Consider the following 139468-nt stretch of genomic DNA (forward strand, 5'->3'; position numbering starts at 1 on the left):
TTTTTTATGTGGTAATTTTTTAAAATAAAATTTATGTAGATCATCTTAATTTATTTTTATAAACATTTTAACTCAAAAATATTTAAATTTCGATAAATAATTAAATAATTAAAAATCATACAAATACATAAGTATTTATAAAGTTTTAAGTGATTTGATTTAAATAATTTTTTTAAATTATTTTAGAAGTTAGATTTAATTTTGAGCCGTCAAATATTGTTTTTTATTGTTAAATTTGATCTCATTTGATTACAACCGTTGAATTATAAGTAAAAGAATAAAAAAATGTTTGAAATATGACAGTTTAATGGGTCCAGAATAATTTAAACTAGACTTAATTTCTGTGGGGAATCTATCCCAAAGATATATTTTCTCTCCAAGGCTTATTTGTGCGACATGGGCTAGTGAAATGAGTTAATGAGAACTGTCAGATTCAATCGAGTGATCTGGGTTGCCTTGTCATTAGGCTCTAGACGGTGAGATCCGTAGAAGATCTATATTTGAGTTTTATGACCTCAAGTGGTGGTTTGTATTTACTTATAAAATGAGGATTAGTTGTGGGGCCCACACCATATCAAACTTCAACGATCCAAACCGTTTATTTTTAAAGTTATACCTAATAGATTATCCTTACAAAATAATAGCCAAATCGAAAATATTTGAGGCATCTAATTTAGTTGAAAGAAATTGATGAACACTATGTTCTAAGAAAATATTGAAATTTCATCATGACAATTAAATAGGCAAATGATTTTGGATTGAATTGAATTTTTACAAGAATGATCTACAAATCGTGACTTATAAAATAGATAGTTTGAATCATTGAAATTAGATGTGGAGAGAGTCTCATCACTAATCCCCATTTAAAAAAAAATGAAAATCGCTTCCTCTAAAGTACCTGTATATATATATTGCAAGAATCTTTCATAAAACAAAGAAATAAATAAAAAATTTACTAGCTATAACAATGACCTGCACTTCTGCACTATTGTTTGACATTTCTAATTCGATGCTTTCTCTATCAGCTTTAAGTAAAGGATCTAGATTATCTATTAGTGCTTAATGTGTATATACATCTGAGTGCATAAAATTTTAAAAAGGGTAATGGTAATGCTTAGGAGGTCAAATTTTTAAATTCAATTTGGTAATTATTTGTAAATTTGATTTAAAAACTTAGTCTTCTTAGTATTTTTTTTAAATATTCAATTTTAATAGCATATGGATAAGAAAATGACGAAATGTGAGAATTTATGTTGAAAAGTAATGCAGCGAAAATAATAAAGATAGTAAGACCGTTTAAGCTCTAAAAACAAGAACAATGAAAAAAACGTATCAAATTTTATTTTATAAATGAGATCTTGGTACGAGTATAATCTCTTCTGGTGTAAATAGACATGCAACTATTTGGCCAAAAGGCATCTGTGCAAAATCCTAGTCGTTTTGCCATTCTCTTCGAAAGGTGCAATATGAATTTAAGTTTGACACGGTAGAAATAATTAGGTTAAAGGATCATGAACCGTCACCTTGAAGAATTTTGAAACTCCAGAAATTTGAAAGAAACTCTCAATTTTTAATTGAATAATATGTTAAGATGATAAAGTACAATCCTAAATGTTGTTTAAGTGGTCTTAACAAACCCTATCTCCGAATAGGAAATATATTAAACAAATAACAAAAAGACAGTAAAATAGTAAACATGAATTAAACACATTAAACGACCGAATTCGCCTAAATTACGAGTCTCGTCTTTTTTTCTTTTTCAAATCCATATATTACGGGTCCATAATTGATATGTCAAATTTAAGTAATGTTAATCCAAACAACTTGAAAGGTCCAAAACATCTACTTTTAGATATGATAGCATCAAATAATCTTTTAACCCGTGAATTACTACTTCTTCAATTACTTTTCTAAATTAAATGGCGCTTCCTTCTTTTAAATTTCTCGCATCTGAAATAACTCAAATTCTGTCCTCTATCATCAACACTTGGCCCTAACTTCAAAATCCTCAAAACCTCATTTTTTTGAGTGGTGATTTACACACCTATTTTTACTTCCACACACCGTCTGTTAATTTCTGTCATTTGATTATTTTAAATTCATTCGATCAGCTTAAAAATTAAGTGGTGTGTGTGGAAGGTATAAAGGAGTATGTGGATAACACTACCATTTTTTTCTTTACTCATGCATATGTCATTTATAATTGATCTGTTAGTTGTTCCATATAAAGAAAGGAAAGTGATATTCATCCATCTATTTTTATCTCTCATACATTCTTATTAATTTTTTATCATTGATCTTCATCCATTCATTTTATTCAAAAATAGGCGCATGATTAGCACTATCTTAAAGAGAGTATTATTTTCACAAGCATAAATGTCTCTTGTCTGCAGTTTAATAGCAAATGGGAGAACAACAGTTGGATATTATTTTGGGGCAGCTCAAGTGATAAGTGAATGAATTGATCGATCACTCAAGGTAATGGGATCCAACCAATTGATGTCAAATATCCCCATTTAGATTCGAAAATCCAAAAGTTTAAGCAACAGGAAAGAAAAAGTTGTGGTGACCACTCGAAAAAGAAAGTTAATATTAACGTGACACCAAATTGGATTTGCACTTTTGCTTTCGCTAGCCCTTCCTTCCTCCTTGGCATCTACTACGTACTGCTTCAATCATACGTGCACGGTTGTCTTCATCCTCTCCACATTCAGCTAGCTTGATGTGAATGCCTCCCTTCCCAATCATACATCTTTATCTCATATCATCTTCTTATCTAATTAATCTTGGATCGTCCTCTCTTAATTATTATAATCTTTTTCTACGATTCATTCGGTCACCATTTCCATTGAGTCAAATTCGGTTGTTCCAACTCAGGATATTGGAACAATCAATTAATAGTTTTTTTTATTTTTTTTTATAATTTGATTAGCTCTGGTTAAGCTAGTTACGGTTTAGTTTTTTGTTTTGAAAAATTGACTGAAATGATATTCTTCAAATCTCAATTACTCAAATGATCTATATTTTTAGTATGTCATTGATTATAATTCATTCAACAGTTGATATTTAATTTTCGATCATTTGCCAAGTTTCCTTTTTTTTTTTAATTCGAACGATAATTTATTTTATTTTAAACTATGATAAGAGAGATTCGAAGTTAAGTTGAGGTATAGACACACTGCCTTAACTAATTTGGCTGCATCCATACACGCACGCTGGGAGTTAGTTGGCCATTTACCATATATGATGTGGATGATTAATGACTTGTTTAAAATTATAGGTAGGTCAAGGTTTGTCTGCATGTATATGTATGTAAGCACTATAAAGGATTCCATGGGGTCCTCGACCTAATTTGAGCACTTTCAGTTTCATGTAAGCAAGAACAACGCATTTAGGGCATTGGGGAGAATGGGGTCCATCCATGCATCATGCATATAAGTGCTGCATTTTCACCAAATTTTCTGGTAGGATTCGAAGAATTGAGATTCTCTCTGAATTGTTAAAGTAGTTAGATTCAGAAATTTGGGTTGTTCAAGAGAGAGATCTGAATCGTTCAAAGATTTCATTCTATGTGAGGTGGGCTAATATGATGGACTAATCAGGACTACATGATTTAAATTGAGCAATCCAAATTTTTTAGTTCAACTGCTCCGAATACAGAAATCTAGAAAAGATCTCAACTCGAATTTGAACTCTAAGGACGTTTTTCTTTGTCACAATTTTTGTGTGAAAGAGTAGCTCACTCAAATATGATTTAATTGTTTGGAGTTTAATTTACTTGCAGGACTCAAATTCTAAATCCTTTCTCTCGTCTTCTCTCTGTCTGTTTCCTTGCATTACAGGAAGTTGTATTAGAATCTCAGCAAAGGAAGTATCTTCTTCTTGCGGGATTGCTTAGACAAAAGGCAACTTGCTTTATAGTAATAAAAGGCACATATTTAGGTTCAAGATGCTGCTAATCTTTTAGGGCTGCTAAGCATATTTTTCTCTGGTCTAACCACTCGTCTCTGGTATCTTAAAGCGACTTCACTTTAGATAGTGAAAGATCAGAATTTTGGCTAGGAAAACCAAGACCTATGCAATCGTGCCCTTGAAGAGAAATTTGTGTATGGTAGGTAGATCTTACGCATAACCGATAATATCTTCAGCACCTAACCTGAAATAATCGGGTTGCATTCAAAATTTTCTCCATGCAAATGGTGAGTCGAACTTCATTGTCTTTCAACTGCACACCGTTTGAATTTATTCTTTCAAAGATTATGGATTGAGGCATAAATAAAAGCTAGCCTTCTTTAAACACGCTTATCAAACTTATTTATAAAAAGTAGGTGGAGAGATTCTTGGCTATCTCAAGGATATTTATTCTTCTTCTATCTCTCATAATAATGTAACAGTATATTTTATTCTTATATTTCTCATCACGCAAATTCCTTGGCATCTATACAAATGCGCTATTGGCGACTCAATTCTTTCTCTTTATTTCTCTATAAACAGAAAGGGTTTGGCGGCCAACCTATGATTTATTCGCGATTGGTAATGACATAACCGAGAGAGGGGTATAAGAGATAAGTTACACGCTGGGTAACACAGCGCATATGTTATGGTCACGGAGGCGACGAGGTGAATAAATATGTCTGCATTATATTTTTATCCTAAAGAAATATAGGTGATGTATTTTGTTCGTGTGCTAGGGTTTAGACTCCTCCAAGTAGGTGGTGGTAGGCTACTTGTCTAATTAGTTAGCAAACATGAGTTGCCAAAAACAAAACAATTTATTGTTTAATTAGTTTGTCAATTGACCACCATTTGCCTCTAATAACACCAAAATATAATATCACACGCAAAACACACCCCGTTTACTGTATTATATTTCTGTAAAATCCTGTGGACACTAGAATAACAAAATAAAAAGATTTTGCCCTTTTAGTCCTTAACTTATTCAATTCTTTAAATTACACTTTTCCCCATCAAACACCATGAAACTGCAAAAATGCCACTCTAGATATTTGCCCAAAGTAGAATTCTCTTCTCTCATCTTTTCATCTCTTTCCATCATCTTTTCTTAAATTTTCTATTTTATTTTTTTATATATATAAAATGATTAATATAAGATATTAACGTAATTTAATTCTGACCGTTTAAATTAAAGAGAATGAAAGAAAAAGGAAAAAGAAGAAGAAAGGAAATCCTAGTCTTATTTGGGTTCCAGACAAACACCAATGATTCACTGACAAGTGAGGAGCTTGCAGTCTCACAGTTGATGGGTTGCAGTTTAATTGCTGTGTCAGACTATAAATACGTTCAGAGATGAGTGTCAAGTGCTAAAGAATTTTTCAGTGAGTGCATGCTTGCTTACAGATCACTACTTTTCCCCCTCTCCCAGTATTTGCTTCTCTCTCAGATACGGCCAAGTGGAGACGATGATCTCCTCAGAAAGTTCCACCTCTGCACCTCTCTAGAACAAACAGCTTTTTAGCTGAAAGAGAAAACCAAACTCAAACCTACCATTTGTTTTCACAAATTAGGATCCCTTTTCTCTCTCTCCTCCTCTCTTTCTCTCTCTAAAACCTCCCACCTCCATTTTCTATTCTGCAGCTCCAATTCCTTGTTCCCAACCACCCTACCATTCTCTATCTTCTTTTTTCTGGTTTTTTGGTGTTTGTTTTTTCTTTATTTGTTTGCATTGGTTGGTTTTAAACTACTACTAGTTCTACAAGAAAACAGATAAAAATCCAATCTTTACTATTTTGTCTGTCAAATTTCTGGATTTTCTCTACTTGGGTGAAGTGGGGAGGGTGTTAATCCACCTGGGGTTTCTTTATTTTCCTGGAAAGAATGGGTTTTGTATAATTTCTAGAGTTGAGTGGCAGTCATGGATCTGGAGGGTGTGATCCGCAGCCATCCAATCAAGGTAATACGTGTGGCAGAGTGTAGCAGTGTGAGTATTTCACTACCCCATTTCAAATTCTCAGCTTTTCTGATAATCGCTTCTTGTGCTTCTGCTTTTGCTTAACTGTTGCAGAAAGATTCATGGATGACGGTGTTAACTCTGGCTTACCAGAGCCTGGGAGTAGTCTATGGAGACTTAAGCACGTCTCCTCTCTATGTCTACAAAAGCACTTTTGCAGAAGACATTCACCACTCAGAAACCAATGAGGAGATTTTTGGGGTTCTCTCGTTTGTGTTCTGGACGCTGACGCTGATTCCATTAGTGAAATATGTGTTTATTGTGCTTAGAGCCGACGACAATGGCGAAGGTGGGACTTTTGCTCTGTATTCTCTGCTTTCCCGGCACGCCCGGGTGAGCTCCTTGCCCAATTGCCAGCTGGCGGATGAGGAGCTGTCGGAGTACACAAAAGATGGGGTTGTTCCGACAGCGAACAGCGCTTTCGGGTCGAGTTTGAAATCGACATTGGAGAAGCATAAGGCGCTGCAAAAGGTGCTGCTTGTTCTGGCTTTGATTGGAACTTGTATGGTTATTGGTGATGGGGTGCTCACACCAGCAATTTCTGGTACTTTTGAGGTTATATACATGATGATATTAGTTTTTGGGTTTTAAAGTTATGGAAATTGGGATTTGAATGATGAGAATTTGCTTCTTGTGGGTGCAGTGTTTTCCGCTGTTTCGGGATTGGAGCTCTCCATGTCGAAAGAGCAGCATCGTTGTAAGTTATTCGTCGTTGGAGCTTTTAATTTGATCCTGCAAATCATTTACATTGTTTTAGGAGAAGATTGAGTTTAAGGGATTTTGGTTATGTGGTTGACGTTCTCTGCAATTTTCCTTATCTGGATAGAATATAACTTTCCAATTCTAATTTAGGAGCAGCTAATAGAAATGTTGGATATTAAAATATGCACAGCGGAAACATAACTTCATGATCGATACAGAATAACTTAGAAAATGATGTTGTTGAGTAGTTAATCCGGATTAGGACCGCTAACACGGCTAAGAGAATTCTAAAAAGTGAAGCTGCTTAGTGATAAGATGCTTTGGCTTATTGGTTCACAGAATTTCTTTGCATCTGTACTGAGTATATCTGCAAAGAGACTTTTAACATGTGCAAATCATGGTTTGGAATCTAAATCTTACTATTTGCATTACTAATCCAAAATCGTGGTTGCTCTAGATTTCAGAAGCTTTCTCTTGGTTTCTATTGCGTAGACGCGAAGTTAGTGACAAGCAGGCAATACCAAATTTTAGAAAAATGAAAACATTATCGCGGGGACCCCTACAAAAATCAAGACAAATTAGCCTGCGTTAAGTAAAGTCAGATCACCATCAAGCTAATAAAAAATAATTTGAATGTTTAGTGCAACACCCGGTTAGTTTGGTCTGTTCCTTTTTCAGTCAACATTTGATTGAACTTGTTTGTAGGAAACAAAGTTTAATTTTGATGTGAGTAAAAAGTCTTGTCTTTTATAAAGTTAAAAGGATGTAATGTAGCTATATAAGATGAAGAAGAAAGGTGATTAATTTAGGATGGCTTTTCGATTAGATTATAAATTATGAACTGAGTCCTCTGATCAGGCATGCATAACTATGACTTTGTTATCGAGCCTTGACCCACTTGCTGCTGGCTAAAACATTTGATTAACCAGAATGAAGTCACCATCTTATCATTATATTTTCAAGTGCCTCTACTGTTCTAGTTAAATTATCACCTTATACTAGTCACACTGTACATTTGTGTGTTTTTCTAACAATTAGCATTGTTTAACCTCTTGTCGGTGATCCTGCCAACTTTAATTCTCTGGTGCTTGCTAACAGAAAATTGTCAATTGGACTTTGAGTAGCCATTTAATCAAATAGTGTAGCCTTAGCTTGGAATGCTTGAAACAGCAATTCAAAGCTCAAAGCTGATGTTGTATCTCCCTTTTAGCTTATTCATGTTAAGATATAATACAACAAGAATTTACTATTCTCGTTCTTTTTCCTGCTTCATATCTTCATGCTGCTTTATGCACATTCCTACTATCTCGATTAGCAACCAGATGGTTTACCTACATATTGGTTATCATTTATCAGCTTATTGTATTTCCTTATTGTATCTTGCTTCTGCAGATGTTGAAGTCCCTGTTGCTTGTGTCATCCTCGTATTTCTGTTTGCCCTTCAACATTACGGGACTCACCGAGTAGGGTTCTTGTTTGCACCGGTTGTGATCACATGGCTTTTGTGCATCAGTTCCATTGGTGTATACAACATCATTTACTGGAATCCCCATGTTTATCAGGCACTCTCTCCATACTACATGTACAAATTTTTTAAGAAGACTCGGAAGGGAGGTTGGATGTCCTTGGGCGGTATACTGTTGTGCATGACAGGTACAAGAGTATGTTAGTGAATCATCTTTTCATGGATGCTTATTGTTACCTTCTCTGACATTATCTTGTTTATCTTTGAAGGCTCGGAAGCTATGTTTGCTGATCTTGGACACTTTTCACAGACGTCAATCAAGGTATCCAAACTGAATAATATTGGCCAAATGGAGATTTTCATCTCTACTAAGTAATCTGTCACATTCACCTTGCAGATTGCTTTCACCTTTGTGGTTTACCCGTCCTTGATTCTAGCATACATGGGACAAGCTGCATACCTTTCTAAGCATCATATCATAGAAAGTGATTATCGAATTGGATTCTATGAATCAGTTCCCGGTAGGTGTCTAGCCATACTTGTAGCAGTTGTAACTGTAAAATTTGAGATTAAGCTAATTAGGATTCTCTCCTTGTCTCAGAGAAATTAAGATGGCCCGTCTTGGCAATAGCCATACTTGCTGCGGTGGTGGGAAGTCAAGCAATCATAACTGGAACTTTCTCGATAATCAAACAATGTTCTGCTTTGGGTTGCTTTCCGAGGGTCAAGATTGTCCACACGTCTTCGAAAATACACGGTCAAATTTACATCCCCGAGATTAACTGGACTTTGATGTTTCTATGCTTGGCTGTTACCATTGGTTTTAGAGACACCAAAGCCATGGGAAATGCATCAGGTACCGTCCACTTCAACCTAATATTTTGGCTCGTGCGTGTGCGTGTTAGCTTTTGTATAATGTATTTATGTCTTACCTTCGTATAGGTTTGGCCGTTATAACTGTCATGCTGGTAACTACCTGCCTTATGTCTCTAGTCATAGTCTTGTGCTGGCACAAAAGCCTCTTCTGGGCAATTTGCTTTATATTATTCTTCGGCTCCCTTGAGGCACTCTACTTCTCAGCATCGCTCATGAAGTTTCGTGAAGGGGCTTGGGTCCCGATTGCTCTTTCATTCATCTTCTTAATGGTTATGTATGTTTGGCACTATGGCACCTTCAAGAAATACGAGTTTGACGTCCAAAATAAAGTCTCCATCAACTGGCTCCTCAGTTTAGGTCCTACTCTAGGGATTGTTCGAGTCCGGGGGATTGGCCTTATACACACTGAGCTCGTCTCTGGGATCCCGGCTATTTTCTCTCACTTTGTTACCAACCTCCCTGCTTTCCATCAGGTTGTAGTTTTCCTCTGCATCAAATCCGTCCCAGTCCCACATGTCAGACCCGAGGAAAGATTCTTAGTGGGAAGAGTTGGTCCAAAGGAATACCGGCTATATAGATGCATAGCACGCTATGGTTACCGTGATGTTCACAAGGATGACATGGAATTCGAAAGAGATCTGATTTGTAGTATTGCAGAGTTCATTCGGTCAGAGAGACCAGAATGCAATCTGAGTCTAGTAAAATTGGAAGATGATGAGAAAATGACAGTTGTTGGGACTTCATCATCAAATTTAGACGGCATAAGAATGTCTGTAGCTGAACCGGATTCCTCCGAAATAGCAAGCACCTCAGAGTTGCAGGAGATAGGGCCTACCGAAAAGGCAAAGAAGAGAGTGAAGTTCGTTGTTCCAGAAACCCCACGAATCGACAGGGAAGCAGTAGGGGAGCTGCAGGAACTGATGGAAGCAAGGGAGGCAGGAATGGCATTTATATTAGGCCACTCTTACGTGAAGGCGAAGAGAGGATCAAGTTTTATGAAGAAAATAGTGATCAATTTCGGGTACGATTTCTTGAGGAGGAATTTTCGAGGGCCGAGTTATGCTCTGAGCATTCCTCATGTATCTACTCTGGAGGTTGGGATGGTCTACCACGTATAATTCTGTGTATACGATTCAACTTTGTAATCAAATGTTTTTCTTTGGGTTTGTTTTATTTTTCTTGATATTTTTGCTGTTGTGGTCATATTTTATGCTGCCCTTTGCACTGTAAAACCTTGTAGAGCTCTTAGGCAATAATGCAAAGTGCTTCTGGTGGTACTGACTTCTGAGCATGCTTTTCTCAGCAGTACATATATGCCAACATCAATAAGAGAGTTGGGCCAAGTTTTCGGCTTTTTAGTTAGGTTCTGTTTGCAAAGGTTTTAGCACTAGATCAAATTCAATATTTTTTTTTTCGAGTGATATTCTAATTTAAAGCTATGGAGGATTCGCAAGCATAGAGAGGAGAGTGCACTGTTCTAGCTAATTTTTTTATGTCCACATCCGCAATTCATCATTTCATCTAAAGTGGTAAACCACTTTCATCATTAGATACTAGAAAGATCGAATTGCAGACAAGGTAATGTTATTCACACTCATTTTTACAAACACCTTTCAATTTTCAGACGTCGGATGAATTGAAGATCTATGCTAAAAAATGATAAGGGTGTGCAAGAGGTAAAAATAAGTGCGTAAATAACACTATCCTTGCAAAAATAAATGTGATACTGATGGAATGGGAGTCTTTGCTAATTTAGAAGAAACCTCAGAAGGACATGATAGAGGTTTATCTACACCGATATGCCAGGAAGATATTTAAAGTCAGTTATATTATGTGTTTTAACTTACTAGCATAATAGTACGTGATCGAGTTTCAGTTACCGCTGCAATGACAGTTTGTTTCACTTAAGAGACGGAAGAGAGAAAAAATATGATTTTGTTGACCATTGAAAGAAACACAAAGATTCAAAGAAGGTTAAAAAAACATTCCCACGACTACTTTGGTTTGTTAGCATATGACACATGAGATCTGAGCACATGTGAGATGAGGAAGAAGAAACAAAAAGACAACATTAAACAGAAGCATCAAATGAAGAACAAATAATTGAAGTTGGAGAGTTGTAAGTTGTTGTCTTGTACAAGTTTCGTCACTCCAATTTCTGTGGATGCTCCAACACTGCACAATATCAGCTGATGATCCCAAGAACAACCACACCCTTACAACAAAATGACACTATTACCCCTAGACGCTAGCACGGGGGTACTCTAATCTAATCACGCAATGCCATGTAAAAAAACTCAAGAATATGATAGTGCATTATTAACTAGAGATGCCGTTAAAAGGAAATAAGTTTCTCTCTTAAAGAAGTGAGCACCCACCGTAATTAATTAACAACGGATTGGTTAGCACAAATTTAAGACTGAAAAAGGTGAAGACAGAGGATATGATTCCCTCTCTTCTTTCATTGCACTAGCAGTGAGACCTCTCTCTCTCTCACACACTCTCTCTCTCTCTCTCTCTCTCCCCTTTGCCTTTACCTTTTCCTTTCCTTAACACTGAACTCCATTGTGTTCAATGTTCAGTATCACCAAACCTTCCAAATTCACTATACCCACTTTGTCTCTTTTACCTCCTTTCTCTCTCCTCTCTCTCTCTCTCTCTCTAGAAAGATTCATTCTTACTGAGTAATTTGTAGAAAAAGTGGCAGAACACTGTCTGTGGGGTCTCCTACTTAAGCGGGGTTACTACAAGCTCAGAGCTTGTGAGTGAGTGAGTATTCTTCTGCTCTTAGAGCTCTGATCAACAAAACCAACATCAATGGTGAGGAATTGGGTTGCATTGCTTCTTATTTTTCTTCTTCTCTCTGGGGATTTCTCATCAGGAGTAGCTGCCTCACCTCCTGCAAGTGAGTGAAGTTTCCATCTTTATCCCCCATTCTGCTTCAAATTTGGCTTTGCCTCAATTGGTAATCTTGTAATTTCACATATATGTATGTGTATGTATATGCAGAAATTGTAACTGGGATTGTCTCCAATGTGGTTTCTGCTCTTGTCAAATGGCTCTGGTCATTGAAATCCACCACAAAAACCAGTTCAGGTATTTTTCCCAACTCAGATTTACCAATTTTTCGTATTGTTATGGTTGTTGATGTGGTAATTAGAGAGTGTTTCTCTGGTTGTTAGTTTGGTAATTAGCTAGTGTTCTTTGAAATGGTGAGGTTTATGAGGTTGATGGGGTTCAATTTTTCAGCTGTTCCCAGCCGTTCGATGATGAAATTTGAGGGTGGATACACCGTGGATACGGTGTTTGATGGAAGCAAGCTCGGAATTGAACCACACTCAGTTGAAGTGTCCCCAAGTGGAGAGCTTCTGGTTTTGGACTCCGAAAATAGTAACATCTACAAGATCTCAATGCCACTGTCTCGATGTAAGCCGCTTTCGCTGCCTTATTTCTCGAATTATACCATCATATCACTGCTCTTGTTGCTTGTTTTGTTAACATATATCCAGGGACTCAATTCTAGTTCACCCTAAACTAATCTAAACTGCGGGTGGGAGATTCAAACTCGGGTGCATACTAGGCAATGTGGCTTCGCCCACGTCAGTTCGCCCTAACAGTTAAAACTTTGTATTCGGGTTGATGCGCAAGACATTAGCATTGTTTCTCTGGTTCCTTTCTTTTCTTCTACTCTTGCCAAATTCCATTCATTTATAAAAGTACTGTTGCTGCTTTTATGTGCTTTTGTTTAGTGGAAGACTCTACTTTCTGGATAATCAAGTGCTATCTTTTTGGAGATTTACTTTCTTTTTCTTTTGGTTTGTGACCAGGATTCTCTAATGACCAGTTTAACTTCTTGTTTACTCATCTTAAACTTCTTTTTTTAACCTAAGCCAGATTTAACTACTTTGTGTACTTTAACGTGGGAAACTTGGGTTTGTTATACTTCATGTTATACCTTTAAGCTCCTTCAAAATAAAATCTTTGTCATTTATTGGTTAATGATTCGCGATTTCACTTTTTTCTTTCGTAATTTCAGCTTTATTTGCATTCGAGTATAATCAATCATCAAAACCATCTAAAGAAAGAGACGATAAACTTTGAGATTTACTTTATTTATTATCAATGAAATATGCAAATATAGTCTTCAAACTATCACTTTCGTTATAGAAGTAATTTCAGTACAGTTCCTAGTTTAATGCTTGCTTGCTATCTGTTTTATTTATTTTGGTAGAATCTTTCATATGCTGAATGAATGATGGTTTGCAGATAGCCGACCCAAGCTGATTTCTGGATCACCTGAGGGGTACTCTGGGCATGTGGACGGGAGGCCAAGAGAAGCAAGAATGAACCACCCGAAAGGGCTGACTGTGGATGATAGAGGAAATATTTATATCGCAGACACAATGAATATGGCTATCAGGAAGATAAGTGATGCCGGTAAGTCTTTGGATGTTTAAGGCATCATAGAGGTTAAGGAATCACCACTTTCTTCTGTAATTGTTGTGTCAAATGTAGTGGCACAAAACACTTATTTCACCTTTGTATAGGGGTTACGACTATTGCTGGTGGACAATGGAGCAGAGGAGGTGGTCATGTTGATGGTCCAAGTGAAGACGCAAAGTTTTCTACTGATTTTGATGTGGTATACGTAGGCAGCAGCTGCTCTCTTTTGGTTATAGACAGAGGAAACCAGGCGATTCGGGAGATCCAACTCCATTATGATGACTGTAATGACCGCTACGATGGAACTTTCGGTTTAGGTATATAACTAAAACAGTTTGGACTTTCAACACTGTAATTTGCTTTTAGGTGATGCTGATCTTTAAAATCTGTTCTCCATCATTGCAGGAATAGCAATGCTGATTGCAGCTGCATTCTTCGGTTACATGTTGGCATTGCTGCAGCGTAGGGTGCAATCAATGTTTTCGTCAAATGATGCAAGTTATTTACATGACCAAAGAACTCCTATACATAGGGCTGCAACAGTAGCACCATATCAGATGACTCCGAAATCCGCCAGGCCGCCTTTAATTCCCAATGAAGATGAACCCGAGAAACTAGATGACAGCTTCTTTGGTTCACTAGGAAAGATTGTTCTCAACACTGGCTCGTCTGTGGCTGAAATCTTTGGGGGAGTATTTACGGGCTTTAGAAGTAAGCCCCGACAATATCACATACAGCAGCAGTATCATCAAGCTAATGAACATTCAAATGCTTGGCCCTTGCAAGACAGCTATGTTATTCCAGACGAAGACGAGCCTCCATCAATAGAAACCAGATCCCCAACCCCGAATAAAACCTATCCTTACATGACCAAAGACCTAGAGAAGTCTCACCATTCGAAGCAAAGTCAAGCCTACTATAATTCATGGGAGGGTGAACATCAGCAACAACAACAACAACAGCAACAACTTCAGATGCAGCTGCAGCAGCAGCAACGACACCATATGCAGATGCAGCAGCATCAGCAACAGCAGCAGCAGCAGCAACGACACCATATGCAGATGCAAATGCAGATGCAGCAGCATCAGCAACAGCAGCAGCATCACAGGCATTACTCAACAAACCCAAATACATACTACGAGAAGAGCAGCGAGACAAATGAGATTGTGTTTGGGGCGGTTCAAGAACATGATGGACGCCGTGAAGCAGTGGTGATAAAGTCAGTAGACTATGGAGATTCTAGGTATAACCACCACAACATTCGACAGCGTTTCAATTATGTGGGTTATAATTCCTCTGGTTACTGATTATCCCATCAAAAAACACAAGAGTATCATCCTTTATGTTGTATTTCTTATTTTCTGAAGGAAATGTTTGCTTTCCCAGAGTTGTCTTCAAGGAAATGTGCAAGTTTTATAGCTCAGATTAGGTGTGTATTTCTCTCTGTCGAGATCCAAAGAATCAAAGTGGTTTTGATTTGCAGACCTAAGCCGCAGTGGCTAGATCGGATGTGGTTTTCAGCCATGGATCACGAAATCTTGTTGGACAAACAGGCCCATAAAATATAATTCTTAGCTATACCATATGGGCCATCTCGTATTAAGATTTCTTAACAAAGCTCTCTTTTTAAAATGAAAAATAATAAATTTGTGTCCCAACATTTTTTTTTCTTTTGAACAATTGATATTATCTACATTTTAAAGGAAGGAGGATGGGCTTAGTCTCACAATAGACGATCAATAATGTGGTTCAAATTCGTCTTTAGAGAAAATCGAACTTAAAATCTCTCACTTACCTACCACTAGACCGTACTTATCAAAACAAAAATAAAATTTAAATATGGAGCATCTATTCGATAACCATTTAATTTTTTTGTCAAGCTAGGTTCAGTTAACGAGATTGAAAAGAAAAAGAAAACTAATGAAAATGACTTGAAAATTTTGAGTTTTAACGATAAGGACAAAATAAAGGATAAAGTGAATAGTACCATAAGCTTTTCGTTAAAGTTTCCAAAAAAATAAGGCAAATATCGGCTTTTTTTTCTTTCCATTTTCCGTTGGGTTGGATATTTATCATTCCCAAATTCCAGCCCACTGGACTTGAAAATTAGTTCATAGGTATTAAATTTACTATTTCAAGACAATTCACATTTTTCATTGAAGATGCTCGTAGTATGTAAATTCAAACACATGTAACTCTCTATTAGAACGATGAATAAATTAAAGAATGTAACTTTTTTACACAAGTATAGTTGACTTCCTTGTTCCTCCTAGATCATGAGCACCTGAACTAGGAATTTCAAACAATTTCTTATTTTCTTATCACTACCACAATATCGTATAACACTATCAGCTAGCTCTGCTGCATTTGAACCCTAAAGACTAGAGTAGCTAGCTAGGACTAGGAGCTAGCACACCTTCATTTGTTTTGCATGGAATATTAATGGCCTTCGCCGGGGCTTGGACCAGAATTCTTGATTCCCCAGAGGGAAAGAACATCGGCAAAGTAATTACCAACGCCGCCTCCGCTCTGACCGGCGGCCTTCCTTGGATTGTGGTGCACCGGGTGGCTGTGACTGTGATGATGAATCTGGTGATGAACGGGAGAACCATGCACGTCAAGAGGGCGGGCTTCGACTGCGGCAGAGAGCAAAATGAAGCTCACCACAAGTAGGGCAACAATGAAACGGTGGCGGCTAATGATTTCTCTGGCCATGATTTCTGGAGAATATTTGAGTCACTAGTTCTAATGAGTCGAATGATTTTGTTTTGAAGTTATAAAAATTTGTGAAGTAGGGTTTGGTATTTATAAGAGAAATATGGTAAGCTTGTTTTGTTTGACTAAAAAATGGAGGAAAATATTAGTTTGAATTTTAGTGCCCATTCAAACGCGTATGAGAACTGGTTTCATGTGAGGAAACATGGATGAAACTGAAAACCAACGGAGAAAAATTCAAAACCCACGGAGAAAGATTCAAACTTTTGAAGAGGAAATTAAATGGAAAAATAGGACTGACTTTCTCTATGGGTATAGTATAATTTGAATATTTGTACCCGGTAACCTAGTCGTCCAAGTTTTTCTCGGTTTGACCAATATATTCTATTAGCCATCATGCCCCTATATCAATCACTTTTTTTGCACAAATTTTGACCCAGTTTCTATAGAGCTCGCTTCAATTTTAATGATCCAAAACGTCTATCATTTAGAATATCAAATCATCCTGCAAAAAAAATTAGAAATATCTAAAATTATTAAAATATTCATTTATAGTGAAAAAAATGAACGAATACAATTCTACAAAAAAAACGTAAACCCTTAATCCAATGGTCAATATGATTTTAGATTTTGGTGATTTTTTGTTGACATGATATTTGAGAAAAAACCTAAAAGATAGACGATTCGGATCGTTAAAATACATTACAAAGTGGATTTCATAAAAACGTGTGTCCAAAATTGTGTAAAAAAAGTAGTAGCATGCAAATCCGTCTCCATATATATGTGCCTGAAATGTCATACATGCATTAAGTATTTTGACTTGTCACAGATACAACTCTGGCTAGTTAACTTCAAGTATTAGTTCTAGTTAATTAAGGAGCTAGTTAAGTGCTACAATATGTTGTTTGATTAATACTAGGGTTTCTTTGATGTATATATGTGACTTGCTGCTCATTCAAACATGTTTTACATAATTGTTCTCATTCAAACATGTTTTATATAATTGTTTATATTATATACAAATAAACAAATAAACAGTTAAAACTGTTTATCATATAATTTTACATTCAAAATTTTCTACATTTTGAAAGAAAAATACTTTTATGAAAAGTGCACAATTAGATTTTTGGAGTATCAATAATACTTTATATATATATATAGGGACTAATCCGTGACACTATTTTTTTACAAAACTTTTGACATGTTTTTATGGAGCCCATTTCATAATGTATTTCAACAATTCAAACTATCTATCTTTTAGGTTTTCTTTCAAAGATTATATGTACAAAAAATCACTAAAATTTAAAACCATGTAATTGTTGAATTAAGGTCTAAAGTTTCTTGGTAGAATCGAGCCATATGAGGCGGCAACGTTTGATCGCTTTCCCATTAGATTAGACTAACCTCATAGACTTTTATGTAAACGACTCAACAGCTTTGGATATTTCACTTTGAGTGTATATAATTTAATAATTATATGCCCTAGCAGTAGGTCAAGTTTGAGTCGACTTGTTCCAGTCATAATTTAAAATTTGCAACTTCCTACACACGCACAAGATTTTAAAGAATATATCGATGATTTACAAGTACTTGACCAACCATGAAATCATGCATAAATAAAATAATTTGAAAATTATTTATCTATATATGTGTTTGGATCCAAATTTACATCATCAGCCCGTGTAATCAAGGTCGTTGAATAAGCATAGTTCTCAACCGTCAAATGAAAAAATGAAGATATTTTTGTTAAAGAATAATATTATGATTTTATCATAATAATCTTTTAATATGAATTATCTTGACATATTCTTAAATGAGATAAATTTGATGCAGATTATATCCCCAAACAAGCGATGCAATTCAAATTGATGTGGATATTTGGCATGTGGACGTGTGGTTTGGATCAGTTTTGGTTGACAGATATGCACGACATCAGATAAAAAAGCATCCAGGATGGGATATTATCCATTTAAAATAAGGAAAACTAATGAAAAGGGCTTGAAAACTTTGAGTTTTAATGATAAGAACAAAATAAAGGGTAAAGTGAATAGTACCAGGATTGACTTTTTAGTGTAAAAATGTGGTTTTTCGTTAAAGTGAACAATACCGGAAGCTTTTCGTTAAAGTTCCCTTTAAAATATGGTAATAATAAAAAATGAATTTGAAGTTCAGGATGCATGCGGCAGTTTTGGTAAAAGATGATGAGAGCCTAGGAAAGCTAGGTTTTTTGTGATGATGTGGTGATGTGATAAGCCTAGGATTTGACACCCCCCGCAACATCAACACATTTGACTCCTCAGCCGACGAGTTGGCACGCCCCTCATACAACCGAATGACGTAGTTAGCTCATTAGTTACTCGGCCTGTGCGCCACGTAGGCTTTGTAGTTTTTAGGGCCAACAATATGTTAATACATTAATTCAAAATTTGATTTTTTTTTCTGTCTGAAATAAAGAAGATTAATATAGAAAGCGACGTTGATCCTACAAGTCAACAATTTGCTTAATGTTCAAGACAGAAAAAAAAAACAAAAAAAAAAAGGAAGAAGAAGAGGTGCTTACTTGATGTTCAAGGAAAAAACACATACTAAATCTGCTTAATTCATGTCAATTAGGTTGCTTCAGTCAAACATGGCTAGCCTACTTCCCTTGACAAAAATGAAAAAAAAGATGAAGGAAATAAAAAAAAAACGAGGACATTTCATTTTTCACGTTAACACCTAGAAATCAGAAAAGAAAGAAGTTTCATGTTGTAATCGGGTGTGACTTCAATGCTACATATATAATTGGTAACGCTCAAATTTACAGGTTAACAAACAAGAACAATAAGCCCTTGGTGGATGGGATCAAAGCTATGAAATAAATAGATCCAAGATTTAATTGGTTTACCTCTCAAAATTGGACTAGATTTACAGTGTTGCTCGTAATATATTAGTTTGAAAGTTACAAGTAGCGCTCGGCTAAAGAGTAGTATTCTCTTTCTTCTCAATTGTCTGATCCCTTTACAAGAAGTTCCCACCCCTTTCTATAGGCCTCAATGAACCTAGAAAGCCTTGTGCTCACATACTTTCTCTTTTCTGGAATTTTATGTGCCAGCTACTTGTAGACTGGTGTGCTGACAACCTTTTCGCCCATAAGCCGTTATTCGACGGTGAAGCAACAATCAATCTGTCAGAATTGCGCATTCTTCTAGGTCGATATGTGCTGAGCGACCTGCTCGGCCTTGACTAGTCAATGATATCTCTTCCGAGTAGTCGCCTGACTACCTTTACATCATGTCCTAGACTTCTTGATTGGTGACTGATACACGACCTGATTGGCATCTGAGTAGACCTACTCCTAAAGCTTGTGCCATAAAGTTGCAGTTTTCCCACATGTCCTTGAAGGTCGAAAAGTACTTATGTTTATGTTGCTTACTCAAACTAGACTAAAATGAAGGTCAAAAAGTACTTATGTTTAAGTTGCAGTCTTCCCACGTGGCCTTGACTAGTCAATGATATCTCTTTCGAGTAGTCGCCCGACTACCTTTATATCATGTCCTAGACTTCTGCTTTTGATTGGTGATCGACACGCGGCCTGATTGGTATATGAGTAAGCCTACCCCCTAAAGCCTTGTGTCATAAAGTTGCAGTCTTCCCACGTGTCCTTGAAGGTACAAAAGTACTTATGTTTATGTTGCTTACTCAAACCAAACTAATGAGCGGTCGGTTGCAGTGCTCGGAAATGCCCCTCTCCAATTCCACTAAGCCTTGAATTTTATCGGGCCTTTCTCGGTCTTTTTCTCTCAACTTGTAGTATTTTGGGAGTCGAAAATGGCCCTACGTTAATAACAATTAGTCGTTAGATTTGATTTCCACAACTATTGAGATCTTTTATCTTCATTCATAGTCATTATGATCGTTATTATTCAATATTACGTCGTACTGAAGAAATTTCCATTATAATCAAATACTAAAAATTTGATACCTATATGGCGTTCGACTAAAAAAATAAATAGCTGTCCTCTAAATTAATAGCAACGGTGCAATAAGTCTTGACCAGATCTAACAATGTTGCTGATTCATTTTCTTAAGTTAAAACAAGCCAATCTGTTTAATTAAACAACTGTTAAATATATAAACTCCCCATAATTAACCTGGAATTAATAATACGAAATTAAAAATATGATTAATCAGAAACGGTCAGTTCCCGCCAGTGACAGATAGAACTAATTAACTACTAAATTACGAACATACCCTCATCGCATATGCCTGACTGGCTCCCGCGCCGCTGCGGGACCGACCCTCTTTGGTAAACTCACCAAATTCGACCGTTAAAACATTATCATATCAAGTCCTTTCAATTCTGAGCTGGTTCTCCGATTAACACCTGGCAACCGGAATTTCCCGGCAAAATACGTTTGACCTCCAACGAGAATGCCGTTACAAATCGACCTATATTTGTCTCCCTCCAAATCCTCGCTCCCGGATCAGAAAATCCAGGGAGCAATCGATCGAGAGAGGGCTTTAGGGTTTGCAGAAAGAGAAAGATCTATGGATTTAGGGATTTTACCCAAATCGAAATTCCTCAAATCTTTCTCTTTCTCTGCCCAATTTTCCCTCTGATTTCCGAGCCTTAATTTTCTCCAAATTTTCCGTTTTAAAATGTCGTCGAAAACCGAGTACGACGCCGTTCCAAATCCGAAAACTGACTCCGCCGCGGAATCCGATGACGGGGAGGAGTTGGTGCTCGCGAGGAGAAGCGGGTGCTGTTTCTGGATCCCTTGCTTCGGACCCGAACCCTCCTCTCCGCACGGGTCGTGGGAGCGGATCCGGTCCGCCGGCGAATACGAGGATCCGTGGCTGTACCGCGGCTGGAAGAAGATCCGGGAGTGGTCCGAACTGCTCGCCGGTCCCAAGTGGAAGACCTTCATCCGGCGGTTCAACAAAAACAATCCCAGGCGGTCCGGGAAATTTCAATACGACCCCACGAGTTACTCCCTCAACTTCGACGAAGGCCCGGGGCAGAACGGTAATTTGATTGATGATTATTTGTACAGGGATTTCTCGTGCCGGTACGCGTCGATTCCGGTGTCGGCGAAGTCGTCGATGGATTTGAGCGGCGACTCGCCCCCCTTCACGTGAGAGTCACGTGATGAGGGGATGTAGAGAGAGTGTGAAGGAAAACAGAGGGAATTGATGGGGGTGTTCTGGCGCCGCGCGCAGGGTTTTGCCTTTTGCGGGAGAGTTGACGGCGGAGGAAATATGGCCTTAGCCTCCATATTTCTTTTAAAACTCTTGTATGCTTGGTACAGTGTCATGCTATTTCATGTTTTGTGGTACAATTTCATCCTTTGTGGCCCTCTATTTTGGATCCTGGTATATCGTATCTATTGTGTATTAGATTCTTTTTACATAGACATCGCGCAATTGAATTTAGACGTCGCGCGCTATCTTAACATTTCAGTTGCATGTAAGTTATTCTTTTGTTAATGACTAGTTTGTTGCCTTTAGACCTCGTTTGGTCTCTAGGATCGAATTGAAATCGATAACTGGTATAATTTAAGTATATTGAAAGTAAAGGCTAGAATATATAATGTTCCTGATAAGTTATCTTCTACCTTTAAGTTGGACATAATTGTTTTATTTTTTCCTTCAACTTACCTCAAATATGTTCGATTATCCATTCTAATCTAATCTCAGCAACCAAACGAGAGTTTTAGATTTTTACTAGTGATGGAAATCCTTATACTCAAGATCATTTGCTTTGTGCTTGTGCGGTGTTTGACAAGGAAGACACGCACAAAGCTATAAGCCGTGGCCCATGGGCAAGTTGCTATAAGTTCCTCGTACATGCAAAAATCCAATCCGACTTAATTATGAAGGCCCTACGCACTCATCTGCATATCATGTTTACGTAGAAGATAATGGCGAATCCACGATTTTAAGATCAGAGGGTCCCAACATAAAAGTTCAAAAACAAAAATATTAGACTAATTTGGTTCTATATCATTATTTTCTATTGAATTTGGTTCATTGAATAAATCAAGATTAATCTCAAAGGTAATAAAACCAACAAATTCTCCTCAACAACATAACGCAATTAGTGACTCTACAAAGATAACATTTGTTAATTGGGAGTTGGGACTAGAGTCTAGGATTGAAAAAAAAACTTATATGAATTTGGAAGAAATAAAATTAGGCAACTAAAGGCGGTAGAACGGCAAATGGTGGTGGGGAATAGGGTAACTTGGGTTTTAAGTTGGAAGGTTGCAACAATTGGGGATGGGAGTTCTTAAATATAATTTGGGGATATTGGAAAAGACCGAAGTTCTCGGGCTCTGTAGAGAAAACTGAGATATCTTAGTTTTTATATTTTTTATAATGACCTAGCTAAAAAACGTTGTTGTTTTGGCTAGGCCTTTTAAAACAAAAATTAAAAACCTCTTATTCTTCTTTGTTATAAGCACTGCTGCCTGCACATCCATGGAGGCAACAAGCCTCTCCACTGCACCTACCCAAATTGTTGGAGGGTCCTGAAGGTCGATCACAAGTGTTTCTTCGAGCTTCCAAAGGGTCCTGGGACCCCCCCGAGTCTCTATATGGATCCACCAGTGGTAGCAGACACGATGAAAACTGCCTTCATATCTTTCTTTCTTTCCCCTATTGATCAATGCATTTGATCTCTTCTTTCTGCAAGTAGGGGCGGATTCACCTTGGGCAAGTTGGGTCAACCGACCTCTCCTCCCCCCATTCTTAGAAATACTGTACGGAAAAATTGGGAGCTGCCCTTTGAAAGCATGAGATGCTCAAGTTGTCATCCAACTGCTCAATGAATTGCCTTTATAGACACTGGGCAGGGTAGTTGCTAATGTCATACCTTTGTATGCGTTGTTATGTGCATATTTCAATAAGCTCACTCAACATATGTTAGCATCTGTCGGCATGCTCGCCTAAAAGCTATTGACATCAGCTGACATGCTCGCTCAGAAGTTGTTGGCATATGTTGACAGGCGTGCAATATGACTTGGCAAATGATCTCAGGCATATCAGGACTCGATGAAATGGAAATTTGCATGCTATTTTGCGCGAGCTATTCTTATCAACTCCCTCAATAATATTTCCTAGATCCGTCATTGTTCGCAAGTCATCCTTATCTCCACATTACCACTTTTTTTTTAATCTTTCGTCGATTATTATCTTTTGTAAATATTCATTTGAAGTCTTGTGATCAATATTATATATATTAGATGAAGATATGTTTGCGGTCTATGATAGCCAAACTATTGCATCTTTATCTCTTATGATCCTTCATTCAAAGTCACGTGATGAGTGTTATAGGATGACGAGAATATGTTCTCGGTGATATCCAAGTTTCTGGAACCAGTTATAGCGAATTTTTGCATCCATGTCCCCTTATTTTAGTTGCCACAGACCAACAGTCCACAAGCTTTTACCATCCAGATCCCATTCCCTCTATCTACTGGGTTGGGCCTCGTAGACCTACGTATCATGCGATTTAGGACCCGTTTGGAAAGAATGAATTCTTCTCATAATGTTCATAACATGATTTACGCAAGCTACTCTTTTTCTTCTATTCATCTTTTTTTATTCAAGAGGAAATTCAAATGTGAGAAACTAACATACATATCCATTGCGCCGAAATCATTTTCTTGATGTTTTTTTTCTTTCTAAAAGTGCTTTTATAATCCAAAAGTAAAAGTAACTTCAAATTTTTTGCCAAACAATTTCATAAACTTTTGGTTATCCACATGATATTTCTCAATCAGATGACTGAGATATTGACAAATCCCCTTAGCTTGACATTTTTACAAACATGTACTCAATAGGGCACCGAAAGGCTATTGGTTATCAAGATTGCAAATTTGACCATTTAGAAAGGGGTTCTTAATTAGAATAAATTGTAGCAATGGTCCCTTAACTTTAACTTAATTGGAGTAATGGTTCCTCAACTAAAAATTCATTACTATTAATCCCTCAACTCATCAAAACATGCAGTTATGGTCCCTCAACTAAAAATCAATTACCATTGGTCCCTCAACTTTAATCCAACTGGAGAAATTGTCCCTCAACTTTAGCCCAATTGGAGTAATGGTCCCTCAAATTTAATCCAATTATAGCAATAGTCATTCCAACGTAACTTATTTTGACAAATTCTAACGAAGTTGACGAAAATGACCATAGCTACACATTTTGATGAATTGAGGGACCCTTATTGTAGCAATGGTCATTCCAACATAACTCATTTTGACAAAATTCTGACGAAGTTGACGAAAATGATCATAGCTACACATTTTGATAAGTTGAGGGACAAATGGTAATGAAATTTTGATTGAAAAACCATTACTCCAATTTAATTAAAGTTGAAGAACCAGTACTACAATTTACTCTTTTAATTATTTTAAAAACACTTTTTAATTATCTACTAAATGCTTTTAGCTCTTCTAAAACAGTGTCAAATGAGCCCTAATTAACTTTACTATACAATTGTACAAGGGGGCAAGTGACAGATGTATCTCGAGTTTCAACACACAACCTTAGCTACATAGCCTATGTACAAGGGACAAATCCCTAATCTATCTTATTCTGTTATTTTAGTTGCATGGACATCCCTAATGTACTTATCAACGAGAGATATTTCAATGTGTTTAAAATATATAATGTTATACCACACATTATTATATAAATACAAGAACGCTTGAAAAATAATTTTTTTTTTGCAGTTATATAATATCATGTGATTTGACATCTCTGGACAAACTGAAAATTTTCATCAACTGGAATATGTGGACCCCACAAATACGTAAAAAGACATCTTCACACTTATTGGTTGGTGCATTGGTGACCGTGTGATGCATTTTTCTATTACCAAAAACACGATCATTCACCGTGAATATATATGTACACATATTCCAATCCTTTTGACCCACAAAAAAAAATCTGCATATTCCAATCGAATCCTAAAATAAACACATAAAATAGTACCATTCAAATCTGTTTCTTGGTGCAACCTCTTTATTTTTTCGTTTTTTTTTTTTTGGCAATATTTTTAGGAGCCAGTTCAGTTGACAACTCTACTCCCAAAACAAAATCACGGGTTAAAGCTAAAAATATTAAATAGTATTTATTTTGTTTAACGGGGCAAATTCGTAATACTATTTTTTTTATACAATTTTTGACACATATTTATACAAGGTTCACTCTGTAATATATTTTAACGATTCGAATCATTTATCTTTTAGATCTTCCCGTAAAGATCATGTATATCCTAAATCACCCAAATCTAAAATCATATGACCCTAGATTAAGGCTTAAGGTTTCTTTGTAGAACTGTATTCATTTTCTTTTTTACAAATGAATGTTTTAATTAATTTGAATTTATCTAAGTTTTTGCAAATATGATATATGAATGATATTCTAAAAAATCAACAGTTCAACTCATTAAACGGAGTGATCCCTACAAAAATGTTAGAATGATGTCACGAATCCAACCCTTATTTTATTATATTGATATTATCTTATTTGAGTTAATACAAATACAATGTGGAAACCTCAACTTTTTTGCTTGATTTTTTAGCACAAATATTTGAAATTATGAGGGGAACTTTGATTTCAACTTGGCCACATGGGAAGGGCAAAAAGGTGACCCCGCTACAGCCAATTTTTGAATAAAAGGGTCCCGTTTCACAAGAAGCAAAAAATTATGTCACACAGCTTTCATGGATCCCCACCCTGTCCAACTGCCCACCCCAAATTAGGTCACTACTTATTTCCTATAGATTGTGTTAAAAAATAGTTAGCGATTTTCACGCCCTCGTTTTCTCTTTCTGCACTCTTCAACTTATATGTCCCTTACTTTCCCTTACTTTCCCTCATTAAGTCCGAAAATTAGAAAAATGAAGAACTACACGAGAAAAAACTGAGAGTGCGGAAATCGTTACCCGACCAATCAAAAGGCAATAACAAAGAAAATGCACTTGACTTGACCCCTTGCCATAGATTGGCTCATGAACATACAAATATAAATGTACAAGAAGAAAATTGTCAATTGAGACCCTTAAAGGCAAAGGTCAAAGCCTTCAATAGGATTGATTGGATTGCTTGTCTCGAATTATCTTTGCCAAATAAGGATCTTGGAGAAAACCATATAGAGGAGAAGATAGAAAGCACCATGAAGTTCTAATTGCATCTATTTTAGACCTAATTCCATGGATCCCATAACCAACGAACTACAACAACATTTGGATTTTCCGGCCTAGATAACTTCCGCTAATTTGAAATTACGCTAAACAAACTGCGCGAAAGGGCAATCCATCTGACAAGATTAACACAAGTTTCCAACAAGAAGAATGGCATAGCCCATATCTCAGCTGCCAGTATTGTCATTCCCTAACATTAGAAAACCCCTTCTTCACAAGACATTATATCCAGTTTTAAGAAAGTACACGACACGGTACACAATCAATCATCACAAGTACAGAATTAGCATTACAAAAAAATTTGGAAAGGCAAAACTACGTATAACACACTTTGATCATTGGATTAATAAGCAACCACGTAAACAATAAAGAATATACCTCTCATTCTGGTTGCGTTCTTTTCATCCATGGCAAGTCTGTATTAAGAGAGGAAGGCATACCCATCTGTGTATCTATCGAGCTTGAAAACTTTCCCTTCTTCGACCAGAGCCAGATCTTGGAAACAGAATAGCTTTCACCCTTAGTCACACTGCTGATCTTCTTTCCCTCCATGTCACTATCAATTGAAAGATTACCATTGTTTTCTATCCCTCTTGTTGTCTTTACATTGCGGCCTTGCTGATCATTTGATAAGGGAACCCGAAGGTCGGAATCATTAAGCACATACTGATACGAACCCATTGAAAAACATCTTCTTGCATCCAATCTACTGCTACTACTCTCCCCTCCTCCTGTCTCCCCTACCTCAGCATCTACCTTTCTAAATTTTCCCAGTCTCACAGGCAAAATCCCATTATCGACGACAATTTCCTCAATGTCCACGGTTTTTTGCCTTGAAGCGAACCTGTTTTCTCCATTACCAGGATACCCTTCTTCTTCTCTATAGTCATCAAAATCAAACATTGGGTTTTCAACTGAATACTCGGGATTAAAGAGGGTACTCCTACATAGAGGACATGTTGAATTTGACAGCAGCCAAGTATCTATACAGTTGATATGGAAAGCATGGCTACACGTAGGGAGCAATCGGAGCTTGTCCTTCTCAGTGAACTCACAAAGGCAAACGGAACAATCAAACGGCTCGTTCAAACCCACAATGTCCCGATACTGGAAAACAGGAAGAGCGTCGATAAAAGCTTGATCTAGACCAGAATCATGAAGGTGGAAGAGTTGCTGCAGCTGTCTCTGAAGAGCATCAGCAGTAGACATTTCTGGGTACCTATTAGACTGAGAATCCGCCGAGGAAGACGGGTGCTTGGTAAGAAATCGAACGAGCAGGTGAAGCAAACCGGAGATGAAAAACAGCACAGCCAGAATCACTATTATAAAAAGAACGGCAGGACTTATTTTTGTGCCGGATGATGATGGTGGCGATGGATTCGAGTTCGATTCACTACGAAAAGTTCCAGCATATGGGGGTGAAGAGTGAAGAGAAAAAGTAGGAGGGTAGCTCAAATAACCATCTTTAATCTGGATTTGATGCTCAACCCGAGACATCTTCAAATGGGTGTGCCCTGAAAACCATCTAAGATCTTTCCCCTCTGCCATTTGAGATATCATATCGCTTTCTGATACAAGCAATATTAGGGGAGGGGGAAATCAAACTCCGAGCTCGGGTGCAAGGGCGAATGCTGTTAACCAACCGAGCTACGAGCCCCTTGCATGTTCATACATATCTTACAACCAAAAACCATGCTCTTCTCTCTACTCAGAGACCAATCAAACACAAACCCAATTCATATTTCATGGAATTAAAGCTGAATTCAATCACTTTTTCTTCGTTCATCACCAGATTTCCATACCCCACAACTCATTTTTTTTGCAGATACAAACCATGTATTTTTATCTAACTTCTATTGTGGGTTTATATGCTTTCAATTTTCACACCAAATCGACTGATAACTTGACAGAATCTGACAATAATATTTCAGAATAAAAAAATGGAGCATACCTAACTTGATTCTTCTGAGGGAATCCACCATTTTTCATGTAATTTTCAAAAGGTCTGCAACAAAACGATGCTCTTTGCCGCCCTCCAAGTTGCAGCAGGGAAGAAGAAACCCTACAGACTCCGGGGCTTTTGATTCCGCCCGCAAATTGTACCGACAAAAGAAGAGGAAAGTGAAGTTGGGTTTCTCTTTCTCTCTCTGGAGTTCCTGATTGATGGAAGCACAGAGAGAGAGAGAGAGAGAGAGAGAGAGAGAGGGGCAGAAGGGTGACAGTGGCGAGAGCTCCTAAAGTGCCAAAAAGAAAACTAACGTCTGGCTCGCACGCGCTTAAGGGAGCGCGTGGGGGTCGTATGGTCAACTGTAAGCGACAACGTGCTTAACCCCGGAAACAGAGCTTCGAGGTGGGCCCGGGCTTTGATTAAGAAAGGGATCGTCTGTGTTCCGGTGGATTAGGTTGTAGGATAAGGAACCAGCCAACCAGGTGGATGACTTCTCGTATAGGGCACATCAAAGTGTCAGTTTTGTAAAATCAAATATTTTGGTAAAATAAATATTTTGGGAGTATTGGAGACGTGACACCCTACTCGAGTTTGAACCTTCTTATTTGTTTGAAAATGTGAACTATGGGTTATGAGCCATTTCTGGTGATGGATTAACAATTCGAATCAAATAGGTTAGTTAGTCAAGATAATTTTGTTCATTTTTTTAAAGGTGCATTTTGTTATTGATATGTTATGGACATGTAAGTATTATTATTATATGATGACTCGTAACTATTTTTTTTTAATTTTATACAAATGATATTCTGTTTTAAATTACTCTAAATTGTATAAAGGAAGATTCAAACTCGAGTATAGCTAGAAGTATATTTTCTCTGATTAATGTAGCTACGCTCTTAGCTTCTCGTTTTTCGTTTTTTATACCGTTTTAGAAAGAAAAAAATATTTCTCTATAGTTTCATAGTTACATTCCAATTATTTTGTTTAAAGACTCATATTTACAACAAGTTTCTAAGTAAAATGTAATGTAATTATCAGCCAACTCCTAGTCTAGTGATTTTTTTTTTTCAACTTTTAGTCTAATCGGCCCTTATACATCCGTTGGTTGGGAGTTGACACCCGAAATGAGGGAGTATTGGAAAGAAGAGTTTGGAAGTGTGATTCTTCTCTCCATGTTGATAAAAAATAAAAATAAAATAAAAAAATAAAAAAAGCGAAGTGTAAGTTATGAGTGCAACTTTTCATCACTATGATGCAAATTATTTAGCATAATTTTTTCACACAACCGATTACTCATTTACGCAATTCATAAAACAAGTGGAATGTTAACATAGAGCAATAAATAATTTACTTTTATATATTACTAGCATTTGCCTATACAATTTGTGTGTATGAACACATTTTTTTAGAAAATGAGAAAGAGAGAGGGAGAGATAGAGAACGTGGGGGGAGTGGAAGGTTTTTGGTTTTTGATTTTTTTTTATTTTTTAATATTGGAAATATTTTAACATCACATGTATGTGAGGTTTCAATAAAAAACAGTAAAATTTGAACCTATGAAATTACATTATTGCCCATCATTTTTTTGTGTGATAGAAGACTAATTTGTCTTTTCACCCTCTTTTGGTTGACAAAGAGGGTTTTATTAATTAGTAGAGATTAGTTGAATAACTACTCAAGTTTCTCTTATATATGAATTAATTCAGCTAATCTGTTACAATTTTTTAACATTTTAGGTTACAGATATTACGTGTTTGATGGTTAATTGAGTGTGCCTTTAAAGTATGAAATTGGGAATACTTTATCTTGAGTTTAAAGGCAATTAGGTGAGGGTTTTGGATTGCAATCACAATTTACTTGGAAAGTGATAAGAAAGATGACAAAATAATTAGGAAGTCTTGCTGCAGTTAGGTACATAATCCATCTTCACAAGTCACAACAAGGCTAGGATCTGGCCAGATGTTTCTTTTTCTCTCCCTAATCAATCTCTCCACCTGTTAGTTAAACATATATGATTGCCATTTGATGATGTTTAATTTGCCACGCAAACTATTTGGTGATGTTTAGGTTGAACAAAGTTGGATTCACCATAATACTAATTGACAATATGAGAAGTAATCTCAATTACTCATAAGTACATGTAAGGTCATTTCTTTCTCCAATATGGGATTGATTCTTTCAACACGCCCCCTCACAAGTAGTGAATTTTCAAGCTTAGCGTGTGGACAATACAAATCGAGTGACGTGGAACAAGTGTGGCCATTGTGTTTCACACATGGGACAACCTGCTCTTATATCATAAAAAAAGTTGGGCTTCACCATAAAGCCAATTAATTTTATAGTGGAACCTCAACGTTCTTTATTGTGTTGAGAGCATCAATCCCACATTGGGAAAAGCAAGGACCTTGCATGTGCTTATAAGTAGTTGGGTTACTCTCCAGGCTGGTTTGGTATTGCTGTGCTTTGAAAAAAAGCTGCTGTGAGCATAAGCGGCTGTGCTGTGAGAATAAGCGGCTGTGAAATAAATCAGCAGAGCGTTTGGTAAACTTTTTTGTAAAAGTGCTTTTGGAAAAAAAAAAACAGTCTGATAGTGGGTCTTTTCATTAAATGAGCACTGTAGCCCCGTGTGCTTTGAAAAAAAGCCAGTTTTCCAAAGCTGCAAATAGCAGCTTCAGCTTTTTCCTTTGATTTCAGCTTATTCTCACAGCAGCTTCCAAAATAAGCCTTTTTTTTTCAGTTTACCAAACACCTAAAACCCTAACAGCTTTTCATAGGTGCTTTTGTTTTAAGCACCTCACTCCCAAACTAGGTCTCCATATTGCCAATTGTTTTACAATAAAACCCCAACTGCTTCGCGAAATCTGACCAGGTTGTTCCCCCTACTGTCCACAGATGCTCCACGTCACCCAATTTGTGTTGTTCGCATGTTAGGCTTGAAAGTTCTCTGCATGTGGATTCACCACACATGAGGGTGTGTGTTGAGAGCATCAACCCCACATCGAGGAAAGGAAGGACTTGCATCGGTATGTACTTATAAGTAGTTGAACTACTTCCTATATTACCAATTGATTTTATGATGGACCCCAACTTCTTCATAGGTTTTATTAAATGTTGATTCTACTGACTGCCAAGGCAGGTGGTAAACAATTTGAAGAGTAATGATTTAAAATTGTTGCTTACATAGAGTTAACATCTTCCTGTTGCCAGTTGTTATATCATAATAGAACAATAAGCTTTGCATTTCGGACCTATAGTTAATAGTCCATTATATATTAAAGAACAGAACATCAATCCAAACGTGTACATAATCACAGTGGTTGAACAAATGTCCTTCTCACAATGTGCTCAAGTTTAAATTTTCTCCTATATACATTTTAGATTAGTTTAAAGTGAATATTGCTAGAATAGAAAAAGAAAAATCAAGGACGATCGATATGATATTAACTAACATATCTATAATATGTCAATTACAAACGTATTAATTTGGTGTCAACATAAGTAACGAGTATCATAGTCTTCAAGAATGAATATCTACAAATTAATTATAGGCATTAAGCTTGGATCTTTTGACGCATGGGAGATGATTTTCTCACTCCTTTCTTTCTTTTTGCACTCATTTTTTTCAGCCTTGAAATTAAATAAATCAAAGAAAAACTAATAAAAAAAACAATAAAAAGAATACAGAATGAGATAACAAGTGTGAAAATCACCACCATGGACACATTATGTGTGAACTCAAGCCTTTGACATCCGATGTTGAGTAGACAATCAGTGGTTGTTGGGTCCTTTCAGAATACATAAAGGATACTCCATTTTGGCATTATTAAACTTCATCATTTTTTGCTTGACTAGCATCGTTTTTGGTTCGTACAGGATTACCAAATTTGTGCTGCAATTCATGATTCTGTCTGTCACTGTGCACATCACGACTTCAAATGGCAATTGGTGGTTCTCATAAAATTCCATGTTTTCATATTATGCAATTTTAGAAATACCTTAGCCAACTAAGGTTGAAGGGATAGAGGAGGAACCTCTCTTTTGAGGAATAACGAGTTGTAAGGAGTCTTAGTCTCAAGCTGCAGTGGAGCGTGATTTAATTCTCGTAATCGGAGTGAGTGAGTGAGGAGGCCAATAGATGCTTGACAAGCCAAGGAATAGAAGTGAGTCTCTTTGCACGATGACCAACAGGTGTAAACCAAGGCTGACATCATAAATTCATTGTGCAAAACCAAGAAAATGCCGAGATAGGTAGGGCAATTTCGTCAAAACACTATTAATTAATAATGTTTTTTAACCGCGTTTTAGTATAGGTATAATGTATGCCTCTCAAACAAGCCAGTTTCTAAAGCAGTTTCTAACAATTGAAAGAAGGTTTGCTTCCTCTACCTATAACAAGCAAAAGTTAGAGCACACTACTCTTGTGCCTCAAACTGCTTAGCTTTCTAATCTAATATAAATTACGGGAATAAAAATTCAAACTTGAGTACAGATGGAGAAGGACACCACTTTAGCCAACTTTGTTAAGCTCCTGCCTGCGTTCTTCAATCTCAATCTTTTAGATTGCATGATTAATTATTACTTGATCTTGCTTAATCATAAACAAGTTTTCTTTAAATCTAAAGTCATTATGATCCATGTATATATATTTTTTCTAAAGATTTCAAGACATAGCATCCCAAAAAGATCTAACACTTAACAAGGTGTTCTAAGACGAAGTCCATTGATAAATAGTACGTGGGACTAAGGATTAAGTCTAGCTAGCAATTTAGCTGCACGATTAAAAGAGTAAAAAAAAAAAAAATATCACAACAAAACTCAGATCTTAATCAAGACATGAGATAGTGGCTACATATTATAGTCTTATTGGTTCAAAATACAAACATTTGTTCAAAAATAGTATGCTATATATTGACTTAATTACTACATGGAAATATAGATAAATATGGGCTTAAAGTACTAATTTAATTGGAAAAACCATTTTCCTAATCAAATTAGGCTCATAGATGATTGTGGATCAAAGACAGTGGATCTTTCTTCTTCCTCTACAATGGTGTTGATCATTAGGGCAACTTGATTCATGCTCGGCCTAGCCTCCGCAGAACGGTTCACACACTTTATAGCCACCTGCAGCAAGTTCACCATCCTCTCCTCGCTCGCGCATTCCGACATTAGGGTTCTGTCAAACACTTCTGCTGTCCATTCCTCTCGAACCACCGAGTGAACCCAAACCGTCAGATCCACGCCGTTGTGCTGCACAAGTTTGCCTGTGAGCAGCTCAAGAAGGATCACACCAAACCCATAAACGTCCCCCTTGAAGGCGCTTGAGGTACTGCCGGCCTTAGAAGCCTTGCGCGGCGTTTGGTTTTCTTGATCGTGGATTTCCATGAGGCCGTATTCGCTTATGCAGGGCTCCATTTTCTTGTTGAGTAAGATGTTGGAGGATTTTAAGTTGCCGTGCGCAATCCCTTCCGTGCGAAGCTCCTCATGCATGAAAGCTAATGCTTCTGCTATGCGAGCAGCAACGGAGAGCCTGCTGTTCCAGTCAAATGCTTGGCCCCTATGGCTTCCTGAACCATACAGTTGTTGCTATATGTTAGAATCATTCTACATAAAGAAATCAGAAAACCCAGCTTAAGACCACATCATTGCTAACTAAGGATCATCATAGAGATTTGATGTGAAAATAGAGTGCCAGTTGTGGACTACCTCATGCCCTGTCCCTCCTCTTTTATTCGGGTTTGTGGACTACCTAGGAAGACTCTGAAAGAGATTTTAGGAAACGACATATAATACTTGGAACTAATGGAAGACTTGACACAAAATCGAGCACTATGACGTTTTAGGATTTATATAGCTGACCTCACTTAATGAGATAAAACTTTGTTGTTCTTGTACTTGCTAACTAAACATTTAGGAAATTTTTTGGTGACCCTAGTATGCTAATCATGAATTTAGTAAAACGAAAGAATATAGAATCTGATTTTTGCATTATTTTTTTCGCTCTCTTTTAATTTATTCAATTTAAAGGTAATGTGCAAATAAAAAATAGTGTTTCCCAAATAATGTCATAAAAAAACTATATTTTATGAAAATATGCAAAAGGTTTTACCATGGATGAGTCTGAAGAGGCTTCCATTCTGTTGATACTCATACACTAGAAGCTTCTCTTGTTTCGAAAAGTAAAAGGCAAGAGCCGGCAGCACACTCTGGTGCTTGGCCTGGTACAACCTCTCCATCCTCTGCTTAAAATCGCTACCTGAAATCGCCCAATCTTTTATCCTTTTCACCACTAGTACCATTCCGTCCTCAAAGATGACCTTGTAGAGGCTGCCATACTTGCCTCTCCCAAGCAACTCGGCGGGGGCCTTGAGCAAGTCCTCAAACTTCAGTCCGTTCACCACGGGGCTCTTGAGGACGACAAGTGAAGACGAAACCATATTAGTGCTATGGCTCTCATCATCAGCTGAAAATGTGACAGAATAATTCGACTTGCTCAATCCTCCTTTGAACTCACTTGATGCTGCACTAATTTTGCTCATGCTTTCATCGACTGCCGAAACTTTGTTCACGGCATCAACCATTTTATCTTCCTTTTTGTTCTTTGTACATATTTTGAAAATTACTAGCGCAACAAAAACCGATGCCAAAATAGCATATCCTATGTATATAATCACTTGGTTTTTTGAGACACCCTTCGAATTATTCGACTTCTCATCCGCTGTCACAGATGACGATGGACACTTGTTTGCCAACGGATCTCCACACAATTCGGAGTTTCCCAAGAAGCTGTTTGATTGGACAAAGCCGTTCGTGTTAGGGATTGGTCCTTGTAACTTGTTGTTGGAGACATTGAACTTGTCGAATTTGGAGAAGTCAAAATTCGGAATCAGCCCTGTAAGCTGATTGTTGGAAACATCGAGCGTTTTGAGGTTTTCCAGTGCAGCAAGGGACTCAGGGAGGGTACCCGAAAGGCGGTTGTAGCTGACAGTGAATTGAGTGAGTTGATTGCAGTGTCCAATCTCATCTGAAATTTGTCCAGCAATGTTGTTGTCATCAAGGGCAAGGGTGGTAAGAGAGGCAGCGAGAGGTTTCGTGTTGCAAAGCAAAGCAGAATCAAGCGTGCCAACAAGGTTTTGGCCGTTGAGAAAGAGTTTTGTGACAGTAGTGTTGAGAGAATCACAGGCAACATTCTGCCAGTGCTCCTTGCAGGGATCAGAGGAAGGGATCCAACCCCACGAGAGGCCAGGTTGGACACCATTAGAAAGCTTGGCGAGGAAGATGATGAGTGAGTTCTTGACCTCAACGTCCACAGAATGCGTTTTGTGGAGGACGAGGGAGAACGAAAAGAAGATTACCAAGACGAAGATTTTGTTCATTTTTTTTCGAAGATCTAGCGTTGGTGTAAGTAGGGTTTGCAATATATGGGATAGAGAGGAAGAAACTCTCAAAGTTGATGTGGGTTGCCGACTCTATAGAATGAGAGCTTGGATTCTTAATTGTTTACCTTGATGCTAGAGAGTAAGGAGATAAAGACATTGGCTAGCTAAGGTTTAGTTATTTGAAAAATATATGGCGCCGGCAGCCTAATGACGGGTGGAAATGTTCTGTCAGCCCTTTCGGAACAATGATTTTGGCTGTGACAAAGTCATATTTTTCCTCTTATTATTTATTTAATGCTTAATTAGTGTAATACCCAGATATATAACTGTTAATGTGAATGAGAAATATTTAAAAGAACCAAACTTTAGAGAAAAAAAAGTGCAGTCATTTTCACTCCCGCTTACTCCTTTTGCACTCCTTCTCTTTGTCTATCTCACTTGATTTCCTTTGATTTATTCAATCTAAAAGATAATAGAAAACAAAAAACAAGTTCGAAAATCACTTTTAGAAAGATTTCCTTATCAACCATGTTAATGTTGGTATAATAACAGTTGCCCTTGGAACAAGAAAAACTTACCTATAACGAAAATACAATTGTAATTAACAGTATTTCAAGTCAATCTAGTTTTGCCACCTAAGATGTTGAAAAGATAAGTTGATGCTTGATTAATATGAACTATAGTCGCACAGAGGGAAGTTCCTCTCCCCGTCTAAAGCCATTGGTGAGGTTGATCTTGTCAAAAAGTCAACTTGCAATCCTTGAAGATATTATGATTCAATGGCTGAGATGTATTCATCAAGATTGGCCTATCCAACAGGAGCTGCCATGCAATACAACTGTACAAAAACAACGCAAAATTAGGTCATTATCATACAGTACTGCACTTGTTTAACACAACAATGATTTAAGACTTTTTCTTAATTTTAAAACATTAATAAATTCTCCTTTAGCTTTCCTGCATATTTTTCTTAATTAAATTACTCATAGTAGCGACTGCAACTTTGGCTTGAGGGAGTATTAAAGTTCACAAAACTCAAAGCATAAGACAAATTAAGATGAGCTCAGGCTTGAAGTCGATATTTCTGAAATAGATTCGAATCATTCTGCTTACGGCATCTCATTCGGCTCAAATTTAAAATAAGCAATTTAATGATGATGCCAAACTTTTACACAATCTATCTCATTTCTGCCTGTTACAGGATGTATTTACTCGAATGTCACAGTCTCTCATCACGTGACATGAAGAGAGGTGAAAGACAATAAATACATATGGTATGACGTGTATTTACACCCAGGTAAAGCACACAATTTTCTTGGTAACTCCAAATTTCGAGTTTTTACAGATTCTTAATAATAAAGAGGAAACTGTATGTCAGAATCATTTTATACTAACTTACTATGGTACTTTTTTTCTATGATCCAATTTACCAGCATACATAAACAGCATATTATGGGGAGATGCATGTGTTATCATCACCACTTGAAGCAGCCTGTCCATCAAATCCTGCATCAAATAAAGTTTAAGGTATCATTCATCCCATACGTTTAGTTTTACATGAAACAAATTTAATATATAATTGATTGTAATAGTATATAAGACTGAGTTGGCTAAGACAGTGTGCCTCTTTATGCACCCAAGTCCGAACTCCATATAGTTTAGATTAGAATATCATCACTCCATAAAAGAAAAATGCATGGGACCAAAAAAGTTTCCTCAAGCCAATACCTCTAATGAACTACAACACCAAAACAAGATAATGTGATTTGAAAGAGTTAAAACTACGTCCAGGCAGCAAGAAGTAGTAGCAGACCTAACCTTGCAATATCTGTTCATACTGCTGTCGATAACTTAAGAGCTTTCATCTATCTATAAACACGTTGTTAGCCTCAGTTCGAAGGTTATCTTTCCCACCTCGATTTTTCGGTATTGCACGTACAAGCGTTGATTAAGGCGTTAATTAGAATGGCTTTCCTTAGGCTGCGCTTAGATATTGTTGATCCTCTTGGAACAGTCGCAGCAACTAGATATGATCCAAGTTGCTGGCACATAATTAACTTAGACACAAATTCATAACCACATCACTAAGCTTCAAGAGCCCCGTGAACAGTTTTACAGCATGTTTCTAGGACAATGCAATATCTGCAGAAATTTTTGTATCAAATTCAAATACAATAAAACATTTTGTACGTGAAAGTTTATATAGCTACCAAATATTGTACTCTCCAAGATTGATGGATTGATGACATCCAGGCATACAAAACCAAAATCCAAAATTTGCAAATAAAAAACGCTTTCCCAATCGACTTAAAACAACTGACCTAGGTGAAGAACATTGACAGATTTCGTAACAGAACATAAGAATTCGAACATTTGCCTAGAAATATCAGGACGATATAAGGAAAAGGTCAGGAACGTACCCTTTTCTTTGTCGCTTTGCAAACATGCATACTGCTGGAAGGTCAGTTGTCCAGACTCCTAAAAACACATATTGACATATAAAAAGGTAACTGACAGATGTGGTTTTTACAACTTACCTCTCGTCAGCCTCTAGCGTAGCGCCATATAGGTATATTCCATATAATTCCTTCATAAAATGCCTATGACGATCCAAAATAAACACTAACAAAAAATTATACCAAATCGAGCATGTTTGTAATTGCTTCTAAAAGAGTTTAAAGTGTTTTCTAACAACTACACGCGTTTTTGACAACTTTTAGTAAAAGAAACTTAAAAGTGTTTTTGGCAAAGCTCTTAGAGCTAACAATAAGGGTGCGTCCCAACCAAACAAGCCCTAAATAGTATGCAGAATTTAGTATCAAATTCATATTTCATGACAAAAGAGGAAGCTGTTCATTTAAAATGAAAAATAAAGGAAAGAGGAGTACATGATGATTTAGCACTCTAAACAATTTTCTTAAAAGAATAATTGGGTCTATCGATTAAACTAAATTAGATAACTCACTATATTCAACGTAAGTTGATGTACAAAATGGGACTTTATAACTTAGTCCAACTTGAAGGAATTAGATGGAGCACGCACCAAACATGCCCTGCTGGCTTGAAGGTCGAGGCGGGAATGTGTCAAGGCCAAAGACTGGGGCTGTGTTGCTGGTGGTTTAGGATCACGAGAAGGAAGATGGTGGTGGTGGCGGCGGAGGTGGCCACCGGCGATGGTGGTCTCGAGTTCTTTGTGACTTGGGACTCAAATGAGGTTGTGTGAGAGCCTGTGAGGTTTGGAACTGAAAAATAACGCAGCCCTTGATGCTAAAAAGCCGGAAAGTCCAAAACACCCTTGGTTATAAGACTGCTTTACATATTCTTTGTATTCTCACATTTCCCCCAACTATTTTACAATTCAGCACAAAATTTGTTTTATTTCAACATGTGTACAACCACATTAGGGTGCAAATTTTGGCTCTTAAAATACAAAAAAAAAAAAAAAAGGAGGTCCTGGGTTCGAGCTCCAAGTACAAAAAAATAAGTAGGTTTTGAGTTCGAGACTCCAAGCCAGTAAGTCTACTTGATTGTGATCAGGATGAGACTGAAAAGACTATGTGAGTATTCTTGATCTCCGGAAGGGGTGGATAAATGTTGGTTGCCACGGATTGTTCCTCTTTTTAAAGAAAGAAAATAAAAAATAAAAAACATGTGTACTGCTTGCTTACGACGTCGTTTCCTTCGTTTTCTCCCGCCGACTGCGGCCATGACAAAACTGAAACCTGATTGCAGAAGCGTTCTCAGCAAGCAATCCAGACAATGGGAGTCCACGGTCTCTGGGAACTACTGGCCCCCGTCGGCCGCCGCGTCTCTGTCGAAACTCTAGCCGGAAGAAGACTCGCAATCGGTACACCCACGCGTCCTCTAAGCCCTAATTTGTTTTCAGAAAATCGAATTACTAATTCGATTTGATAAAATCAAGTTACTAATTTGTTTCACTGGACAGATGCGAGCATATGGATGATACAGTTCATGAAGGCAATGCGGGACGAGAAGGGAGAGATGGTCCGCAACGCGCATTTGCTCGGCTTCTTCCGCCGAATTTGCAAGCTGCTGTACCTGCGGACCAAGCCGGTGTTTGTGTTTGACGGCGGAACCCCGGCCCTCAAGCGCCGGACTGTGATCGCTCGGAGAAGACAACGGGAGAACGCCCAGTCCAAGCTTCGCAAGACCGCCGAGAAATTGCTTCTTAATCATGTATGTAGTATATGCAATTGCTTTTCTTTTCTTTTTTTAATTTCTTTGTAGGAATGTAGAATGTGGTGTTGAAAATTTGGGTTGGAATTAGGGTTGTGTGCAACATTGGCGGTCGGAGTTGTGGAGTGAAATTTCCTGCCTTTTTGTGTGACTTAGGATTTGAATCATGTGAATTTGAATTTCTTTACAAAAATTATTGTGCTTTTTAAAATAAATACCATATATTCTTGTTATGTGATGCGTGAAATCAATGGTGTGTTTTTCTTCCAGTTGATTTATCTATGTTTTGTTCTTGTTAATAGCTTAAGGTGATGAGGCTGAAAGACTTGGCTGCGGATATCAAGAACCAGAGGCAGAAGAATGATGCCGAGGGTAAAGAAGGTCTAACAAATCAGACCGGTAGGATGGCGGATAATAGTTTTGAAGAAGACGACTTGGGTTTGCTGAGTAGCAACCAGGAAAAGCTGGATGAAATGTAAGCTGAGAACACAGTTGTGGGGGTAGTGTATAAATCTGGTCTGATTACTGATTTTGATTCTTTTGTTCGTTGAATTAGGTTGGCAGCATCCATCCAGGCCGAGGAAGAAGGGGGTTTTATAAAGAATGCATCACAATCTACTGCTGCTGAGGATGGTGAAGAAGATGATGAAGAGATGATACTAGTAAGTTCTTCCAGACTTGATGACAATTATTGTATATCATTTGAGAACAACCTAGAGCAGCCACCAGTGTAGTGCAAATTACAGAGTTTGGATGTTCTGGTTGTCTTTGTTTGTTTGTTTTTAGGTCTACAACATTTTTGGGTATTTGGAAATGTAATGTGGTTGCTGCTTGTAATTTGTATTGCAGCCAGAGATGGATGGTGAAGTTGATCCAGCTGTATTAGCTAGTTTGCCTTCATCAATGCAACATAGACTTCTTTTGCAGGTAAGTATACATATATGTTGTTTGTGGTTTCAGAAAATGTAGTTGAGAACTGATGAACGGCTTTGTGACCAGAAAAATAAGGAGGAAAATGATGCTAAGGGTAAGAAGATTTTGTCAGATGAAACTGAGATGTTGGGTATCAATTCAGAAAACTTCGACACAGTCTCAAGGAGTTGCAATCAAGAGATGATAGATGAAATGTAATTGTATATAACATTCAGGAGTACTTAATCATGCAATTACATGAGTTTATTGATTCTTTGATGTTAATTTAGGATTGCTGCGTCTATTGCGGCAGAGAAGGATGCTGGTGTAACTAATAATGCGTCAACATCAACTGCTTCTATTCTTGTGGGGGACGATATCTATGAAGATGACGATGCCGATGAAGAGATGATATTGGTAAGTTAACAGATAGATATCAGAGTTAGTATCCTTTGCCGGTAACACTTGTGTGCGTATACCCTTCTTTACTGTTTAATTAAGTTGTATTCGTTAATCATGGGACTTCTTACTCTGTCTAATTAAGGTTCGGTCGTAGATAATTTTAAATACTATCTTGCAGCCTGCACTGCATGGTGAAGTTGATCCAGCTGTATTAGCTGCATTGCCCCCATCAATGCAACTCAATCTTCTTGTTCAAGTAAGATTTCATTTATGCAGGTTTCGCCTCCTTGTTAGGTCATGGGTATTAGCTTTCAATAATTCTTAATTCTTCACAAATTCTGATGTCAGTCATTGATTCCAAACCCCCCCCCCCCCCCTTCCTAGATTAGAGAGAGGTTGATGGCGGAAAACAGACAGAAGTATCAGAAAGTCAAAAAGGTTGGTTCCTGTGAAAGCCTTCATATCTGATTATGACCCATGTTATTGTGAATTATGTCCTAGATTGCAAACATGGTGTGACTTATTAGATGCACTACTCAATGTCTTCTATTAGCAAAAATATATGAAGTGTATTGATGGGTGATGAATCCTGCTGAATCGGTACTGGAAATTGGTAGCATGACTTCTTGGAAATATTGAGAATAGAGTGTTCTGATGGTAAAGTGGGACAGTGCTCTACTGGTATAGTGGGACAGTGATCTATCATGCTTCCTAGAATGTACTGAAAGAAAATTGACACATGTGTGACCTTTACAGTCAATTTGAAATGACTTTAATAACAGCGTAAATAAAGACGAACTTCTATGGTTGCTCATGCTTTTAGGATTTAAGATGTAAAGAAGGATAAACATCAGCTAAAATGCTCTTGTAAGAATTTTATTGTTTGTCATAAATAAGTTAACAGGGTTCATTTGCTGAGAAGCAAGACTGATATGAAAAGAATAAAGCAAATTTGTAAGTTGTGAAGACGTGTGTTGTGAATTTATGAAGTTTTGCATCAATCATTTCTGTATATGGCTTTGGTCTATTTATATTAATAGGGTCTTATAATACATACGTTTAATTAGAGCTCCAATTGAGGATAAGTTGTTTTACTTAAAGTGTTCTACTTTTTGACTTTTATGGATGTCTTTTAATTGGTTCTTCTTGTGCACATTTAGGACCCTGAAAAGTTCTCTGAGCTGCAAATACAATCCTATCTTAAAACTGTTGCTTTTCGTCGCGAGATAGATCAAGTACAGAAAGCTGCCTCTGGGAGAGGGGTTAGTGGTGTGCAGAGTTCACGAATAGCCTCTGAAGCCCACAGAGAATTTATCTTTTCTTCATCATTTACTGGTGATAAACAGTGAGTAGTCACAATTTTGCGCTCTTATGACAAAAATATATTATATAGTGCAGTTGCAAATTTTGTTGCGTGTGTTATCATTTGACAGATTTATTATTCTGGAATCACTTAGTGAGGTTTGATGCTTAAATGTGCCAGAGTACTTGCATCTGCAAGAGCTGATAGAAATGGAGAAAAGCAACAAGCACCCAAAGAGTGTCCTTCAAAATTCAGGAACAGTGCTTCGTCTACCAGTAATGTGACTGGATCAGCTCCAGATGAATCCACAAGTGTTTTTGATGACAACATTGAGACATATTTGGATGAGAGGGGCCATCTTCGAGTCAGTAGAGTGAGAGCTATGGGGATGCGTATGACCCGTGATTTACAGAGGAACTTGGATTTGATGAAGGAGATTGAACGGGAGAAAACAATTGCAAACAAGACGACTGACACTAGGGATATGCTCAACGAAAATAGCATTGACATTTTGAAAAGTTCACGTAGATATAGAACAGTCACAGAAATACCAAGAGGTGATAATGGTGATTCTGTTGATACTGGAGGGGTGAGAAAGCATCCTGGTCAGAACAAGGTTGACTCCTCACTTGGTGATAATAACTCAAATGACAGAAATAATCAGTCTATGTTAAAACTTGAAACTCCTATAGAAATATCTATTGAAGACAATGGCGAGAGCAAGTCATTTGATGGTGATCATGATTTTTTTGCTTCGTTAGTAGCAGGAAATCCTGTAACTATTGATGCTAATGATATATTAAAAAAGCATTTTTCTGGGTCTGACTCAGACTGTGACTGGGAGGAAGGGATTGTTGAAGCAAAAGGTAGCAGTTTTCCTAATGACTCTGAAGTTAAAAGTAAGGTGCCAGGCGATATTAATGATGACAGTGAAGTGGAATGGGAGGAAGGAGTTTGTGGTAGTGCTGAAAATACCTCATCTGTTCCTGGTGAGCATGGAAAAACAAATTCTAAAGGTTATTTCGAAGAAGAGGCTAGTTTGCAGGAGGCAATACGGAGAAGTCTTGAGGATATGGGGAGTGACAAGGGTAATTATGGATCACCTGCTGATGAAAAGTTGCAATGTTTTGGAGGAGAGGCTCATAAAGGTGCTGAATGTATTGATAGAGAAATTAAGATAGTTGAACCAGTTTTGTTGGGGAAGATTGGTACTCAACAAAATGAATCATCCTGTGACATTGGTGATGGAGTCAAAAAGACGAACTTGGGTTCTCCTCCAGCACAAGCAATGCAGAATGTAAGTGAAAAGGAAAATTTCTGTGGAGGAGTGCAATGCACAGCATCTATTACTCCGTCAGCGACAAAGGAGGTCCATGTGATTACTGAACAAGTATTGGGTACTTTCCATGGTGATGGTGGTTTATCCACCTTTCCCGAGAACATTGAAAAAAATAATGCTTATTCTTCGGATGCCTTGTCAGGTGATGCTACTGGTTGGGTTGATGATCAGAAGACTGAAGTTGAAGCTGAGTCATCTTGTCATTTAGTTGAGATGGCTAACTCTGAGTCATTGACAAAAAAGATAACAAATGACAGTGATGCTGACAAAAAATGGGGCAAGGAAAAGAGCCATGACATTTGTTTTCAGGAAAGTGAGCACAGTTGGGACATATCTTCTCTCAAGGGTGATGAGAATGCACGTATGGAAGCCACAGAGGCTGATTTGGAGGAGGAAATGCTAATTCTAGACCAAGAATGTATGGATCTGGGTGATGAGCGAAGAAGGCTTGAACGTAACGTAGAATCTGTCAGCAGTGAAATGTTCACCGAATGTCAGGTGCGTCTTCATTTTTGTCATTACATGTTTGGCTTTTCCATTGGAAAATTACTTCTTTTCTTGGAAACAATGAATTGCTTAGAATTTTAATATATCTCGGGTTTTAGGAGCTACTGCAAATTTTTGGTATACCATACATTATTGCACCAATGGAAGCAGAAGCCCAGTGTGCGTATATGGAACTTGCCAACCTTGTTGATGGTGTGGTAACTGATGATTCTGATGTGTTCTTGTTTGGGGCACGAAGTGTTTACAAAAATATATTCGACGATCGGAAGTATGTTGAGACATATTTCATGAAGGTCAGGGTCTACTGAGACACACAACTTCTTTTGTTTTCTCAATTTATAAACTCAGTTAGTCAGAAATCTGATATCTGTTACTTGGGGCCCTTCATATATTTCCCAATTTTTCCTCTTTCATTTGTTTTTCTTCTTTAAGTTTTGACTTAAGGATGCAATGGTCATTGCTTATGTATGTACATACAATTTTCTTCTGTAGGATGTTGAGAATGAGCTTGGCCTAAGCAGAGAGAAATTAATTCGTATGGCACTTCTTCTTGGAAGTGATTATACTGAAGGAGTTAGGTAAACCATTACAGTTTTAAGTTTTTAGTCCTTATGAAATATGTTGGTAGTGGTGCCGCATCCTCGTGAATATAGCTTTCTACAAATATATTTAGTTAGTCGATACAGATTCGTGTTGTTAAGTGAACCTACTTATTTACAATTGTTAGTAGTGAATTAGAATCTATTGGTTTGTCTTTTGTAGTGGGATCGGCATTGTCAATGCTATGGAAGTTGTAAATGCATTTCCTGAGGAGGATGGCCTCCATAAATTCCGGGATTGGATTGAATCACCAGATCCTACCATTCTAGGGACGTTTGATGGAGAAATAGGATCTAATGCAAAGAAAAGGGGGTCTAAATTTGGAGATAAGGATATCAATACGAAGAGCGGTATGGAAGAAGTCTCTGAGCAAAATAGTTGTCACGGACAAGAGCACCAGCAGTCAGCTGATCTTATTGAAGAAACAAAGCAAACTTTCATGGATAAGCATGTAATTAGATTGCCATATTTTCTGCTTTAGGCTTTTTTTTCTTATGTTTAATTTGTAAAAGAATAACATCCTCATCTTTGGATGCTCTTATTTTGTCTTGTGCAGAGAAAAGTGAGCAAAAATTGGCATATTCCCCCCACTTTCCCAAGTGAAGCAGTGACTTCTGCTTATATTTGTCCACAGGTGGACAAATCAACTGAACCCTTCACATGGGGAAAGCCAGATCATTTTTTTCTTCGCAAGTGAGTTCTCACCTAATACTTAAATTCAATCTTCATGAGGTTGATTTTTTAATATGATAGTTTGTACGGCATATTCTTTACTTTCAATGCAAAGGATCGGGAGGACTATAGTGTGTTCTAGGGGCTTGCTTATTGACAGGATATGATTCTATTGTTCTGTTTAAACGTATTGTTGGAAAAACGGTAACTCTGTAAGCTATACTATTGAAAGTCAACAGGAGATATGTAGGTATCGAAAAATTGTAGATAGATTTGAATATGTTCCTTGTAAAATGTTATAGTTCCCTTTTGCTTATTTTCTTCACGGTGTATGCAAGGATGCGTATTAGATTATGTTCAGAATGTAGACTGCAGTTTTATGAAGTTAATGTATGTGTTGGTCTCTTGAATTGGGGCTTTTCGGCTGCATCTAAGCTTGGAACCTTTCATAGAGTTTCTTTCTACCGACAGATACATAGAATGTCTATCTTTCTGATCAGCTCTGTTTGCATGTAGATTATGTTCGGAAAAGTTTGGCTGGGCTAGCCAGAAGGCAGATGAATTGCTAATACCTGTTCTGAACGAGTACAACAAACGCGAGGTTGGTTACTTAAATCTCTCACTGGTGTGTGGAATACACCTGTGCAGACACAAGCACAAATAGGGATGCATGCATGTCCATCACATTTTAGCAAGCTCTGATTTATGGCTCTCACTTTTAATTTTCTTATGAAAGAAGAAAATGATATCATTTTTTTTATTTGTGTGGTGAAGACTCAACTGCGGCTGGAAGCTTTTTACACTTTTAATGAAAGATTTGCAAAAATTCGTAGTAAGAGAATCAAGAAAGCTGTAAAAGGAATTGCAGGAAATCAATCTTCAGAGTTGGTGGATGATGCTGCACATAAAGTTTCAAGAAGCAGAAAGAAGAGAACCACAAGTACTGATGAAGCTGGGAATAACAAATCAGAGAAACTGTCAGAGGGAACAGATAAAAGTGTTCTTAAGAAGCAGAGCGATTCTAAGGGAAAATCAACAGCTAAGCAGTCGAGGAAAAGGAGGACCACTGAAGAGCCTGCTCCATCTAAGCGACCAAAGCCTGCTGAAGCTGGACGATCAACCAATAGAAAATTGCATGCGAATGGAAACGAAAGAGGAAGAGGCAGGAGGGTATTAGGAAGTGGAAAGGAAAAGGTAAATCCCAATTTTGAAGTATCTGAAACCAGCTCTGGCAATGGTGATGACGATAATGATGGGATGGACCTTCATACCGATACAATAGAAGGGTTGGGAGAAATGCGCAGGGTAAGCTTCACATTTTTTAAGTATGAGAATCTGTATCATTTTAAAGAATCTAATGTATGTCTTTTCTTCTTTCTATAAGTTTAACAAGCTTTGTTCTTTTGGCGTTCATGTTTTCAGTCTGGGCGTCTGCGGAAGCCTGTAAATTACACAGTCGATGACTTAGACGTTGATGATCTTGGTGAGCCACTAGATCACAGTAATGCAAAATGCTCCAATGCAGAGACAGGGGAACAAGTTATATCTCGGGATGAAGGAAAATGTGAAGAAAGTGCTTCTTCTCTCAGCGAAAAGAAACAGCAGAATGAAGGGAACTTGTCTCCCAATGTGGGCCTGCATAAAGATTATCTTGAAACAGGAGGTGGGTTCTGCCCGGTTGAAGATGAAACTGGTGAACCAGGTTTAAGCCAACATGGTGATCCTTCTTTCGGGGCTGAGGTTTCTGAAGACTACCTTAAGACAGGAGGGGGGTTTTGCGGAGATGAAAGTGAGACTGGTAATGACCAAGATGGAATTCGTGTTCAAACGAAAACAACAGCTTCAGAGAATTCTGATCTTCCCAGTTTCTCTGGCATTGTCAACATGGTTGATCTTGGTCATATTTCATCTCAATCCAGCATCGGCAACAAAAGACCATTAGTCGGATTTCAAAGTAGTGAGAGGACAGATGCCTATGATACCGAACAGAATATAAATCATGAGACTGCTACAATTACCGATGATCAAACGAAGGTCAATGCGTCATTGCCGGAAAATAGCGTGGATAATTCTCGGCAGCCATCCGGGGGAGCTCTGAGTGCAATGCCTTTCCTGAGGAAAAAAAGGAGGAAGACCTGAGGCTTGCATAAATCTATATGCATAATCTCCTTCTCCTTTGTGGCCTCTCTTTGAGTCTTGTTAGCTTCTGATACTCCGGTCTATATGTTTTAAATCAGATGTGTAATATATATCACAAATTTCTGGTCGTGTTTTCTCTTTCTTTACTAGTAAGTTACGCATGAGAGGTAACGTGACCTAGACCAGTTAGTCAGCGTACCAGAGTTCGGACTCGTTCTATGCAGATTAAAATAGTTTAGAATATTGTATTTTTAAAGAACAAGGGTAGATGCCATGTGGCAACGAATGAATGGAAAGGGCAAGTAAAGAAATGCCAAAGAGAATACATGTAGCATCCACGTATAATAAATGTACATGAGAAGAGAACCGGATCCCCAAAAACCGAGGCTGCTGAGTAATAAATCAGGATCGTTGAAATTTGATTCAACGACTACAATTATTATAACTTTTAGATGGATTTTTTATTTGTAGCCCTTGAATTAAATTTTAACGGTCCTTGATTATTGCTAAGCAGCCTCAGTTTTTGGGGATCCGGTGGGGATCCGGTTCCCATGAGAAGTGCAGCTTGGAGAAAAGGAGCCGGTGTATAGAGGTGGAAGGCCACGTGACAAACAATATGGATCGCACATCATGTGATGAAGTGTCAAATAAACATTTGAACATTTAACATTGAAGTGGTGTGATTTGAGGAAGGCTTAGGGTTAGTTTGGTATTACTGTGCTTTGAAAAATAGCTGTTGTGAGAATAAGCAGCTGTGCTGTGAGAATAAGCGGCTGTGAAATAAATCAGCAGAGTGTTTGGTAAACTTTTTTGTAAAAGTGCTTTTGGAAAAAAAAAAAAAGCAGTCTGATAATGGGTATTTTCATTGAAGGAGCATTGTAGCTCCGTGTGCTTTGAAAAAAAACTAGTTTTCCAAAGCTGCAAATAGCAGCTTCAGCTTTTTCCTTTGATTTCAGTTTATTCTCACAGCAGCTTCCAAAATAAGCCATTTTTTTCAGTTTACCAAACACCTAAAACTCTCACAGCTCCTTTTCATGGGTGCTTTTTTTTAATCACCTCACTCCCAAACCACCCCTTAATCTAGTGGAAGAATAATAATATGTTAACGAACTCAGAATTTTCTAATCATAATTATTGACAATTTAACGAATGATGAGAAAATTAATTGTATATGAAGGTGACATTGGAAAATGAGAAAAGTTAAGGATACTCTCTTAAAAGTACGACTTTTTTTAAAGTATCCGTCACTTTATGTTTCTGGTATAATTTTTATGCCAAAAACATGAGAAGGCGGAGAGTCTAACGTTAAGAGTCTCCTTAGCATCTCTCAAAACATGCCTACTTCCTATGCTTGTTTTACTTTGTGGGTAGTTAGGAGTGTTAAATACATTGAGAGAGAGAACATTTCATTCACTAGAGGACCCAAAAGTTTCAAAAGAACATTCTTCTCATTCAATTTATTCTGAATGGAAACTTAACGGAATCAAGGTAAGATGACAAATTAATGATTTCAAAAAATTAGTATGACAAATCGCTTAAAATTTAATTCAAATAACAAATTAAAAAAGATGTACAAGTTTATATGACATTTCAAAATTTTTCCCAAGTAACACTTTTAGTTGCACATAAAATAATGAACTTGTATTGGATTATATTGTATTAAATATCTTCACTTTCTCCCAAAAAAAAATAAAAAAATCTTCAGCATACAGTTGTTGACTTTTCTTCACAAGAAGAAGAACAAGGAGCATTCGGTCTCTGTAACAGCAAAAACAGAGTAAGAGATGGTGTGGCAGCGTCGCATATGGGGCGCCGTGCCCTTCACTGCCATGGTAATCGTTGAGTGTGCAGAAGTTGGCGTGTCGACGATAAGCAAAGTAGCCATGTCGAAAGGGATGAGCCACTTTGTCTTCATTGTCTACTACAATGCTCTTGGTACCCTCTTGCTCCTCCCCTTCTTCATCTTCCGAAGGTGTGATTATCTTCCGATGTGACTGTGATGCTTCTGTTTATCAGTATCGAGATTGGTTTAGGTCAATAAATAATTTCATATTTCGTGCAGAAAGAAGCGAGCTCCTTTGACTTTCAGGCTCATCTGCCAATTCTTTCTCCTCGGCCTAATAGGGTAATTCTAGTTGCTTTCACTTGATCAAATTCTTACTGAAATAATTGACATAGACATAGAAATGAAGAATAAAACTGTAATTGCAGGAGCTCAGGGAAAATACTGTTTTTTGCCGGTGTCAAAAACAGTTCGGCTCTTCTTGCGTCAGCAATGGCGAATCTCACCCCAATCTTCACTTTCTTGCTTGCCCTAATTTTCAGGTAAGAGTATCTTTCCATAGATTGTGTATTTCTGGGACGGTTTATATGTATTTGGCTAATAAGGACTTCAACTTTAGGATGGAAAAGCTAGACTTGAGAAAAGCAACGAGTTATGCCAAATCCTTGGGCGCCATTATATCAGTGGGAGGGGCATTGATAGTGACCCTTTACGACGGCCCTGCCCTATTGAACTCTTCCTCGTCTTCCGGCTCGAGTCACTCGACTCATGGATCTTTCGTCTCACGGTCATCAACCTGGATCTTTGGAGGTCTGCTACTCGCAATCCAATGCCTCGTAGCTTCGGGATGGAACATCGCTCAGGTAATATAACTTCCGACAACTCACCTCATACTTTGGTGGCTTAGAAAATGGGAATGTTTTGGTTTACCGTCTTCCTTGTTACTCGAGCAAACTTTTCATGAAATGGGATTGTTTTTGTAATGTAATTTGGAAGTTTTCCTTGGCACTTATCTCTAATAATTTTGAGCTGAAAAAGCTTTGATAGCAAAACTTCAAATTGGTAAAATAGTTCTAAATCCATGTAATTTGAAAATTGAAGGTGCGTGCTGATTAATGGTATTGAAAATGGCGTGAAATTACACTTTCAGGCAGCCACTGTGAAGGATTACCCGGAAGAAATGACCATAGTCTTCTTCTACACCATGTTTCTTACAATTCAATGCACAGTTATCTCTCTAATTGTGGAGAGGAATAATATGAGTGCATGGAAACTGGAGCTTCCCATTGAGATAATCGCCGTTGTGTACGCGGTGAGAAGAACGAAAACCTTTTTATTTGTTAAACATAGTGTTTAATAAGGAGCTAATACGATGTCATTACGTTTATAGGCAATCTGTGTGAGTGTGTTTCGCATCAGTGTTCATGTCTGGTGCTTGCACAAGAAGGGGCCTGTTTATGTAGCCATGTTTAAGCCCTTAGGAATCGCCATTGCGGCACTCCTGGTGGTTGTTTTCCTTGGCGAAACCTTTTATCTCGGCAGGTACGCTCAGGCACACAAACAAATTTTTGCATTCAAATGTTATTTATCATGTTCATCGATGGATTCATTTTCTTGTGCAGTTTGATTGGTTCTATTGTGATCTCGGTGGGATTTTATACCGTGATATACGCAAAAATGAAGGAGAAAGCGATGGCGGATAATGAGGCAGTTCAACCATTAAAACCGTCTGATCAAATCCAAATGGCTCCTCTGTTGCCAAGCAGTATCAGTAACGAAGTATGAAGAGGCTAATGCCCGGAAATTGGAGTAGCCATAGTGAAAGTTACAATAATGTTTAATAGGTAATACCAATATTTTGTTGGCATGAATGTGAGGCATGTCAAGTTCGGACTTGTATTCTAACATTTATTCAAAATTGATTTACATGTTAGGTATATATTTAGGGTAGTAATTTTCGCATTCAAATTTAATGAGAGTTTCTAGTCATACTCAAAATTTTGTCTCTCGACATCCGAAGCCAATGGAACTTTTATTTCGAAATTGCCTTCATATGAAATATAGTAAAGAACAAGTATCGTTTCATAAAACAAAAACAAATCCAATGTTCTAAAGTCCTCGCTCGAGGGTGTTAAGGCCCACCCCAAATGTTAGGGTGCTGACCACTACAGTTCCTGATGAATTTGCAAATATCTGCCAAACACAATCACAAAATCTATTTCGAGCTTAAGACTCAACTAAAGATAAATTTAGGGGTGTGATATCCACACACCCCATTTTACTTCTCACACACCCTTCTAATTTTCAACCGTCGGATCGGATGAATTGAAGAAGATCAACGGATTAAAATTAATAAGGGTGTGTGAGAAGTAATTTGGGGTGTGTGGATAGCACACCCCTAAATTTACTTGTCAATTAGGTCTTCACATCAAGGAAAGTGCTATTCACACTTTTTTTTTATCTTCCACACATTTTGATTAATTTTTGTCATTTATCTTCTTCTATTTGTTCAATCCAACGACCAAAAATTAAGTGTGAATGAGAAATAAAAATGAATGTTTGAATAACTCTACAGAATCTTAATTCAACCAAGCTGGATATCAAGATTGACCCCAATTAGGTAGTTACATGTTGCCAACGATGTTGACTCAGAGGCCTTACTAGGTTTTAACAAGAAGCCAAAAAAAAGGGACCAGGATTGTCTGTCCTCCCATTTTCGGTGCCTTCCTGTGCCCTCCTGTTTTGTGTGGTCACGGTCCACGTTAACATTTTATATTATTTTTTTATAGAGATAATAAAACAAAAATAAATAGTAATATAAAATGTTGACGTGGCTTAACTGTGACCACACAAACAAGAGGGCATGGGAGGGCAGACAATCATTGTCCAAAAAAAAGTACTCTTCAAAGTTCAAAACAGCACGAAACTAGGCCACTTGTCCGACTTCGATTGTCGCATTGCAATTGAAAAATGGTGCATCTTACAACATACATTATTGGACCATTACCATATTATATAGTTTAGTTTTAAAATTGATATCCTACAATAATCATACAGTAGATGCCTTTCACGCTAGCCATCAAACCTCTCTTACGTTAGGAGTAGGCCTTATCTAATTAATAAGTCGTTTTATAACAATTTTTTTTTAATTTTGGGATTTCATGAAAATAAAAATTGAAAATCTGAAAGTGAAAACTTAAGGGCAAATTTTGAAAACTAAGAGAGAAAAAAATTTAGTTTTCATAAAAGTAGTTATCAAACAAGATTTATAAAGATGAAAACTAAAAACATAAGAGTTATAAACGGCCCATAAGTTAGTTAATGTACATTTAAGTTTGAATCTCCTTATCGTAGTTCTGATTATGAAAAATTTTAAATTCTTCATAAAAAAATTTACAAAAACAAAATACACCTTATTGTAAATGATTATAATACTAATTGCATCGAAATCTTTTAGATAAAATCTCACTCATAATGACATGCTATGTAGTTGAGTTGTAAAAAATATTGACGTTAATAAGTAATAGGGCAATCACCTGCTTCTCTAAAACTTAACAACATACATGTAGCATCTTTAGTGGTACTCTGAAAATTGTCCCTACCACCGTAAGTTAAGGACTTGGTGGCTTCTAATGGAGCGGAGCTCTAGTCTCTATAGTAGAGATACTGCTCGAAGGTTGTATAAAAATTCACACAATGAGAACCACATAGGAACTGAAAGAGTGGCTCCAATGTTGATTTTGAGTGGGAAACAAACCACCCCTCACATGAACGCTACACAACAATTTCTCTCACTCTCCCTTCAGGTTGAGGATTACTTAATTAGAGCACTTCCAAAAAAATTCTCAGGTGATAACTTTTGTGGGCATATGAAATAATGAACTTGTATTGGATTGTAGTGTATTTAATATCTTCAGTATACAGATGTTTCACCCACTACTACAAAACTAGCTTAATGTGTCGGAGAGTGGTGGCGGCGTTATACGATTACTATCGGTGTAATACATCTATCAATCTAAACAAATGCTGTTGTCCCTGCAACTTTTTCTTCACAAGAAGAAGAACAAGGAGCATTCGATCTCTGTAACGGCGAAAAGAGAGTAAGAGATGGTGTGGCAAAGTCGCATATGGGGCGCCGTGCCCTTCACTGCCATGGTAATCGTTGAGTGTGCAGAAGTTGGCGTGTCGACGTTGAGCAAAGTAGCCATGTCAAAAGGGATGAGCAAATTTGTCTTCATTGTCTACTACAATGCTCTTGGTACCCTCTTGCTCCTCCCCTTCTTCATCTTCCAAAGGTGTGATTATCTTCCGATGTGACAGTGACCGCTTCTTTCGAAAGTATCGAGATTGGTTTAGGTCAATAATTAATTTCATATTTCATGCAGAAACAGGCGAGCTCCTTTGACTTTCAGGCTCATCTGCCAATTCTTTCTCCTCGGCCTAATAGGGTAATTCTAGTTGCTTTCACTAGATCAAATACTTGTTGAAATAATTGATATAGACATATAAATGATGAAGAAAACTGTAATTGCAGGAGCGCAGGGAAAATACTGTTTTTTGCTGGTGTCAAAAACAGTTCGGCTCTTCTTGCGTCAGCAATGGCAAATCTCACCCCAATTTTCACTTTCTTGCTAGCCTTAATTTTCAGGTAGGAATAACTTTTCATAAATTTTGTATTTCTTTGACGGTTTATATGTAACTTTTCATAAATTTAGGATGGAAAAGCTAGACTTGAGAAAAGCAACGAGTTATGCCAAATCCTTGGGCGCCATTATATCAGTGGGAGGGGCATTGGTAGTGACCCTTTACAACGGACCTGCCCTATTGAACTCTTCCTCGTCTTCCGGCTCGAGTCACTCGACTCATAGATCTTTCGTCTCACAGTCATCAACCTGGATCTTTGGAGGTCTGCTACTCGCAATCCAATGCCTCGTAGCTTCGGGATGGAACATCGCTCAGGTAATATATCTTCCCACAACTCACCTCATACTTTGGTGGCTTAGAAAATGGGAATGAAATGGGATGGTTTTTGTAATGTAATTTGGAGGCTTTCCCTAGCACTTATCTCTAATAATTTTGTGCTGAAAAAGCATGGATAGCAAAACTTCAAACTGGTAAAATAGCTCTAAATCCATGTAATTTGAAAATTTAAGGTGTGTGCTGATTAATGGTATCGAAAATGGCGTGAAATTACACTTTCAGGCAGCCACCGTGAAGGATTACCCGGAAGAAATGACCATAGTCTTCTTCTACACCATGTTTCTTACAATTCAATGCACAGTTATCTCTCTAATTGTGGAAAGGAATAATCTGAATGCATGGAAACTGGAGCTTCCCATTGAGATAATCACCATTGTGTACGCGGTGAGAAGAACGAGAATCTTTTTATTTGTTACACATAGTGTTTAACAAGGAACTAATATGATGTCGTTACGTTTATAGGCAATCTGTGTGAGTGTGTTTCGCATCAGTGTTCATGTCTGGTGCTTGCACAAGAAGGGGCCTGTTTATGTAGCCATGTTTTCACCCTTAGGAATCGCCATTGCGGCAGTCCTGGTGGTTGTTTTCCTTGGCGACACCTTTTATCTCGGCAGGTATGCTCAGGCACACAAACAAATTTTTGCATTCAAATGCTCTTTATCATGTTTATCAATGGATTTATTTCTTGTGCAGCTTGATTGGATCCATTGTGATCTCGGTGGGATTTTATACCGTGATATACGCAAAAATGAAGGAGAAAGCGATGGCGGATGATGAGGGAGTTCAACTATCAAAACCGGCGGATGATGAGGGAGCTCAACTATCAAAACCGGCGGATGATGTGGGAGTTCAACTATCAAAACCGTCTTCCCAAATCCAAATGACTCCTCAGTTGCCAAGCAGTATCAGCAATGAAGTATGAAGAGGCTAATGCCCGGAAATTGCAGTGGCCAAAGTGAAAGTTACAAGAATGTGTAATAGGTAATGCCAAGATTTTGTTGGCATGAATGTGATGTCAAGTTCGGACTTGTATTCTAACATTTATCAAAATTAATTTACATGTTGCCACTTAATACTATGATTTAGTGGTATTCCTCTTCACTTGTAAGTGAGAGGTCTTAAGTTTGATTCTTGTCCAAACCAAATTTGAACCACGTTATTGCTAGCCCATTGTGAGGCTAAGTCCACATTTTCCCCTTAGTGTAAATAATATTGTTTGTTCTAAAAAAACAAAATTAATTTACATGTTATGTACATATCTAGGCTAGTGACTTTCACACCCAAATTTAGTGAGAGTTTTTAGTTGTATTCAAATTTTGTCTCTCGACATCCAAAACCAATGGGACTTTTATTTTCAAATTGCCTTCATATGAAAATGTAATAAAGAACAACTATTGTTTCATAAAACAAAAACAAAACAAAACCAGTGTTTTGAAAGTTCCTGTCTGAAGTTGTTTAGGCTGAGCCTAGACGTTAGGTGGCTGACCACCTCCACGATTGATTATTAGGCATTTAAAAATAGGAAAGGGTGCGTAGACTTGCTCAAACGTCCGCCTAAGCACCCATCTAGGTAGTGACTCTCACTTAGCTAAAAAATACACAATTTTCATTTTGCATTTTATTTTTTTAATATATTGTAAGAGACTTGTTAATACTTGGACGAACACTCATTGTATATTTGTTCCTCATATTTTCAATATGTTCATTAAGTATGAGACTCAATAAATGATAAAACAACTTCCAACAGACTTATTCAAAAGTTGACAATTACATTTTTCACGAAAACTCTGAATCATTATTCACAGTTCCTAATCAATTTTGCAAATATCTTCCAAACACAAACATAAAATTCATTTCGAGCTTAAATAATTTTAAGACTTAACAAAAGATAAACTTACTTGTCAATTAGGTCTAAACATAAGAAAATGTGTTATTCACACTCTTTTTTATCCCTCACACACCTTTATTAATTTTTTGTCATTGATCTTCTACTCGTTCATTTCGACGGTTGAAAATTAAAAGTGTGTGAGAAATATAAATAAGTGTGTGAATGGTACAACCGAACTTCAATTCAACCAGCCTAGATATTAAGATTGACCCCAGTTAGGCAGTTGCACGTTGCCAAAGATGTTGACTCATAAGCCTTCTTAAGCTTTACTTTAACAAGCCAAAAAATTCAAGTATCTTAGAAGTTCAAAACAGCACGAAACTAAGCCAATTGTCCCACTTCGATTATCGCATGCAATTGAAAAATGGTGCATCTTACAACGTACATTATTGGACCATTACCATATTATATAATTTAGTTTTAAAATTGATATCCTACAATAATCATACAATAGATGTCTTTCACACTAATCATCAAAACCTTTCTTACATTAGGTGTAGGTCTTATTTAACTAAGGAGTCGTTTGATAAACATTTTGTTTTCAATTTTCGGATTCCAAAAAATTAAAAGTTGAAAACCTGAAAATGAAAACTCAAGGATGAATTTTGCTCAAAAAAATAATTTTCGGTTTCCATGAAAGTAGTTACCAAACAAGATTTCATAAAGATGAAACTAAAAACAAAATAGTTATAAACGGCCCCTAAGTTATTGTAAATGATTATATTACTAATGGCATCGAGATCTTTTTGATAAAATCTCACACATAATGACATGTTGTGTAGTTAAGTTGCGAAAAATATTGATATTTAGTAGTGATGGGGCAATCACCTGCTTCTCTAAAACTTAACAACATATAGCATCTTCAGTGGTGCTCTGAAAATTGTCCCTACCACCATATGTAAGTTTAAGGACTTGGTAGCTTCTAATGGAGCGGAGCTCTAGTTTCTATTGTAGAGAGATTGCTCAGAGTCAGAGGTTGTATAAAAATTCTCACAAATGAGAACTACATAGGAACTGAAAGAGTGTGTCCAATGTTGATTTTGTGTGGGCCCTCCACATGAATGCTACACAACAACTTCTCTCATTCTCTCTTCACATGTGGGTTGAGAATTACTTAGAGCACTTCTACCCCTCTCAAATCCCCTAGGGAATAGTGGATTAAATCCCCTCCCTCCCCCCAAAACTCCTCCACCCCATTCCAATCTACTGGGATACAGGGGAGCCTAGTTGCTTACCTAGGCTGAATTGACTAGCCTAGCCCTTAGGCTATGTGATGGAAGGTTGACGTATTAATTTTTAAAAAATCATAAAAAATAATTAAAAATACAAAAAATATTTCTATAAATACTTAATCATGTTCTTCCATCTTACATCACATTTCAATATTTTCAAATACATTCAACCAATCTTTTATTATCATCCGAAATTAAAAATAAAACTATCTTTTATTATTTTATAAAAAAAATATAATAATATTTTAATACGAATTGTTTGGGCTATTCAGTTTAAGGATGGAGATCTACTTGAGCAGTTACTGTTCACTAAAGACAGTTACTATTCATTGGGGGGGGTTTAAATTGCCTATTGCCCAAGGGTTTTTTAGAGGTGAAATTGCTCTTCATTACTTGCTAGCATTTGCTGAGCAGCGGGCCCCACACTGCACCTTGACAATTTTTTTAATCTTTGTGTAACCAATGGTAGAGATATCTTCTTGGTTTTTTTTTCTTCTTGTTTTTGTCAAAGGCCACAGTACTCTAACGAAATTAACAATGATGTTTTAATATTTTGGTCCTACATTTAAGGATTATACTATAAACACCTCTTATTAGAGACAATATTCTAATATTGACCCAAATATTCCCTATAAGCCCCTCAAAGAGTCCTCAAGAGTGACGGTGGTGGAGAACCTAAAATAAGGTCTTCCATTGGAGATATCTAATTAAAATGCATTTTATTTATATATAAAATCAAGTGGGCCCAGAATTATAATTAATAAAATAATCAATAAGTGAATAAAAGTAAAGAAATATGTTGGCCCAACATTAAAATAAAACTAAGAAAATTTGACGTTCCCTTCTAATTTGGCAACAAAGTCGAGAATGTCAATCTATATAGGATTTTGGCATCTCTTTTGGAACTAGAAAATCACTTCTTTTTTTTGTCAAAACAATTGACTGAGGCATAATTTTTGACATTTCCTTTTAAGATGCTCTAACATAGCATTATCATCTTGTTTTACCTTTCTTAGAATATGTGGCATTCAATAATATTTAAGGAGACTTCAAATATGGTCCTTAGCTACTAATATTCTTTAACTAAAAGCTTTTTAGTTTTTGATTTTTCATTAAGGTGCTTTAACTTTGTACATCTCCATATTTGGTCGTACTCAGTGCACAAGGCTCCCGCTTTACGCAGGGTCTGGGAGAGGTGAATGTCGGCTAGCCTTACCCCCATTTATGAAGAGGCTGCTCCCAAACACCTCCATATTTGGTAATTAATGTATTTCTATGTCAACAATTAAGCTTGAGGTATTTATATTCCACATGTAATGAGCTATAATAAACGAATCAATTTTTTTTTCCAAACTTTTGATTGATTAAATGAACAAAAAAGCAATGCAACAATATAATTTTAAAATAATATTCAGCATGCATATTGATAAAATGTCAAAGAAATGTGTGTATATATCAGGGGCAGATTTGTGTCACCACCTTTTTTACATACTTTTGACCACGTTATTCTAGAGCTCATTCTATAATATATTTTAACAATCTGAATCGTATATTTTATAAACATGGGTACATTCTATTACAATATATATGTGTGTGTGTGTAACTAATATGATACATAGTACAAATATAGAATATTACACCCACTTATAAACATCGGTACATAATATGAATAGAAAAATGGGTGGTGTTATTTACAAACTTCTTTTAACCATTCACACATCTTTGTTAATTTTTATCCATTGTTTTTTTTCTTCAATTCATATAATCTGACAATCGAAAATTAAAAAGAACGTGTGAGAGATAAAAATGAATTTGTGAATAGCATCATCACAAAAGAATATTGTGCCCACTTATCTATGGGTAGATTAAAAAAAATAGTTATATAAAAAAAGATTTAATTTAGGATGATAATTAATTGCCAGAAATAGAGGAGTTAAACTCTAAATTAAATTCGTGTTTATAGTAAAATAATACAAAAAGCTTATGTGAAAACAAATAAAAAAACTTATCAAAAGTTTAAAACACACAAGAAAACTTATCAAAAATTTAAAACACACAAGATTTCGTCAAGAAAATGTCAAAGAAAGTGTACATTTTCTTTGACATTTCCTTGATGAAATCTTGTGTATTTTAAACTTTTGATAAGTATTAGAACCTAACTTTTCCATATTTTTATACATCCATTATTTTTTATACATCCATTATTTGCACATCATGTGACCAAAGAAAACACCTTAATGTGCCAATCATCTTCCATATTTCAACCATAAGGAGGAGGATGCTGCTTTGTGATCTCAGACCACACCCATTACTCATTTGACTTTACCATCGCATCCCCTCTGTTTCCTTCTGAGTTTTAGAGAGAGAGAGAGAGAGAGAGAGAGAGGAGCATCCATGGCAGCAGCAGGGAGGTCTTGTTACAGAGATGTGCTGCCGTTCATGGCGATGGTAACAATGGAGTGCATGAACGTCGGCCTAAACACTCTCTTCAAAGCTGCCACTCTAAATGGAATGAGCTACCATGTCTTTGTTGTCTACTCTTACTCAGTTGCTGCCTTTGTTCTCATCCCAGCTCCCTTCATCTCCCGCAGGTTCGAATCTTCTTCCTCATCCTATAAATTATAGCAGTTTAGAATACCGTCTTACTATAAACAATATAATTGGTCAAAATTAACAAACTCTTCATCATTTCATCTAACATGCATCTATAATTTCTTAATCTGCAGATCAAGGGTGCTTCCTCCGCTCAACTTCTCCATCATGTCTAAAATTCTTATTCTTGGACTCATAGGGTACAATCATATCAACGCATAAATTTTGCGAAGCGATTTCAGCATTTTTTTTTCTCACATGGCACACCTTTATTTATTACTGCCACTGACGTTCCGGATTGAATAAATCAAACAAATGGATATATACAAGCATGTGTAGAATGAGAAAAATGAGCGCCCCGCTAAAATTTCGAGTACTAATTATTTAACTATTTAATACTAATTAGTGTTCTTGGGATGAGCAGGAGTTCATCACAGATCATGGGGTACACAGGAATCAACTACAGCTCTCCAACACTTGCTTCAGCCATCAGCAACCTTGTGCCAGCTTTCACTTTCATCCTTGCCATCATTTTTAGGTACCTCCTCTTTCTCCCCACACACAGTTACCATAACACCCTCCGTTGACAAATTTATAGGCTTATTTATTTGTATGCCCTTTGAATATGTCGAACTTTCCACTTGCTCCTTAGACTGTCGATTGTGTGACTTTGCTTCATGTGCTTTAGTTTCGTGTTCCATAATACCTAATTTTTACTATTGGTTAAGAAAATCGTTAACTAGGTTGATGTGCAATTGAAGTTTTGCTTGGAACTCGGTATTTTCTTCGTTTTGGCTTCAGTTCCTTAATAAGCAAGATAACACGTTTCCTGACTAACTTGACGGAACGGGACAGGGAATGAAGGTAGAGGAGACAAAGTTACACGATCACAAGATTTTTGTTGGGTGGGGGGAATGAAATATTCTTTATAGCACGAGAAATTTTTAGTTATGATGAGAATACGAATGGTACACTACGTGTTTCTATGTAAGTGGTGGAAAATTTTAATTTTTAAGTTATTAACCTTTTAACATACATATTCCACCATTTATATGAAGACACATATTATATCATCTTATTTGACGATCACACTAAAAAGTCTCTCTTAAAGCACGGGCATATAAACAAAAGAGTATACTGCCGATTTGCCCCCTGAACTATCACCCAACTTTCGATTTCCCCCCTGAACTTTTTAATTGGAAAATTAAGGACTTAAACTAATTTTTTTGGCCGATTTGCCCCCTGCTGTCAATTTTTCATTCATTCCATCCAAATTTTTGTTAAATGGAAGCATATGCACAACATGTGTGGGTAGTTCGGTCGCTTCATTCTTTAAAATAATTGAAAAGCTTAGATTTCTAAAATATAAACCTATGCAAATATGTGTGATTCTATAGCTTTTGTATCTAAAGGTCTAGTGAAATGACACTTTTGTCCACAAATGAGAGTTACGTGGTTTGCACATGATAAGAGTTAACGTTAATTTGGATGAAATCTATGAAAAACTAACTGTAGGGGGGAAATTGGCCAAAAAAAATTAGTTTAAGTCCTTAATTTTCCAATTAAAAAGTTCAGGGGGGAAATTGAAAATTGGGTGATAGTTCAGGGGGCAAATCGACAGTTTACTCATAAACAAAAAACCAAAATCTAACGGCCTTAGTTTGTGCCGTTGCATTCTATAAAAAGTTGAAGAGACCAGAAAAAGGTGCTTTTCAAATTAAGATAACAGAGGAACGTGGGTCCACCACACTTGCCCTCTTCACTTGTACTCTTTCCCGACGATTTTCTCCGGATCCACGTTGTGGAAATTCTTAAAAACCCCATATTTTAATATTTATTATACACCGTACGATCAATTTTCTTCAGTGTTATTTATGTTTAATTTTAAATAAAATAATAATAATTTATGATTGCTTGATGCACAATAAATGATTAAAATGTGAAGATCACTATGATCTTTGCAATTTGAATCCCAATGAGATCCAAATCCCTCTTTCCCCACTTTGTTTTCTTGCTCCAAGTGGGCAGACTCAACATAGAGAAATAATTGTTAATTGGAACTTGGACTTCTAGTTTGTTGTGGGTAAAAGAGGAAAATTATGGGTACGAGATATTTTTTTAGTATGCCGAAAACACTATTCGGTATAGAATTTACTAAATATTATAATATAAAGGGTTGAATATTTGAAATTTTTTTTTCAACTAATTGTATTATGACACTTGGTGTACTAGACTATGTTTCCCCGCACACTGAAAAATTTCTCCTTTGGGTACATATGACGGTCACTTGTCATTTGTTATTGGAGAAAAACTTACATGCATTGCTCGGAACTTGACAAATAATATAATGTCATGCGTAAGTCAATGCTTAACATTGTAATATTACCAAAAGGCACCACGATGCTAGAGTCCTCTTTGCATATATCAATGTATACATTGCATTTTAAGCAGCTCAGTTTCGCTTGTTAAAATCCCTAAGAATATTTATCACGCATACAACCATTAAATTCAACAACGCATGCAATGCATTGATCTACTATAGAATTCTTGTAAATTTTACCATGTGTATGATTAACAACTAACTTCTACTTCTCTCTCTCTCTCTCTCTCTCTCTCTCTCTCCCCCCACCCCCCCCCCCTCCCCCCCTCCCCCCCTTTTACCCACCAAAAGGCTGGAAAGTACAGCATTGAGAAGCCGAAGCAGTCAAGCAAAAATCTTGGGTACAATAGTTTCACTTGCAGGTGCATTTGTGGTGACTCTCTACAAGGGCCCTCCTATTGTGTTTGCTAATCGATCACAATCTATTTCACTTTACCAACCTCTCCTAAACTCACCACCAGCAACAAATTCAAATTGGATAATTGGTGGCCTTCTGCTAACAGCTGAGTACATATTGGTACCACTTTGGTACATTGTTCAGGTAATTAAGTTAAACCAAAACTAAAAATTTGGAATTCTTCTATTTCCGACCCTAAACCCTAAACCTTAAACCATGAATCCTTCTTGTTCCGCCTTAATTCTAAAGTAGTAATACTTTTGCAGGCACAAATCATGAAAGAGTACCCGAATGAGTTAACCGTCATCTTCTTCTACAATGTCTGTGTGGTCGCCGTATCTGCATTTGTTGCTTTGATTACAGAACCAAATTCCAGCGCTTGGAAGTTGAGACCTAATATTGCATTGCTTTCCATACTCTGCTCAGTAAGTAACTAATTGTAATGTAAAAAAAAAAAAAAAAAAACAGTGCCTATATAGTGTGACTTACATCTTAATCGTATCAATTTTTCTGTATATCTAGGGGCTATTTGGGTCGTTTTTGAACAATGCTGTTCACACATGGGTGCTGCGCTTGAAGGGACCTGTCTATGTGACAATGTTCAAGCCTTTGTCCATGGCCATTGCCGTGGTCATGGGCGTTGTGTTCCTTCATGACACTCTTCATCTCGGAAGGTTCGTTAGCATAACTAATCTCTTTTTTTTTCTTTCAACGAGTTGTTACTAACACTCTAAAATAGTTATCTTGCACTCCTCTCTCCTTTATCTTTTTCCACTAGCGAGAGTGCAGCGTAAAATGTCTCCATTTTTTCCTTTTTTCAGCCTAGTTGGAGCAACAATTATATCTTTTGGGTTTTATACTGTACTGTGGGGAAAAACAAAGGAAGAGGTCGGTGAAGAACCTGTAGCTACTAGCCTGGAATCCCCATCTACCACCCACAAGGCCCCTTTATTGCAAAACTATAAAAACGAAAAGTAAATCAAAGATTTGCAGATGTACATATGTATGAAAGTAAAAAACAAGACGTCCAGTCAATCATCGAACGTCTATTTGCCTACTAGAAATCTTCCATATGATTGTTTGTGGCTGGAGAATTAGCATACGTTGCAGATGCAATGAGGGAAAGCCCACCTTATCGAACACTGCTTGGCTCCTTATAAGTAAGAAGCATGATGCAACATTAGTGATGGGGAATGAGACCCTTAAGTAAAATAATCGACATGTGTTTATGGATGGAACTCAACGGCGATTTTCATTCTTGGAAGTCGCCTCATCTCGATGGATTGGACGTAACAACTAGCTCGAAGTCAAACTCTACAAGGTCATCCTAGACTTGAGACTTGAGGAAGAGCTTTGGAAGGATAACATGATTTGAGGGAGGATACTTTAACTTGTATAAAGCTTTCTAATGTAATCTTTATTTCATAAGATTAAGAATTTTTTTACAATCCAAAATATGCTATTGTAAAAGTGACATTGTTTCCTTTTACCCTTAGTATCACATATTTTCCGACTAAAAGTGAAAGTAAAGAACTCATCCCGTAATCTCACTTCTCGGAAATTTGGTCGGGATAAGTTTTATACATGGTTCCTAGAAGAGGATCCTAAAAATCATCTGTGTAAAAAGCTAAAGGAAAAGTGATCTTCTGTGTGTGCTCCTAACTTTTGAATCGAGTCTTAAGGCAAGTAGACAGCCTCTACTTTCTCTAAGATCGTATCTCTAAGGTCATCGGCCGTAGAATGTACTTCCTCTAAAGTATTCTCTTTAGTCTTAAGATCATCGGACATGGACGATGATATGCAATGTGTCGTGAGGATATCCAGCGTTGCTGCCTTGGCAGTTTTTGTTTGCAGAACAACCATCTGCGTGTGAAGTATGCAATTCACAATTCAGCCAACCACAGAAAAATGCATAGCATGCATGCATATATCCATGTATTTGTGTGTACATGAGACAAAGAAACATAAAAAGAACCTGATTGTATTCAAGGCCGAACTTAAGGTACTCATCATCACAATTCTCAATCATGCTGGCCAAGTTCTTCAGATTCTTCACAGGCATACCGTTGAAAGTAAGAACCTGCACATAAAGCAAAATAATTTACACAAGTCTATCAGATGTTATTTCGCCGATTCCTTAGACCATCATTTGCGGCATCAGATAAAGAAAGGAAAAACGGAAAAGCCTAGTCGCTGACCTGATTGTTAACGATGTCCTCATATCCAATATTAATGTCAGCAACAAGTACCTAGCACAATTTTGAACAATGTCAACAATAAAAGTTAAAACCAGGGTAACAAGAAACTATACTAATATCCAAAAGCATGAGAAAGATAGAATGCGAGATATAAACCTGAGAAACAACAATGAGCTGTTCGTCAATAGACTGTGCCATTGCATGTAAATGCTTGTCTAACAGTTTGATTGGAACGTCAAATATATTTCCAAACTGGAAATAAGAAATAACCAAAGGTTAAGATCTAGCAACATAGTATTTATCTAATATGTTTGTTTTACAATTAAACCTAGATACATTTGGCAGAAATTATTAAAGGCATAGTTAAAGTTGAAAGCAAGGGCACACCTCAGAACGCAGATATGGAACAGATACAGCTGTGAAAACGAATCCAGCAATGATATAAAAGGAAGGAGGTTTTCCCTCGATGTGTGATGGGATGAGTTCCTTGTGTTTTGCAAGTTTAATGTTGAACTCAAGTGTCTCAAAGTTCCGAAGAACTTTTATTAGAGCATTGTCACGTATGTATTTTTGAGTGACAAGGTAACTGAAACCTATGCGCTCTCCATTCCTGAATGGAACTAAAAAAAATTACAAAAATTAGTGTTACTGCTGAATATCAAGAAGCTCATGGAACACTTCATTACCAACACATGCAGGAACACAAAAGCGACTTGAAAAGAGAACAGCAGTCTTTGAAAATCACAGAGAGAGAGAGAGTTTACCTGTGCCATCACTAGCAATGTTAACCCCATCAAAACTAAGAATAACATCAGATGGCTTTAGCAGTTGAGATTCTGGAGCTGTAGGTTCCAGCCTTCTAATACGGATACCCTTTTGATCAGGTCTCATCCCCATTGACATGCGAAGATCAGGATTCTCCATCTTTTGCCACTCAATTCCGAGAATTGGGAACCCTGTATATGCCCCATTTTTCTCATAATCTCGAATGAAATGCATAATAACTGGTACTGGTATAACATAGCCTATATTTTCCGCATCTTCATGTTTGAGGCACTGAAATGCAATTCCCACGCATTCTCCCTTATCATTAAAGGCAGGGCCACCAGAGTTTCCAGAGTTGATTGCAGCATCTATCTGCAAAAACGCACCACAAGTGCCCCGAAAACACGCGTCAAGACTCTGAAATCAGGTGTACATAATTTCATTTTCAATTTTTCATGGTAAGAAACTATATAAAATGTATCCACCTGCATTCCCAGAAGCTCGGTGAAGCCATGAACATAAGGCAGGATCTCCATCCTCGACACAACTCCGCTCGTCACGGAGATTGTGTCACCCCCAATCGGGTACCCAACCACTGTCACGGCATCTTGCAGTGCAGGCAACTCTCCAAACTCCACAGGTGAAATCCCTTCCCAGAACTCATCATCACTCACCGTAAGCATCGCTGAAAGTTTAGCATCAAACTTTAAAATGAAAACTAATGAAAAGGCTTGAAAACTTTGAGTTTTAACGATTAGCACAAAATAAAGGGTAAAATGAATAGTATCATATTTGATTTTTTAGTGTAACAATATGATTTTTCATTAAAATAAACAGTACCGAGGCTTTTCCTTAAAACTCCCAACTTTAAATCGCAACACAAAAGTATAAAAAGTAACAAACTTTAAATTGCACCAGACTCAAAGAATTACTATGCAAATGTAAAATTGTTGCACACAAAACATCATCGCCAAGTAAATCAAACCCGAAATCGACAAAAAGATGCAAACTTTAAACTGCATTCACCTCAAGAATTACTATGCAATTGCAAAAGGCAAATGTAAAATTGTTGCATACCGATATCGCATTCCGCTCCAACGGCCAACACAGTGGCCAAATACTTGGTGTCGGAGCCCCGTTTCTTGAGCTTGACCTGGGTATGATGATCCACCGAATGCGCATTGGTCAAAATCATCCTGCCCCCAATCACAAACCCACTACTGCTGGAGCTGTACTGCTTCTTCCTCTGCCACGGCAGCGAGAAGTTCGGCGCAGTGTGGACGCAGAACACCTTCACCACCGCGTCCATTGACGGGACAACTCTCCCCACCCTCTGCCACCTCGGCACTGACATCGGCGGCTCCGAAACGACAGACAACAAATCGTTCCCACAACCGCCGTTTTGGTCGGCCAGTCCGGAAGCCGATATATTGATGAGCTCGGGGCTGAGGGGATGGGTTACGGGCGGGAGGGAAAGGGCGTCGTTGACGGTGGTGGAACAGGCCGGACTGATGTGTTGGATATACATAGTGGTGGCAGAAATGGTGGGTTTTGTGGTTTGGGATTTTTAGTTTTGAATATATAATGGATAAGGCGTGGAAAGGGGGTGGTTACGGGGCGGTGGGTCGTCATAAAAAATGGGTTTTCTTCGGGCCGACCGGAGACACCTGGGGGAGTCAATGGATTGGTGGCCTTCGTCGAAGCTGCGCGGTAAGTAAACAGAGTAGACGACAGTCATAAGCGGACAAGAAAACGAAGGATGAGGGACAACTCCTCTGTTCACTTGGTGGAAAGTGTTCTTATGACGTGTTGTGAGTGGGGCCTAAACCTTACCACACGCTTACGGTATTACTTGACTCGTTTGGAAGTACTCTTAAAATGATTTAAAGCGTTTTTACTGAATTTTTTTTTTTTTTAGAAATCAATGCTCAATAAAATTCAAGTGGATTATTGAAAAGCATTTAAGTGCTTCTTGCAAAAATCACATATCCAGTGTTTCTTTTAAAATCAATTTCACTAAAAGTACTTCCAAACGAACCAAATATTAGGCAGTTGTATCCACACACCTATTTTTACTTTTCTCACGCTTTTATTAATTTTTGGTTGTCGGATCAAGAAAATTAAAGGATTAATCCAAAAAAAAAAAAACAAAAAGCATGTGAGTGGGGCCTAAACCTTACAACACGTTACATTATTACTTAGCTCGTTTGGAAGTACTTTTAAAATGATTCAAAGCGTTTTTACTGAATTTTTTTTATAGAAATCAATGCTCAATAAAATTCAAGTGGATTATTGAAAAGCATTTAAATGCTTCTTGCAAAAACCACATATCCGGTGTTTCTTTTAAAATCAATTTCACTAAAAGTATTTTTTAGTCATTTTAAAAGTACTTCCAAACGAACCAAATATTAGGCAGTTGTATCCACACACTCATTTTTACTTTTCTCATGCTTTTATTAAATTTTGATCGTCGAATCAAGAAAATTGAAGGATTAATAAAAAAATAAAAATAAAAACAATGGTGTGTGAGAGGTAAAATGAGTGTGTGAATAACATTTTCCCACTATTATTAGGAGGAATGCTAAAGGGACTCTTCATAGACTATATACCGCCTCCTTTGGCATAATGTTTTATATGTTGGCATACAAATTGACATTAAAATATAGGGTAACAAAGAGCCTATAGAGAGCCCATTTTTTAGAGAGTAACATTTCTCTATTATTATTAGTGAGATAACTTACGTGTCCCGCATTCACATGGTGGAAAATGTTCTTATGACGTGTTGTGAGTTGGGGTCTAAATAAACCTTACAACACGCTTACGGTATTATTTGGCTCGTTTGAAAATATTTTTAAAGTGACTCAAAAGCGTTTTTATTGATTTTTTTTTTTAAAATCAATGCTCAATAAAATTCAAGTGGGTCCTTGAAAAGCATTTAAGTGTTTTCTAGCAAGAATCACATATCCGGTGTTTCTTTTAAAATCAATTTCACTAAAAGTATTTTTAGTCATTTTAAAAGCATTTCCAAACGAACCCAATGTTAGGTAGTTGTATCCACACATCCATATTTACTTTTCTCACGCTTTTATTAAATTTTGGTCGTCGGATCAAGAAAATTGAAGATTAATAAAAAAAAAGTGTGTGGGAGGTAAAATGAGTGTGTGAATAGCACTTTCCTAATATTATTAGAAAGAATGCTAAAGGGACTCTTCATAGACTATCTGCCGCCTTCTTTGGCATTATTTTATATGTTGGCACGCGAATTGACGTTAAAACATAAGGTAACAAATAGTCTATGGAGAACCTATTTTTTAGAGAGTCCCATTAACATTTCTCTATTATTAGTCTAGTCAAGGTGGGTTGATTTCGCATTGCCCAGAGCGGACGTGCTTCCTTTGCACTTGAGTTAAAATTCACTTATGTTAAAGAGTAATGAAAAATATTGTCTTAAAGAAAAGATGGGATGATTTTGAGTTTGGGTGGGATGAGTTGAAATGAAAAACGCATTCGAAGAGTTTACTTGGGACACAAGAAACTCTGAATTGTAAAAATCAGGAGAATGCATTTGCATTCGATAACGAATTGGAACATAAAACTCACACATGTATTAGTAGAAAGCATAACAGGTCGGAAATCGGAATCAATTTCCAAGTAAATTTCCGAGCAAACACATGAGAAGTCAAGAAATTGAAGAATTTTAATAGGGATCGGCACCTCCCTATCCAGTAAGTCGGAAATCGGAATCATTTCCTAAGTAAACAATAAGAGGTCATATATAACGTACATTGTTGTATGGTAGAATTTTCCGTCAACACAACCCTGAATTTTATAGTACAATCCATCCAACTTGTATAGTATTATTCTCAAATAAATCAGCCGGTAAAAATGTTACATGATGAACATCTCACGTGTTTTTAGCTGGTACTGAAATTGACAAAACTCAGAAAGTATGATGCTAACTAATCCTAGGAAAAACCGAAGTTCAATTCCTCGCTGCTTTCTTCTGCTCTGTAACAAGAACTGGCTACTATGAATACAATAACATAGGGAAGTCCTCGTTATCACGCGGTCGAACGTCTGCAGATACTTTGAGAAGCTGATTATGACAGAAATGGCGGATTAATTCCCGGCTTCTGTTCTCCGTAGGAGAATGAAACGGCTCCCTTCCTTCTATGAGCATTCTAAACTTCATCTATGGGAATAGGTCTCCTTACAGGGCTTAAGACTTAAGGTCATCAGACATAGCTGAAGGTATGCAATGTGTAAGGAGGATATCTAGAGTTGACGCCTTGGCGGTTTTTGTCTGTAGTACAACCATCTGCACAGAGAACTACGCGATTCAGCCACCAAACGAAAAGTACAAAGCCTGTGCAGGGAGAGAGAGAGAGAGAGAGAGCGAACCTGATTGTATTCTAGGTCAAACTTTAGGTACTCGTCGTCACAATTCTCCACCATGCTAACCAGACTCTTCAGATTTTTCACAGGCTTACCATTGAAAGCAAGAACCTACACGGAAACCAAATGCTTTGAATGAGTATGTTAAAGTGGAAGTTCAAAAATTTTATCACATAATTGTAGTGTAACATATCTCTAACCTGAGTGTTCACAATGTCCTCGTATCCAATGTTAATGTCAGCAACAAGCACCTACCACAATTTTGAAAAAGATATAAGGCATCATAACCATGAAAGCAGAGCATAAAATACTTCGTCTAAAACTGAAAAGCATGAGAAATAGATGAGAGAGGGGAACCTGAGAAACAACAACTAGCTGTTCATCGATAGACTCCGCCATTGCATGTAAATGTTTGTCCAGCAGCTTGACTGGAGCATCATATTCGTAATCCTTTCCATACTAGAAATAAATGAAAACCCAGAGGTTAAGAGTTGGTAACACACTAATGAGAGAGAGAGAGAGAGAGAGAGAGAGAGAGAGCATTGGGAGTATGAAATGAAGGTCGCACCTCAGAACGCAGATATGGAACAGATACAGCTGCAAAAACAAAACCACCAACGATGTAATACGAAGGAGGTTTACCCTTAATGTGTGCTGGGATGAGTCGCTTGTGAGTTCCAAGTTTTATATTGTACTCAAGTATCTCTGAGTTACGAAGAACTTTTACTAGAGCACTATCGCCAGTATATTTTTGAGAGACAAGGTAACTGAAACCTATGCGCTCTCCATGCCTGAATGGAACTAGAGAATTGACACCAAAAGGAATGTTAATAACTTAATATCATGTATTCAGAAGCTTATGTACATTAAAGTTCAACTTCTTTTATCAAGATAACAGATACCTGTTCCATCATTTGCAATATTAACCCCATCGAAGCTAAGAATAACATCAGATGGCTGCAGAACATGAGAATGTGGAGCTGTAGGTTCAACTCTTCTAATACGGACACCCTTTTGATCAGGTCTCATCCCCATTGAGATGCGCAGATCTGGATTTTCCATCTTCTGCCATTCGATTCCAAGAACTGGGAACCCTGTTAGAAGAATTTCAATCATGCAAACGATTAATAACCCAATGCTCATACGTCCTCATTGGACTGCCATGGATATTTGCCGGAAGGTAGTGTCAGAAGTACAAATCATAACAAACCTGTATATGCCCCATTCTTCTCATAATCTTGGATGAAGTGCTTAATAACTGGTGTCGGTATGACATAGCCTATATTTTCCGCATCTTCATGTTTAAGAGACTGAAATGCAATACCCACACATTCTCCCTTATCATTAAAGGCAGGCCCACCAGAGTTTCCAGAGTTTATTGCAGCGTCTATCTGCAAAAGGATCACAAGTAGAAAGGAAACCGGGAAGCCACAGTAGGTCAATAATCAGGTAGTTATGGTACATAGGAATAGTCTTACAAGACAAATCTCAAAAGACATAACCTGCAGTCCTAGAAGCTCAGTCGATCCATGAACATAAGACAGTATCTCCATACGTGACACAACACCACTTGTCACAGAGATCGTGTCACCCCCAATAGGGTAGCCCACAACAGTCACAGCATCTTGGAGTGCAGGTAACTCTCCAAACTCCAGATGTGAAACTCCTTTCCAGAACTCATCATCGCTCACAGTAAGCATTGCTAAAGGCATCATGGAAAAAGAACTGTTCAATAGAACTTTAATGCACTGATATCACCTTCTCATCAACTTTTCCATGAATTTAATGCACTGATATCACCTTCTCATCAACTTTTCCAAAGCATGCCAAATCAAACCGAACTTTACAAAAGAAAAAATTGATCTCGCATTCATCAAATGATTCGAAAACAAAAATGAAAAACACGCTACATAATTGCTATTTTGCACAGATACGGACACGGGACACATGATACACGGAGACAAGGCAAATTTCCAAAAACTAGAACACAGATACAGCAAGGACATAGCAATTAACGTAAAACCGATAAGTTGGATCCAAATCATATTCGATGTCAAACGAAATAAGTAATCTGCAATTTGAAGCTGCTTCTTAGCTAAATTCTAATTGATCACATAAACATCTTAACAAAACAGTCATGACAAACTAACTCCTTTCTGCTTCCATATCAATCCAGTAACTCATAATATGATCACATTTCTCAAAAAAGCAAACTTGTATACCAATTTCGACAACAAATTAGTGCAGAATCAAATAAAAGAATCCGAATTTTCGCATACCGATATCACACTCGGTGCCTATGGCTAACACAGTGGCCAAGTACTTCGTCTCAGAGCCGCGTTTCTTGAGCTTCACCTGCGTATGGTGCTCCACAGAATGCGCATTGGTCAGCACCCTCCTTCCCCCAATCACAAACCCACTACTGCTCGAACTGTACTGCCGCTTCCGCTGCCACGGCAGCGAGAAATTCGGTTCCGTGTGGACACAGAACACTTTCACGACGGCGTCCATGGCGGGGACCACCCTCTCCACGCTCTCCCGGCCCGGCACCATCATCGGCGGCTCCGAAACGACCGCCAAGGCGCGCCCACCATCGCCGTTCTGATCCATGTGTCTCGAGCTCCGCCGTTCCGGCGAACCCGGCATGTTGGGGTTCTCGGTCTTTCTGGGCCGCCCTCTACCGCGGCGGGCGGGCTGGGGGCTGCCGGGGTCCGAGGTGGTTTCGCTCGCCGGAACTGATACAGCGTCGTCCACGGCGGTGGGGTTGGTGTATTGGATGTCCATGGTGGTGATATTGGTGTCATCGGCTTCTGGGGTTTTGGGTTTTCGACCTCTTTTTCTTTTTTTATTTTCGCCCATTTTTTTATTTTTTGAAGAAAATTGAGAAACGGGTTTCGTTGGGATCGTCGGTCTGAGGGCGGTGAAGCTTTTGCGATTAGGGTTTTTTTTATATACAGGATCGAGCACAATGGCGTTCTAAGATTCATATAGCCGATCCCACTCAGTGACTTGGATTTTCCAAGTCTCCAACCAAGAAGTTTTCCTCACTCGGGAAATTAAGGGAACACTACCCCAACCTACATGCTCCACTCAGAAAGCTTCAACATACAAGCTTCAACAAAAGAAAATTCAAAGAACTTAGCGAAGAAGGCTTTGGTGTATTTAACACAATACGTTGAAATGAAGGAAAGCTTATTTATTGATATCCCCGATAAGCTACAAATATGTACATATACATGAGTCAAAATAAACACACAAGAGGGAGCCTTCACAAAGGTTGCTTAGGAGAAGTCTCAGCAGTCGGTAGAGCCCCAGAAAGAGAAGGCACCGGAGGGGGATCATTTGGAGCCTCAGTACTGGACAGAACCCTAGAAGGAGGAGGCATCAGAGGTTGATCATTTGGAGCTTCATTTCGCGGTACAGCCCCAGAAGACGAAGGCAATAAATGCCTTTGGAACAAACCCACAAATCTCTGATGATCAAGTAAAACCTGACCATCAGTTTCCTTCATCTGGTCAAGCTTCCTCTTCATGTTTGTAGCATAGTCATGTGCGAGCCGGTGCAACTGTTTATTCTCATGCTTGAGCCCTCTAATCTCCTGTTTGAGACTCATCACTTCAGCCGCCAATGATTCAACTTGGCGGGTTCGAGCAAATAGGCGTTGGGCCATATTAGACACAGAACCTGCACACTGAACACTGAGAGCCAGCGAATCCTTAACAGCTAACTCATCAGACCGTTTGGAAAGTAGTCTGTTATCTTTGGGAGTGAGAAGGTTCCTGGCCACCACCGCAGCGGTCATATCATTCTTCATCACGGAATCCCCAACGGTAAGAGGACCAGTTGGGGAGACGAAGGATGGGCGCCATATGTTGTCTGGAGAAGGCGGGGCTGCCTCTTCAACAAGGTTCAAGTCAAAACGACGGTCGGAGGGGCCAGACATTTTCAAAGGTGTTGAAGAGAGAAGAGGTCGGACAAATCAAGATCTTAGAAGTGCAAGAATGAAGCTTCTACTGGTGGAGATTCAAGTGTTCTTTGGAACTTAATGCCAGCCTCTATAAAAATCTGCACTCGACGGAGCTTCAGAAATCAAAGAGGCGCCTGCTCAGAAATCGAAGAGGCGTTTGCTTTCTCAAAAGTTGGGCTGCTTAGAGATCACGAGGGTTGATCTCAGAAATCGAAGAGCCGTTTGCTTTCTCAAAAGTTGGGCTGCTCAAAGACCACGAAGGCCGATCTCAGAAATCGAAGAGGCGCTCGCTTTCTCAAAAGCTGGGCTCCCTAGAGACCACGAGGGCCGATCTCAGAAATCGAAGAGGCACCTACTTTTCCAGCCTTGTCAGCACCTGTCACACGCACACTCAGCTTTGCGGAAATTATGGGCATTCTGTCAAAGACTTCTGGGGAAGTAGAAAACACATGAATCTTACTGTTCAATCACCCACTTCCCACACGCAACAATAGCTCATGGGTACCACAGATAACTTTGCCAAAGTTCTCTGCCAAAGTTGAGCACGTGAAGCTTGCAGCTCCCACTACATCGCTCTGACCAAGAAGGGTAAAAGAATAGCAAAGAAACAGCACTAACAAAGTTTAGACCCATAAATTTTGAAGGTCTAGCTACCATATTATTACCCACAAGGGTAAAGGAACAGTACCACTGCTGGATAATTGGAAAGTTCATGTATGTCAACCTCTGTGCTTCGTGGCAAGGTAGACTAGCAAACATGCCCAACCTTTACTCACATTCGAGAAAACACTCCCAATAAGATTGCTTGCACCAAAATCGAAGAGGCACCGTCCTCCGAATCTAAAGAGCCAGACTCCCAACATGACTACTTTCTTAAAAATCGAAGAGAGGGTAAAGGAACAGTACCATTGCTGGATAATTGGAAAGTCCCTGTGTGTCAACCTCTGTGCTTCGTGGCAAGGTAGACTAGCAAACATGCCCAACCTTTACTCACATTCGAGAAAACACTCCCAACAAGATTGCTTGCTCCAAAATCGAAGAGGCACCGCCCTCCGAATCTCGAGAGCCACTCTCCCAACATGATTACTTTCTCAAAAATCGAAGAGACACTGCTCCCCGAATCTCGAGAGCCAGACCCCCAGCATGATTGCTTTCTCAAAAATCGGTGAGGCACCGTTCTCCGAATCAATCGAAGAGGCGCTCGCTTTCTCAAAAGTTGGGCTGCTCAGAGACCACGAGGGCCGATCTCAGAAATCGAAGAGGCACCTACTTTTCTAGCCTTGTCAGCACCTGTCACACGCACACTCAGCTTTGCAGAAATTATGGGCATTCTGTCGAAGACTTCTGGTGAAGTAGAAAGCACATGAATCTTACTGTTCAATCACCCACTTCCCACACGCAACAATAACTCATGGGTACCACAGATCACTTTGCCAAAGTTCTCTGCCAAAGTTGAGCACGTGAAGCTTGCAGCTCCCACTACATCGCTCTGACCAAGAAAGGTAAAAGAATAGCAAAGAAACAGCACTAACAAAGTTTAGACACATAAATTTTGAAGGTCTAGCTACCATATTATTACCCACAAGGGTAAAGGAACAGTACCACTGCTGGATAATTGGAAAGTCCCTGTGTGTCAACCTCTGTGCTTCGTGGCAAGGTAGACTAGCAAACATGCCCAACCTTTACTCACATTCGAGAAAACAGTCCCAACAAGATTGCTTGCTCCAAAATCGAAGAGGCACCTTCCTCCGAATCTCGAGAGCCAGACTCCCAACATGACTACTTTCTCAAAATCGAAGAGAAGGTAAAGGAACAGTACCATTGCTGGATAATTGGAAAGTCCCTGTGTGTCAACCTTTGTGCTTCGTGGCAAGGTAGACTAGCAAACATGTCCAACCTTTACTCACATTCGAGACAACACTCCCAACAAGATTGCTTGCTCCAAAATCGAAGAGGCACCGCCTTCCGAATCTCGAGAGCCAGACTCCCAACATGATTACTTCCTCAAAAATCGAAGAGACACTGCTCTCCGAATCTCGAGAGTCAGACCCCCAGCATGATTGCTTTCTCAAAAATCGAAGAGGCATCGTTCTCCGAATCTCGAGAGCCAGATACCACAGACCACTTTTTCAAAGTGCTCTGACAGAGTTAAAACATGTGAAACTGGCAGCTCCCACTACCGTGCTATGACCAAGCAGGGTAAAGGAATAGCATTACTACTTGTTGTTAGGGAGACTCCTATATATGTCGACCTCCATCCCCAACGGACAGGCAGACCTGCAAAAATGCTCAACCCTTCATCATATCTGAGAGGGCACTCCCAACAAAGCCTTTCGAAATATTCAGCTTTCTTTCCCCCCGATAATACCTCTGCAAACAAGCTATACTAGAGCAAGAATATCTCATATCATCAGGGTTAAAAGCAAGAGTATCCCATATCATGCTTTTTCCCTGTTTTTTCTTTTGGCCTTGTTTTTACCTGCAAGACAAGGAGAAAGAGAGCAATCAGTCAGCACTTGGAATCAAGCTTCCAGCCAGGAACTGACTGCCTGGAACCCCTTACCTGATTACTTACCTGGCATTGCTCTCGAGTACTCATCTTCATCATCTTATGTTTCCAGGGAAGATTCCGCATCTGCTTGAGGAACAGATAGGGCAAGTGCAAAGGATACAAGGAAGCATGTGGAGACAAGCGTAACAGCACACGTGCCGATACATCCATTACTCTGTCAAAAGCAAAAGTATCCCATATCAGCAGGGTGGAACGTACTCTAGATTTGATGGACTTGTTTTGACCCTCAAATTCTTCAGTCGGCCTTATACTCTGGAGGAAACCAGAAAACCCTCCAACTCAGTTCAAGAATAAGCCTGTGGAAAGTTACTTCTTCAAAAGCAAAAGTATCTCATATCATCTCTTCTCATTTTTCTTCTCTTTATCCTTCATGCTGCTGCAAGATGGGGAGAAGGTGAACAATCAGTCGGAGCTCTGATTGCTTACCTTGTCTGTCACCTCTTTCAGCAGACCCCCTAGCTCGGCGACTTGGGGGACTCCTACTACATGGTTTGTATCGCGCTTGACCAAGCCTGAAACTACAAGTAAGCTTCAAGTGAAATTGATACATTACCTTGTGCATCTCCACCAGTTAAAGATACCACCCCTGGATGGAGGAAGAGTACTTCCAGAGAAGATGCCACATCTACCTATGAGACAGATAATGCAAGTCAAGACGACACCACACTCCGATACTTAGAAGTTTCGTGATTACGAGATCATTCTCCCACAATATTTCCTAATGTCATTTGTACTAAATCATTCACTCGTACTCACTAAAGGAGAGCTTGAACCTATGAACTTGTGTAAACCCTTCACAATTAATGAGAACTCTTCTATTCCGTGGACGTAGCCAATCTGGGTGAACCACGTACATCTTGTGTTTGCTTTCCTATCTCTATCCATTTATATACTTATCCACACTAATGACCGGAGCAATCTAGCGAAGATCACAAAAAGCGACCGTTTTCGTTACCTAGGATCTATCTTGCAAGAGAACGGAGAATTAGATGGAGATCTCAACCATAGAATACGAGCTGGATGGAAAGAGTGCATCCGGCGTGTTGTGTGACCGTCGTAGGCCACTGAAGCTCAAGGGAAAATTTTATAGGACGGCAATAAGGCCAGCGATGTTGTATGGCAGAGAATGTTGGGTGGTGAAGCATCAACACGTACACAAAATGGGTGTAGCGGAGATGAGGATGCTTCGTGGGATGTGTGGGCACACGAGAAAGGATAAGATTGGGAATGAGGATATCCGAGGTAAAGTAGGAGTAGCCGAAATTGTAGGAAAGATGAGAGAAAATCGGCTCTGGTGATTTGGACATGTGCAAAGAAGGCCGACTGACGCTCTGGTTCGAAGATGTGACTACGGGACAGAGGTTCAGGGCCGAAGGGGTAGAGGAAGACCTAGGAAAACTTTGGAAGAGACTCTAAGAAAAGACTTAGAGTACTTGGATCTAACGGAGGGCATGACACAAAACCGAGCGCAATGGCGTTCTAGGATTCATATAGCCGACCCCACTTAGTGGGAAAAGGCTTTGTTGTTGTTGTTGTTGTTGTTGTAGAGGTTCCAGAACCAACGACTCCCTTTTTTGAACCAGATACTGTAGCAGATGACGGAGGAGGAAGGAGACGTGAGAGTTGGGCCTCAAGCTTATTTTCAGCCCACTACTTAAATTTGAGCTCAAGTGGGCTTGATGTTGGGCTTGATGTAAAAAATTAAGAAAAAAAATATCATTAGAACGGTACAAACAAACTAGAAGATGATCGACAGAGAATCCCATCACCCTGTCGGTCGACAAGAACACTTCAGGAAAATAAGGTTGCCTCACCACACCAAGTGGTAGGACGACTGTCAACTGCTGAATAAACCGATATCCTGTGACAAATTACTTGTTGAATATTGGTCGTTAGATAACTAACTTATCAATGCTAACTAATTGACAACTTGATAATTTCTTTGAGGAACCTCTACACATGGTAGCCGGTGATTAACTTGTCACTTAGCTAATACAAAATTTTTGTTGTCCCTATTTAGACGAACAAGGATTGTCTGCCCTCCACTTCCGGTGCCCTCCTCGTTCCCTCTTGTTTTGTGTGGTCACAGTTAAGTCACGTCAATATTTTATGTTGTTTTTTTATAGATATAATAAGACAAAATTGAATAGTAATATAAAATATTGACGTGACTTAGTCATGATCACACAAATAGGAGGGCACCGGAAGGGCACCGGAAGTGGAGGGCAGACAATCCTTGTCCCATTTAAACCCCATACGCTCACGAACACGTGTCATTACCGTACTCAGTATCAAATTACTTCATGTTGAAAAGGAGGGAAGCTCCACTATTTTTACCTTTCTAGAAGGGGGGATTATTCTCATGATCACAACATACTTGGCCAAAGTTTTATGACAATTTGCTAACTCAAGTATCAAAGGCTTTTCGGCGAATATTACATCGAGCTTTTTTGTACTTATGTGCTCTCTTATCGTAAATTCTAATTATTTCTCACTTAAAAATGTATGATTACTTTAAACACTTTAACGTCATTTATCGCTGCTTATGCATGTATCTATTCTTTATTAAATCTTTTTTGTTGTGTACAATCAATCAATCTTTTCCTTTGTACTAATTAAGCAATTTTACCAATGTATCTCTCTACTTTGGGACCTTGGGACGTCAATTTTGAAAGAATTGTGAGTGTTGAAAAACTTGAAGAAGCGAAAGCTAACCACCAAAAAACAGGTGACCTTGCACCCTCCTCCTCCTTCAACAGATGGTGCAAGGCCCCTCCTCCCTTCTCTCTCCCACTTTATCTTATCCGATCACTGTAATCTCCGAACAAAGAAAAATTGTAGCTTCGCTGGTACAGAGCCTCTTGGGAAACCCCTTTCGAGCTTTCCCTTTGATTTTTTATTGCCCCTTTATTCCCCCTGTCTCTCTCTGATTGAAACTTTAATCCACCATTTCACATGTTTTAAAAATCTCATCTTCCCCATTTCTGATTTCAATTCGCAGGCTTTTTCCGATCCCCGCCTCTCTTGGGTAGTTCTTGTTTTGTGATATTTTATTGAATCTGTAATTTTTTTCTTGGAAATTTTGGTTCTTGCAATTCTGGGTCACTTCGATTTCAGCTTATCTTTCATTTTTCGTTTCTGGGCAATCTGAGATCTCAATTTCTGAAACTGGGTTGTGGTGATTTCGATCCAATTTGATTGTTTTCTTTCGAATTTCAATCCCATGGCAATGTCAGAGGGCTACGCAATCGAGCTTTACTTCGATCCAGCCCTCGAAAACCAGGTCTTGAAGGCTTGGAACGTGCTCGCCCGCCGTCAGATTAGTACCCAGCTTATCGAAATCGAATCACGACCTCACATCACCCTCTTCTCAAGTCCCTTTATCGAACCCGCCAAGCTCGAAAACGTGATCAGAACCTTCGCTTCCAAGCAAGAGCCTCTGGCCTTGTCTTTCTCTTCGATCGGGAGCCTCCCAAATGACAACAACGTCCTGTTTCTGTCGCCAACTCCGTCGGTTTCGTTGCTGCAGTTTCAGTCCCAATTGTGTGAGGCAATGAAGAAAGAAGGTGTGGAAATTGGGGAGGAGTATCGCACTGACTGCTGGGTTCCTTACTGTGCTGTCGCTCAGGAAGTACCCAAGACTCGAATGGCGGAGGCATTCTGCGTGTTGCGGGACTTGAAGTTGCCGGTTGCAGGGTATGCCATGGATATTGGATTGGTGGAGTTTTCGCCGGTTCGCGAGCTGTTCTCGTTTGTGCTAGGTAACACAGTGGAAGCATGAGATTTCAGAGCAATGCTTATGTGTTAATCTAAAGTTTTAGTTGTTGTCTAATGAATATGTGTTACCTTTTTATGTTAGTTTAGATTACTGCCTATTGTGCTACTTAGTGTAGTTACAGTTACAGATTTTGAATTTGATGTTTTTCGATTGATACTTTGTTTTGTTCATGTTGATTGACATACTTAAAACTGTTCCAAAATTATCCGAGCTTGCGTTGCATTTGAGTATTGATTCAACTAGTGAACATCTTATTATGTTGGCTTTAATCTTTAGACCATATCAAAGATGCTAAATTTGATCAAAAGTGTCCCGGTCTCCTGTGGTTTAGGTTATAAATTTCTACTGGCGTGTGTCAGCCGTTAAAGTTTTTTTTCTGATGCAGCCTTTTGAAGGATATCTTCCATGGACTGATTAGATCATGTATATTTGAATAACTTGGACCCTAAGCCAGTTAGTTATCGACCTTGCTTTACTAGTTATCTAGAGCCTTGGTTTTTTGAGCTCTTTAAAATATCGCTTTCATCTGCTGAAGGCGTGTGCGTGCTATGTGTGCACTGCAGATGTTTGTTAGACTACTCTCGTATTTGTAATGCTTCTACTCTTATAATTTGAAACTCATTGCATAGTTTTAAAATTCCGTTTTCTGATTGTGCACTCTCTTATGAAACAAGGCTGGTCCTGTATCAATTAACTGTCGATCCTTGGTATCGGTTTGCAATTTTTTGTTTCAGATAATTCTGAAACCTATCTGCTTCAACAATCTAGCTATGGTTTGTGGTAATCATACTTCTCAGACTCTTCCCTCTGTGTGATTGAGCCAAGAGTTCTTCTATGGCTTTGCTGTACTGTTGACTGAAATTGGCCTTCCGTTTGTGTGCATGACTGTGTGTGTAAAGCATCTCTGAATGTCCGTTGTTATGTAGGATCTCTTTTCGCATATTTACCAAATTTTGGGTGCATGTTTTATGTCTGATGTGAAGGGATACCTTGGCTTCCCAAAATCTGCTGAATATTTGTGAAAGTTTATAAACGTGTTAGATCAGTCTGCTATGAATCCTTTTTTTCCTTTAATTTACTGTGGGGTTCGGAGAAGGAAGAAGGATTGCGAAAAAGCCCCTCTTTTGCTATGTATAGAGGTACTCGATTTAACATATGTTAATTATGAAAGAATGTAGGGATTTGAAATTTATGTCCTGGGTTATGTATGCTTCAGTCGAGGATTAACCTTCTCGGAGTTTGGTGTCCATGTCACTTGTTACTCGTCGGAAAACACTAGGATTCCAGCTTACTTGTTGATTGGAGCTGGGAAGTTACAATGATAGTACTATGAGGAATAGCTCTAGGTTAAGTTATAGAACGTAAGTATGGTATATAGGATAGAGCACCGGGGGAGAGATTATATTCGATTAATATTTACTGTACAACTGATTATTCTCACAGCACATCGTAAGAATATCTTTAAAAAGCTACAACAGTATCAAATATCAAATTGGCCCAAAGAAACTACGCCAACGCACACAATTGTTATAGCCGTTCATCCACTTGTTCCGGTGAACTTCCAGGTACCCGTCCGGTCTCATAAGCATGGCATGGTTACATCTAAAGCCCTAAACTTCCTTCTCTGCATCTCCCCTTCTTCTCTTCTGCAGCTATGAGAAATTTGGACCCTAAATTCATAAGGGTGAAGTCGTCGTACCGAGGAAAGTACCATGTCCTGAAGTGGTCTTCGGAATCCTTGTGTAGGGGATTCCTCCTGCAAGTTATTAGTGTTAATATCATAGTTCATTGAAGAACCCGCACATAAAAGTATACATAACTAGGTTAATTAGGTCGGTTGGTCAAGATAATATGTCTGTTTCCTTACATCTGATAACGGCCATTTTCTGACCTCAAACGATTTCCTAAAATGTATTTGGATCGAACCACGGAAGCTCGCAGTTGTCCGGCTTCCATTTCCAGTTCAGAAAACCCTTGTCCATCCTAGCATATTTGAAACAATTCCTTGATTCAGGAACAGTGAGTGACACAGCTTGTATTGGTGTAGATTGGCCCTCTCAGATCTGGAATCCAGTGACCCTTTAAAAAGTCACACTTCTCCTCTTCTTCTACAAAAACCAAAAATTGCAATCTCTTTTAGAACCCTACCCAAAGAAAATAACAAGGCGTTTGATGACGAATTCGTTTTTTAGTTTTTATTTTTCTTTTTTTAGCTAAAGAAAATGTATATTATAAAAGGAGGAACGGAGAAGGGTGAAGAAAGGATGGTGGAAGAAATGGAAAAGGAATAACACACATGACGAAAAATAAAATCCAAAAAAACGAAAACTGAAAACTGAAAATCAACAAACCAAAAATTGCAATCTCTTCCTCCTCCCTTTCTCCCACCACCTCCCTTCATTCTTCTCCCTTCACTCCTCTCATATATTTTCACTTCATCTCTAGCACAACAAACGAAAACTAAAAATCAAATGCTTACCAAACAGACTCTAAAATAATTCAAATATGAAAATAAAAAAGAACAATTGGGTTTTATTTTCTTTTTGTATGTTTACTTGTTGGTGGTTAGAGCTTAATAACATGATCAAGGCCTTGTTTGGGAAGAATTAGTTAAGGGTTTGGAGAATGGAGTTAGAAGAAGATGAAAATGGTGGCTATGGCTAGACAGGTGAGAAAAGGAGCCAACCTGCTAATGACTCTGAGAGAGAGAGAGAGAGAGAGAGAGAGAGAGAGAGAGTTAAAACCTCACTCAATCTACACACAGAGATTAGCACAAGACCCGAATTTCGGACATAAACCAGCAACCTACATCTTACCAGAGTATGAATCGTTTCCAAACTCCGAGCACATGTACATGCTTTATACGAAAATTAATTTGACATATCGGTTAAAGATGCTCTTAAATTACTTTGAACAAGAACATCTAGAATTTTTATTTTTATTCAGGTGATATTCGAATATAAACTTCGGAGAGGGAGATTCGCTAAGGTCTGTTAGTTATATTAACATTTGTAAAACAACCAGCACGGAAAACACTTTTGCCAAAATAAAAGGTCTACATTGGCAAATTGGTAGTGAAAAATCTCAGATTCTGGATACTTTGCAACTTACTTGACTCGACTTGCTATATATATATATATATACACACTACAAAAACGTAGAGAATTTAATTTATCAGAACAAATACATACAACTAAACATTACAATAGAGGTGCCAGATGGGTACATTTCTCCAGTGACTAAACATTTTGATATGGAGATAAATCCGTCCAAATTGACAAATAAGGAAAACCCCTACTAGGCAACCACATCACAACAACACGAACCATAAGCCATTGGTAAAGATCTGCCACAATGATGGCAGAAGTAACAGACCTTGCACCAAGGCCACAAAAGCTATGGCAAGAACAAGGCTACAAAAGCCATCGCAAGAACGAGGCCACAAACGACTTGTCGAAGCAATACAACACAACCTGCCAGGCTAAAATGAAAAACTACCTAATCTGAGAATGGAACCATCAATCTGCAAGTCTTCGTGGTGAGGACAAAACCACTTCTAGAGGGATCTATAGCAGCCATGGGAGGAGGAACCGCCATAGATCAAGTCAAGTAAGACGGCTTATTCATAGTCAGCGGAGTAGCGCACAACTACCGTGGAAAACGAGCGGTGGGATATGGATCCGACCCACCACAACCATAAATCCGAGCCCAAGCTATATCTCTGAACTAAAATTAATATACGCCCTTGCAATAAAAACAAAGTAAAAAAAAATAGGGCATTATTAACTATTAAGATACGAATTTGTATGAATTTTGTTCTAACTAAACCCTAAACACTCAACTAAGAAACTAATCCTCTCTCGTTTCGGATAATCTCCATCAAAAAATGGTTCCAATAATCAACAGCGCCTGGCATGCACCAGTGCACACAGTCGTTGTAACCCTTCATCCACTTGTTTCCCCAGTGATCTCCGGGATGCCCGTCCGGTCGCATAAGCATGGCTCGGGTTATATCCAAAACCCTAAACTTCCTCCCCTCCATCTCCCCTTCTTTTCTTGCTCTTTCTAACTCCTCAACCTGAATGCTCCTCAGCTCCCAATCGAAACGTTTTAAATCAACTTCCCCCTCGCTCAAAGGACTTGTTCTGTTGCAGTATCCCCCGGTGTTCCAAGCCCCGCCCTCAAAATGTGCCGGCGCAAATGTCCTCAACAAGGTCAAGAGGCCTCCCTTGCAGTTTTTGCAATCCTTTATGTACTTGAATGTAGCTCGAAACGCCATGCGCAGGGCGTGGCTGTTGTTGTATTCGGTGACATTAGGTTTGTTACAATAGACACATCCGGTGAGTTTGTCACCTTCGTGTAGGTACATTAGACGAAAAAACCAATGCCCGCCTGAGATTATAGCGTAGTCTAACTCCGGGAGCTGGTCTGCCCATACGTCGTCGACCTTGTCTAGTTGCAAATCAAAAACGCCGGATCCTGAACCGTTAACCATCTTCTCTTCTGCAGCTATGAGATATTTGGACCATAATTTCATGAGGGTGAAGTTGTACCGAGGAAAGTACCATGTCCTGAACCGGTCTTCAGAATCCTTGTAAATGTCTTTAGGGTTTTCCTCCTGCAAGATTAATAGGATTAATATTAGGGTTTAGAAGATCCTTGTACATGCTCCTGAAGCGTAATTTATGTATTTGAATAAAGAACTGTTGCGTATATGGCATGTCAATATAGCAAGGCACTACTAAAATAACCGACCCCAAGCCAAGGCTACCTACGTTGCAAGGGTCGGCAGGAGGAGAAGAGGAAACATCTATCATAAGTAGTCTTACGCTTGTTTTGTAAAGAGACGGATTCTATGACTCAAAATGTATAGCGAGGATCCTATTTACATGGCATGCCAGAAATGTTAATGGGTTGTATGGCTCTGTCCCACCTCGTTATCATCCCTAGTTTGTGGACGGTTAAGCACACCTAATTAAGTACCTTATGAACTACCAACGTAAGAATTAGTGGACATTGTTGCAAAGATAGTATCCCCTCTAAACTATAAACCACTACGATTGCTTGTCATCACTCCAAAAATTAGACGAGCACGAAAGGTAATGAGATGCATATATGGCATCTGTGGCACTGTGACATTGCTTCAAATCATAAAGCACCAATCTTAGTAAAGTTGTCACAATGTTCCTGAACACTTTAATTTGCGGGATGAGATTTAAACTTGAGTACAAAGGAAACAAATACACTATTCTAATCAAATGACCTCATCCACATCTGCAAACTATTATTTCTATTATGAGCTTGTTTGGAAATATTTTTAAAATGGCTGAAAACGTTTTTGGTGAAAACATCTTTCGAAATAATTCTTAGTAAAAATGCAAGTGAAACCTGAAAAAGTATTGTATGCAACACATTAAATAATTTTGGAACCCAAAAACACTTTATCTGAAAACGTCTTCAATCCTTTTAAAGCAATTCCAAACAAACAATATTTCAGTGAAGTCACATGTTACCCTTATTTTATATCTACAAATCTGAATCCAATAATTGAAAATTTTAAAGTTTGACTTCAAGAATAACTTAATGAGCAAAATAATTTGTGTCTCGGTCGATGTCATTTATTATGTCATGAATGGTTTACGTGTACAACATCGTTGCAAATTTATATTGTTTAATGTTTCTCCACTGGTATTTTTCGTCAGCCAAACAAACTTTGGTGCATGTGTACCGCCCCGCAAGTTCTACTCGTTTTTCAGGTTGACTTTACTGACAGAACAGTCACTGACAGAACAGTCAGATTGTCACCACCAACCACTTAAAAACAATAAATAAATAGGGTTGCAATGCTAAGTCACTCAGTAATCAGTATACGAGTTTTACGCAGGATTTAACCGTTGTAACATCCATTAAATCCTTATATGCAAAACAGTGGTGGAGTCAAGATTCCATGGAGGGTTTTTCACATACATAAACAGTTTGAACTCAGAACATGAGAGACTAAAGTAATTTTGCATAAAAATTAAAACAACATAAATTCAATAGAGAGAACTAAAAAAGTTGCACAATTCCAAAAATCCAAATAACATCTTACTTTCAAGTAAAGAGAAATATCACCAGAGCGTACTATTGAATGGCCTAAAATACAAGTTAAAACCAAAGGAAAGCTGATAAAATAAAGAGGGGAAGTAAGGACTGCATGTCAATGAGAGGGGTTGAGAGAAAGGCCTAGCCTAGAACGGAAAGAATTTGGATTGAAAACACACTTGAATTTTAAAAGTATTAAACTGATAAGTAGCATTAGCATCTATTAGAATAGCAAGAAAAAAAAGGGCAGAATGGGCCAGGAACCATTCTGGTCCCTTAGTGGTTTCGTCACTGATGCAAAATCTAAACCCTTAATTTTTTAGACCCATTCAATGTTACGTACTGTATAAAAAATTGCACAGGAAAACCATAATCAGTGGAAATTTGAATTGCTGCTACATACCTTTTGTTTTCCTGTTACATTGAATTTGAATCCAATCAAGCCCTTAATTAGCAATATTATTCTCCTATGCCAATTAGACTAATTAAATTGATATAAAATCAAATGTTACGCTAATTAAATGCCATTACCATGACAAGCGATAACAACTAAGCAAACAAAATTAGTAAAAGTATTTTGTTGTGAAATTGTTATCGAATTATTCTTGCATAAGTTTTAGATTTCAAGGACACACAAAACTGGCACACTAAAAAATAAAACACAAGGATCATACAGAAATCGAAGATGTTGATTAGGGCGGCTGGCCAAGACATTACACCGAGTTAGAAGTTTTGTTTCGTCCAAAATCTGATTCAAATCCAATATAGCACCTATGGATACATAAGAAATGTATTGAATCGATTCTTTTTAATGAATAGATCCGATCGTAACTTCGAATATGGAATTTAAAGGGATCAAATAGGAAATGATACTCTAAATCATAGAACTATAATGAAATATATGATCAACCAGCATTTATCAAATTTGAAAAAGAGTCAGAAGAAATGGTTCGATCCTCTTATTTTTATTTCTCGAACCAAGAGATCCATGAATTGGGATCCTAATGCATATAGATACAAATGGTCCAAGTATAAATTAGAGTAATTTATAATATCAGCGTAAAAAACATATATCAAATCCAATATCAAAAAATGAACTGACCTGTGACAAGAGGCAGAGAAGAGACTCGACATGGTTCCTCGCGACCGAGTCGCCGACGAACGCCATTCTCTTTCCCCGAACAATTTCCAAAAACGTTTTCGGATCAAACCGCGGAAGCTCACACTTGTCCGGTTTCCATCTCCAGTTCAGGAAATCACTGTCCCTCCTCCCGTTTCTGAAACAATTTTTCGATTCCGGAATCGTGGCGCAGCTCGAATTCGTGTACATTGCTCCTCTCGAATCCGGAATCCACTGCCCCTTAAACAAATCACACTCCTCCTCCTCCTCTACAAAATCCAAAAAACAAAAACCAAACTTTTCAGAAAATGATCCAAAAACTACTTAAAAAAAAGGATTTGGGTTTTGTTCTGTTTGTAACAAGAAAGAGTTACTTGGTGGGGGGAGGAGCTTGATGGTAGTGTGATCAGGGGCTTGATGGTCTTTTTGTGCTGCATGAATGGATGCCTGGTTTGGAAGAGAATTGAGATTGTTAAGGGCCTGTTTGGGAGAAATTAAAAAAGGGTTTGGAGAATAGAATAGGAAGAAGCTGAAAATGGTGCATGTGGCTAGAAATGTGACAAAGAAAGGAGCCAATCTGCTCAGACCATCATGGCCTCTCACCCTTTTGGGATAGTTGTGGGATTTTTCTGGGAAAAAAGTACAAAGACTCATGACTGCCTCAAACAGACAGAAGAGAGAGAAAGTAGAGAGAGAGAGAGAGAGAGAGAGTCTATGAAGAAGAAATTATAAGGGCTAGAGAGTGCAGATTCTGCAACTCCATCATTGGGAGTAAAGGGATTGTGCCTTGCGTGAGACGGTGCGAGAGCCCCCTACTTTCCTTTCCTTTCTTTTGAGCTATTTACATAATACACCCTCAGTTTTAGGTCAATGTCAAAAATCACTCAACATTTTAATGTTTGTTACGTCAGTTTTTTACACATTGCGCCCTAAAGTGTTAAAAGTTTCACAATTCAAGTTATTCTTGTGTTCGGCCAAAACCAGGCAAGAGAATAACTGGTCCACGATATAGTCCGATTGTATTTTACAAGGGAGCTCCATACATACTACGTATCCAGTTTACGAGCACATAGACTATAAGATAGAAGAATGACTTGAATTGTTAACGTTAACACTTCGAGTAGTAACATCAAGAAATTGAAAGATTGTCACTTGTAAAATATGATTTTATCTAAAATGGGCCCTAAGATTAGCATAACTCTTTACTTTGATTCCTGAAATTTGAAATTGATATAAATAATCCCTGAGTTTGTCTACCATAAATCATTTTGGTCATTTCATGAAAAGTCTCCATTAAATACGGACCCAAATAACAAAATTACCCTCAATTTATGTCAAATCATTTTGACCCGTTGTTTATTAAATTGAGGGTATTTTTGTTATTTTGGTCCATATTTAACATAATTTTTTACAGAATGACTAAAATGAATGATGATGGACAAACTTAGTGACTACTTCTATCGATTTCACATCCCAATAACCAAAATGAAGAGTTATACCAATTTCAAAATCATTCTCGCTAAAAAAACCAACGAAAAATAATAAGGGTGTGCTTTGTAATTAGGGGCATTTCAGAGATGGGAGATGTGACATTGAAACACGCGGCAAGCCATGCAAATGAGTAACTGAAATGACGAGAGAGAGCATGCATGCATGTGAATTTACTAATTGACCAGTATACTCGGCGGAATCTAATCGACTGGCTCGGAGTCTTCGGACGGAAGAATGATGAATCAGTGTTCCCTACGTGGCAAAAACCCAGTTGAGCTTTCCGAGTCCCATATGACCCTCCTCCATGTAACCCTCCTCCATAAAAGGCGGTCGGAAGTTTTGAAAATTGTTGTGGTTCAAGACTGGGTCTATGTCCATCCGGTGCTGTTGCATTGCATCGAATACAATGAGGTAACATCTAATCAACGGAATCATATTTTTATTCTAACTCTTTGTTTATGAACAATGTTATTATTCTAATCTAGATCGATTAAGATGATTTGAAGAGTTTAAATTCGAGACTCGCAGAGTTGGAGAAGGCGTTATCCTCCAGAGCATCTACCACATGCATTTTTGGAGCATCTCCAACCGAATATTCAAATTCAAGGTGGATTGGCATGTAACACAATTTGAAGACATGTAAGAAGCTCCAACGCCGTGTCATTCTTACGTGAATTGGCATCAAAATTGACAACAGATAAAGACGCTGCATTTTTTTTTTCTTTTATAAATAGTAGCAAACACCCTTGATGCCAATCCGTGGTAACCCAAAACGAAACGACATGAAAAGTTAATCCTACATGAAGTAAAACGGAAAGTAGGCTTTGGGTCAAGACTTAACGGGTCTTGTATTTTATCTGGTCAACCCTTTAAGTACCTGTTGAACGATAAGTTGATTCAAGTCTACATGCAGGTAACCCGTTGCAAGTTTCAATCCATTAAACTAAGGTCCTGGCTTTCTCAATCTCTCTCTCAATTTATGTATCATGTAATTGTAGTGCTTGATAAAATAATTGTAGTTGTATTATTCATAACTAAGTAAAACGGTACGGGTCTGGTAATCTATTAAATTTAATAGGTCGAGTTTGAGATTAAAATTTGAAACTCATTAAGACAGCAAGTTTGACAAAAAAACAACACCAACATGCTAGTGTAACAAATAGATTACTATGTAAGGCCTAATAAATGACCAATTATAAAGCAAGAAAACAAGTTTCAATCGTACGTTGAGCCCTGAAATCACGCCAAATAATTGGCTGGTTGATTTCACCATTTAATATTTGGCACATTAGCTAAGTGGTCTGACCCTAGGATTTTTGGGCTACGATATCACCGACATTCTACAAGTGAATCCCAAAGTTTGACATTGTCCCTCCTCCCTCCTAGAAGGCGGAAAAGGATTCATTTTCCTAGAAATCTCGTGATTTCATCCGTTTATTATATATGGTGCGATCAATTTTCATTAAATACTATTCATATTTAATTTTAAATTTTACGTTTTAAAATGATTTCTAACCGCACGATATATGATGAACATATAAGATAATGGGATTCCTAGGATTCCTATGAAAATGATCCTCACCGGATCCTTTTCCTTAGGCTACATGAAAAAAGACTATTTTATCCCTTGACAGTCCCTCCTGGCCCACTTTGCTAATCTTTTGTTTTGGGCACTTCGATTCAATCGCATGTGGTGGTCCATCCGAAACCTTAACCGTTCATACGACGAGACAGAGGTGGCTACTTTTGTGCAACTAAACAAAAGCGACATGTGTTTTGTTAAATTTGTAACCCCATTCCCGGACATTGTCATATGAAACCTTCCTTGGTTCTTCAGAGATTTGTTCTTAAAAGCTACTACTTTTAACTCTTAACTCTGAAACACGACAAGTGCGTCTGATACTGAAAGTTCCCTCACTTTTTACGAAAATTCTGTTGTCCTTGGATGTTTTTACGACGAAAATTCTTCCGTGCTCCGAGACTCCGATGCATGACATCCACCGCATGATTGAATGGCTCAATTTAATAACTTTGGAAACATTTTCCGGCATAGAAGTGCCGAAGAGGCAATATGTACAAACAACCCTACGAGGCTGCAGACGGCGTGATTGCATATTGACTTGTACAACTAGCAAAACGATCCAATTCCAAACAAGTGATTCTCCGGCGAACAGAAAAAGAAACGACGAAAAATTACGATTATATCAGAAAATGTGGTGCGCTCAGCGCTGCATACCCATGACGGAATTGAATTGTTCAACTCAGAAACAACAGGCCGACATTGTTACATAAATTTAGGTGTAAATAATCACTAGAATGTCCAACGATGCAGTGTAAGATAAAAAAAATGAGCCAACTGCACCTTCACCGTCTACCCATAATCTTTACGATTCCGCTGAAACCAGAGCTACTGAAGTCGTACGACAGTTGCCAGGATTACATTTCACAGTATATGTAAAAGAAGATAAAACAAGTAAACGAAAACCCTGTCAGCGGCAGCATCGAAATTTAACAACCAAGTCAGAAGGCATTTCATAATATAAATGAATCAAATGCGGCAAAAGTGAAGTTTCTGTCCAACAATCTCTAGGTTTGCCAAAAAGATCCCGACGACTCAGGTTATAACTTATAATACAACGGGAAAAAGAAAAAAAAACACAACAAGGTGACGGCCTGTGCAAATTTCAATAACCAGAATGTGACAATATAACAAAATTCGGCAGTCCTGACTAGGTAATAACTATATATATGTAACAACTGGAGAAGGAAAAAAAATTAATGACAGAATACAAGCCGACCCTGGCCTGGCCTGGGAGGTTCATACAACCAATCTCCCCAAAGAATACAATCTGAGTAAGGATCGGGGTTGCAGTGTGTACCTGAACGAGCGAGCAGGAGTCCAAACATTGAGCACCAATGTCACAGCTTTAGGCAGCGTATAGAGGATGCTTTTCAAGAGTTAGATATCTACACAGAAAAACTTGTCTGCAGTGGCCATCAGAGCAGATTCAGTTAAAAGAACTGCTTCCAGGACCCCAGGGGTTTCCAAAGTTAGAGATGGTACGGACTGGTGTTCCGTGCAATGAACGCCTGCACCCGCCCTTTAGCATTTTTTACTGTTCAAGCGAACAACTTGTCAACTCCTGTTAGTTTCCAATGCAAAGCACCCCGATGTGCTGCAAGAAAGAAACAAGAAAGCTTCATCAAGAAGAGAATGTTCAAGGAAATTTCACAGAAGAGTTTTGTTTGATATCATATTACAAACCAAAAACCCAACCAACAAAAGCAGGTGGAAAATCAATTTCAATTTTCCTTTTATTATGATGGCAACTCAGCTTACAAATTACAAGTTGCAGTGAAGACAAGGTCATATGCCCCTCTAGTCATTCAGGATTAGACTATAGTTTTTCATATGGAGAAATTCCGAATAAACAAATTAAGGATTTTACTGAAAAAGTTAAACAATTCATGAAAAATAAATATTAAAAGAAACTTTTGCAGGATCGACTCCAAAGCTTCCAAAGTGAGAACAAATCATTAATTTAACTGATTGTAATCAAATGGAGAAAGATATCATTAGAGATGAATATCATTAATCCAATTTCATGACTGCAGTAGTGACTAGTGACACAATCCAAGGGTTTCCTTACTTGTCTAAGGCAATAAAGAATCTGAATACAATAATTTGAAAAGGCTACAAAAGCTCACCACACCTGGACAGGTTTACCGCATTGTGCCATAATTCTACTGCCATGAAGGCTGCTTATAGCCAATTCGATCAACAGCATCCAACCCACTATCAGGTTCCTTTCTCTTCAATGCACTTCCCACCGCACCTCCCACCTGAAACAACTTTAACTGATCCTCTACCAGGGCTTGCGAACTGGGAACAGAAAGCTGTCTCATTCCTGAAGGCAACCTTTCAGCTCTCCGTTCTGTTTCTGAAGCTCCAGGCCCAGCATTAAGGTCAAGACCATGACTACCCCATTTCCTACCATCAAGGCCAACATTACTGCTACCACCGGGAAGGCTCATAATATAGGGTCGAGGGTAAGAGGATGAAACTACGCCACCCGGTCCCACCATCTGGGAGGGCATGCTGGGGAAGCAAAGTGCTCCGCCAGATGATGAATCCATATATGCAGCAGAACCAGAAAAGGAGTTAGATGACAGAGGAAAACTGGTTTCAAAAGGAAACCCTGGATATTGAAATGTAGTAGCAGGAGGAAATGGCACTGCAGTTGAGGATGGATGAACAGACCCCCCATAGATTTCAGGAACAAATGAGGCATTACCAGTGGGAGGACACACAATTCTCTGAGACCCAGCAGGAGCACCATAACTCTGCTCACCCCTGCCAGGAAACATGGGAGGGACTGTGATGGCAGAATATGAGTTTCCTTGAGGAAACCATGCCGAGAAGTTCCCAAAATCAGGACTGTTTATTCTTAAATTAGAAACAGGAGTACTAAGCGGCATGCTAGTTTTTAAATGCTGGGCGCACGGAGCTGTGTCAGTGCCCACTTCATCAAGGCCTGGCCCATTGTTTAAATCAAAGTCTCTAGAGTCGTTGACTCCACCATTAGATAGTCCACCAGATAATGATGACCTACTTGGTAAGGGAGGTATATCCAACCTGCAGCTGTTGCTTACAAGCAGCCCAACATCAGGACTCTCATCCACTCTATTCAAATCAAGATCAAGCCCTCCGGAGCCCCGATCACGAGTATCTGACTTGAAACCCATTACATGAGCAGAGTTTTGGACAACTTCCTCATAAACTCTCTGATCAGGCACATTCAAGTCAAAGTCCAATGGAAGGCGGACTTGTTTGCTGAAAGCAGTATCAACAATAGGTGCATCTGTTGCATTGACTGATGCTTCCACATTCCTTCGGGGTTCTGCAGGTCGGAATGCGCTGGTAGTTGAAGATCCTTTCCATCCAAGTTCACCCGTACTCCGCATCAGGTTTTCAGGAGGTACAAATGAACCTTTGGCAGGTGCAACTACAGTAATTGATGCAGGGAAGCTACCTGACACAGAAGACATTTGAAAAGGTAAAGGGCAAGGAAAATGAACAGAGGACGAAGTTCCAGGATCTCCTGCTTTAACAAACTCTGGTTGGCACCCATCATCAACAGGAAAGCCCTCATTCAAATCAAAGTCCAGCTTTACAGCAGTATCTGACCCCAAGGAATTCACACATGAAACTTGCCGTTCCTCTGTCCCCCTTGATTCAATAACTTCTTGCTTACACTTACTAGACTTGTCATGCTGCTCATTTTCTTTAACAGGTATTGACGGTGACTCTGCCTTGGAAACCTGTAGATCGGAACAGTCAACAAAAGCCTCATTTCTTTCTGTAGCATCCCGAGCAAAATCTCTGCTGTCCTCCGGATCTGGCACAGAAATATCCCGTGTCTCTTTCCCTGTTTGTGTAGTGCGACCAGCAGCCTTAATGTCATCTGTCTGTTCACCCTTAGACTCCACATGTAAAGTGTTTCCAGAGCCCGAACAAAGAACAGCTTCCTCACTCTTCCCCTCTTTGGACTCTGAGTGATTTCCTGCTACAGCGGATGGTTTCTGCTCTGTCAGTAGAGCACTATTTGAATCCTTTTTGACATCATGGTTCTCACCAGCCACTTGAGAGGATGTGCAAGTAGATATTCCAATGTCCTGTTCAACTTTTACACTCCCGGAGGCTGCTTCAGATACAACTGGTGTACTGCTCCCGACAGTTCTTTCATCTGCACAAAAAACAAACAAATCTTCGTCAGAAAAGGAAGACAACAATTTTATTTTAGAGTCAGAACGGTTGCGCCTGTTACCATTCGGAGTCCTCAATTTTCCTTGTTCATGAGACTGGTTAGATCCTTCAGCCTCCAAATGACCTTCTTTTCTAGCACATGAAGGTGGCTCCGACACTGAAGCATCACATGACTCACCAGGCTTGACATCAGCCCTCAAGGACTGACCATCGCTACTTTGTTGCTTATTTGAGGAACAATTCAAATTTGCATTACACTCTGCTGGTTTATCCCCGCCCCCATATGAAGCAACTTTAACATCAAAACCATTAGTTGGCAGGTGGGTAAGAGAGTGTCTTGCTTCACTCTTACATCGCAATGAGTCAAGAGCACTGCCCAGCTCAGTTGCACCACTATTGACCCCTCCATTAGGTTGACATTGGATGTCAGCAGTTTCTTTGCCCACTGATTTCAACTTAGCATCATTTTCTGAGAATGATTCCTCGCGCACAGGAGAATTCCTCCCAGGAGAACCTGATGGTGACACATTCTCAGATTTGGACATTTCTCCAGCAGCCACACTAGCTAGCAAATTCATCCCAACATCATCACTAGGTGAAGCAGTACCACTACCCTCAGAAAACTTCACACAGCTTTCAATTAAAGCGTTCATGGAGCTTAACGATGCTTCATACGATTTTCCTGTCCTTGAAATGACTTTTGACGAGGAACCAGTAGCCTTTGATGTTTGTTTTTCACCATCCTCACCAGCCCTATTTTGTTCACTGCCTAGAGGTAGCACATTGCCATCTTCAGAACCCGACAATCCCTCTTTGCTGTGAAATGCATCTGAATTCACATCTGATATTCTATTACCATGCAAGGCATCGCTTCTGTGCTTATATTTTTGGTCATGGTTGTCATGCTTTTCTGCAGGAGGAGATGCTCTGTTAACAGGATCTTCAAAAGAACATCCTGAGGCACCTCGAGCAGGACTGCGACCAGTGTTTGGCAATCTGACAATCAGTCGGTTATTTCCATGGTCAATCATGGGCGCTTCAGGATGCTTCTCATAGGATACTCCAATTGTTGAAGCCTTTTCAGAAGTCAAACTTCTACTAAGGGTACACGCTTTTCCTGGCCCTGTTTCCTTCTTAACTCCTGAGGCAGGAGACCCATGAACGCCATTGCTTGATTTCCGACGGCGAGAACCACTGCCAGAAATTTTGCTCGCACTAACTGAACCGGCAGATGAGCTCCTTGCATCTTCCCTATATAAAGAACCCACATTCCTCGCATGATCACTTGACTGGCTGTTGTTCTGAGACTGGCTAGAACTGCTGCTCCTTTCCTCCTTAATTGGTGTCAATGGAAGATCTGAAGTTCCAGCACCTAACGTTCTGAAATTCTGATCCTTTGAAAGATTTCCAGATGATATACTCAACAATTTCGTTGACCCAGGTGAACCAGAAGATTTTGAAACTGTTTCTCCAGAGCCAAGTTTAATCTGAGGAGTTTTAGACACAGAAGGTTGCATAGTAGAGCTTTTTGAGCCAACCTCAGAGGAACTTCCAGTCTTTCTGCTCCCAGCTTGAGAAACTTCTGAAGATGCATGCTTTGTAGGCCACGAAACACCACCACGACTAGATCCAGTCTTTGTCTCATTCAAATTCATCTCAGCTTCAACACGTTTCTTCCACATATCAACTAAACTCTTAGCTTTCTTCTGGATTTCAGAGTTTCTGTAACTACGTAAAGTATTCACAGACTTGCCGACATTACAAGACTGCAGCGCATGAAGATTCACAGGAACCTTCTCCAGTGCACGAAGCAAAGCAAAAAGAAATTCATCAACAGATTTATCACTTTCTTTTGGGCTACTACCATCACCAAGTTTTCCCTTGTGAACTTCTTGGAGCCATTCATCCAATACACACAAACCCTTGCATTGTATAAATTGCCCAAGGCAATCCAACCTATCAGTAACTGCTATCACATCAACAAGCATTATTCGGCCAGCCAAATCTATTTTCTTGTCAGCACTTTCAGCTTCCATAAGTTGGACAAACTTATCAACGCCGTCTATGTCTAGTAGACCTCCTTTGTCCGTTATTTTTTCAAGCTCAGACTTTAGCATATTTTCAGGTCTGGACTGACCAGACTCTCCATCCTCTGTTTTAACTAAACGTTCTCGTTTGGCAGCAGGTTCGGAACCCTGATCTCCTCGTTCCCTCTTTTTTCCTTTAACTTGTGAAGAAAAGGGGGATGTGCTATTCTGTAAACTATCTGAACCAGATTTTATCTGTGGTGTTGATGACGAAGTATTCAAGGGTTTCGGAGAACGACCTCCCGACTGCACTGCCCCATGCATTTCTAGTCTTGTCTTGTCTAATAGCTGATCTACTTCTTCCTGTCGTTCCTGTGGTATAAAGAATAATCACTACAAATCTAATAATCATGAGCATACAAATGTGAGACAATGAATAAATTTAGATAGTCAAAACTCACATTAATATAGTCTTTGTCAGTTAACCACCATAAACAATTGTTCTCAGTATCATACACTCGTCTGCACACAAATGAGGATATCCCTGAAGGAAGTTCAACACCTTTACGAAGGAATGCGACTTTACACGGATGGAGTAACGATGCAGCAGGTATCTCATCCTTGTGAAAGGAGTAAAAGACCTCGTTTGGGGCAGCTTCTAGAGAGACCCCTTTGGAAAGCTTTACATCAGCAGGTCGATAAAGCCAACTTACACCTAAACATAGACGTTCCTCCTTGTCTAATATTAGCCTACGAATTATTCCAATAAAAGGTAGGGAATCCTGGGGTGGCTTGAAAAGTGCACAGTCACCGACACAAATTTTGCGACCATCCTATACAACAAGGGAAAATTTTCATCAAGCTTAAGAAATATGAAGTACAGTTTGACTGTATTTAGATATAATAGAAATCATACAGAACTATGGATAGGCAAGAGAGCGTGAACATGTATTCAGCAAACAGCACTAGAAAACATATATTCAGCAATATGGAAGCATCAGGACTAATAGAAATGAAGGTCAATTCCAAACAAAAAACATAAATAACTCTCAAACAAACGATAAATTTTAACACAAAGGGAAGGTGTTGAAATATGAAGTAAAGTTTGACTGTATTTAGATACGGTAGAAATCGTACAGAACTATGGATAGGCAAGAGAGGGTGAACATGTATTCAGCAATATGGAAGCATCAGGACTAATAGAAATGAAGGTCTCCAAACAAAAAACATAGATGACTCTCAGACAAACGATAAATTTCAACACACAGGGACGGTGATTAAATCATTACTCCCAATCAGGTAAAATATAACTAAGTTTCCATAAAGTTTTTTTACGAAACTGAAACCAAGCTAATTCTAAAGAACAGACTATCTGAAACTAACAGGAAACTTACATAAGAAAATATAATTCCAAAGCAAAATACTCAGGAGACTTGCTCTCGATCAATTACGTTCTTTGAGAATCAAAGAGAGAGAAAAACAGAGCCAAAAAGAAAAATCACACTTTCTTTGTCAATTAAGTATATCATGTTCAAGAACAATATTTCAATCTAAGCAAGCATAAAACGAGCAATTCTAAACACGGAATCGGATAGGAAGTGGTAAACAAAATTCAAACCCAACAAATTCAACTATGAGATAAACAGGACAGATATATGAAGTCCCTGTGATAGAGGAATACATGAATTCACCATATACACACATAAATGGTATAATTTAACCGTATAAAAAAGTTTGTTTCTTCCTATCAAAAAAGGACCAGATAATCGAAAGATGGAAAACCAAAAAGAAAACGAATGCCCAATACCCAATTGGAGGGCAAATTAACCCAGTAAAATCAACACCCACGAAAATTCAAGAAACCGAAAGAGGAATTTCACCAAAGGAACGGTATAATAAAATCCAAAACAGGGATAATTCATAATCACCGCAACAGCACAATAAAAAATCTCATGGTAATCGAAAACCAGCAGAAATTGACCCCAAAAAATACCAAAAAACGAAACAAAATCGCTCGGGGAAAGTGAAAAAAATATACTTTGCAGAAGGAATCGGATGCGGTAGAGGGGTCGGAAGCTACAGTCGTGGCGTTGGAATAAGGGACAGGCCACATGTGCCGACGCCGTTTCCACTTCTCAGCTGGCCACCCATGTATAGCCCTCCATCTCGGTTTTCAATTCGCGAGCAATCGATCCCACAATCGTCCGCCTTGAGATGAAACATCAATCCGGAGTCGAATTCAACAGCAGGAACCCTAGATTCGCGAAAATCGAACGGGGGGATAAAACCCTAGATCAAGCCCCGGATCTTCAATTGGATGAGGGTCGAAACGATTCGGGAAGTCTAGGGCTTAGGTGGCGGGGATTCAACCATGGGTCGGGTCGGAGAGATTTGGGGGATTTGGGATCGAGAAGGAAGGAAGGTAATTCAATTGGCGAAATCCAGAGAGAGATTTTGGGCGAGGAGCTCGCGATGAGAGAGAAAGCAAGGAGAGAGAGAGAGAATTGGACGTTGGTGCGCAAGACGAAACGGAGGAAGCAGGTGTGGGGAGAAAAGAAGAGGAAATGGTTTGGGGCTAAGAAATTGCCAGTGTTGCCAAGGTAATGCTTGATGGAGACAGGAACGACGACGTCCTTTGTGGGATTTGCACAAGGGTTTTTTTTTTTTTTTTTTTTGGTTGGAATTTTTTTTAAAATGAGAACACTGTTGGCAAACCATGGTTAAGAGTTCTTTTTGGAAGCCGGAAAGACTTATAGAGACATTTCAGCATTCCCCTTGCCACAGTCAAGCAGACTCACTAGCTTGGAACCCTATACCCATGACCTTCTGGTTTTGTGTATTTTGGAAGCCGAAATTCGCGTCTTTATCACTAAGCCACTTGTTATGATATGTGATAATTCCAACAATGTCTCTTTAATTTTTCTAGCACTATTTTATTATATTAATTAAGTACTTAAATATGAATTAGTGACATTTAATATTCATATCCTTTTGTTGAACCCATATGATGTACCAACTAACACAATTTGTTCACCAAACTTCCAAAATTACCCTTATATAAATGAAAACAGAAAAACATAAACTTGTGTTTACCACCAATATTTTTTTTAGCAAACGTTATTCTCTGCACTAAATGGGATGGGCTTAGCCTCACAATGAGCTGCAATAATGTAATTCAAATTCACCTTTGACGAAAATCAAACTTAAGACCTTTCACGTACAAATGAAGAGAAATACTACTGAACAATAGAACGAGGTGACTTTACCACCAATATTTATACCCAGAGATTAGTGGTTTATCTTTACACCCCCAACCCAAAGTACCCCTATGAAAAATAGTCACACTCCTATTATTTTCGGTGAACCCTAAACCTAAAAAAAAATCATGCTTCCTGGATTTGGCCAAATCGTCTGATGATCCTTCGTCTTAGAATTTTGGAGTATGAGTTTGGAGAGGAAAGGTCACTTGATAAACCCATGAATCATTAAGGAATCTTCTTGAGCCCTATGGCTCATGTTGTAATTCGATTACTCATTCATTCTTATTGAGTCAAGTTCATAAATTCATCGTATTCTCTTGTTTAAAGTTCTTCATAACCTTGCATTAAAGTTCTTCATAACCTTGCGGGGACACCCACCTTTTGTTTTGCTCTTATCTGCGAGCGAAATCTTCATTGGTTTTGATTTTCAAAACATTGTCGTTTTCGAGGTCGTTGTCGCTGTCTAATATTTTAATCTCCCATCGTTTGCGCAAAATTTAAGGTTTGAATTTGAAATGTGTCTTTTGTAAAATGAGACAAACAAATAATAGTTAATTTTTACTAAAAATAGTTATAATGTTGTCACAATACCTTGTGAAATACTAGGTAAGTACATAAAACTAGGGACCGAAAATTGTGTAAGGAATGTAACAAAACTTAAGTTTATTGTGTCTTAAAAGAACACCAAGTTACTTTAATTTAAGTGCGCTTTAACGAGGCTTGGTTTTCTAATTGAACAATGTTTTGGTTAGATACATTGAATGTTATAATACAATTGGTTAACTTTTTTTCTCAAGTTTTCAAAAAATATGTTATTACATTTGGTGTATCGGGCCGTGTTTTGTGCACACTAAAAATCTTTCCCTCAATTGTAAAGTAGTCGGCAAATGGGAGACATTCCAACTAATGCTATTAATGAATATTGAGTTTCTTATGGACTTGGAACTAGAGTTGTGCTTGTGCTTTACAAAATGGACTGGAGAAAATAAAGAGTTTGTAGTTTAGTTAATTAAGTTCACTTGACATCCTAAATTCGGTTATCTTCCTCTCAATATCGATTATATTGAGAAATGAGATGTTGGTTCAACATCCTTAATTAGTTTTTGAGAAATTATATACATGTCTTTTAGACCATGCTAAGTTCATCAAGATTTCATTTAAATTATGAATATACACATAATCATTTAACACATTGACCAAACTTCATTTGAGCGAAAGGAGATGTTAACTAATTATCGTTCAAACATTGTTTATCATTTCAACTCAGAAAAAGTGACGTTAAAAAGTAATATGAAGCCTCTCGAAGTCTCACATATGTATTTACTAAAACGTAACGTTCTTTATAAACAATGTGTGGTCGACTTAAAATACTTAATATTGTAACATTCTTGTTGCATTGAAGTTTTTATGGAGTCCCATGACAATATGATTCACCCTTTTCCAACCCTAGGAGTGACATGCCCACAAGAAGTTAAGTGGAAGACAAAACATGCAACTTGTTCCTGTACAGCCCAGCAGACGTTGATTGATATCACAATCATGATCATCATGCAATCCGAGCCGTAGATCCAATAAAAGCTCTCTTACTTTTGAGACTTCTTATCCTTGATTGGTTAGGTCACCCTCAACCAAACTTTACAAAGAATAACACAATACCAGAGTCCACCCCCCACACGGCTTGTCGTTTTCAACCCCATCCAGTGATGCGGATTAGAGTTTGCTTGTTGCATGTATTAAAGCTGTTTTCAGAACCCCAAATTCCATCATCTCCTGATCCATTTTGTGGGGATCCTATGGATTCTCATATCATAATCGTTCATCATACATCGTACGCTCAGTTTTCGTTAGGTATTATTTATGTTTAACTTTAAATTAAAAAATCAAATAATTTTTAATCGCACGATGCACGATGAATGACTAAGATGTGAGAATTCCTATGATCCCTACAATTTGGATCTGGATGAGATCCAAATCCCAAATTCCAAACCAATAAAAAAATTCCCATATATTTTGGTGTGTGCTAGCACCACGCTCTTTTTTACTTCTCACAATTTCTGACTTTTTGATTAGATGAATTGAAGAAGACCAAATGACAGAAATTAACAAGAAGTGTCTGAGAAGTAAAAATAAGTGTGTAAACAACAACACTCCATATTTTAGTCGTCTTCTGGCTCTGATGACGAAAGAAAACGACTGATTTGTTTTCTGGTGTTTCTTGGGTTTATTTTTTCAAAAAAGGTTTTAAAAAAGGATCTTTGAAAGCAACGTTTCGGAAAACAAACCAAACATTACATTTGATTTGATTTTGACTGGGAAAAATGATTGTATTCTGCTGAAAACTCAACAAACTTTTGCAAAGTGGGGAAAAAGAAATAAGTATGTTTTTGGAATGGTAGTTGATTGATTAATTTGATTCAAGTTAAAAGGATGATTTTTGGATATGGACAGCAAGCATTTGGTTTTGGGGACCGATTCGGCCACTTGTGGCCTATCTGTTTTTGAATGCGATGCCACCCATCTAAATCATAAATCTCCCAAATCAACTAAGCTAAGGAAACAATCAAGTGTGTAAAATGTAGAAGGATATGGCCACACTTATATAATCTTGTTCGTTATGATAGTCTAATCACGTGATCGGTAAAATTACTCTCATAAAAGAGTAGGTCTTCATGTATTTTTGTACAATCCGGTCAGTCCACCTTATGTAAATATAATCACTTACGCGCACGGTCTCACTTTTTGTGAATGTGCATAACTAGTTGCACGATTAAGCTATCTTATTAGCAATCTAATTTCGTGACTACTAAGGTCACTCTCACACAAGAGTAGGTCCCCTGTGAAATATCATCCGACCTCAGGTGCACGGGGTCTGACATCTTGTGAGAGTATTTGACCAGCCACATACTCAACTGTTACAATTCTTGTGACTTGTGAGAAACATAATCAATCGAGGTGATTCATCTCATCTGCCCGTCTCTCTGACACTCCGTTGCATGCAGGTTTTAGCGATTTTAGAGTGACCCTAAGGCCGTCTAGTTTAAATACTAAATACAGATATTTGTTTCCGGCTTGACAATGTCGTTGGCCTACAAACCTAGTGTTAAGACTTTACTTTATACCTAACTTTCTTAATCTGTTGATGTTCATCTTACATACACCTAAGTCCTAACCCATAAATATACAAGACAAGGCCGAAATGTTGAAATGTTCTAATTTTTGGAGGCCGGCTTTGAAATGTTTTATTTCTTTCAGGAATTTGTGGTCCAGTAAGATTTGATTCATAGTTGGCACTTGGCAGCAAGTCATCGTAATTTTTCAATGCTTCAAATGTAAATAATCAAAATTCATGCAAATCGTATAGAATAATGTTTGGATGTTGAAAGAAGAGTTATGTTGAAAATCCAATTAAAAGTGGACACGTGTGCATTTGTTTGGAGTGATGTTGGTTTAAGTTTTCAATTCCTTAATTGTCTGGTCACGTATCCATTTTTAATTGAATATTTTTTTATTTTAGCAGGACTTTCTACTCTTCTTTCAACGGTTAATCATCATTCGAACGTGTATTGACGTTCATCCATTGACATGATAAAAACAAAGTTTGTATTAGAATGTGGTCTAATAGTTGCTTTTAGGTTACCTAATGTTTCAGTGGCTTCATTTTGCCAATAAATATTTGGTATGCAATCAAAATAGAAATCACATGTCCAATAAGAAGGCTTGTCGCGTGGTGAATTAATGACAAGACAAAATCTAATCTATATTGATATGCGAAGTTGCATTAGAGAAACTTACTTAATCAATTATGATATACTTATTTCTCTTTATCTTTCTATACACACTTTTCTATCTTTACGTCTCTTTCTCTTCTCACGTCTTTCTATCATGCTGGTAAAAAAAAAACGATACATAATCATTCACCAACCGATCAAGAGACATAAATAATTAAGTTGAAACTTTAATATGGTAATTATTTAACTTTCCTTAAGAAGTAACACCATGGCCCTAATCATAACGCAGAATATATTAACATTCATGTCATTGTTAATGTTAATTAGAGGGCCTACTAATACACGCATAGTCGTGGTCAAATCACATCACAAGTGACAAGTTTCACAACACGTTTCATGTTTGCACAAGAAAGAATGACTTTGTTCTTCTTATGTTGTTCAAAAAAGGGGGGAAGTGTGTTTGAAATTTATTGAGGAGAAGAAATGGGGTTCGAAAATGACAGATTGGGTGGCATTTTTATTTTATTGTATTTTATCACGAAGATAATTTTTATTACAATAAAAACTAGTACAATGTCCAAAAAGGACTGGGTAAACAACTACAGGGAAGATAAAATGCCCAAGCAAAATGAGAGTAGCAACCTAAGATACAACGGGAGGCCCACATAAACTTAAGCCCAAAGGTAGCAGAAAACAGACAATAAAAATCTCTAATCTCCAATACCAAATACCACATTGCCATCACCGTCACATCCCCAGAGGAAGCCAAACTCCGAACCGAGAAAGTAGACACCAGATCAAAGTCCCTGGAAAATATATACAAAGTAACATATGGGAATAAGGTGAGGCTAAGAGGTTATGTAAAATACCCAACGCTTGGCCTCGATGGAGATCCGACATGCCAGTTGGGGGATGGGAAGTGAGGGAGGGAAGTGGATCTGATATCCAATTTATGATCAGAGCCCACCGATCCAAGCAAATGGTGGGATGGGGATGAAGTATCACAGTTAGGGATGAAGTATGCAGGGAAATAAAAGACAGAAAACAGTAAAAGAGGGCGAAAAAACGCCAAATAAGGGGCAGAAGAAGCCCTGGATAGTTGAGACTCAACTCAAGAAAAACTGAGATTAAATTAAAGGGAGAACTGAGAATTAAAAAGGAAGGGAGAAATTTGGAAAACATGAGGGAATAGGAGGAGGGAAGCAGGGAAATGAGAGAAAGTGCAAAGGAAATAGAATCTGAGAAAACTCAAGAGGAAAATAAGAAGATGGAGGAAAAGAAGAAAAGAATGAAGGAAAGAATGATGCCTCCGGCACCCAAGCCAAAGACTAGGACGGGCGGTGAAGTTGCTGGGAGTCTTTCACAGAGAGAATTTTAGAGAGAGAAAGGGAGACTTTTTAGAGAGGGTTTATCCCATGTAGAATGGGTGGCATCTATTTGTTGAATTTAGTAGACACGACATTGCTTTTGTGGTTTTGTGCTTGATGTTTCATATTTCATGATCAAGTATCACAATTCATATTTCATGATCAATGACTACTTTCTTTGCTTATTTGCTTAAGAAAGAATGTTGTTCGACTCCTTACATAGTCATTCTTTGTTAATGAGGCAGGTTCTGAGAATTTGGGAGTCATATGCGAGCCTTCGAAATAAGACCCTAGAGTCCTTTAACCCCCGATCTTTGTACATAAAAAAATTATTTCTACATCAAATATCATTAACAATCAACATTCAACTCAATATTAAACCAGTAAAGTCTTAAGGAACAATAAAAAAATCTCTACATGAAAGAAGTAAACAAGTTTGTTTTTCAAGTCAATAAGAACAAGTTTGAGTCGGTTGACATTTCACCTTTCACGTACAAAACATGTTTGTTGTTTTTTATTCAATTAAATATATATACAATTAAATGTTACAGATGTTGATCTCAGCCGTTCAACACAATGGGCTATTATATTTAAACAAATACTCAAAGTTTGTAAACTTCTTATCTGAACAGAAATAAATTTGTAATATTAATATATAGTATATAAAATAAAATAAAATTAGGGGTCCTTTCGGACTCGGGGCTTCAGGCAGCCCGCCTACTTCGACTACCCTCAAGGCCGGCCCTAACATGTGATACATAAAAAGTAATGAAAAAGAAAATTTATATGCACTTGTTAAACTGTGATTTATTTGTAAAATTAAATGACTTTTTACATATAAGAAGCCAAGTATTTTTTATTTTTGTTTGTTAATGATATGGTAAGAGCTTTGTTTAGAAGTGCTTCTGGAATGGCTTAAAGTGCTTTCTCATAGTCAAAAGCTCTTGGCATGAAAACATTAAAGTGGTTCTAGATCATAAAAGCGTCTTCAGAGATCAACCTGCCAGATGCTTTTTCTAGAATTGCTTATGATACAAAATGTTTTATGAGAAGCAAATCTCAAGCAGGCTTAAATCATTGATAGATCCTTTGCAAAGGGTTGGAATCATGGGCCTCTTGGAAGGCCGAGTCTTCCTTATTTGGGTTACCGTTTCATGTGTGCACAAATTTTCGTGCACATTCTTCATGTTTTGCTGAAAAAGGGGGCAAGTGTGTGTGAAATTTATTAAGAAGGAGAAATGGGGTTTAAAAATAACATATTGGTGGCATCTAATTTTTTATTATTATTTTTCTAATGCCTTGTTGGTCTTATCTTCTATGTGTTATTGTTGCTTTAGTATTTTGATGAGATTTTCAACAAATCTCGCCACACCATTTGTTATTATCCATTAAGAATCTCTGCTCAAAATTTTGATAAATTTTCGACTATTCATGTCGTGTTAAGTGTCATTATCTTTTTCTTTTCTTTCAATCCACTACATCTACTTACACCAATAAACTCCATCCTAAATACTCATCTTAATTCATAGATTAAAAAAAGGAAAAATTAGTATCCGGTCCCTAGTTACTATTGTTCATTAATTGAGATCTTATTAGTTTTCAATTTTTTGTTGAAGTCCCTAGCATTAATGTGATAATGAATTTACATGTTTATTACATAATTTTTTAAAATAAAAATTAGTAATTGATTTAGGGTTTTAATACTCATTCCTCTATTAAACTCCTAATTAATTTTCAATTCAAACATTAAAAAAAAATTAGAATAGGTTTGTACCCATTAGTTTTTTATAAAAAGATTCTCAATTTTTTAATCTTAAATGTACCCATTCATATAATTTTCAATTTTTTTTAATCTTAAATGTAACAATTTGTTATATGTAAAATGTACCCTTTTTTAAATATAAAATGAACCCAATTTTTCAATATAAAATCCATTCAAAAAAAAATTTAATCCATTTTTAAACTTATATGGGTACATTATTTTTCGTAGATTTTGAGAATGTATCCATGTCAAATTTAATTGAAGAAATTTACTAATGTTATTAAACCTAATATCTTTTTTTTTTCTTGTGGTTTTGAAGAATGTACCCATGCTTTGTTTTGGTACAATAATTTTTTTTGTTGATTTTGATGAATGTATCTATATATATATATATATATATATATATGTATGTATATATATATATATACACACACAATGTAATAGAGGGTATACCTTATATTTTATTATTTTTAATCCCACAAATTATGGGTTTTATTTAAAATCTCATTAATATAAACAAACATAATTTTTAATTTAAAAACTATAGTAACTTACCTTATTACATTAATGTCAAGGACTTTGATCAAAACTAAAAACAGACAAGGTTTCAATGAAAGAATATTGATAGATAGGGACAATATCTAAAATGTCCCTTAAAAAAAAGGTTCTTTCAACAATGTCTAACATAAGGTTGCTAAAGAGCAAGGAAATTGAAGATGGAGTCGTGCCCAACACTGAAGGCAGAAAGATGCGTCAAGCCATCAAGTGGTGCAAGTGATGGCAACACTCAAACTCAATCAACACCACCAAGAAGTGGGTGGTTCAAGAACCGGTCGTGAGCTGGACATCAACCGATGCAGTGGAGACCGAGGTGAGAATGAACGACATGTTGGCTACTTGGCGGAGAAGTCCCTTTATTATAGCTTCCGTTCTCCCAGTCCTAGTTCCTTAGCCTCCGCATTCAATTCTCGTCGTGGATTACACCGGCAAGCAGAGCAAGTGCCTGAAGAGGGACAATCACTGGTTGAGAGAGAATCACCCTCGTGTTGATGCAACCATGAAGAAAAAGCAGGCCGACACGGTGGAGCTTATGAGGCAGAAGTTGCGTGACAAGCTTGGAGTGACTCCACTGAGACCGCATGCTTTTTCTTATTGGCTACATCAACTCGAGGCTGATTCTCCCTCAACTAGTGATTGTGCTTCTTTACCAGGCACTTGTTCCGCTTGTCGGTGTAATCCATGGCAAGAATCAAATGCGGAGGCCAAAGAACTAGGGCTGAAGAATGAAAGCTATAATAAGGAATTGGGACCAAGTTTCTTTCATTAGATGTTCGTTGTATGCATTACTTGCCATATCATATCATATACCAATAATGCACAAATATGTAGTACAAAAAGAAGACTTAGGTAGATTTTGGTTAAAAAATTGTATGGAAGTGTCAAGTTGCCAAGCATAACCTAAAAATTGGAAATCTCAGATGATATGCAAAGAACCTTAGGATTGATGATCGGTAGGGTTCTATTATTGAAGTCCATCTTATAATTAGTTCCTCAACCTAAATTATTGATCATGATGAGAATCTGAGATTGCTAATAGATTTCATAAAATATCGACTTCAAAATCTGACTATGATCATGATCCAGGATTCCTGCTCATCAATCAGTACAGGCCAGTTATATGGACATCTAATACATATGACACACATGCATGTATATATATATAGACACACACACACACACACACATATACATGGGGAGGATTGTGATACTATTTTTCTTACACAATTTTTATACACTTTTTTGTGGAGCCTACTGTGTAATGTACTTCAATTTCACACGAGGGCACGTTCCAAGATCTCCCGAAACGAGAACCTAACACATGATTTATTGTTAGTAAGTGGATTAAATAAATACAAAAAATTACTCATATCTGAAACTATATGACCTTTGGAGTACGCGTTTATTTATAGAATTGTATTCGTTCATATATATTATATTTATAATGATTGATTTGTGAATATGTATATGAACATTTCACTAAAGTGACCAAACAGCTAGACACACTCACATTCTTCTAGGGTTTGTCATGGTAACCCTTCCATAATTTCCACGTCCATCGACTTCAACCTTTTGTGACACTTGTGAGTGTTTATCTTCCCGTATCATGCTGAAGCTGGCGAAGTTGCTTGATCTATTTGTGTGGCCATGGTGTCTTTTGGTCAGGGCACACTCGTATTAATACTCTTTTGTATATGTTTAGCTTGTTACATCTGTAGCGCATGTTAATTTACTGTATTTGTCGGCATTAAAGAATGTTGCCCCTGACTAATATCTGATATATCTCTTATGGAAAATTCTGATATGGATCCTTGACGGGTGATCTAACAGCCAAAAACTTGATTGTATAGGAAATCTTGAAGCATACTTGAAAATTTCATCTTATATAGCCATTAACGCTTGTTATAGTTTATACCTTAAGGGAGCGTTTGTTTGCCCTCACTAAGTGGGACTGGACTGGACTGAACTAGTTATTAGTCCAATACTGTGTTTGTTCCATGCTGGGACTAACATTAATGAGACTAAAGGGGATTAGCATGGACAAAACCCTTCACTAAGAGGTCATAGCGATACCCCCCAATAACCATGGAACTAGCCAAGACTATCCTCTCTCATCCTCATCATGCTCAACAACCACTCCCGATAGACTCCTCGTCATCTCCGGTCACCTAGATCATAATAAAATATTAATAATTTATATATTAAATAATATAATATTAGAATTTGTTATTATTCAGCTTCTTAGTCTAACACTGCACCAAACACTTCACTAAGTTAGTCCAGCTTAGTCTAGTCTAAGCTAGTCCAGCTTAGTCCTTGAAGCTAGTCCGGTCCGAGATAGTCCGGCGCAACAAATGCTCCCTAAGTAAATAAGTACTACAGACGGTCCGGCTCGGTCCAACTCGATCCGACCTAGTTAAAATCGGGCTATGTGAGCTTGGGTCGTGTTTGTACCGGCTCACTTAATAAATGAATCGTGCTTGAGTCGACCAACTTAATAAAACATTAAGCCAATCCACGACCCTTGCCCATTAAGACCTGGGCTGTCCTAGGTTGGGTTAGTAAACTGGATGACTTCGGCAAAACAAGCTTTCGTTATAATATCACTAATTCTAAGTTTTACCAACCTTAAAATGTATGTATATAATTTAAAAATAATGAATAAATGAGCTTATTCATAATGGCCCCAACAGGTCGTGGGGCGGTAGGCCCACCAGGTCTAAATCTTATGCTCAGCTTGTCAACTTCTCACGAATCGTGTCTTGCCATGCTCTATTTAAATGAACTTAAACCATGTTTGCCGATTTAAATGGGTCGTACGTGTGTGGTACTCATGCCGGCCCGCCCATCTGGCGCCTATAATACTACACTTCAGATATTTTGTTTCATTCTCTGTGCCCTAATATCGCTTGTATCAACAAAAAAAAATTATCTCGACCCAATATGTAACTTCATATTGATGTCTATGCATACGGGTCTAGGGTGGGTTGCACACATTTAACAATAATTCCCTATCCACATTTTCCTTCTTGCTATTGGATATAGTATTCTTCTTTTTGTATATATAATCGACATATCAATAATAACGCGCTAAATTGTGCTACATGTATGTTTATTTATTTTATTTTTTTTCGAAATACTACATGGAGAATTGGGTGTGCAAGCTGTGACTAATTAAGGCTTGAACATGTTTAAGTGTACCTTAATCTAGATTGGCTTGCACTTTAATGTAATTAGGTCAATGATTAATCCCATGCAACGTAAATACCGTTGATCGAGGTGGTGCAAGGGAGATTTGATGACAGGTCTAAAGTAGAGTTTGAATATCCTAACTTAATTTTAATTAATATAAAGTTTTTTGTGATAAAATCTCACATTGTGCAGGTACTAGGAGTAATTAACAAGTTAAGAATAATATCGGTGTTATCGAAAATGGACCATGACCTGTCTCTCTGATAATCTGATATGGTAACAGAGCCTGAGAGCAGAGCCCGTACTGTCACGTGATGAGTGAGTCCCCTTGGCCCAGTGCGATGACGGTTGGTATCGTGGCCCTACGTGTTGGGTGAGTCTTCTTGGCTTCACCTGGTTGCTGATGTATGGATTTCTCACGCGTGACATACTACTTGGGCCTCACGTGAGGGGTGTGTTGAAGCATCCCCACATAGGCCAGAAGAAAAAAAAAGTTTAAACATCATAACTTATTCTCTACTTATATAATGACATGTGACGTGTCACTTTATATTCTGAACAAACTAAAGAAGAAATAATCGATGTGAAAGGACAAGAAATGGAAAAAAAAGAGAATATAATAACGTTTGCACATGAAACCGCCATACCTTATGTGGTATAGATAAAAAAACTGTTTCAATGTAATAATGCAGTGTGATGTTATTATTATTTTATTAATAATATTATTATATAGTACTATATAGTATATATGTTGACGTGTACAGCAAAGTCCAGGGTAGATAATCACATGGGGACTTAATTTTTCTAGTAGAGGAGCACGTACACATGGGACTTGATCAGCCAAACGGCCAAGACAGAATCACTTGGATATTCCATAGTATCTGCCGTATACATCCTCTTCTGCTGCAGCCACAGTGTCGGTGGCTCGCGATGTTTCAAGGTTTTAGGGTTAACTAGCGAGGGTGATCGTGCGATAGTATGGATTTTAAACTCATACCAAGTACGTAGAAAGTTTTAAAATGAGAAAATTATAGTAATAGTTTCTCACTTTTGATTTAATTGGAGTAACGGTTTTCTTAACTAAAAAATTTGTGACCATTGGTTCTTTAACTTACCAAAACGTGCAGCTATGGTTCTTTTCGTAGACGTCGTCATAACTTCCGGCAAAATGAGTTATGTTGAAAAGACTATTGCTACAATTTGGATTAAAGTTGAGGGACCATTGCTCAAACTGAGATAAACTTGAGGGACCATTTCTTCAATTGAGTTAAAGTTGAGGGACCATTACTATAATAGCTCTCAATTGGTTTTCCATATTTGCTTATTGATTCAGCCTCACGTGTGTGACATGTGACTCATTTTGACGGAAGTTCTAACGGAGTTGACGAAAATGATCGTAACTGCACGTTTTGATGAGTTAAGGAACCAACCGTCACATATTTTTAGTTGAGAGACCATTACTACAATTTCTTCGTAATATATGATAAGTGAATTTTATATTATATATTTAACCCTATTTTTAGTATATTTTGGTTAATATTTTGGAAAATTTTTGATACTTTGAATTGTATTTTCAATATAGGACTCCCCACTTCCTCTGGAGAAAAACATGGTCAAATGGACGAATTTTGGAGTAATTCCAGTTGGAATACGATCGTGATTCAATTAGCTTGATCGTATCAAAATTTGGGATTTTTCCACCAAGCGGTTATTTTCTGACGATAAAATAAAGGAGCGATGCACCGTCCTAGAAAATGACGTTTCTGGGCTTAAATTGCGTTTTTGGAGCCCAAGATGACCTCAGATGGTTTCGTGGCCTTCTGGAGATGTGTTCGGAACGTCCTAATCTTTAAAACAACCTATCCCGGGCCAGATTTGGAGGAGATCTGAGGCTAAAACGTGGCTGGACAAGTACTTGGCAAATTCTCCTAGTTTAATTAGGGTTTTATTTTCTAAGATATTTTATTATTTTTCTTAGTTTCCTAGTTGGAATAAGAAACCTAGGTCTTAGGATTTGTAAGGGCTGAGCAAATATATTGCTTGGGCCGTCTACAATTTTTCACTACGTTTATTATTACTCAACTTCAGAGACAAATAACTTGGCTAGGGTTCTTGGAGATTTTATACTTTAAGGTGTTTTCATTCATTTTCTTCTTAATAATATTTTCTATGATTTCAATTATGAATATGCATAACTAATTCCTTTTGCTAGGGCGAAACCTTGAGCCTTAGCATGAATATGTAATTTTTATTTAATTGCTTATGATTGATTACATGCACACTTTGAATTATTGATCACTGTTTTAAACTATCTAATTATCTTGATGATTGGCCACCATTAGGATGTTTAGACAAGTAATTGGATGCAATTCGGTCAGAATATCACCGGAGGATTGAGTATTGCTTCTTGTGATTAATAATTGTAATTTCATCTAAGGCGAATATCACGTTCTTAGGGGTTGCATGGTTCTTCAAAAGGTTTTCATAAATCTTAATGAGTCGTGCATTTCATATTTGATCAATATCACAAACGGATTGCATGTTAGATATACGTTCTTACTTGAATATCACGAGGAGAATATGTATTAGGAAAACCTAACTTTCGAAGTGGCATGTGTAAATCATAAATAATTGGTAAAAATATATAGAATTGCTAGGTGATGGTGGAACCCTAGTGCCTTTATAAATTGGTATTTAAAACTCTTTTCTTCGATTATTTTAGTTTTTGTTTAAAATTCATTTTTAAATATTACCCACTCTCAAACTCTCTTTTCTCAAGTTTTAATTCTAAGTATTTAATTAGGAATTGTTTCTACATAAATTATCCAAATAATCCTTGAGGAAAACGACATTGCATGAGCATCTATACTACAATACCCTTGTATTCTTGCAAGCATTTCATGTGATTTTGACCCTATTTGCATAGACGTTAAAAATCCTATCAATATACAATAGGCATTATTATTTACATGGATAATGCTAGGGAAACCAAATTTGCAAACCAAATGATATGTTTGTTGATAATTGAATTATTACTGAAGTGTTGATTAACATATTTATTTCTTATTGGTGACACGTAATTTGGTTTAATTTTTTTTATCTCCCTAGCATTATCCTATTTACATACATCTGATTTATGTGGAAGCTTAAAAAATATTGCCGTCAAACTTCCACAAAAACATGAAAACAAATACTAAACTCCACACATTTAAGAGTAATTTGATAAATCATCCGCAATAACAGAAGTAAAATGGAATTGAAGTTTGTTGCATCAAGATCAGTGGACTCGTGAATTTTGTTCTTCATGGTTAAAATACATGATTAAACATAGTGCCTTGTTTGGAACAGCATCAATGTTCTTCCCCTTAATCTTCTCAGGCCACCGTGAGGCATCAAGAGAAGCAGCGGTTATCAACTCTGAGTCAGATTCATCGTCTTGAGAGTCGAGACCGTCAAAGGAACAATTAAGATGGTTAAGGTTTGAAAACCCTCAATATTTTGATCAATGCTCCCATTATTAACGATTCATTCGAGGGTTTAGGGTTAACTTGCAGGGCTTAAATGGCTGCTAGATAAAATATGCATGCACTCTCATCCAACCACATCAATAAATTGCAATCCCCATTTGCTTATGTTTCTTCAATGCGGAATCGAAGGTAATGTTATCCACATATCTCGTTTTTTTTTTTTGTATCTCAAACCACATGATATATTGAAGTTTTCTCGATTGAGAAATGCGAGGGGTACTTCTTTAAATTGAGACTCTTCATGGACTCTCTGTCACCTCATACTTTTAGCATAATTTTTTATAACGTTGGCACGATAATTAACTTTAATACGTGAGACGGCAGAGAATCTACGAAGAATATCACTTTTAAAAACATCTTCTCGATATGTATCTCATCAGGGCAGAAAGGTTGTTAGGCTTGGAGCTTTAGTTAGTGCAAAGTACTTTGAAGCATTTATGTGTCTACTACACGTGGGTAAATAACCGTTTTAACCGACGGCTTTAACTTCAAAGACTAGGGTTGTTTGAATTCTCTGCCGGGCAACTTCCGCGGGCCGGAAAGGTTGATCAAAAATAAAGAAGAGAGAAACTTCCACCAGAAAGTGCCCTGCAAGTGTTTTGGCTCACATGCCCGCTATTTCACACCAGACAGAGACACCAAACAAAATGACAATTCTCCTCTGCATTAAATTACTAATATACTCGATTTCTCTGTGTCTAATTTTTGTGTTTTATAAAAGTGAAGATTATTAGACGGATCCATTTGGACACAAAGCTTTGATATCATTCCCTTTTTCCTTTGGTTTCAAATTTTCAATTAATTATTTCATTGGACGAAATAAGTAACTGATTAAGAAGTGAATACTCAGTAAGAACGTTGCGTAAGCAGATTTGTAAAGCCGTCTAATAAGAAGTTGTAATAGTGTCACGAGCAGTGCCATATTTGTTGAAGTATATGCGTCACACATTATAAACTTCATGAAGTTAAATCCCTCTTTATATTATAGTTGACTAATTCCACTACAAAGCCCTCGCTTGGCAGCTCATATAAGGACCGAACAGGATTACTAATACAAATCGGGTCGTTTGGTCCGGATTTGGATCCTCTCCGAGGCAACTGGTCGGGATCCTCCTGATCAGTGTTCGTGGACCGTTGGATTTTTATCCAACGGCTGCAAACATGGGGCCGTCTAAAAGTTATAATAATTGTAGCCGTTGGATAAAAATCCAACGGTCCACGAACACTGGTCAAGAGGATCCCGACTAGTTGCCTCCGAGAGGATCCAAATCCGTTCGGTCCCTCTTGCATTAAATAGGCAACATACTATTTAACTTGTTCCACTTATTTTATATGATTACACCCGTTTAATAATATTGTCCAAAAAGCGTGTATTATTAGTCGGGTCGCATTATTGTGAACTCAGCTGCCATCTGAACTGGAGAAACAACTCTCTAGCTTTTCGACCAACTAATGAAACTCAACTCATACCACTTATTCCCGCCAACCAACACACCAAAAAAAATCTCGAAACTCTTTTTGTATTAAATCTCACACCTATTGGATTGAAAATGTGGTTAAGCTAGAGACAATATTGATGTGATTAGTAGTGAGTCACTAAACCGTCTCTAAAACTTTCACATGATATTAGAGTGGACAGATCAGGTGAGCTGTGGCTCACTAAAAACGATTTCACATGAGTAAGGGTATTGAGGCATATGTCCTACATCACAATGCTCATGAACAGCCATGCCCCGGAATCTTTCCCCTAATTAAGAGATGTTGCTTATGAAGGCTCTAAAGCATTTGTGCTTTGGACATAAATTAAGGTTTTGAAACTAATCATGCATCACTCTGCAAACGTAAACTATCTCAGTTAATTAAACTGGTTTGATCATTGTTTTGCCACTCAAGTTCTCAGAATATTAGTGCAAGATGCAAATAACATTGAAAATGGCCGCAGCATCGTACGCGGTCCAGGCATAACGCAATAACGTGCGCCTGGTTTGATTTGTCTCTTTTGTTTTTTAACCCTACATATGTCTGGCACTCACGACTTTGATTCGTAGGTTTCAGACTCTCATATCTATACAATGTTGTTGAAGTTGACATGTTGAAGCAGACAACGCTTTAGCGCAATGGTGAAAAACAATAGTGGTTATGCATTATGGTGCGAGTTCAATCTCCATTTATTCTCTTTCTCTCTAATATTTAACAAATTAACCGACTACTATCATTAATCAGAATAGAAAGTTGGCGTGATGAAAACGAAATAAGAAGATTAAATCGAAATTGTCAACATGGAGACTAATTAATCCTCCTGTGTTAGGTAGTACGTATGAATCATACACATAATATGAACATGCATCTAAGACTTTTATGTGTTTGTGATTGCATGCGGTGCTTATTTTTTATGATGTTTACATCATGAAAGAGAGTTACTAAATAATTAATTAATTCAAGTTTAACTAAACAAGTTACAACCAAAAGTCCAAATATAATACAAGCTAGATCTCACTTAATGACAGCCGTACCACATCAAAGATGTGGACTGAAATTAATGAACTAATATAGTTTTTTATATACTATTTTAGAAAAATGGCAATGTCCTATATTAGTGAAATTAATTAATTAACCTTCAAATGGCTATATATTAAAATTTGAAGCTTTCTCAATTCCTCGCTTCTTATTTAAATATTCTATGGCTTGTAGAAGTGTATATGCTTTTAAATATTCACTTGCAAACATGAATCTACGAGGAATCGACAAAACTTCAAAGTTTATTATTGAATGATATGAAAGGATTCCGACCCTAGCATCCTAGAGATTGCTTATATAGTGCCCTTTAGCTCTAGACTTTGTAGAAGCACACATAGGAAGCGAGTTAAACAAATAAAAAAATATCGAAAACGTATAAAAATCTTGAAATTTCGTTTTGGGCAAGTAAATGGAATATATTCAGCCAAAAATGACCATACGTAAAGATCAAGCGTTGAGTCTTGTTTGCCTTGCACTTCTCATTAAAACAGCGAGTCACGAGCACAAATAAGTCAAATCTGAAATGCTTAAAATTTACCGTTAATTTTACGTCTTTTCAACTGTTGTTCAATTATTTCATTTATATGTTCCACATCATTAATTAATAGAATACGGTGACAATATTGACTATCATGAGGATAGGCATCTAAAAATTAAATTGAAAATTCTTATAGACATAATGGAATGGAACAAGTCTTAAGTTCATGGAAAATTCCTAAAAGAATTTCCCTTTACCTTCGCACAATAAATTATTTAACGGAAAAGAGGAACCGAAGCTTCTGTGCAAGTGGTGCTGGAAAATAAGCAGACAAGAACCACTTTTTATGTTGGGGTTGTGATCTACCATGATGCCACATGATTGTAACCTGGCTGTTCCTCATGAAACCAAATTAAACAATAAAGAAAGGTTAAAGAGCCTCTCTTAAAGTTCGATTTTATATATATTTTTTAATATTTTATGTTTTTGTATAATATTTTATAATATTAGTACAAGAATTGACGTTAAATTTTAAAATGATAGAGAATCTATAAAGAAATATACTTTTAAGAAAATATCTTGACATTTCTCTGAACCAAGACTCAAATATCTCAAAAACAATTAAAGTTTAGGAGCCAGTTTACATTGACTAAGCTTAATTTACCGTGCCAGATCATCATTAGCTGATTAAGAAATATACAAATAAATATATATAATTGTGAAAAATCAGAAGCTGTCTTCGCCCTTGCATTTCTTACTGATCAAAAGGAATTTATACATCTCTCCTGCTTCCTTTGTTATTCACTGCAGCTCAGGAGAGTCAGCTCGGACTCTCCCTCCTCTCTCTCAAGAATTCAATATTTCCAAAGATCCAGATTTCATGGAAACTGCATAAAAAGTTGAAAACTTTCATGGGTTCTTCCCATATCTGAAAACCCAGTAAATCTTCAGCTTAAAGATTTGATCTTTCATTCATTGGCGTTTGGGTTCCTGTTCGTCGGTTTTTTTTTTTGTTTGTTTTTTTCTGGGGTAATCGGATTCCCGAGCAATGGCTCCGAGCTCCGTCGTGGTCACAATCGAAAAGCCCGAAAATCCGTCACTAAAGCACAATCTTTTGGATTCCTCAGCCTTTTTGGAGAAACAAAAAGCCGTGAGCACCAAGCAATTCACATGGGTTCTTCTCCTCAAGGTGAACAGAGTATTCGCCTGCCTCTCATGGCTGCCAATGGCGTTGAAGGCAATGTTCCTTTCGCTTAAAAAGCGCATTGCTTTATCTGACTTGACCGACGAAGAGCCCAAAACCCGAGGAAGGCTGTACAGATTCATCAAAGTCTTCCTCGGGTTGTCGATTGTGGCTCTCGTCTTCGAAATGATTGCGCATTACAAGAACTGGAATTTGAGTTTGTACCAGCCGTGGGAGGCGCAGGGTCTGGTGCAGTGGTGCTACATGGTTTGGTTGACTTTCAGAGTTGACTATATTTCCCCGGTGGCCATCACCATGTCCAACTTCTGCGTTGTGCTTTTTCTGATTCAATCTTTTGATCGATTGGTTCTGTGTGTCGGATGCTTCTGGATCAAGTACAAGAAGATAAAGCCAACAATTGCAGAAGATGCTTTTGACATTGAAGATCCTTCTAGTTTTCCAATGGTGCTTATTCAGATCCCTATGTGCAATGAGAGAGAGGTAACAGAGCAAACTAGCTCATTGAATTTCACTTCATCTTTACTTTTTATGTATGTTGGCAATTGGCATTTGTTATCGGAACAAATGACGGAGTGGATTGAAGAGCAACTTGATGGGCGTAAAGTTTAGAAACAACAAAATTCGGGCTTTGCAGGTTGATAGTGGATTGTGGGCCCAATTCCGAGCTCGGAGCTCAAACCTGCAAAGCTTGGATGCTATTTCTATGGACTTACGCTTGTCCAGTTGCTTTTCAGTTCATTCCTCCACTTTTTGGGTTGTTTTTCTAGGTGAATTGGCATTTGTTGTTAGAACGGATGACCGGAATGGATCGAAGAACTACTTGATAGGCATATCTTCATGGACTAACGTCTTTCAAGCTGTTCTTCGATCCATTCTGCCATATGTTCTACATCGATTTCATATTTACCTTCCTGCGTATATGATGCCTTCTATTGCTTATCTATCTTTCTTAACTTGTAGGTGTATGAGCAAGCAATTGCATCTTCATGCCAGATGGATTGGCCAAGAGACAGACTTTTGATTCAGGTCCTAGATGACTCAGATGATATAATTTTACAGAATTTGATCAAAGACGAAGTCTCGTTGTGGCATCAGAAAGGTGTGAATATAATCTACAGACATCGATTGATCAGAACCGGCTATAAAGCCGGCAACCTTAAATCCGCTATGGGTTGTGATTATGTCAAAGACTACGAGTTTGTGGCAATTTTCGATGCTGATTTCACTCCCAATTCTGATTACCTTAAGCGGACAGTTCCTCACTTCAAGGTGAGGACATCTTAGTTATTGATCTTTATTTGGTAACATTGGAGGGAATCGACCTTTGGACTAACGATTCTGAGGTTTTGTTGCAGGGAAATCCAGAACTAGGACTTGTCCAAGCGCGATGGTCTTTCGTGAACAAGGACGAGAACTTACTCACGAGGCTCCAAAACATCAATTTGTGCTTCCATTTTGAAGTGGAACAGCAAGTGAATGGTGTCTTTCTCAATTTCTTCGGATTCAATGGGACTGCGGGAGTTTGGAGGATTAAGGCTTTGGAAGAATCAGGAGGCTGGCTAGAGAGAACAACAGTTGAGGACATGGACATTGCAGTTCGCGCACATTTGAACGGATGGAAAATGATCTTCCTCAATGATGTGAGAGTCCTCTGTGAATTGCCAGAGTCTTATGAAACTTACAAGAAGCAGCAGCACCGTTGGCATTCGGGCCCAATGCAGCTCTTCAGATTGTGTCTTCCTGCTATCTTGACTTCCAAGGTATAGATTTCATCATCCAACTTTGTTTGATTGATTGCTTCCGAAGAAATGCTTGAATTGTAGGTTTATGTATCGAGTTTTAATCTTTCGAAATTATGCGTGCAGATATCGATGTGGAAGAAGTCGAACTTGATATTTCTTTTCTTTCTGTTGAGGAAGCTAATTCTTCCCTTCTACTCATTCACATTGTTTTGTATCATACTCCCACTGACCATGTTCTTACCTGAGGCAGAACTGCCTCTTTGGGTAATCTGCTACATTCCGATTTTCATGTCCTTTCTAAACATCCTCCCCTCCCCGAAATCATTCCCTTTCTTGGTCCCCTACCTTCTTTTCGAGAACACAATGTCTGTCACAAAGTTCAACGCCATGGTCTCAGGGCTATTCCAGCTCGGAAGTTCCTACGAGTGGGTGGTGACAAAGAAGACCGGAAGATCATCTGAGTCGGATTTGCTAGCCTATTCCGAGAGGGAATCGCTGTCTGCGAACGAAGAGAAGATCCTGAGGAGGAACTCCGAGTCAGGTCTAGAACTACTAAGCAAACTTAAGGAACAAGAAGAAGTAGTTCCCAAGAAAAAGAAGAAGAATGGGATCTACAGGAAAGAGCTTGCTCTAGCTTTCTTGCTGCTCACTGCAGCAGCCAGAAGCTTTTTATCTGCTCATGGAGTTCACTTCTACTTCTTGCTTTTCCAAGGCTTGTCATTTCTTGCTGTAGGGTTGGACTTAATAGGTGAGCAGATGGGCTAAAACAAGCTAAACAAAGTTCATATTTTTTTCCCATAGTTTTTTCTTTTGACAGCTACGATGAACCCTAATCACGTACGAGAAATTATTGTGTGGGACGGTATCACCACATCAAATGGGGTTCAAAAGTTGAATTCATTTTTACATGTAGAAACATTTTCCTTTTTGTTAGATAGTATAAGAAATAAATTATTGTACAATGGTATATGTCATCAGTGTATGAAGTATTGATAATCAAATATAAACAACTCAATTATTTTTTCATTGCTTTATGAATTGCGGGTTTTTACGCTCCATTTTTTGTCCATTTGCACTCCTCTTCTTGCTTCTATATGTTCCAATTATCAAGACATATGCAAAAACAAGGGAGCGTGAAAACTGTCACCGGAACAGAAAAACACATACCACCTCAACACAACCAAGAAACAAAATGAACCAAACTTTGTACTATAAATCAGTCAAGACTTGAAATAGAAGCATAATTTTTTACATAAACTTGAGCCGGAATTGGATTTTTTGTCAAATGTAGTAACTTTGTGTTGCATAAAACCTAAACCCTAAAAAAACAAGGGAGAGAGAAAATTATTGTCGAAACTTTAGAGTCTGTTTGATACTCTACTTGAATTTAACTTTTTAAAACGCAAAAACAATTTTCAAGTTTTAGGCCTTAAAAACTTGTTTGATAAGACTATTTTTAAAAACTGAACTCAAGACTAACTAAAAAATATAGTTTATTCTCTAAAAACACAAAAAGTGAGTTTTTAAACTTAAATTCACTATTTTCTTTTCTCTACCTGCTCCCCTCTCACTCCAAATCTATCTCTCTTTTATTCTTTCTCTCTCGCCCTTTGCTTTCTTTTTCATTTTTTTACCTTTTTCATCTCTCCTTCAATTTGCTCTCTTCATTCTCTCGGTTCTTTTTCTCATTCCTCTTTCTCTTTATCTCCTCTGATCCTCTCATTTTTTTCTCTTTCCTCCAATTATCTCTTACATTTTTCCTCCTCTATCTTCTTTCTCTCTCAGACCCCCTCTTTTTGGATCTCTTTGTCTAGTTTAAATTGTAAGATTTAGAATTTTTAAATCGCATACCAAACAAGTTTTTGAGTCTTAAAGAAAATTGTTTTCAAGAAAAATTCTTAAGAAATGTTTTGAGAAATTATAAAAAAATTTAAATAGGATACCAAACAAGCCCTTAAAAAATACATATCACCAAACACAACCAAGAACAAAATGAACAAAACTTGGTACTATAAATCAGTCAAGACTTGAAGGAGAAGCATAATTTGTAACCTAAACTCGAGCCAGACTCAGATTCTTTGTCAAGGGTAGCAACTTTGTGTTGCGTAAATTATTATCGAGATTCGAAACTAAGAAGGTGTTCATTTCCGCAATGTTTATATGCCATGAGTGTGCAGAACAAGGATCCCACTGCTGCAAAATTGGAGGACTTTTACATTCCTTTTGGTCAAATTGCATCGTCCTGGATGTCAAAAGTATAATCTCATATGGTTTCTGAGCAACGTGTTAGGTGTTAGATGTAAACGGATATGTAGAGAGGTGCAGGCAATCAAGGAGAAAACAAAGGATGCTTTTGTGTTAGATGTAGACGGATATGTCTGCATCTGGTGGCAGGCGACTAAAATGAGTCTTTGACAACTGTTTACATGCCCGCAACTAAGAATTGAGATATCTCGGTCATCCTCCAACATAGTTTGGAGTTATTTCAATACACGGATTTTTAATTAAAATGATCTTTGAAATTGACATAATTTATCACTTTGCTATTTGAGATTGAAAATCGATATAAGTAGTCATTGAGTTTGTCCATCATCAATCATTTTGGTCATTTCATAAAAAGCCACTGGTAAATTATTGTATGTTTATCCAATCAACCCCTTCACTTGCTTCTCCATTTAACAGAGATTCTTCACGAAATAACTAAAATAATTGACAATGGACAAACTCAAGGTCACTTCTATCGATTTTCAATGCCTGAACCAAACTGAGGAGTTATGCCAATCTCATAAACCATTTTGGCTAAAAAGCCTCAAAACACTGTTTGACTCCTTACAATAGGAATCGAAGTTCTTGGAGGCAATCTATTTGATTGTATCGTAGCGAAGTTGAGATTTTCCTATGAGTTAAGGACATTTCACCGGCGGGCAAATAACGTTTGTGCCATTAATTTCAACATATCTACGATTCTACAAATCAAAGCTAAATATATATACATAAGTAAATTACTAAAATCACAAGAAGACAAATTTATGCGCTCACGAAAATCTTTAATTTGTCTGTAAAGAGGAATTACACTCAAGAAGTGGCAAGTATTTTTAATTTCAAATTACCCCATGTGAGGGTTAATATTTAATTATTTAAAGCGCTTGATAATTATTTTGTTTTTGGTCCTCTGAGCTTGTTTGATAAACATTAACCACTGAATTACGACGAAAACCAAAAATCAGTAAGTGTAAAAGTTTTAGTTATTTTCATTTTCAAGTTATATTTCATACATTCCCCATCATTTCTTCATCACCCCTCTTTTCCGACTTTATACTTCTTCATCTCCAAGACGAAAACTAAAAACTACAAACAAAATAAACGATCTAAAAAGAAAAACACGTTGGCCCCGAAGCCCGGGTCCTCAGCCACAACTCGGCCCATTAGAGCAACTCCAACCTTACTCTTTGCTCGGGGGACGGGCTGAGGGAAGGGGCCCGAGGGCCTGTTGATTCTTCTCCAGCCATGGAGGGCCCGAGTGAGGGTGGGAGCCCGAGCACAAGGGGGTGGAGAGTTGACAAGCCTGCAGCCCGAGGGTCAGACATTTTTTATTGTTTTTTGTGTCAGCCCGAGGCCCTACAGCCCCATTTCCCTGTTTTTTTTATTATATTATTTAAACAAACAAAAAAAACTACTATTTTATTACCTATTGCCAGGGGGTAGGGTTCCAAGGGTGGAAATGCAAAAGGTAATTACTGTTTATTAATGGTAGTTACAATTCATTAAAGGTAGTTATTGTTCAATATGGTGGATTCAATAGTGGATTGCCAGGGGGAGGGCTCCAAGGGTAGAGTTGCTCTTAGAGCCCCTGGAGTTTCTTCGTTTCTCAACAGGATTCTCTCCGGATTGGATTCTGGGGATCCGTGAATTGTGTCTATTTATCATACATTATACGGTCAGTTTTTGTCAAGTACTGTTTATATTTATTTTTAAATAAAAATATTTAAAATGATTTATAACTGTACGATATATGATGAACGAACACAATTAACAGATTACGAGATCCTGAGGATCCTACGGACTCCGTTTCAACAGAGTGACTCACTTGAGATTCGACGAGACCCATGCTTTGTGCAAATTTCAAAAATTCAAATTTCAAATTGAAAGGTAAGCTATTTACGCTCCGCAATTCACCATTTCTCCTTTCAAATATCTAGGGTTTCATCATCGTAAGCTTTTTAACATTTGGGGAAATTGCAGTTTTGCTGTAAGTTGGAAGTTGGAGCTTCAATGGCGGAAGAAGGTGATGCTTTTTATGTTGTTCGGAAGGGCAACGTCATTGGCATTTACAAAAACTTTATGGATTGCCAAAGCCAAGCCGGTTCTTCGGTAATACTTTACCACCTTTTTACCAATGTTAAAGAAAACTTGGCTGATTTTTCTCTGATTTTTCCCAATTTCTTTATCAATTTTAGCTAACCTAGTTGAATTCTCGCTTGGGTTTTCTTTAAATTTGTTAAAATAAGACAGAATATATGGAGTGCAAGTTCAGTGCAAATGGAGGCCAAAACGAGTTAGGGGTGAGGATCGGAGATCAAGAAATACCAAAGAGCGACCGTTTTCGTTACCTAGGATCTATCTTGCAAAAGAACGGAGAATTAGATGGAGATCTCAACCATAGAATACAAGCTGGATGGATGAAGTGGAAGAGTGCATCCGGCGTGTTGTGTGACCGCCGTATGCCACTGAAGCTCAAGGGAAAATTTTATTGGACGGCAATAAGGCCGGCGATGCTGTATGGCACAGAATGTTGGGCGGTGAAACATCAACACGTACACAAAATGGGTGTAGCGGAGATGAGGATGCTTCGTTGGATGTGTGGGCACACGAGAAAGGATAAGATTAGGAATGAGGATATCCGGGGTAAAGTAGGAGTAGCCGAAATTGAAGGAAAGATGAGAGAAAATCGGTTACGGTGGTTTGGACATGTGCAAAGAAGGCCTACTGACGTTCCGATTAGAAGATGCGACTATGGGACAGAGGTTCAGGGCCGAAGGGGTAGAGGAAGACCTAGGAAAACTTTGGAAGAGACTCTAAGAAAAGACTTAGAGTACTTAGATCTAACGAAGGACATGACACAGGATCGAGCACAATGGCGTTCTAAGATTTATATAGCCGATCCCACTCAGTGACTTGGATTTTCCAAGTCTCCAACCGAGAAGTTTTCCTCACTCGGGAAATTAAGGGAACACTACCCCAACCTACATGCTCCACTCAGAAAGCTTCAACATACAAGCTTTAACAAAAGAAAATTCAAAGAACTTAGCGAAGAAGGCTTTGGTGTATTTAACACAATACGTTGAAATGAAGGAAAGCTTATTTATTGATATCCCCGATAAGCTACAAATATGTACATATACATGAGTCAAAATAAGCACACAAGAGGGAGCCTTCACAAAGGTTGCTTAGGAGAAGTCTCAGCAGTCGGTAGAGCCCCAGAAAGAGAAGGCACCGGAGGGGGATCATTTGGAGCCTCAGTACTGGACAGAACCCTAGAAGGAGGAGGCATCAGAGGTTGATCATTTGGAGCTTCATTACGCGGTACAGCCCCAGAAGACGAAGGCAATAAATGCCTTTGGAACAAACCCACAAATCTCTGATGATCAAGTAAAACCTGACCATCAGTTTCTTTCATCTGGTCAAGCTTCCTCTTCATGTTTGTAGCATAGTCATGTGCGAGCCGGTGCAACTGTTTATTCTCATGCTTGAGCCCTCTAATCTCCTGTTTGAGACTCATCACTTCAGCCGCCAATGATTCAACTTGGCGGGTTCGAGCAAATAGGCGTTGGGCCATATTAGACACAGAACCTGCACACTGAACACTGAGAGCCAGCGAATCCTTAACAGCTAACTCATCAGACCGTTTGGAAAGTAGTCTGTTATCTTTGGGAGTGAGAAGGTTCCTGGCCACCACCGCAGCGGTCATATCATTCTTCATCACGGAATCCCCAACGGTAAGAGGACCAGTAGGGGAGACGAAGGATGGGCGCCATATGTTGTCTGGAGAAGGCGGGGCTGCCTCTTCAACAAGGTTCAAGTCAAAACGACGGTCGGAGGGGCCAGACATTTTCAAAGGTGTTGAAGAGAGAAGAGGTCGGACAAATCAAGATCTTAGAAGTGCAAGAATGAAGCTTCTACTGGTGGAGATTCAAGTGTGCTTTGGAACTTAATGCCAGCCCCTATAAAAATCTGCATTCGACGAAGCTTCAGAAATCGAAGAGGCGCCTGCTCAGAAATCGAAGAGGCGTTTGCTTTCTCAAAAGCTGGGCTGCTTAGAGATCACGAGGGTTGATCTCAGAAATCGAAGAGGCGTTTGCTTTCTCAAAAGTTGGGCTGCTCAAAGACCACGAAGGCCGATCTCAAAAATCGAAGAGGCGCTCGCTTTCTCAAAAGCTGGGCTCCCCAGAGACCACGAGGGCCGATCTCAGAAATCGAAGAGGCACCTACTTTTCCAGCCTTTTCCAGCCTTGTCAGCACCTGTCACACGCACACTCAGTTTTGCGGAAATTATGGGCATTCTGTCAAAGACTTCTGGGGAAGTAGAAAACACATGAATCTTACTGTTCAATCACCCACTTCTCACACGCAACAATAGCTCATGGGTACCACAGATAACTTTGCCAAAGTTCTCTGCCAAAGTTGAGCACGTGAAGCTTGCAGCTCCCACTACATCGCTCTGACCAAGAAGGGTAAAAGAATAGCAAAGAAACAGCACTAACAAAGTTTAGACCCATAAATTTTGAAGGTCTAGCTACCATATTATTACCCACAAGGGTAAAGGAACAGTACCACTGCTGGATAATTGGAAAGTCCCTGTGTGTCAACCTCTGTGCTTCGTGGCAAGGTAGACTAGCAAACATGCCCAACCTTTACTCACATTCGAGAAAACACTCCCAATAAGATTGCTTGCTCCAAAATCGAAGAGGCACCGTCCTCCGAATCTCGAGAGCCAGACTCCCAACATGACTACTTTCTTAAAAATCGAAGAGAGGGTAAAGGAACAGTACCATTGCTGGATAATTGGAAAGTTCCTGTGTGTCAACCTCTGTGCTTCGTGGCAAGGTAGACTAGCAAACATGCCAAACCTTTACTCACATTCGAGAAAACACTCCCAACAAGATTGCTTGCTCCAAAATCGAAGAGGCACCGCCCTCCGAATCTCGAGAGCCAGACTCCCAACATGATTACTTTCTCAAAAATCGAAGAGACACTGCTCCCCGAATCTCGAGAGCCAGACCCCCAGCATGATTGCTTTCTCAAAAATCGATGAGGCATCGTTCTCCGAATCAATCGAAGAGGCGCTCGCTTTCTCAAAAGCTGGGCTGCTCAGAGACCACGAGGGCCGATCTCAGAAATCGAAGAGGCACCTACTTTTCTAGCCTTGTCAGCACCTGTCACACGCACACTCAGCTTTGCAGAAATTATGGGCATTCTGTCGAAGACTTCTGGTGAAGTAGAAAGCACATGAATCTTACTGTTCAATCACCCACTTCCCACACGCAACAATAGCTCATGGGTACCACAAATAACTTTGCCAAAGTTCTCTGCCAAAGTTGAGCACGTGAAGCTTGCAGCTCCCACTACATCGCTCTGACCAAGAAAGGTAAAAGAATAGCAAAGAAACAGCACTAACAAAAGTTTAGACACATAAATTTTGAAGGTCTAGCTACCATATTATTACCCACAACTGTAAAGGAACAGTACCACTGCTGGATAATTGGAAAGTCCCTATGTGTCAACCTCTGTGCTTCGTGGCAAGGTAGACTAGCAAACATGCCCAACCTTTACTCACATTCGAGAAAACACTCCCAATAAGATTGCTTGCTCCAAAATCGAAGAGGCACCGTCCTCCGAATCTCGAGAGCCAGACTCCCAACATGACTACTTTCTCAAAATCGAAGAGAGGGTAAAGGAACAGTACCATTGCTGGATAATTGGAAAGTCCCTGTGTGTCAACCTTTGTGCTTCGTGGCAAGGTAGACTAGCAAACATGCCCAACCTTTACTCACATTCGAGACAACACTCCCAACAAGATTGCTTGCTCCAAAATCGAAGAGGCACCGCCCTCCGAATCTCGAGAGCCAGACTCCCAACATGATTACTTCCTCAAAAATCGAAGAGACACTGCTCTCCGAATCTCGAGAGTCATACCCCCAGCATGATTGCTTTCTCAAAAATCGAAGAGGCATCGTTCTCCGAATCTCGAGAGCCAGATACCACAGACCACTTTTTCAAAGTGCTCTGACAGAGTTAAAACATGTGAAACTGGCAGCTCCCACTACCGTGCTATGACCAAGCAGGGTAAAGGAATAGCATTACTACTTGTTGTTAGGGAGACTCCTATATATGTCGACCTCCATCCCTAACGGACAGGCAGACCTGCAAAAATGCTCAACCCTTCATCATATCTGAGAGGGCACTCCCAACGAAGCCTTTCGAAATATTCAGCTTTCTTTCCCCCCGATAATACCTCTGCAAACAAGCTATACTAGAGCAAGAATATCTCATATCATCAGGGTTAAAAGCAAGAGTATCCCATATCATGCTTTTTCCCTGTCTTTTCTTTTGGCCTTGTTTTTACCTGCAAGACAAGGAGAAAGAGAGCAATCAGTCAGCACTTGGAATCAAGCTTCCAGCCAGGAACTGACTGCCTGGAACCCCTTACCTGATTACTTACCTGGCATTGCTCTCGAGTACTCATCTTCAACATCTTATATTTCCAGGGAAGATTCCGCATCTGCTTGAGGAACAGATAGGGCAAGTGCGAAGGATACAAGGAAGCATGTGGAGACAAGCGTAACAGCACACGTGCCGATACATTCATTACTCTGTCAAAAGCAAAAGTATCCCATATCAGCAGGGTGGAACGTACTCTAGATTTGATGGACTTGTTTTGACCCTCAAATTCTTCAGTCGGCCTTATACTCTGGAGGAAACCAGAAAACCCTCCAGCTCAGTTCAAGAATAAGCCTGTGGAAAGTTACTTCTTCAAAAGCAAAAGTATCTCATATCATCTCTTCTCATTTTTCTTCTCTTTATCCTTCATGCTGCTGCAAGATGGGGAGAAGGTGAACAATCAGTCGGAGCTCTGATTGCTTACCTTGTCTGTCACCTCTTTCAGCAGACCCCCGAGCTCGGCGACTTGGGGGACTCCTACTACATGGTTTGTATCGCGCTTGACCAAGCCTGAAACTACAAGTAAGCTTCAAGTGAAATTGATACATTACCTTGTGCATCTCCACCAGTTAAAGATACCACCCCTGGATGGAGGAAGAGTACTTCCAGAGAAGATGCCACATCTACCTATGAGACAGATAAGGCAAGTCAAGACGACACCACACTCCGATACTTAGAAGTTTCGTGATTACGAGATCATTCTCCCACAATATTTCCTAATGTCATTTGTACTAAATCATTCACTTGTACTCACTAAATGAGAGCTTGAACCTATGTACTTGTGTAAACCCTTCACAATTAATGAGAACTCTTCTATTCCGTGGACGTAGCCAATCTGGGTGAACCACGTACATCTTGTGTTTGCTTTCCTATCTCTATCCATTTATATACTTATCCACACTAATGACCGGAGCAATCTAGCGAAGCTCACAAAAAGCGATCGTTTTCGCTACCTAGGATCTATCTTGCAAGAGAACGGAGAATTAGATGGAGATCTCAACCATAGAATACGAGCTGGATGGAAAGAGTGCATCCGGCGTGTTGTGTGACCGTCGTAGGCCACTGAAGCTCAAGGGAAAATTTTATAGGACGGCAATAAGGCTAGCGATGTTGTATGGCACAGAATGTTGGGTGGTAAAGCATCAACACGTACACAAAATGGGTGTAGCGGAGATGAGGATGCTTCGTGGGATGTGTGGGCACACGAGAAAGGATAAGATTGGGAATGAGGATATCCGAGGTAAAGTAGGAGTAGCCGAAATTGTAGGAAATATGAGAGAAAATCGGCTCCGGTGATTTTGAACATGTGCAAAGAAGGCCGACTGACGCTCTGGTTCGAAGATGTGACTACGGGACAGAGGTTCAGGGCCGAAGGGGTAGAGGAAGACCTAGGACAACTTTGGAAGAGACTCTAAGAAAAGACGTAGAGTACTTGGATCTAACGGAGGACATGACACAAAACCGAGCGCAATGGCGTTCTAGGATTCATATAGCCGACCCCACTTAGTGGGAAAAGGCTTTGTTGTTGTTGTTGTTGTTGTTGTTAAAATAACCGTAATTTCTTCCTATTGTTTGGTTATGGTGTATGCTATGTTAAAGGCTTGTGCTTTCTGGTGGTAGTGTGACATTTTTGCTTCTACATACAAATTGTGGTGTGAAATATGCTTTTAGAGATTAATAAGAAAGTGCTTTTTTAAGAAGTTAATTTACATATGAGGTGGTTTTTTTTTCTTTTTAGGTATGCAATCCTTCTGTAAGTGTGTTCAAAGGCCACTGTTTGCCTAAGGAGGCTGAGGAGTACCTCGTCTCGCACGGCCTTAAGAATGCTTCTTATACTATCAGTGCCAGTGATGTGAAAGATGACGATCTTTTTGGAAAGCTCGTTGCTTGTCCTTACCAGGTTTGATGTTTTGCTCTGCTCTTTTTTATGGCATTTGGCATGGAAATAGGCATTGTATCATAGATGATCTTATATTCGTTTACTGATTGTGTAATTGGGCATGTTCATAATTTTCAGCAGCCAGATTCTCCTGCCAAGGACTCACCGCCAAAGAGATCGCATGAGGTGGCCGGCGCTACTGCATTCCCAATCTCTCAGACTCAGAGAAAGCATTTCAAATCTGATGATCAACCTGAAGCTCTTGAAAATTCATCCAGTTGTGTAAGTTTCCGTTTGTCGCGTATGCTAATACTTTGTAGTAAACTTAATCTACCTACGTTTCTATTTGTGCATATTCATAATTTTCAGCAGCCAGATTCTTCTATAGTAAAATCAGATGCTAAGGACTCACCACCTAGGGGATTGCAGGACATGATTGGATCTACTCCATTCCCAACATCTCAGAGGAAGCATTTCACACCGGATAACTACATTGAAAATCTAGGAATTTCTTCTTTTTGTGTAAGTTTTATTTGTGAAATCGAATGTGTCAAATCACATTGTTATAGTTATGATAAGTTGAAAAATGTTTGTGACCAATGTATTTTTTCAGCAAACATGTATGCTTGAGTTTGATGGTGCTTCAAAAGGAAATCCTGGACAATCTGGTGCAGGAGCTGTGCTACGAGCTGAAGACGGAAGCGCTGTATGCAGTTCATTGAAACAGTTTAGTTCTTATACAGCATATTTTTCTGTAAAATCTAGCTCTTTATTTATATCATTGGGTTTAATAGGTGTACCGCTTGCGTGAAGGGGTGGGAATTGCAACAAATAACGTTGCAGAATATCGAGCTGTAATTTTGGGATTGAAATATGCTCTTGAGAAGGGATATAAACACATTCGGGTTAAAGGAGACTCTAAACTTGTCTGCATGCAGGTTCGTAACTTTGTTTATGTTATAGCACTTGAGTTTTTGAAGTCCTTCGTTTGTCGATAAGTTTTACGACGCTCTCTGATATAACAGGTCCAAGGTCTCTGGAAAACAAAAAATCCGAACATGGTTGACCTGTGTGAAGTGGCCAAGGAGCTGAAAGACATGTTTACGTCATTTGAGATCAATCATGTTCTTAGGGTGAGTTCAGTCGTGCTACAAGAAAATTTGTAATGTAATACTTCCTGTGATAAATCTTCAAGACTAGAAGAACTTGATTTGAGGAGAGTATGGGAAGGGATTAAATATGAACTCTTTCGAAAGTGACAGTCTGCTATGTGTTGCAGGAATACAATTCTGAGGCTGACGTTCAAGCAAATCAAGCAATAAATCTTCGAGGTGAGTGGCTTCCGGTTCTACTGAATTCATCAACTTTTGATGGTTTTTGATTGTTCCCCATATTTATTCGAACTAATCGGATCTTATGCTTGAACAGATGGACAAGTTGAAGTGGATTGGAATGGGAAGTAGCTCAAATAAAATACTGGAAAGGGGACGGCATTGTTTTGTATGCCGAAAGAATCAATCTATTGGAAATGGTAGATGTTTTGAACTTTTGATGAGCAGAGCTCTCCTTGCTATCTACATCCCAACTCCTTGATGTAAAGTTTTCAGTGACGGTTTTGGAACCCAAAATTTATTGCTAACGTAAGGCTCGTCTGAGAGTGCTGATGTCGGAAGCACTTTTGCTCGTAAGTGCTTTTGTTAGAAGTGAATTTTCAAGAAACACATTGAGACTGTTATTAAATTTCGTAAGTGTGTTTTTCTCAGAATTGCCTCTGCTCCTCAAATCAATTTTACAACCATAAGTACTTCTATACTTTTCTGTCAAACATGGTTAAAAGCGTTTTATATTGAAGTATTCAAATATATGGGATGACATTGAGATTCAAACGTGGGTGTAAATTTGAGAAGATGAAAAACATGTAGGAGTTTTGAGACCACATCGGGAAACATTGAATTCTCAATGGCCTCTATATAGGTCAAGTCCTTTATACTAGTAGTTAGGATTTGAACCATTTAGAAAAGGATTGAAGACTTGGGCCTTATGGTTGTGTGGATTATGTTTGTATAATATAGCCTAAAACAATTAACATTAACTAATCAAGACAAGGGTCTTGGGCCTTGGAATTTAAAATTAATAAGATACATTAATTTTAAATTCGAATTAAGTTTTTAATTAATTTATTAATTAAAAAATGTTTCGATTAAAAGACACAACTCTTTCTAAGAGTTGTGTATTTTCAAATACTTTGAACATGTATTTGAAAAGGTGTGAAACAACTTATATATTTGCAATCACAGTTTTCAAGTAGGATCATCTTTTATTCTGTACAAAATTTCCAGACAGTAAACACACAAAATAATTCGCTAGAATTCTATAATCCAGTGTTGGTTGTAGAATTAAGCAGTTGTATCCTGGTCGAGCAGACGTTGTAGAACCATAAGCACAAGAGTGGGACAAAAATACTGTTCGAAGGACATAGCTATTGCGCTAGCCTCTACCTTTGATTCGATCAAGTTAGTATCATTTCAATTCCTGTATTTATTTATGTATTTCATTCTGTACATCGAGTATTTTTTGTTAATAAAATATTAGAATTTCAATTTCTATAATTTTTGTTATTTTTATTTATTTCTGAATTGTTCTCAAACAAAACAACGGATGGCCGGGATTAATTTTCCAATTTCTAGGAAACTAGATAGGGAGCCAAAGGCCCAAACGGCCCAATACCCCCCTTCTCTCTCACATTTCTTCGACTTAACGTCTCAGAGCAGTTGGCTGGATAATGCTGTGGTGAGAAAAAACACAGAGGAATCAGAAACGAAGATAAAACTCACCGCAAACAAATGGCCACCGTTTCAGCCTCCACATTCTCTCCTATCCCATCCTTCCGCACTCCAAACCATTCCCATTCCCTCGGGATTCCGATTCCCTCTCCAACCGTCTCGTTTCGGAACGTTTCCGCCTCTTTCCAGCGGTTGACGCACAAGGACCGCCGGTTCTGGAGACCCACAATTCTGAAGGCCGTCGAAGAGGAAACCCCAATTCCAGCTGAAGAAGAAGCAGCGGTCAGCAGCGAGCAGCCGGAGCAGCCCGTTTCGGTCCCCGTTTCGCCCTCCGATACTCTCACCATGGTTTTCCAGGTAAACCCAGCTAGTAAATTTCTCGAAGTTTGTAACTTTAGGAATTATGATCAAATTGTGAATCTTATGTAGGAAGTACTTCTGCTGAAAAGCGCTTTTTCTATAAACATGTTATTGAAATTCCAATTGAGAAGCACCCAGCACTTAGCAGGTGCTTCCAGAAAGCGCTTTCTTGACTTAGAAGCATTTTAAGTTTTTTTGCCAAAAGTCACAAGCGCTTCTGGTTGTCGTAAGCACTTCTAGGCCTTATAGAAGCAATACCAAGCATCTTCATTTGCATTAATCTGGAACTTGAAGTGGGTTTTTGCAGTTAATTTCACTGGTGCCCTGCAAATTTTGAAGAAATTATTTTACTTGGGGGGTTTTAACAACTTATACATTGATGAATGACATGTCTTTTGTTCTGTATAATATCTGAAGGCAGATGGAACGATGAGTGATGCGGCTATCCCATCAGTAACCAAAGCCTTACAGGTACAATTTCCATTTTTTAGTAATGCCGATGTCGAAATTCTGAATCGAATTCTGGATTCTTCTTGGTAATTTGTTACAAGTCATGGATTTTGTTGCAGGAAACTGAAGGCATTACCAACTTAAAAGTTGAAGTCATTGAGGGTATTGCAACTGTTGAGGTGCGTATGAAAATTCCAATCTTGGGTCTTGTAACAAATAGCGAAATATATGTTACCAGAGTATTCATAATAGCAGCGTTACCCCTCCTCCATTGCACTCAAGTTCGAATCCCCCTCCCCATAGATTAGAGTGATACATGTTATATATCGACTTGTCAAAGATAATGTTTACCATGTGCTCAATACCAGATTTTCCGTAAATTTCTATGTACTTCGATCACATCTGATTAATTTCGGTGTTTTAGGCAGTGTGAGATGCATTCCCATAAATTTCTACGTACTATGATCACATCTTTTCAACTTCGGGTGTTTTAGGTTGTGTGAGATACATTCCGGTTCTAATGAGAATCACCGGTAAATAACTTCTTCTCTTGTTTCCAGTTGACGAAACAGACGACTGTACAAGCTACCGGGGTGGCTTCCAGTTTGGTGGAGACCATACAGAGTAAAGGATTTAAGCTACAAACATTGAATTTAAGCTTTGATGAGGAAGAGGAAGTTGCTGCTGTCTGAATTTTGTAATGCTGCTCATCTAGGATTTGAGGAATTTGAGGTAAAACGAAAAAACGACAAGTATATCGTTGAATCTATTTCCTCGTATCCATGTTTTGTACTTCTGTAGTTAGTGAAGAAGGATTGAGATTGTATTTTGGACAGGGTGGATAAACACAATCACTTTTCCAGACCTCGCAAAAAAGAAACAGGAACAATATTATTGTTCTTGTGAGTTGTCTTTGGGCAAAGCTTTTGGGGTACACTGCCATTTTACTATTTGAACTATTGCTCCAGTTGAAATTGATCACTTGAACTATTCTTTTAATAAATTAACCTCCTGAACTATTTGGAATCAGCCAATTAACCTCCCATCGTAAGTTCAAAGAAATTTCATCCATTTTGCCGTCAAATGTTGGCACGTGACAAGCACGTGATTCACTCTTGAGGATAAAATGGTGCTAGTATAAATTTCATTGAATCTGACGGTGATGAGTTAATTAGCTGATTCCGAATAGTTCAGGGTTAATTTATCAAAAAAAAAATAAAATGTTCAAGGGGTTAATTTCTACTGGAGTAATATTTCAGATGGTCCAATGACAGTTTACCAGGCTTTAATTTGGAATATTGTTGTTCAATGGGTCCAACTGGGCCTGCTGAGATTAATTTTGCTCTGGTCCAGGGCCCGGCTATAGGACGACCCTCTTGGGTTTTCCAATCAGATCGGTCAAGACCGGCCCAGGCCATATATTGCTGGCGTTGTCCCACCTACTTTTTTTGTTCTGAATTTTCTATTTGGTTGCGTGTCTCACTTGAACTTCCACTTTGTACTAATGTCCTTCCAACAACCAATTTTGTCACAAAATTAAGGGATTGAAACATTTGGAGAAGCCCCAAAAAATAAAATAAAAATAAAGTATTGAATGTCGCACATTTAAGGTACACTCAAAGGCTTCAAATGTGACCATAAATTTGATGAAATAATTGAATGGACTACCATGAATTGAAAATACAAGAGACTCGTATTCAAATTGAAAGTTCAGAGAGCAAAGGGAATCACAACCTCTCATTCGCAACTTGATTTTATTTTGATTATTTGAAAACCATATTGACATAAACCACACAGAGATTATTTCATGTTCCGGAACAACGTAGAAATTTTTGTTAGAACATATTGATATAAACTACGCATGCTCATTGAGTTGGAGTCTGCAACTTTACTTACTGTGAAAATGTGAACGTAAAAGAGTCTCAAATCGGTGAAAAAAAATCTTTGCAAGAGAGTATAAGAGGTTGAGCTACTCATATTGACAATTAGTTTTACGATGAACCTCAATTTTCTTTATGGTATCAAGTTATCTCACGTGTGTAGTCCAACAGCCACACATGCTCCACGTCATTTAATTCATGTTGTTCACGTATTTGACTTGAAAATTCGCCACTTGAGGGGCCGTATAAGGATCTGAAGGTAAAAGAGTCTCATATAGACAAAAAGAAAAACCTTACAAACGTTTACAATTAAACTATTCCCCATATTACTAATTTGCTAATTAGTTTTACGATGGAACTCTAACTTTTTTTACTTTCAGTACGGGCCATTTCACATAATAATTTCGTCCGTACAAATTTGTATGTTTGCATTTACAGGTTCGTGAAGTGTGGAGGAACAGTGCAGAGTCGGAGAGATATCATGTCATTTCCTCGCTGGTGGCAACTGGCAATTTGTCACTCTCAACTCAACTGCTGCATGGTTCATGGATTATGATGATGGCTCCTTTGGCATTTCCCGCCTGGAGTGAAGTTCCTTTGAGAAGAAAATCTCCCACGGCATAGAAATAACTTCTTTCCCACTCTTTCATGATTTTTTTGGGAAGTGTGATACATAATTAAGTCATCCTCTCTGCCAAATGTGAAAAGAAAAGTCATTGTCCCTGCATCATCCAGCTGGATTTAACTGGCTAGGATTTTAATGTGAAGAACGAATCGCACGGTGACGAGATTGAATTATTCCTAATATTGTCACTTGATTTTTTTAGTGAAATCCAACTTCATATACATACTTCATGTTATTTGAATTGTATTGTTCATGTATGTAAGAAGATGTGTTGAGAATTTTCAACCTTACATTAACGAGATGAGAAACCTAGTATATATGTGTGTGTGTGTGTTTATATGTAAAAGGAATCCCAACTTTCTCATTTAAATCGTGTGTGATATGTTTGCGGAATTTGAATAGCCGATCGATCAATTAAATTGTGCACCGATCGATTAATCTCGTAAATAGTCTCACATATTTGAGTAGTGTGCAATTGTGCATGACGGAATGTGAATGACCAGGTGATCAACTCAACTATGTTAATGAGCAGTTACTCTTATTCTACAATTATCGTTGTGCGTGATTGCACGGCTAACTATACTTTAGCCAAATTGGAATTGGAGTAATCTATAGTCTGTTGTTCGAAGAGGCTGTACATTATATGTCTTCGTTTATATATTATATGGTCCCATAATATATGTGCAACTTGGCTAAACATTTTCATAAATCGCTACAAAAACATCAGATAATAATTAGGGTTCATTTAGCATGCACATGTATTAAGATGAACTGAGGGCCCTAGCTCAAATCTAAAAGACTGAAGACTGATATTTAATAGGATTTTCTCCGACATATCCTTACCAAACACGTTTGCCATGAAAAATCTCATTTGGTTTCAAGCTTGAGGGGTTTAATATTGTGTAGGGAGGGCTTCTACATAGCAAGAATGATGTAGATAAAACAAGTTTATCGTTACTGTAGTATTTTTGGCTTAGTAGTATAAGGATACGTAGAGATATGTAAGGCATTAAATTGATGAATCGAGATCAAGGGCAGATGTACATTGTGACCAACGTGGTCTGAGGACCATTGGGAAGCCGGGAAACAAGCTTGTGAGGGTCTTCCACTCGACAAATGCTTGCTAGGCACATTTTAGCAGCACTCGACATGTTGCATCAACAATACTCGACAAATGTTCTCGATAACACTCATCATGTTGTTTCGGCAAATGTCATATTTGTTGACATATGCATAATATAGTTCAGTTGACGACAACAAGTCATCAAGTGTTCGACAAAATACCTTCGTGAACAAATTAAAATTTGTTTATGCGCTTTGCACTATGTTTCTATCTGAAAAAATGTAGACTTTTAATATTGAGACCCCAAAATTTCAAATCCGGAATTTACTACTGCTTGGGATGTGACATATGTAATAGTAAATAATTTTCGTATAATCTTTATTCTAAATAGCATACCATAGGCGTAATAATATATTCTGAATTATACCTAAACCTGAAACATGTCTTCATCAATTGGTATAAACGAAACCAGTTGTAATCTATGATTCCGTGATTTGTTTAATCAAACTTGTTACTGTGATGTACCCATTGGATTGTCGGATCTTGCTCAAAAACCAGCTGTGTTTATTAACTAAACCTAACATGTTCAAATCTAATACTTTTTTCTTAAAAAGGAACTTTGAAGTACCAAGTGGAGAGAAGCCATAAACCCAGAACCCAACGCTGTCTATGTTATTTTAACCCAAATGAATCTAATAAACAAGCTAGGAAGGTCGGCCGGTCAGATCAGATCAGATCAACCAACTAATGAAATTTACTAGAGGAAACGCAGCTTCAAACATATATGGTGTTTTATAGTACAAGATATCACTAAACTTTTCAAGGGAGGTGATATCACCCTATTTCGCTTAAGTTTTAATTGTCGAATTGAATAAATAGAAGAAGATTAAAAATATGCCGACAAAACCATCTATTTTTTAACTGTTAACTCATAATTTTTACAATATTAAACCAAAACGATTAAAACATTTAAAAGATCTCATACTTCGGGCCTTGTAAATAATAGGAAAACTAATGAAAATGGCTTGAAAACTTTGAGTTTTAATGATAAGGACAAAATAAAGGGTAAAATGAATAGTACCAGGATTGACTTTTTAGTGTAAAAATGTGATTTTTCGTTAAAATGAACCGTACGGGTGCTTTTCGTTAAAGTTCCCGTAAATAATTCCCATAACTTTTGCTTCAAGTTTTTTTAT

General features: G+C 38.1%; 17 protein-coding genes and 1 long non-coding RNA gene across 31 annotated transcripts; 12 read left to right on the forward strand and 6 right to left on the reverse strand.

Annotated features, from left to right (window-relative positions):
• Positions 1-5192: 5192 nt before the first annotated feature.
• Positions 5193-10369, forward strand: LOC103425822 (potassium transporter 8-like). The gene is made up of 8 exons (XM_008363923.4): positions 5193-5911; positions 6023-6512; positions 6612-6665; positions 8063-8323; positions 8405-8457; positions 8533-8656; positions 8737-8991; positions 9078-10369. The coding sequence occupies exons 1-8, from the start codon at positions 5873-5875 to the stop codon at positions 10127-10129; spliced, it is 2328 nt and encodes a 775-aa protein (XP_008362145.3). The 5' UTR covers positions 5193-5872; the 3' UTR covers positions 10130-10369.
• Positions 10370-11448: 1079 nt separating this feature from the next.
• On the forward strand, positions 11449-14936 carry LOC103404354 (uncharacterized). The gene is made up of 6 exons (XM_008343253.4): positions 11449-11916; positions 12021-12107; positions 12261-12437; positions 13278-13448; positions 13559-13771; positions 13860-14936. The coding sequence occupies exons 1-6, from the start codon at positions 11829-11831 to the stop codon at positions 14759-14761; spliced, it is 1638 nt and encodes a 545-aa protein (XP_008341475.3). The 5' UTR covers positions 11449-11828; the 3' UTR covers positions 14762-14936.
• Positions 14937-20543: 5607 nt separating this feature from the next.
• LOC108169817 (uncharacterized) lies at positions 20544-21716 on the forward strand. The gene has a single exon (XM_017323976.3). The coding sequence runs from the start codon at positions 20811-20813 to the stop codon at positions 21288-21290; it is 480 nt and encodes a 159-aa protein (XP_017179465.3). The 5' UTR covers positions 20544-20810; the 3' UTR covers positions 21291-21716.
• A 4784-nt stretch (positions 21717-26500) lies between these two features.
• Positions 26501-28586, reverse strand: LOC103404355 (RING-H2 finger protein ATL46-like). Its single transcript, XM_008343254.4, has one exon. It carries the CDS (start codon positions 27923-27925, stop codon positions 26747-26749), a length of 1179 nt encoding a protein of 392 aa, XP_008341476.3. The 5' UTR covers positions 27926-28586; the 3' UTR covers positions 26501-26746.
• A 4549-nt stretch (positions 28587-33135) lies between these two features.
• LOC103404580 (probable inactive receptor kinase At2g26730) lies at positions 33136-35961 on the reverse strand. Its single transcript, XM_008343508.4, has 2 exons — positions 34423-35961; positions 33136-33880 (listed from the first exon to the last, which is right to left on the reverse strand). Exons 1-2 carry the CDS (start codon positions 35687-35689, stop codon positions 33300-33302), a joined length of 1848 nt encoding a protein of 615 aa, XP_008341730.1. The 5' UTR covers positions 35690-35961; the 3' UTR covers positions 33136-33299.
• Positions 35962-39333: 3372 nt separating this feature from the next.
• Positions 39334-48086, forward strand: LOC103404581 (DNA repair protein UVH3). Of its 2 annotated transcripts, XM_029097079.2 has the most exons (18): positions 39334-39539; positions 39639-39889; positions 40192-40364; positions 40446-40551; positions 40739-40816; positions 40889-41016; positions 41092-41218; positions 41382-41459; positions 41588-41641; positions 42364-42548; positions 42687-44343; positions 44451-44645; positions 44845-44930; positions 45115-45403; positions 45509-45645; positions 46141-46225; positions 46399-46929; positions 47047-48086. In XM_029097079.2, exons 1-18 carry the CDS (start codon positions 39452-39454, stop codon positions 47761-47763), a joined length of 4965 nt encoding a protein of 1654 aa, XP_028952912.1. In that variant the 5' UTR covers positions 39334-39451; the 3' UTR covers positions 47764-48086. The 2 variants fall into 2 exon arrangements, with proteins under 2 accessions (XP_028952912.1, XP_070673343.1); XM_070817242.1 differs by lacking the exons at positions 39334-39539; positions 39639-39889 and having other exon boundaries at positions 41115-41218.
• A 1201-nt stretch (positions 48087-49287) lies between these two features.
• On the forward strand, positions 49288-51544 carry LOC103404357 (WAT1-related protein At5g40240-like). Its single transcript, XM_008343255.4, has 7 exons — positions 49288-49735; positions 49826-49888; positions 49975-50088; positions 50166-50409; positions 50697-50858; positions 50937-51088; positions 51169-51544. The coding sequence occupies exons 1-7, from the start codon at positions 49548-49550 to the stop codon at positions 51329-51331; spliced, it is 1086 nt and encodes a 361-aa protein (XP_008341477.3). The 5' UTR covers positions 49288-49547; the 3' UTR covers positions 51332-51544.
• A 1859-nt stretch (positions 51545-53403) lies between these two features.
• Positions 53404-55648, forward strand: LOC103416975 (WAT1-related protein At5g40240-like). Its single transcript, XM_008355184.4, has 7 exons — positions 53404-53841; positions 53932-53994; positions 54081-54194; positions 54262-54505; positions 54749-54910; positions 54989-55140; positions 55220-55648. The coding sequence occupies exons 1-7, from the start codon at positions 53654-53656 to the stop codon at positions 55446-55448; spliced, it is 1152 nt and encodes a 383-aa protein (XP_008353406.1). The 5' UTR covers positions 53404-53653; the 3' UTR covers positions 55449-55648.
• A 3936-nt stretch (positions 55649-59584) lies between these two features.
• Positions 59585-64485, forward strand: LOC103404583 (WAT1-related protein At3g28050-like). Its single transcript, XM_029097081.2, has 7 exons — positions 59585-60237; positions 60373-60438; positions 60663-60776; positions 62910-63159; positions 63282-63440; positions 63538-63689; positions 63837-64485. The coding sequence occupies exons 1-7, from the start codon at positions 60041-60043 to the stop codon at positions 63991-63993; spliced, it is 1095 nt and encodes a 364-aa protein (XP_028952914.1). The 5' UTR covers positions 59585-60040; the 3' UTR covers positions 63994-64485.
• On the reverse strand, positions 64407-67807 carry LOC103404358 (protease Do-like 9). Its single transcript, XM_008343257.4, has 8 exons — positions 67056-67807; positions 66464-66663; positions 65978-66350; positions 65601-65833; positions 65370-65465; positions 65214-65264; positions 64991-65095; positions 64407-64878 (listed from the first exon to the last, which is right to left on the reverse strand). Exons 1-8 carry the CDS (start codon positions 67504-67506, stop codon positions 64693-64695), a joined length of 1695 nt encoding a protein of 564 aa, XP_008341479.1. The 5' UTR covers positions 67507-67807; the 3' UTR covers positions 64407-64692.
• Positions 67808-69733: 1926 nt separating this feature from the next.
• On the reverse strand, positions 69734-73325 carry LOC103404359 (protease Do-like 9). Its single transcript, XM_008343258.4, has 9 exons — positions 72653-73325; positions 71876-72075; positions 71584-71764; positions 71276-71467; positions 70942-71174; positions 70731-70832; positions 70574-70624; positions 70380-70484; positions 69734-70296 (listed from the first exon to the last, which is right to left on the reverse strand). Exons 1-9 carry the CDS (start codon positions 73230-73232, stop codon positions 70198-70200), a joined length of 1743 nt encoding a protein of 580 aa, XP_008341480.3. The 5' UTR covers positions 73233-73325; the 3' UTR covers positions 69734-70197.
• Positions 73326-79478: 6153 nt separating this feature from the next.
• On the forward strand, positions 79479-80895 carry LOC103404361 (uncharacterized). Its single transcript, XM_008343262.4, has one exon. The coding sequence runs from the start codon at positions 80136-80138 to the stop codon at positions 80691-80693; it is 558 nt and encodes a 185-aa protein (XP_008341484.1). The 5' UTR covers positions 79479-80135; the 3' UTR covers positions 80694-80895.
• Positions 80896-83836: 2941 nt separating this feature from the next.
• LOC103404584 (xyloglucan O-acetyltransferase 3-like) lies at positions 83837-88688 on the reverse strand. Its single transcript, XM_008343512.4, has 3 exons — positions 88269-88688; positions 87877-88163; positions 83837-85308 (listed from the first exon to the last, which is right to left on the reverse strand). Exons 1-3 carry the CDS (start codon positions 88546-88548, stop codon positions 84532-84534), a joined length of 1344 nt encoding a protein of 447 aa, XP_008341734.3. The 5' UTR covers positions 88549-88688; the 3' UTR covers positions 83837-84531.
• Positions 88689-89699: 1011 nt separating this feature from the next.
• Positions 89700-90349, forward strand: LOC139193811 (uncharacterized). Its single transcript, XR_011578305.1, has 2 exons — positions 89700-89796; positions 89914-90349. It is a non-coding gene; the product is annotated as an uncharacterized lncRNA (long non-coding RNA).
• Positions 90350-91584: 1235 nt separating this feature from the next.
• Positions 91585-99788, reverse strand: LOC103404360 (uncharacterized). Of its 5 annotated transcripts, none has more exons than XR_524313.4 (6): positions 99218-99788; positions 97641-98012; positions 95214-97551; positions 93099-95132; positions 92265-92561; positions 91585-91795 (listed from the first exon to the last, which is right to left on the reverse strand). XR_524313.4 is itself a non-coding variant. In XM_008343260.4 (5 exons), the coding sequence occupies exons 1-4, from the start codon at positions 99290-99292 to the stop codon at positions 93130-93132; spliced, it is 4788 nt and encodes a 1595-aa protein (XP_008341482.3). In that variant the 5' UTR covers positions 99293-99788; the 3' UTR covers positions 92052-92561; positions 93099-93129. The 5 variants fall into 5 exon arrangements, 2 of the variants coding, with proteins under 2 accessions (XP_008341482.3, XP_008341483.3); XR_011578122.1 differs by having other exon boundaries at positions 93094-95132; XR_003770610.2 differs by having other exon boundaries at positions 91585-91871; positions 93094-95132.
• Positions 99789-118303: 18515 nt separating this feature from the next.
• Positions 118304-121540, forward strand: LOC103404362 (xyloglucan glycosyltransferase 4-like). The gene is made up of 4 exons (XM_008343263.4): positions 118304-119252; positions 119733-120041; positions 120128-120532; positions 120638-121540. The coding sequence occupies exons 1-4, from the start codon at positions 118617-118619 to the stop codon at positions 121277-121279; spliced, it is 1992 nt and encodes a 663-aa protein (XP_008341485.3). The 5' UTR covers positions 118304-118616; the 3' UTR covers positions 121280-121540.
• Positions 121541-124308: 2768 nt separating this feature from the next.
• Positions 124309-132876, forward strand: LOC103417053 (uncharacterized). 9 transcript variants are annotated; one of them, XM_070817243.1, is made up of 10 exons: positions 124309-124663; positions 124757-124885; positions 130971-131132; positions 131253-131393; positions 131481-131633; positions 131725-131817; positions 131906-132049; positions 132137-132244; positions 132391-132442; positions 132540-132876. In XM_070817243.1, exons 2-10 carry the CDS (start codon positions 124787-124789, stop codon positions 132572-132574), a joined length of 987 nt encoding a protein of 328 aa, XP_070673344.1. In that variant the 5' UTR covers positions 124309-124663; positions 124757-124786; the 3' UTR covers positions 132575-132876. The 9 variants fall into 9 exon arrangements, with proteins under 9 accessions (XP_070673344.1, XP_070673347.1, XP_028953149.2 ...); XM_070817246.1 differs by having other exon boundaries at positions 131541-131633; XM_029097316.2 differs by having other exon boundaries at positions 124542-124663; positions 131250-131393.
• A 560-nt stretch (positions 132877-133436) lies between these two features.
• On the forward strand, positions 133437-135584 carry LOC103432037 (uncharacterized). The gene is made up of 4 exons (XM_008370205.4): positions 133437-134251; positions 134672-134725; positions 134824-134883; positions 135265-135584. The coding sequence occupies exons 1-4, from the start codon at positions 133955-133957 to the stop codon at positions 135394-135396; spliced, it is 543 nt and encodes a 180-aa protein (XP_008368427.3). The 5' UTR covers positions 133437-133954; the 3' UTR covers positions 135397-135584.
• Positions 135585-139468: the final 3884 nt, after the last annotated feature.

This window comes from Malus domestica, chromosome 17 (assembly GCF_042453785.1).
Source record: "Malus domestica chromosome 17, GDT2T_hap1".
Classification (NCBI taxonomy): Eukaryota; Viridiplantae; Streptophyta; class Magnoliopsida; order Rosales; family Rosaceae; genus Malus; species Malus domestica.

Coding starts and splice junctions, on each gene's coding strand:
- LOC103404361 (XM_008343262.4), top strand. CDS start 80,136: ATGGCAATGTCAGAGGGCTACGCAATCGAGCTTTACTTCGATCCAGCC.
- LOC103404355 (XM_008343254.4), bottom strand. CDS start 27,925: ATGATATCTCAAATGGCAGAGGGGAAAGATCTTAGATGGTTTTCAGGG.
- LOC103404358 (XM_008343257.4), bottom strand. CDS start 67,506: ATGTATATCCAACACATCAGTCCGGCCTGTTCCACCACCGTCAACGAC. Junction 65,834..65,977: donor CATTGCTAGTGATGGCACAG/GTAAACTCTCTC, acceptor AATTTTTTTTAG/TTCCATTCAGGAATGGAGAG. Junction 65,466..65,600: donor TTCCATATCTGCGTTCTGAG/GTGTGCCCTTGC, acceptor TCTTATTTCCAG/TTTGGAAATATATTTGACGT.
- LOC103404359 (XM_008343258.4), bottom strand. CDS start 73,232: ATGGGCGAAAATAAAAAAAGAAAAAGAGGTCGAAAACCCAAAACCCCA. Junction 72,076..72,652: donor AGGCACCGAGTGTGATATCG/GTATGCGAAAAT, acceptor TGATGCCTTTAG/CAATGCTTACTGTGAGCGAT. Junction 71,468..71,583: donor GAAGAATGGGGCATATACAG/GTTTGTTATGAT, acceptor TTCTTCTAACAG/GGTTCCCAGTTCTTGGAATC.
- LOC103417053 (XM_029097316.2), top strand. CDS start 124,787: ATGGCGGAAGAAGGTGATGCTTTTTATGTTGTTCGGAAGGGCAACGTC. Junction 131,133..131,249: donor TCGTTGCTTGTCCTTACCAG/GTTTGATGTTTT, acceptor CATAATTTTCAG/CAGCCAGATTCTCCTGCCAA. Junction 132,050..132,136: donor CTAAACTTGTCTGCATGCAG/GTTCGTAACTTT, acceptor CTGATATAACAG/GTCCAAGGTCTCTGGAAAAC.
- LOC103404357 (XM_008343255.4), top strand. CDS start 49,548: ATGGTGTGGCAGCGTCGCATATGGGGCGCCGTGCCCTTCACTGCCATG. Junction 50,089..50,165: donor TTGCTTGCCCTAATTTTCAG/GTAAGAGTATCT, acceptor CTTCAACTTTAG/GATGGAAAAGCTAGACTTGA. Junction 51,089..51,168: donor GAAACCTTTTATCTCGGCAG/GTACGCTCAGGC, acceptor TTTCTTGTGCAG/TTTGATTGGTTCTATTGTGA.
- LOC103404581 (XM_029097079.2), top strand. CDS start 39,452: ATGGGAGTCCACGGTCTCTGGGAACTACTGGCCCCCGTCGGCCGCCGC. Junction 39,540..39,638: donor CGGAAGAAGACTCGCAATCG/GTACACCCACGC, acceptor TTCACTGGACAG/ATGCGAGCATATGGATGATA. Junction 44,646..44,844: donor TTGAGACATATTTCATGAAG/GTCAGGGTCTAC, acceptor TTTCTTCTGTAG/GATGTTGAGAATGAGCTTGG.
- LOC103404354 (XM_008343253.4), top strand. CDS start 11,829: ATGGTGAGGAATTGGGTTGCATTGCTTCTTATTTTTCTTCTTCTCTCT. Junction 11,917..12,020: donor AGCTGCCTCACCTCCTGCAA/GTGAGTGAAGTT, acceptor ATGTATATGCAG/AAATTGTAACTGGGATTGTC. Junction 12,438..13,277: donor CTCAATGCCACTGTCTCGAT/GTAAGCCGCTTT, acceptor GATGGTTTGCAG/ATAGCCGACCCAAGCTGATT.
- LOC103416975 (XM_008355184.4), top strand. CDS start 53,654: ATGGTGTGGCAAAGTCGCATATGGGGCGCCGTGCCCTTCACTGCCATG. Junction 53,842..53,931: donor CCCTTCTTCATCTTCCAAAG/GTGTGATTATCT, acceptor TATTTCATGCAG/AAACAGGCGAGCTCCTTTGA. Junction 55,141..55,219: donor GACACCTTTTATCTCGGCAG/GTATGCTCAGGC, acceptor TTTCTTGTGCAG/CTTGATTGGATCCATTGTGA.
- LOC103432037 (XM_008370205.4), top strand. CDS start 133,955: ATGGCCACCGTTTCAGCCTCCACATTCTCTCCTATCCCATCCTTCCGC. Junction 134,726..134,823: donor CAGTAACCAAAGCCTTACAG/GTACAATTTCCA, acceptor ATTTTGTTGCAG/GAAACTGAAGGCATTACCAA. Junction 134,884..135,264: donor AGGGTATTGCAACTGTTGAG/GTGCGTATGAAA, acceptor TCTTGTTTCCAG/TTGACGAAACAGACGACTGT.
- LOC103404360 (XM_008343260.4), bottom strand. CDS start 99,292: ATGTGGCCTGTCCCTTATTCCAACGCCACGACTGTAGCTTCCGACCCC. Junction 98,013..99,217: donor CATCCGATTCCTTCTGCAAA/GTATATTTTTTT, acceptor CTTGTTGTATAG/GATGGTCGCAAAATTTGTGT. Junction 97,552..97,640: donor CTGACAAAGACTATATTAAT/GTGAGTTTTGAC, acceptor TTTATACCACAG/GAACGACAGGAAGAAGTAGA.
- LOC103404583 (XM_029097081.2), top strand. CDS start 60,041: ATGGCAGCAGCAGGGAGGTCTTGTTACAGAGATGTGCTGCCGTTCATG. Junction 60,777..62,909: donor ATCCTTGCCATCATTTTTAG/GTACCTCCTCTT, acceptor ACCCACCAAAAG/GCTGGAAAGTACAGCATTGA. Junction 63,160..63,281: donor CACTTTGGTACATTGTTCAG/GTAATTAAGTTA, acceptor ATACTTTTGCAG/GCACAAATCATGAAAGAGTA.
- LOC103404362 (XM_008343263.4), top strand. CDS start 118,617: ATGGCTCCGAGCTCCGTCGTGGTCACAATCGAAAAGCCCGAAAATCCG. Junction 119,253..119,732: donor CTATGTGCAATGAGAGAGAG/GTAACAGAGCAA, acceptor CTTAACTTGTAG/GTGTATGAGCAAGCAATTGC. Junction 120,533..120,637: donor CTGCTATCTTGACTTCCAAG/GTATAGATTTCA, acceptor TTATGCGTGCAG/ATATCGATGTGGAAGAAGTC.
- LOC108169817 (XM_017323976.3), top strand. CDS start 20,811: ATGTCGTCGAAAACCGAGTACGACGCCGTTCCAAATCCGAAAACTGAC.
- LOC103425822 (XM_008363923.4), top strand. CDS start 5,873: ATGGATCTGGAGGGTGTGATCCGCAGCCATCCAATCAAG. Junction 6,513..6,611: donor GCTCACACCAGCAATTTCTG/GTACTTTTGAGG, acceptor TTGTGGGTGCAG/TGTTTTCCGCTGTTTCGGGA. Junction 6,666..8,062: donor GTCGAAAGAGCAGCATCGTT/GTAAGTTATTCG, acceptor TTGCTTCTGCAG/ATGTTGAAGTCCCTGTTGCT.
- LOC103404584 (XM_008343512.4), bottom strand. CDS start 88,548: ATGAGTCTTTGTACTTTTTTCCCAGAAAAATCCCACAACTATCCCAAA. Junction 88,164..88,268: donor CAAGCTCCTCCCCCCACCAA/GTAACTCTTTCT, acceptor TGGATTTTGTAG/AGGAGGAGGAGGAGTGTGAT. Junction 85,309..87,876: donor TTCTCTGCCTCTTGTCACAG/GTCAGTTCATTT, acceptor TTAATCTTGCAG/GAGGAAAACCCTAAAGACAT.
- LOC103404580 (XM_008343508.4), bottom strand. CDS start 35,689: ATGAACAAAATCTTCGTCTTGGTAATCTTCTTTTCGTTCTCCCTCGTC. Junction 33,881..34,422: donor CCTCTTCAGACTCATCCATG/GTAAAACCTTTT, acceptor TGTATGGTTCAG/GAAGCCATAGGGGCCAAGCA.